At 32.1% G+C, this 144179-nt stretch overlaps 3 protein-coding genes and 1 long non-coding RNA gene across 7 annotated transcripts; all 4 read left to right on the top strand.

Annotated features, from left to right (window-relative positions):
• The first annotated feature begins 24926 nt into the window (after nucleotides 1-24926).
• Nucleotides 24927-39652, top strand: LOC139523886 (uncharacterized). Its single transcript, XM_071318258.1, has 4 exons — nucleotides 24927-25110; nucleotides 33827-33930; nucleotides 35331-35553; nucleotides 36913-39652. The coding sequence occupies exons 2-4, from the start codon at nucleotides 33841-33843 to the stop codon at nucleotides 36957-36959; spliced, it is 360 nt and encodes a 119-aa protein (XP_071174359.1). The 5' UTR covers nucleotides 24927-25110; nucleotides 33827-33840; the 3' UTR covers nucleotides 36960-39652.
• Nucleotides 39653-61136: 21484 nt separating this feature from the next.
• On the top strand, nucleotides 61137-76260 carry LOC139522448 (uncharacterized). Its single transcript, XM_071315953.1, has 4 exons — nucleotides 61137-61180; nucleotides 69535-69565; nucleotides 72827-72967; nucleotides 75354-76260. Exons 1-4 carry the CDS (start codon nucleotides 61151-61153, stop codon nucleotides 75605-75607), a joined length of 456 nt encoding a protein of 151 aa, XP_071172054.1. The 5' UTR covers nucleotides 61137-61150; the 3' UTR covers nucleotides 75608-76260.
• A 4332-nt stretch (nucleotides 76261-80592) lies between these two features.
• Nucleotides 80593-95152, top strand: LOC139523930 (uncharacterized). The gene is made up of 3 exons (XR_011664714.1): nucleotides 80593-80716; nucleotides 93848-94000; nucleotides 94526-95152. It is a non-coding gene; the product is annotated as an uncharacterized lncRNA (long non-coding RNA).
• A 3765-nt stretch (nucleotides 95153-98917) lies between these two features.
• On the top strand, nucleotides 98918-136916 carry LOC139523928 (ATP-binding cassette sub-family G member 4-like). 4 transcript variants are annotated; one of them, XM_071318352.1, is made up of 14 exons: nucleotides 98918-99232; nucleotides 102609-102726; nucleotides 103616-103805; nucleotides 111264-111409; nucleotides 113789-113912; nucleotides 116543-116657; nucleotides 117023-117288; nucleotides 118258-118272; nucleotides 126112-126204; nucleotides 127052-127220; nucleotides 128178-128278; nucleotides 128588-128743; nucleotides 132346-132464; nucleotides 133484-136916. In XM_071318352.1, the coding sequence occupies exons 1-14, from the start codon at nucleotides 99022-99024 to the stop codon at nucleotides 133713-133715; spliced, it is 2055 nt and encodes a 684-aa protein (XP_071174453.1). In that variant the 5' UTR covers nucleotides 98918-99021; the 3' UTR covers nucleotides 133716-136916. The 4 variants fall into 4 exon arrangements, with proteins under 4 accessions (XP_071174453.1, XP_071174452.1, XP_071174455.1 ...); XM_071318351.1 differs by having other exon boundaries at nucleotides 126109-126204; XM_071318354.1 differs by lacking the exon at nucleotides 118258-118272.
• Nucleotides 136917-144179: the final 7263 nt, after the last annotated feature.

Here is a 144179-nt window from a genome sequence, read left to right as displayed (position 1 = left end):
AATGTAGATACAAATTAAATCAATTTTGAATTTGAAATTGTGGTTTTATTAATTAAATCAAGTGCCACATGTTTGTAACAAGGTGATTTTTTCTTAATTGAAAATATTTGCAATATCATGTTATATGCATGTCAATTATAAATCAAAAGTCAAATGGATTTCAAGGACAAAAGGTCAAGTAGGAAATTTTCGTTATGTAAATACTGTATAACGTAATTTTTTGGCCATGCAGAGTACTCATTAAATATATGTATATATATTTTTATTCTTACTATTTAATATATTTTCTATTTAAATATTCAAAACAACTCTCTCTCTCTCTCTCTCTCTCTCTCTCTCTCTCTCTCTCTCTCTCTCTCTCTCTCTCTCTCTCTCTCTCTCTCTCTCTCTCTCTCTCTCTCTCTCTCTCTCTCTCTCTCTCTCTCTCTCTCTCTCTCTCTCAAGACAAATCATAAAGGCGGGTTTGTATCATGAATGTCATCACTCAGATTTTTTTAGCATTAAGAAAAGTGGTTATGTATAATTTAATTTTAAAAACCATTATCTGAAAGATGTATTGTAGTCCTTTTTGTGATTTAACCTAATTATGGATGTTTTTAACCGTGTGAAATTTATAAGTTAAACCACAATGTGCACAAAAATGTAGTATAGGTGTATCAATTTTGTTATACTTTTATATTTATATAGAATGATATCATTTGTTTATATGTATGTAATAATAGATTGCCTGTTTTGTTCATGATAGTGTATGTAGAGAGATTTATTGAAAATTGGTTTAATCCAAATGAGTTTCTCTCTTTAAATAAAGATGGTAATTATTATTATTATTGTAAAGCGATATAATATTTCCCACAGAACGTAACCAAAAGTTAGCGTGCAATAAATTCTAATATTGCACTAGTGCAATAAATCTTCAAAATTCATGAAGTCATCAACGTTTAAATCTTAGTTTAAACCGATTTTTACTTTCAAATATTATATTGCTATACAATAAAAGGGTTATTGCATGAATATTGGGGAATATTGTCCCTCGTAGAACATATATTGCACTCGCAAGCTCGTGCAATATAAAATTCTACTCGGGACAATATTCCCCAATATTCATGCAATGACCCTATATTATTATTTATTATTATTATTATTTTTATTATTATTATTATTATTATTATTATTATTATTATTATTATTATTATTATTATTATTATTATTATTATTATTATTATTATTATTATTATTATTATTATTATTATCATCATTATTATTGTATAGCAATATAATATTTCCAACAGAAAGTAACCAAAAGTTAGAGTTCAATAAATTCTAATATTGCACTAGTGCAATAAATTCTCAAAATTCATGACGTCATCAACGACAAAATCTTAGTTTAAACCAGTTTATACTTTTAAATATTATATTACTATACAATAAAAGGGTTATTGCATGAATATTGGGGAATATTGTCCCTCGTAGAACATATATTGCACTCGCAAGCTCGTGCAATATAAAATTCTACTCGGGACAATATTCCCCAATATTCATGCACTAACCCTATATTATTATTATTATTATTATTATTATTATTATTATTATCATTATTATTATTATTATTATTATTATTATTATTATTATTATTATTATTATTATTATTATTATTATTATTATTATTATAAATAATGTTATTATTATTATTGAAAATTGCGACGATAATCCAAGAAAGTTTTTATTAACAGGTAAGGCTAAATAAAGGATTGCTGTTTCTTAAAATGAAGAAATGAAATCAAATTTAAAGTATCGATTTTACGGAACCAAATGATTTGTTTGACAAACCATGTCTTTTAATGATAATCGAGGCCAAACCATTTTAAAAAATAAAAATCGAATTCCGAACAGCAACAGAACACTTTGAAAACTTTAGTATTAATGTGAAGTGTTTAGGTTTTTACTGGACTAAAGATCCACTCGAGGACTTCCAGTCCAGCAGTGGTCGAAACGACCAATCGTTAGTAATTGCATAGTCTGTTAATGAGAAAATTGTCATAACATATTCAATTTAGTTATGTAGCTTCTTAGGTATTATACATTCTTGGCTTTATATAGGGATGTCAAAATATTTAAATGAAATAGTAGAGTACAGAGTCATGATACTCACGAGTATTCGAGTTCTTGGATAAATCCTTAATCAGTATCGAATTTATAGGAATGGATGCATATAAAAAAAGAAGGTCTGGTATTATTGCCAATGAGACTACTCTCAACAACAGACTATTTTAATTGATTTATTTTTATTTATAATGTAAGCTATTTTTCCATTTAGTTAATGTAAATATGAAATAAAAAATATACCTTCGTGTGCTGTTTTTAAAGATAAACGGAGTCTATTTTTTGAAAATATTGAAAATGTCGGTTTCTTAGATATTTCAATTCTTTGGAAAGACATTCCTAATCTTCAATTTGATAGTAAATGGACAAAGACGACGATAAGAAAAAAATCGTACTTCATAGTACACACCATATAACGTATATACTTTCTCGATAAAGTACAAATTTAGAAAAAAGTAAAATCACAAAAATACTGAACTCCGAAGAAAATTCAAAACGGAAAGTCCCTAATCAAATGGCAAAATCAAATAATAAAACACATCAAACGAATGGACAACAACTGTCATATTCCTGACTTGGTACAGGTTATTACAAATGTAGAAAATGGTAGATTGAACCTGGTTTTATAACGCTTAACCTCTCACTTGCATGACAGTCACATCAAGTTCCATTATATTTACAACGATGCGTGAACAAAACAGAAATAATAAGTAAAATTGTCAAAATAGGGGTACAGCAGTCATCACTGCGTCACAATCTCAATTAGAACAATACAAACAAATATTTAACAAAGAAGCACAAAAAGAATCTATCAAATGTAACAACCACATACATTGTTTACTTATATACGCATTTTAAATCAACCCATTAAAAAATTATAAATGAAATAGTAAACAAAATTGAAATTCATTGTAGAAGCCTCGTGTGTCCCAATCGCACCATAGGATGCACCGGCAGGATTGATCAAATTTAATAAAACAATACCAAAATTTTACATATGTCCCAAAATCCTTAGTCATTTTCTTTTTATTTAGGTGTTTCTGTTAACGTTCTTTTATATCATTTAGCTGTTTCAAACTATATCACTAATGGAAAGCTGAATACTAAAATTTATGATAAAAGGGATGATTTTTCATTTCCTATCGTTAATTATCCGTTTTTAGATGGTGACGTTCCCTTGTCACCATCTTACGGTGTTTATATATCTCAACTTGTACGATTCGCTCGTGTATGTAACAATGTTTTAGATTTTAACGAGAGAAATTTATGTATTACTGAAAAATTATTACACCAGGGTTTTCGATATCACAAACTAGTCAAAACATTTACTGAATTTTATCATCGGTATAAAGACATCATTCGTAAATATAGCTCAACATGCAGACTTCTAATACGTTCAGGTATTTCACATCCAATTTTTTATGGAAATATTCTTTATAAAGCACAAAGGTGTCAGTATTCACCTCAGAAACTTACAAAACCTTTGAATAGACTTATTAAGAAGGGATATAATTACGATACTGTTGTCAAGTCATTAAAGATTGCATATTTTGGCGTTAATATTGAGTCACTGATAAGGTCTTTGCATCGGAACTAAACACATTTATTCTAAAAACAGTTGTTGGCATGACACGGGTTATGTTCTTCTCATATATGTTATGATGGTATGATACTAAACCCCTAACGGGAAGGATTGTGCCTGATGTTCATATGATGAAATCATAATCTTTCAGTCAGTTTAATTGAAGTCTGGAGCTGGCATGTCAGTTAACTGCTAGTAGTCTGTTGTTATTTATGTATTATTGTCATTTTGTTTATTTTCTTTGGTTACATCTTCTGACATCAGACTCGGATTTCTCTTGAACTGAATTTTAATGTGCGTATTGTTATGCGTTTACTTTACTACATTGGTTAGAGGTATAGGGGGAGGGTTGAGATCTCACAAACATGTTTAACCCCGCCGCATTTTTGCGCCTGTCCCAAGTCAGGAGCCTCTGGCCTTTGTTAGTCTTGTATTATTTTAATTTTAGTTTCTTGTGTACAATTTGGAAATTAGTATGGCGTTCATTATCACTGGACTAGTATATATTTGTTTAGGGGCCAGCTGAAGGACGCCTCCGGGTGCGGGAATTTCTCGCTACATTGAAGACCTGTTGGTGACCCTCTGCTGTTGTTTTTTATTTGGTCGGGTTGTTGTCTCTTTGACACATTCCCCATTTCCATTCTCAATTTTATATATATTCTTGACTTCTTTTTTTTTAACAATCGTGATCGCAATGAAGGAAAATTTTAATAAAACAAGTGCAATGAAGATCTTTTAGATTTCCCCACATTAGATCAAATTAATTTCATCTTTTATTTCAAATGAGCACTTGGTCAGACACAAACTGCATCTTGTAGACTGTTATCCCAATAGTCAATGTTTCGACAATAAACATGATAAATTATATCAATTTTTCTCCGATATATAATATATATATATAGAAACTAAGATTTAAGCCTTGTAATACAAAGTTGACTTTATAGGGTTTAAACAAATAAATATATATATATATATATATTGGCGACTTTGCAGCACTTACAATTGCCCCTTCCGCATGGTTTTTAATCTTTTAATGTATTAATTAGCGTGTTTAAGTTATATTCTTAGACATTTATTTAATTTTAATTCAGTAACTGTATCAGTTTATTTTCCCAAACTGATCCACGCTTAGATTGATTGAATGTTGAGTATTTATTTATTCCTAAATTTCACATAGCTCTCCAGGCAATTATGGCACTGACTCTCAAACTGTAGGTTTTGTGCATTCCAGATAAAGGCTAATCTATGAAAGTCCTCTGGACAGACAAGTATTATGTATTTAATTTATACATCTGCGTTTCTCATTTTAACTGGTCTCTGGATTTTTGAAACATTAACTTTAAAGGAAACATCAATGACCCAGGTCGATCGGGGCCCAAGTAACCAGAGTCGACCTAATCCCATAGTAAATTATGAATACCTATTAAAGTAATCGGACAGTTTTGTGACATATGCGATTCATCTTCAGTGGAATTTTCACATGAAAAATTGACGATCTGTGTATTTCATGCGCATATAATCCCTGTTATTATTTGCACCATTCGAAAATTTATGTTTCTATGGATGCCATAAAGAATATAAGTGTTAAACTACTACTTCATAATGAGAATCCAACGTGCGGTACAATATAAATTACATTGTCTCCGTACATAAAATTGTTCAATATAAATATTCTGTCATCTATCAGAACGGATTTGTTTATGTAAGACAAAAATTATGTAAAAATAGGAACATTGTGTTTTATCGGGAAAATGAAGTTTTAATAACTATTTAGCCTCGAGGTGAATATCTTTTTGAAATCTTTAGAATCAAATTCATTAAAACTATTGTCCACTATGTTATCGTTATGCTCTGTGACATCCATACTACATTTAGTTTAAATTTGTTCCAGTCACTTTAATCAGGAACATTATCTTTTATTCATTCTGCACGTTTTGATGATATTTTTTTATTGTCTGTGAAAACTCTGATTGTCTCATAATGCAATTAGAGAAATAGTTGTCTAAAACCCATTTTGAATCCAAAAACCTCATTCTTGCGCACAAATAATCTGCTAATTGTTTGACCAATCTAGGTGAAATACCACCAAATCAAAGTACGTCACATCCAGTTACAAAAAACAATATTCCCTTGAATTTGACAGTTTTAGGTAATTAATCCTACATTTCATTGCATTTAAACATTTAAACATTTCTGGGTCATAATATACAAAAAGAAGATGTGGTATGATTGCTTATGCAACAACTGTCCACAAGAGACCAAAATGAAACCGACATTAACAACTATAGGTGACAGTACATAAACATATTTTGGTATTTCAAAGCACAATTATTTTTTTATTTATGGTTTCTATAGAAAATTTTGGGAACTTGAGGTTACATGGTTACTAAAGCTTGTACACAGGTTAAATAAAGGGGATAATTTGAATGGTTAACTTCCAGTGGTTATTTTCTTATATGCAATGAAATGTGATGTGATTTTTTTATATATTGTACTGGAGAGGATAAAACTTTACTCTTGTCAAGTATTTCTTTATTTGAAACAAAGATGAATTCTGCACAATTGAAAAGTGCAAATTTAACAAAGGCTAATAGGGGGAAATCAATGGAGGTCTCAATTTGAACTTTTCCCTATATCCAGATTTTGTTCTTTTCACGGTTATATTAATATAGGTCAAATTTTCTTATCTTATTTGGTCGTTTTCTTACATAGCTCTGACTCATTTCAAGAGAACCATCTAGTACTTTGATATTGTTATTCCTTGATCCTTTTCGAAAGTTGGAGGTCTCTTTCATTATCTCGTTAATTGTGTTTTTTTGTGACTCGGACAATTTAATCTGGTTTGTCCCTATGGTTTTCTAAAATCCATTTGAACGCTTATTAAGAAATGAAGTTGAGCTGTTTATAGTAATTATTTTAATGAGTAGCTTTTATTGGGTTCTTTCAACTGAACGGCGTTTTGACCATTGACCTGGTTATGTGTCTGAGTTCGAATAATGAACTAAACAAAAAGCTTATAATACGACGGAGTAAACACTATTCATTATATCTTATGTGCATATCTGAGTAAAATATTTTCTTAAATTACAAGAGAAGTCATTAACAGCTATTTTTGAGGTCATTTTTAGTAAATTAAAAAGATTTGCAAACGAACACCACAAATCGTTTAACCATTATGTTTTACTAGAGGTCGGTCATTTTAAGACGCATCGACCGTATCGTTTTCGTTGACGTATCCGCATCTGCAGATTTATAAAAAAAAAAAACAGTATATGATCTCGAGTTTTAATTTTATGTACTATCAATAATGCAAATGAGCAACTGATTAATTTCTAATGCAAAAATTAACAAAACAATTAGGAAATATCGAGTTTTTGAGGAACATGTAATCCAACTTTTAAAGATATTCCGGATAGATGGAACAGCTTACAGGCATGATAGGAGTGAATACGGTAAAATCGTTTATTTGTGTGCTAACTTGTGCTCACGTAGAACCAAAATTGATGATTGACAAATAGAGTGGTACTCAGTACTGTTTTATTTAAAGTACATGTATTTATATGACATCTGAAGACAACTCGTGTTTCTATTACCTCTTATGATAACATCGCAAATGAACAATATTCAAAGTTTCTTACATGTATATATAAGTAGAACATTTGATTTTTTGTGTGTGTTTATTCATGTAAGATCTTGAAATATTTTTTAACTAGATTATTAAAGGATTGTTTACGATATCTACATTGGCTTCCTTTTAATGGCATGTAAAAGTAGTTGATAAACCCCCTTATTATTACTTTTACAAAACACCACTATTCCAAATTTTGAAAGTGAATGTTTGATTGTTTCGAACGTAAAGTGTTCTTAAGCTCGGGATCACATAATATTTTTTGATAAATCTGCAGATGCGGATACGTCAACGTATACCATACGATTGATACGATTTTAAATGACCGACCTCTACTGATAACTATTCATCATTTTACCTTTGTTAACAATTCTAATAACTACGACTTTTGTATGACAATTTCCTTTATTTTTGGAGAAAATATGTTTTCAACTTCTTTTTTTTTCTTCACATATGCATCTATTAGTTTCTTTTATGAAACATTTGCTTTATTTACATAGTTTGAAAATAAGTTTGAAACGACTAAGTTATTGTAATGCACTCAATTTAACACCTTGGTAAGTAATGAGACTAGCTAAATTTTCAACAGTTTATCTGAGAGAGAGAAAATAAACAATGCTTTTATTGATATTACTTGAATAATTTTCATTTTCCTGAGGACTTGTTCTTAATATCAGGGGAAACAGGAGCACACATTTCAATTCATTATTTGTCATATCACACGGTAAAATGAAAAATGAAATAAGAACGAAAACAATTCTAACTGATGAAAATAAAACTAACGAGTTGATAAGTTTGTAAGCAAGAACACATTAGAAATGCAACAAACGTATAATTTTGTTTCCTGTTCACATTTTTATCTGTGCATGAAACGAAGTTATTTCGAAAATTGCCAATAGAAGAAAGTATGCAGAGTATACAAATTTAATCTGTTAACCAGTCCATATCAGGACCAATATGAACGAGTTATTAATAAAAAAAATTGGGAGATACAAAATTTAGGTAATTCCACAATAAATAGCCAAAATAGCCTTCATTCAACTCCGTCTTTTGTTGAAATGTTATAAAATTATTCGGTTGTTAAATCAATAAATTTTATTCATAGCCACAACACTTAGCGGTTGGTTCGATCTTGTCGGGGAATACTTGTGATACTTTTCGTTACAAGGTTAAATGAGTATCCTTATGTGTAGAAATGTGCATGTACATTTGCATTCTATGTGGGAATGTAATCATTCGATGGCCTACATACAACCGGTATACACATTTAAGACTGTAATTATTCTTAAGATCTGTTTGACTTTCTGTAAATAATTCTATTTCCCTGAGTTAAAGTTATGATATTAATATGTTTAAAACAACTGATAGAAGTTGTATAACAGTTATTTTGGTTACAAATATATTAAGCCCATAGTAACTTCGAACGATATCTTACCATCTTGCGTACTCTTTGTCTACCACATTTCTAGACCATGATGATAGAAACATGTAGAATCTTCAAACTGTGCTGTTTTGCTCTTTTCGTCTGCATCATGCAATGCACTAGAGCAACAGCAGAATAAAATTCTCGTTCACATCACAAAACTCTGTCCATTTAAAAGAGTCCCATCTGCAATAAACTGATCATCTATACCAGGATTTAAATTTTATATTTGCGTTTCGTCTGCAAAAGATAAGATAATTTATTCCTCAGGTAGAAAAGCCTTTAAATAGTATGTCAAAAATTCAAAGATTTGAAAACAGTTAATTTATAATTACGAACATATCAATGATTGTTATTCAAACAACAATCAATTAATCATTCCAGGTTAGCACTGATTATATCTTTCAGGAAAAATCTTTTGTGTTTGTAATTGTTTAAGGATGAATTATGAAATCATTTATCTTTTGAATGGTATTAAAATATCAAGGAGCAAATAGTATATCTGACGGTTTACTTACATCATTAACGAAATAAATCAAATAAAATAAATAACTGCTTGACAGATATGCTTTGACACCCGAGCAAGTTTATGTCGAATAATAACATGTATTAACACTCGGCGACACATTAAATCTGTTATTTCATGTAAGATTGATTCCTACTGAATCATTTTTACGAAAATATGTGTAGGCGACTTATTCTTATTTGTCAAAACTTGTTCATCCAATTGAAGACCATTCATTATTTACATTAGTACAAAAGTACTTAATCATACTGCTTCATCCGTTTTGCATGCAGTTAAATTGCAACCCCAAATCATTCTTCCTCCTCAGCAACAAAATAGTAGCTGCTCAAAAATCTTACATGAACTCTTTTATCTTATGAATTATTTTGCTGTTTGTTTGGTTTTAATAGATATTTTTTTTCTAAACCTTTGCGAATATTTTAATATTTTGATTATTACCATAAACAGTGGATTTTTAAAATTCGTTTTATATACACGTGATTTCTCTCTTTTTGTTATACAGAAAAGAGGCTGTCCGCACGTGAAATTCGTTTAACATCACTACATGTTGTTCCTGTTCGAAGGCTATTACTGAACAATGTCCGTAGTTGTTTTTCTTTGTTTGTTTGTCTGATTTTTTTATCTGATGTATGGTGAGTGTGTTTTTTTTTTATACTGTTCGGCATGTTTTAAAGTCAATTTGTGTTCTATAAATTTAAAAAAAAAATTTTTTTTTATTAATCGAGTTTATATGTAGTATATGAATTTCTATTCCATCTTTTTCTTATTGCTATACACTCTCGTACTGATTGTAGTGTCAATCAATAACAATTGTGTTGGGCATTGCACAAATTCTTGGTCTATCAAATCTCTTTTACTACATATAATTTTACCTTGTGAAAACAGTCTAGAAGTTCAGTATTAAACAGTAAAATGATGCACATTGCAAACACTTGCAATGACCTGGATTATGATGTGATATGTATGTACATCTGCAACTTGTTTAAAAAATAAGGTTACAAAAATAATAACAAGAAGGTCGTCTACTAAAAAACATGTCAGCCTTTGAAAGACCCTGAAAAATATATTTAGACAAATGACAAACTACATTTTAAATAACCTGCTGAAGATATATATACTGTACCTTTATTGCAAATTTTGTTTATTTAGATGAAAACAATTCTCCTTCTCAGAACTATTACGAACATGTCAACCTGACAACGACCATGAACAATGTATTTAGACGCTTGACAAATTGCTTCATGAACAACCTGCTGAACCAGATAATAAGTGGTAACCTTAACATGTATATTCACACCTGCTTTAGACGAAAAACCTGTTTATATGTATAGTTACAAAACATGTCAGTGTCTGAGATAAATGTGTGGGTTTATTTACAAACAAAAAACAAGGACGTAGGTGGTGAATGCTGGTCAACAAAGTTCAAATATCTCAGTATGATAATCAGTCTTCCGATTTTGTTTTCTTCAGATATATTATTTGTTTACTTTAAAATATTCGGTAAAATGTTAAGTTTTTTTTTTTGTCGTTAATGATTTCGGGATTGGCAAAAGAAAGACACCTCCTTTACGGTCGATTTTTTAAAAACTAATCCTCGCACTCCTTGGTGTTTTAAACGACATGAAAACCCTTCAAATATATCTATATATAAATGTAACCGGACAATATATCATTTAAAATTATAATGCAACGAAAACTGCCTTTTAGTTGTAATTGTCTTATATTTCAAAGTGCCTTCGTCGAACGAGAAATTGTGTTTACTTAAAACGCCTTCACATTTTTGCTGTAGGAGAAAAGATTTTGGTGAAAAATCACTGGTGTGTTTTTCAATATATTAATTATAGTAAGTTAAAGAATTATTCAGACAATTCAATATTGAATCCCAGTATCATTGATGATTAAATTATCGAATGTTGAAGTTACAAGTTAAAGATTATAAAACCATGTTAAGGGAGTGTAACAAATAAAATTGAGAATGAAAATAGGGAATGTGTCAAAGAGACAGTTCAACCCGACTATGGAACAGACAACAACAGAAGGTCACCAATAGGTCTTCAATGCAGTTAAAAGTAGTTGCTTCACCGTAACAAACATTCAATAACATATGCGCATCTTAGCAAAAGCAGAAGTTTTGGTTAGAAAATAGGAATCATTCAAGTGCACACACTTTTTAGTCTTAAGCAATTATCCACATTTCAAAACATAGTTAATTTGCATTATATAATACGAATTGTATTGGCGAATCCTAGCGAGTCGGGTCCCAAGTTTTATATGTTGCATTAGTTACCTCAGTTTTGAGACAAGCTTCAAATGTTTGTCAATTATCCATTGAATAATAGTTTATAATTTGGTATATATATCGAACACACCCGCGAAATCGTGGGCATTTAGAGCTTGGTTGAAAGTATGTAAACTGTTGAAGGGAGAATTTTGGAAAACGATTTTGTTTCTGGAGAATTTCAGTAAAAGATCTCATGTCTGGAGAATTTCAGAAAAGGTTTCAAAATTCATAGGTACCGTTGGAAACAGTTTAACCCCGCTTTATTTTTTATTTTTGTTACCTTTCATACGATTGGATCTCAATGTTAAAACTGGTAGTCATGTCTGACATAAAAGTCGGCCTGATTACGGAACAATATCCGGCCACCTTTATTTTCGTTTTTCTCCCAAATAACCCAAACCGAATAGTCATAAGAATGGTTGACAATTGCGACTATGCATGGTACCTATAGGACACAGAAGCGGGATGATTAATTGGTTGTGGGAGGAAGAGAAGCGACACACAAAATGGAGTCCTCTCGTTTAATATTATAGATAGAAGATATCCGTCAATGTTTTATATCAGTGGTATCGGTATGTATTGTTTCAAATACGTCTTTTTAAGTATGCTATTTAGCATATGTTCAATTTGTATAAAAAAACATCGTTAACTATTCTTTATAACCCCTTAGTCTGCTGCTGTTACTTTTAAAGGTTCTTGTTGACTTTGAAAATTTATCCTGTTATCAGTTGAAATATATTTTGCTCAGGGTGCTATCTTTTTTTTTATTAAATATAAAAGTCTTTCAAAGTCTTGTAAAAATTCCAACTTTGTTTAAGCCTAAAATGTTTAACTACACACTACCTGAATGTTAACTACAAAACAAACTTAACCAATTTATAAGTAACATGGAAGACACAAGTTCATATAATTATATCTCTTGGTCGTTCATGAATAATGTGTTGTTGAATTTTCCAGAAATTCTATAATGGGTCGAAAAAATTAATATATGTTTCAAACAATTTATATCTAGTCTGTATCTAAATGTGAAATCAATTGTGTTCATTTATAATGAGATACTAAAAAGTAAACAAAGTTGCTATCTAAATATTTTAAACATGTTACTGTATCTTAATTTTAACAGAAAATTTATATTTATTCTCCAAATGCTATCTCTTAATCACGAAGAAGCTTTTTTCCATATTTGACAAAAATGGAAGATTTGCCAAAGTTATTGATATCTTACAAAATGTAACTGATCAATTCAAATTTGATATCTATTCCATTGGTCATTTAAAAAAAACGAAAATGAGACCCAAAAAAATCCAGATTTAACAAACACTGAATTACAGGCTCCTAACATGGCACAGGCACATACACAATTTGGTGTGGTTTAAGGTTGCAATCTTGTAACTAACTGCTCCATATGCTTACATTCAGTACACCTGATCTTTGAATTTATTTTAAAATAAATGCAACATAGAAATGTTTTTAATCGAGAAGAAAATGGGTCTTGCCACGAAGAATAAAAACTTTTGAATGCCTGAAGTCAAAATTCATATTTCTTTTTCTTTTTATGTTTGCTGTTTTTACTATGCCGCACAACCTAGATTAAACATGATGTTCTTCACCTTTCCGTAATACATATCCCATAAAAGATGCAGTATTATTTTTGTATATCTATTAAATGTTCCAATTCAGCATAAACTTTTAATCAAACAGAAAAGAATGAGCCCAGAAAAAATTCAGAAAAAATCATCTATTTTATTTTTACTCCATGTTTTGACATGTATCGGAAACTGAAGTTGTTATACAAGACTGGTACCTAAACATCTTAGTAAAGTCAATATAAAATACCTGCTTTACATGTTTCATTTGTTATCTAGAGCATACAGATTAATTCCAGGTCAGATGGTAAATGAAACATATAAATCATTTTTGATTTCTACAATGAATGATTGTTACCTAATGATTGCTTTTATTTCTTAATATGACCTAGCTTTTGAGAAACAGTCGTCTCACTTACCCATTTAGATGTGATGGTTTTAACAGACTATGAAAACCAAATGCATGGTAAAACATGTTGTTGTTGAATAAAACTTTCAGAATACGAAGTCTAATATTATGGTTATGAATAGAACTAATGTAAGTTTTAAAAGGTGGGATTTTGGTATGAGTAAGGGTCAAGTTGACGTCATTTGTGTTCAAGTTGCTCCAAAAATTTGCCCCATAACATCGTTTTCCCCGTTATATTAAGGGCTAATGATACAACTGTTTCTATGAAAGTTATTTGAATTTGCAAATATTTTTGTAGAAGAAAACGGTAATTAATTCGTTGATCTCGTTAAAATAAGCTTACAATGTAATGAAGTTCAGTGAGAGTGGGGTTCGTATTGTTTATTCTTTAGTTGTCTATTTTGTGTCATGTGTACTATTGTTTTTCTGTTTGTCTTTTTCATTTTAGCCATGGCGTTGTCAGTTTGTTTTTGATTTATGAGTTTGACTGTCCCTTTGGTATCTTTCGTCCCTCTTTTATAGATAGATATTTTAAAGACAAATAAAACTTGTTATTTGTGTATAACCTCATTATTGATAAACGATTTGCAGTTCATAACACAACGTCTGAAAAAATAGAGAAAATCTTTTCTAACTCACATGTTGAAGGAAATTTGATATACAGAGTGTGGCCATAAGTATTCGTCACTTGAGATTTTTTGCTATATATTGTATATAAAAAATATATATTGGGGTCATTTTTTGAGTGATTTTAAGTAACTTGGTACAAATAGAAGCAAAATTGTCACAGGTTTATTTGTTCATTTGCTATTTATTGAACCAAATTAAATAATAAAACTTTATTGCATGTGTTCACATCAAAAGAAAACAAAAACACCTAAAGACAAAACTATTAACAACTAAACAAACATACTTAAGACAATTCTACGTTGTTTAAGGCTTTGTTGATAAAAATCCAACTATAAATGCCTCCAAATATTTTTTTGAAAAAAATGTATTTTTATATGAAATAAATAGCAAAAAAAATGCAGGTGACGAATACTTTTGTACACGCATTTTATCTTATAATAATAGTAATTGATATAAATTTGAACATCGATAAAAAGATTCACTACAAAAAACATTAAGTTTTTATGTCGTTATATTGTAGGCTCATTTACATCTCCTTTTTACTCCACAAACTGACGATGGATTAGTATTTAGATTTCAATTCTATAGTACATTGTTATCGGTCAAATGTACCACAAAAGCGACTAATACACATATGATGCCGACTTCACCCAAACTCATATGATAACCTTACTCCTAAACTCGTACATTGATCAAAACCATTATATAAAAAAAACGTCTTCAAACGACGATGTGTTGGTGATACGAATTTTCTTAAAAACAAGTTCATGTTGCATTAAATGTATTATTAAAAAACTGTATTTTAGATAATCCAACGAATTGCTACCCAATCGTACAAATATGAGTTTTAATGTCATGTATAGTAATTGCTAAACTGGAGTTAATGACGTGTGCCAGTCACTATACTATGTCAGATTATATCAGCATTCTACTGGTCAACTTATCTTCCTGTATTCTGAAATCGTTGCTATTTTTCCATTGCGCAAATAGGTGTTTCGTTTGCGCCAATAATACAGGTAAATAGTATAAATACTGAAAAAATAGGGAAGTAAATAACAATGTTATAACATATTTTTAATAGCATAATAAAACATATTCATCATAAATAACATTCATAAAAAATGCAATTAAAACACTATACACTGATAAATAAACCAAATATATATCATTTTTTATAAATTACTTATATTTATCATTTGCTCGTCATTTGCTTTTTGTGTTAATTCCATGTTTGTATAATGATTTATAATATACCACAGGTTTTACAATCCTCATCTTGCAACACTTCTTTGACTTCTACATTCGATAATTGTCAACTTCGAAACCATAAAAAAGGGACGAAAAATACCAGAAGGACAGTCAAACGCATAAAAGAAAATAAACTGACAACGACTGACTAAAAATAAAAGGACAAACAGACAAATTATAATACAGAAGACACAACATAGAAAACTAAAGACTAAGCAACACCAAAAACTGGGTTGATCTCATGTGCTCAGGAAGGGTAAGCAGATCCTGCTCCACATGTGGCACCCGTCGTGTTGATTATTATATTACATAAAGTTATAATGACAAAATTGACGGTAAAAGTATATTATATAGTCCGTAACGGCGTTCGGCGAATGTGATGAAATTATCAACTCTTCTCGACATTGATTCAGTCATGGTCGTCTTCAATGTACATCACCTACTCTCCGTTGTGTCTCTGTTGATGACATGGTGCTATAAATACAAAAGCCATTAGATATTCGTCGCATTCGCTTTATTCGTTGCCTTTTTCAAAAGTTCATTATATGTGCAACTTTGGAAACCATTGTTTAAACCAAAACAAACTTACTGCTATCATATCGGATATTACAAGACACCGACTTTTCAATCCAGTTCGCATTGGAAAAGACTAAAAGAAGAAAATTATCATTTCTTAAACTTTCCTTTGCCAATGAAGGTCTCGATGTCATCAATTATAACAATGTCATCATCATAAATCAGTTCACTCGAGAAAAACCTGCCTAATTTACAAATTGGTCTGTGTCTATTATTCCTTATACATATACCAAAAGCAATTGCATCTAAAGATTTCCATTTCAAACACTGTTGCTTCAATGATGCAAATCACAATTAACGACTGATTCTTTTCAGACCAAAAAGGGACAAAAGACTTGTCCTTCCTCTGAGGCAAATATGTTGTTGTACACGCAATCCAGAGGAATCCTGGATAAGCATAGGCCTGTCTTATGTTTGCCTTAATTGTTTTGAATTTGATAACCAAAGATGAAGAACTGGATCTTCCTTCACTGTATTGGAAACCTAAACTACATATAAATGTCCTTACAAAAACGTTACATTGCTGGGTCTTCCAAATGCTCTACAGAACATCTTTCAAAATTATTAACATCAATATAGTCAGTAGTCAAAGCAAGGCTTCAAAGTTATTGTGAAACACTCTATTCTAAAGGTTGCGTGAAGCAGATGTGAAAACTAAAATATTCCAAAGATCTACTAGTATTAGAGTACATACAATCTAAGACTTTCATCTTTTAATAGTATTTAAACAATTGACCTTTCTTACACTTTGCATAAGTATTCCACATTTCGAGAACTATATAGAGGCAAAATTCAAAGGAGTGGCCCTTCGTTGTTTGATAAAAAAAAAAAAAAAATGGCCCACGAAGATACAAGTATCTGATATTAAGGAGCTCAGGGATAAATCCTACAAATTATAAATACTCTGATTCAAAAAGAAAATCCCTGAAACGGGCAGTCAACTTTTCTTTTCGATTTATTGATAATATTCTCACACTAAATTATTCAAAATTTAGTGACTATGTTGAACGCATCTACTATAGTATGCCATCGAATTTGAGATAAAAGATACAATCGATACAGTTAAGACTGCCTCATATCTCGTCTTCCATGTAGAAAATTACAATGCGGTTCTAAACACGATTGTAAGACAACAGAGGTAGTTTCAGAGTCCCAATTGTGAACTTTTCATTTTTATTTAACAATTATTCCTAAACCGCCTGCATACTAAATTTTTCCAATATATTTTACATATAAAATGGCACAAAGGCATCAGTGTTTAGGCGCGAATGAAATGAAACCGTGTGTTACAAGTAAAAAACTGCATTTTTCATAATCTGACGCAAAAGCAATTGAATTCAATAACCTACAAAACAGAAATCAATATCAAGAGAAATATATCAATGTCGAAGTAGTAATATGTGCTGAAGGCAGACATAGTTATCCATGAACAGACGACAATATCAAAAATATTAAAATGAGAAATAAGAAATAAGCCTGAAACTTATATTATGTTTGTGGAGACCAATTACTTTTAAACCAAAAGTATAAGGTTAGCAAGGCCGAACATATCTTTAAGTGCAATATACTAAAGTATCAAACAGAAATAATAAAACAAATTTTGGTGTAGTGACACCGGCCACTAACTTTTTAGTTTGCATTAAACTCAATAAAATATCAAATTAAATATCTTAATTTGAAGGTAAACCAAAAAAAGAATTGAACAAAAATAAGCCCGAATCATAAAAATATCGTCCGATAGAAAACAGAGGTCAGCAATACATAAACAATACTTATTCGAGTATTCCGGTAGAAGCAGAAAATCTACTAATCATGTTTTATACTAGTCCACCCCATAAAACCATAAAATATCAATTTTTGTTCATGAAATTTAATTGTTTTATCTTTTAATATTTTTTCGTTTAATTTGACATTCAGATATATTGATGATTTTCTTTTAATTAACTATTCAAAAATTTCTGATTGGTGTCCATTAATATAATATCCTCCAGAAGTAAAAATGAAAGAAACAGCTCGAACGGTGCCCTTTGTCTCATTTTTAGACTAACCCTTATAGTTTGACACACGCAGTCATCTCAGTAACAAAATCTATAACAAACTTCACCTGTATATGGGATATGCATTTTCCTATTCCTTTTGTATTCAGTAGCTTACAGCTACTACTTTATAAAACGTCTCCAAGGTCTAAGCAGAAAGTTGATTACCAAGTGTTATGTCAAAGAACGTCTTGTCCTTTTTCTAAAAAATAGAAAGTTCATTGAAATATACGAAGACTTTGTTGATAAATACAAACAAGTAATATAATTATAAACTTCACAAATAATACATGATGGTCTTCATGTATAGATTATAGGTACTGAAATGTTTTTCTTCAATACTTATTAGTTCTATTTTCTTTTGTTATTATATTCTTTTGGTGTGGCTTTTAGAATGAAATTCAAAACAGTGTGGCTGTGGCCATTGATTGACACATTAAATTCATCCATTGATTGGGACAATTTAGGTGAACGTTTGTATGTAACGACCTCAGCTCACTATGTACTTTTTAAAGACACTTAAACTATGGGGTCACCAAAGGTTCTCAACACCTTAATAAAGTAATTCGAAAAACTAATCAGAAATAACACGATGTTTTGATTTATATCAATTATATAAATCAAAACGTAAAGGTTATTCCTGATTTATTTCTTGAATTATTTTATAATTAAAGGCGTTAAGAAACCTTTGGTGACCTCACAGTTTAAATGTCTATCGTAGGTTAGGTTGGTCCCCTCCGTAAAACATTCAGTATGCCTTCGGAATATACAAATATTAACGGTCGGTATGAGCTAATGATGGCCTTGAACTTGAACGTTTCGGTTCCCGGTTTGACGACGTCCACATACGGTACCAGTTGAAATGGCGTTAAACGTCAGACTGAAGTAATTTCTTGATCATTTCGTGGAAACATCCCAAACTCATTAATTCTTGATTTTATAATAGGGGGAAACATAATTATATTAAAGATCATAAAAGCAAAGGCTTTTAATCGGGCATCGGCAAAATAGCAAATATGATATTTGATCAGCTCTGATTAATATAATTCAGCTATTTCTATAGAAATCTAAATTACATCATTATAAATTTGATAAAAAAAGATATATACACAATATGACATAGACGACCGCATAGCTAAAAAAACTTGATTGCTTTTGAAATAATAGCTAGTCATTTGAATTGCATACCATATCTTTAAATAAAATAGGTTTCAACTTGGCTTCCGCTTACCAGGGACTTTCTTTTCTAACGGGACTTGTCTCTATTATTTTTAATTAATTTTATTATTATCATGTATACATAAAATGTCCATCTGCTAACTTATATTCTATTTTTCTATAGAAATAGGCTATTTTGCCAGTTTGAATTAAGATATTTCACACAGTGCCGGCAATATATAACTGCCTTTTATTTTACAACAAAGAAATATAGATTGCATGTCGACTGCTTTCCTCATTCAATAATTCTCGTGAAATGTACGAGCTTATCATAGATAGCCGATAGAGCGACGATATAATTTATAGGTCAACAAATGAGGGGGGTCAACAAATAACTTAGAAGGGTCCTGATCCCGAAACCCGGGCTTAAAAACACGAAATCCGGAGGTCCCGAATTTAAATAAATTAAAATCCCGACATCCCGAAATTCGAAGAAAGAAATCCCCGGGGATCCCGAAATCCTGAGCTTAAAAGATACGATCGATAAGGCCTCCTATCCCTTCCTCATAAATCTCATAAATGATGAATAAAAACTTTATTGGTGGTACACCATCAGGCTGTTGTTTGATATGTATACACGAGTGGGGGGCTAAATCACTGTTATTTTAAAACTCTCTCCCTTTAAGCAACGACACATTCCAAGCCCCCCCCCTTTTCCATTTCCATTTTTTTTAATCCCACATCCCCACTTTTATCTATCCCTGTCCGGTAAACATAAAAACAGCTTACCTGTTGGTGACCTTCTGCTGTTGTTTTTTTCTATGGTCGGGTTGTTGTCTCTTTGGCACATTCCCCATTTCCATTCTCAATTTTATTGTTATAATTATGCCCTGACCATGGCCTTTTAGGGATTATTTTTTTTATTCATATTTTTACAGAAGTAAAATGTCAAAATAGATCCATGTCTGTTCCTAGTAATCACTGCTTCTGAAATTGGTTGTGACTTGTGTATGCCTTTTTGAGACCCCTCGCCCATGTTTCACATCATAAAAACACAACTTGTACAAATCTTTCTTTGTAAAAATAGAGGAAATTACTGATTTTTTTCATCAAAAAAACGAGCAGCACGTTTATATTTTACTTAGAAAGCTTGCGAAGTTGTTTTTAACAATTTTTTGGGCTAAAGTTGCGAGTTTGACACAAAAAGAAGGGCCTCGCGGCCACTTCAAAAGCTTGCCCATCTGTGGGCGATTAATAATTGTTCAAAAAAATTATACCACACGAATCGGGTGAGTTTTGGCTATCTTACTTTCAAGATGGGCAACTTAAAATTACTCCACTCACCTGTATCGTGGCTTTCTGTAACCCACTACCATCTGCGAAGCGGCAAAGAGGAACAACAATGCGTAACTGCGCATGCTCGAGATCGTTCATTTCAAATAGTAAAATTAGCCCATACCGGACGGTATTGTCAAGAATTTCAATAACGGCCGGGAAACAGACTAATCGTAGGTACGTCGTCAACAGTGGTCGTAACAGACAAACGTTCATGTATATTGTCCCAGTCAATGGATGAATTTAATGTGTCAATTAATGGCCACAGCCACACTGTTTTGAATTTCATTCTATCATTTCAAGCCGCCATTGTGTTGCTGTGCAATGGTAATTTCTTGTTTTTCATTTTTGTATATCTGTTTTGTCTAGGTGCCATTTTGTATTTCCTGGTTTTCAAACTTGTTTGTTTTACAGTGATTAAGATTATTACAACACAATGCTAAATAAAATTGAGAATGGAAATGGGGAATGTGTCAAAGAGACAACAACCCGACCAAATAAAAACAACAGCAGAGGGTCACCAACAGGTCTTCAATGTAGCGAGAAATTCCCGCACCCGGAGGCGTCCTTCAGCTGGCCCCTAAACAAATATATACTAGTCCAGTGATAATGAACGCCATACTAATTTCCAAATTGTACACAAGAAACTAAAATTAAAATAATACAAGACTAACAAAGGCCAGAGGCTCCTGACTTGGGACAGGCGCAAAAATGCGGCGGGGCTGACTGCTGTGCCCTATTTTTGACATTTACAGACCACCAGAGTGATATCGAACCAGTGCTAGAAAACCAAAATATCCCTTTTTTAAAATTTTGGTGTGTTTTCAATAAAACTTTATCAGAAACGCAAAAATCGTAAAATTTGAAAGTCAAAGACAACCACTGTTGCAGTGACTTCGACGAGAACTTGAATATGTCACCAGTCTTCCCATTTCCATGAAATATAATTGATTTTCATTCTTTTATATGCATCGTTGCATTGCTTTTTTTTCTTCGTTTCGCTGTTAATTTTAACTTTTGGCTTTTATCTTAATTAATAAGATTGATTGTCATCGTACTTTTAAGATACGATTTTGTTGGTGCCTGTTTTCCTTCTCAAAACAGATTGCAATTGATTCTGTACTACAAAAACTTTTGCAGCAGTTTGTATTTGCCAAAATAAGTATATTTAAACTAAACAACGTGCAAAAGTGTGTCAGATCCTCTGTTACTGTTGAATGGCATGATATAAATCTAATTTTATTCGTCTTATGTAAGAATTCATGCGAAAGATTAAAATTTTATGAAATCTATAAACAGATAGATTCACACGTCAATGTCAAATTTAGACCACCGCTACAGTATGAAGTTTAACCGCAAAATATAAATAATAAATGTATATTTCACTTAATTGATCATCAAATGAAATGAAATATAAGTTGAATAGCCACGTGAATTTGTATGTAAACAGAAGCTGTGTGTTGAATATGGGTGAAGTTTGTATATTTCTTCTTAAAAGTTAACATTTAGATTAAAATCGTCCCGTTTCAATAGATTCTGGTACTAAGATGACCGCTTATGCCAATTTCGTTTTTTTTCGAGGATGTATTGGTTAGTTTATAAAAATGTATATACTATGAAATTTAGATCAAGGGGTTTGCCCGGATCACTTTATTTCATAGTATATTCCCTTTTCATACACTTTCCAAATTTGGCTAGATTGCGCTGTACTCTTTTCATGTTTTATGGAGCATATTTGTAAATTTTTTTTTCAAATATATCTTAAAATCAAAAGATTTTCTAATAGCTTGTATATGGTTTATAATGTATCTTATTTCTTTTTGAAGATGTCTTTATCAAATACTTTATAAACAAGTCTAAATTAAAAACAACGTTCAGACCTATGAGTGCGTTGGATAAAAACCGCGGTTTTATACGTGTGCATGTTAGATAAATTCCTTGCAGAGGGGTCTAAATACAGCACAAACAACATTTTCCAAAAGACCAAACAAGTGAAAAAGTATATTTTAACAAAACGCATTTCAATAACAGGTCGAACAACGGATGTTCTTAAACTGCCATTGGCCATTGCAATTGATCACAATATACTTTATAAGATATCTTGTGCAGTTTATATGATTTTTTTAAAAATATATAACATATCTTATTTAATCATCGAGATATATTTTCAACTTTATAAGATATCTTATAAGCAATACAATATATCTTGAACAATTTATTTATAAGATATCATATATCTTATTTAATATATGAGATATCTGATTAAAATATTAAAGATATCTTGTTTATTATTTAAAGTATTTTATTTTATATAAAATATATCTTATTTAGTATATAATATATCTTATTTAATATATAATATATCTTATTTAATATATAATATATCTTATTTAATATATAATATATCTTATTTAATATATAAGATACCGTATATAATATATAAGATGGTATCTTATTAAATACATAAGATATCTCATATATTAGATAAGATATCTCATATATTAGATAATATATCTCATATATTAAATAAGATATCTCATATATTAAATAAGATATTTCATAAACCAAATAAGATATATTATTTAGTTATAAATATATCGCTATTCACTTATAAAATATCTTATTTTATATATTCGATATATTATATAGTATGCAAGAAATCTAAATTACTTTTAAAAAAAGATATCTAATAGATATATCTATTAATTTGAAAAGATATCTTTTTTTATTAAAAAAATATACTATTTAGTTTAAAAGATATCTTATTGCGTTGAATAGACAAAATATATCTAAAATATCGTATGTTGTTTATAAAATGTCTTTGAAAACAAAGAAGATATTTTGTAACAAAATGAGATATGATCTTATATTCAAAATAAGATATCTAATTTCATTTATAAGATATGTCTTATTTAATTTGTAAGATATCTCAACTACTTTATAAGATATCTTACTTAATTTTAAAGATATCTGTTTTAACTTGATCAGATATCTTGAAAATGGAATCAATATAAGAACGGCTTGTCATAGTACATATCTGTTAAGGTGTTATGTATCACTGAAGATTAACGTAGAACATGACACGTCGAATTCGAAATATCAGATTGCGAGAATGACATGTTATCTGCACATCAAAGAAGCGCCATGAGAACTTTTTTGGCATTACAAAAATACTGTTGGAGTATGATATCGATAATTATATCTCTTGTGGAATATTTTAAATTATCCTTATTGAAGGAAGGGCAAAAAATACCAAAGGGACAGTCAAACTCATAGATCGAGAATAAACTGACAACGTCATGGCTTTGGAAAAGGAAAAGGAAAAAGACAAACAGACAAATAATAATACACATGACACAACATAGACAACTAAAAACTAAGCAACACGAACCCCACCAAAACCTGGGGGTGATCTCATGTGCTCCGGAAGGGTAAGCAGTCCTACTCCACATGTGGCACCCATCGTGTAGCTTATGTTTTTACAAATCTGGTAAATAGTCTTATTCGGTAGGTCATATTCGTGAAAAGGGATGGGGACTGTAGTTACTACACAAGTAACATATCCGATATCATCTGTGAAACAGTTATTCCATAACGGTCAACCAACTCGTGATGGTGTCCGTAAAATTTACGGAGAGATGATTTCAACTTCACCATTTGGAACTCTTGGTTTAATAGCTTCCTTGTGAGCAGCAATAGCCCTCTATCAAGGAAATCATGATAAGAAACACAAGCCCGGGAATATCGTATCAATTGGGATAGTTGTTCATCATGTCTTGAATGTCTTGAATATACTCTTGTTATTTTCTGCTTTACAGTAAGCAATTGACATTCAATATAACAATATCGTTGCACTACCGGATACAATCCCTGGCATCGTTTAAAATTGTAGTTTTACGATATGAACAACTTCAACAAAATTTTTAACCAAAAATACAAAGGTAATAAAGTTGATTTGCATCTTTATCTTATAAATATTTTGTAAAATGTGACAAATATGTGGAATAGTCCGTTTCTTAGAAGATTCACTGACTTCTAAAGTATGAATTACATCACAAAACATAATAAACGACATCATTAATCAACATTTCTACTTCATTAATATGCATTTTACTTAATGAACGAGCGATCGTGGTTTCTTCTTTCATATATAGTTTGTTGACAACGTCGTATAGCACTAACTAACCTTTTACACAGTTCGACTTTTGTCTTTGCTCTTCTATAACACGATATGAAACTTAAAACTGCTTTGTGGTTAACAAGGCTTAATTTACGATTTTGTACTGCCGCTCAATCTTTTTTTAATGTTTTGAACAATCAATTATTAGAGGATTTCCAACATCAGTAAAACCATGTATTTAGTACGTCACAAAAATGTTCAGGCGTGTCACGTGATGATATGCGTTTCATTCACGGTGTATTGTAATAATGGAAATGATTGGATATTTTTCATTAGGAAAAGCATTTATAAAAGGATGAATGAAACACATTTGTCAAAGTTGAATTGTTGGACAAAGGTAATAGATATAAATCTCAACACTACTTGACCATACATAACATTAGTGTATAGCTATTCTTTAAAGATACTATTTGTAAGTACCTTTTTAATAATCTTATTTATATATTATTTTGATGCTTTATTTATACTTTTGTTGGTAAAAAGTTATTTATCTTTTATTTAACAAAAATACGTTTTCTTATTCTGTATACGAAAATAAACGATTCGGTTATTTTAGATAATTATGATACAATTATTTTTTAGTAAATTGAAGGCCGAAACCGAGCTAAATGATCTTAAATTCAAATTTAATTAATATTTTATATTGCAAAAATACCAACAAAGAGAAAAGGGATGAATAAAATAGTTGGTCAGTAAGCAATAACTGTAAATTAATCTTTTAATTCATTTCAACTTTTATATAATAAAAAATATATATACAAAACACCCCTGCCGTATACATTATATTTTGCATGCTTAATTTATGTTTTGCAATACTAGATAGTTTTATTTCTGTTTAACGAACTTATATTTTCCTATTTGATAATTACATGCACGATATTATATGTGTTTCAACTATTAAGGTTTATGGCCACATTATGTAAAGGAGTCCGAGTATTTCGCTATCGCCGTTTTTTGTTACATTTCGTCGCACTTAGTTTTTTAGATTGTTATGTTTCTGTTCTTGATTAGCTTTTTTTAAGTGAGTTTTTTTCTGCCTTGTGTCCTTTTCGGCCTTCCAGCTGCCAGAAAAATAAGTGGTTTATTAGTTCACTGGGTCATAGAGAGGGCTATAGGTCGGCACAATGTCAGTCATAAAGTCCGTTTGCCAGATTTCTCATGACCATTTGAGTAATTAGATGCATTTTTCATATGCATCATGGTCAGTAATTTAACACTTTGAGCGTAATTTGATACATAATGGTTTTACGAACCCCTTCCACCAACAAACAAATTCCCTGAAAAGCTAGCTATACATTTGGTATTTCAATGAACCCCTACAAGATAACCGTGCGAACCATAAAAATAACAATCTAAAGTTATTGTTTTGTCCCAGTCAAATGAAGTTTTACAGTTTTTGAGTTAAGTAGTTCGGTAGATTTTTCAAATACTACTAAATATCAGATTTTATTTAGTACAAGAATATGAAACGACAAAGATCGATTCAAGTTTGCTCTTGGTTCAGTCTAGTTAATGAAAATTTCAGTAAGTTAAACCGTATATAAAACAAACTTTTTGGTTGGAGTCTGATTTCAGTATACCGTCTTAGATTTATATTGAACTTATTATTTGTAATGGGTTTCGATCTTCGAAGATTATACTAGATTTACAGGAGTAGGATCAAATTAGAATAGAATTGTCTAATATTGTGTTGAAAGCTAATTGTTATTAGTCTAAGTTAAAATTTTCACGGCTTTTCAGAATCAGGGTGAACGAAATATTTATAATTTTGCTTAGCAAATCTGAGATTTGTTTGTCAGATGCACTTTTGAATACCTTGATAAAGAAATTACGCGGAATTGACAATTTGCAAGTTTTTCAAAATTTTAGATGTCGCTTAATTTTCTTGCGATACAATAGTCAAATGCTTGAAATTCGTGAAGATTTTCGCGTGAAAAATTAGGTCCACTTGATATTTTTTTCATATAAAAAAGAAGATGTGGTATGATTGCCAATGAAACAATTATCCACAAAAGACCAAAATGACACAGACATTAACAACTATAGGTCACCATACGGCCTTCAACAATGAGCAAAGCCCATACCGCATAGTCAGCTATAAAAGGCCCCGATAAGACAATGTAAAACAATTCAAACGAGAAAACTAACGGCCTTATTTATTTTAAAAAAAAATGAACGAAAAACAAATATGTAATCATGCACGGATTATCATTTGCGAGAAATGTACATTTATTATTTATATTTTACCAGTTAAGGTAATATCAAGGTATTATAATTTGACGTTCACGGGGATTCTTTCTGTATATCTTGTATGAATAGTTGATGTCCTTTCACATGGTAATATACATTACTCGGACAAATTTGTTTGAATTCACGAGGTTTTAAACGGTTACATAGGTTCCCAATTTAATGGTAATTCCTTAAATTTTCTGAGGTTTAAACGACAAATTATCTGTGTGTTTCTTCTACTGTCCCTTAGGTTTTTGGTTTTCTATGTTCCTCATTTTTGATATACGATATCTGAGTATCCGTTTATTTCCCCATACGTCTCTTAATCACATGTAGGCATGTTTATTCTTAATTGTGTAAAAGAAGTCTTTGAATATTTGGTGTTATCGTCTTCTCGTGTTTCTCAGAGAGTTTCTAAATTTCTATTTTATCTAATGTTCTTGGCATTGAAAGAAGTTCTGTAATAGTCTTTTATCAATTTATTCACAACTATTTTGATCGATACGAATCACAGCTTGTCACATCAAAGCGACACGTGTCGTTTGTTGAATATATATCAGTGATCTCTAGATCTATTTTGGGTGCTTGTATATGTGCGTTAACAACATAACAAAGGGCGTATTACACTCTCTCCCTTTTTTTAAATTGCAGTATTGCTATTACGCAAAAATAATTCATTATTTTTTCGCAAAATAAAATTTCGCAAAATAAAATATTGAGTTTACGCAAAAAAGTACATAATTAATTTCCTCAATTTTATTGACTACTTACCTTCCTACAATTTACTCTATAGAAAATACATCGGGTATAGAAGTATAGTCACATGGACAGTGCCACCCTTTCTGTGCGTGAGATAATCCTTGAAACAATTTATTTAGGAGTTCGTAAATAGGTGGCCCAAATGTCTTCCTATCCAACCTGACCTCTCTTAACAGTTATATTCCACCATCCTTCATCCACGTCGACCCAACTTGCAGAACAACGTGATGTATTAATTGATTCTGTCCAGAATTTGCATGAAATATCTTTCACTGAACAACAAATCATTCGTGTCGGAAACAAATTAAGAAACAATAGATGCAAGCTATACTTTATTGTAGTTTTAACATTGGTAGGCATTATATTCGTGATTATTTTTGCCCGAGCGATATTGAGGGCTAAAATAACACGATATAATGCCTATCTATGTTAAAACTACAATAAAGTATAGCTTGCATCAATTATTTCGATTCTGTTCTGAATGGGACAATTAAGGTAGTTTCTATGTCCGATAAGTATAAGTGTAAAACCGTTTGTGTAGGCTCTTCCATGGACCTCCTTTTTTTTTGGAAAGAAGCAAACGGCTGGCACTGTGATTTTTCAAAGGGAAGAGTTTGAACAGCCAGCATGAACGATTGTCGTATCTAGGTCAAATGTGTCAATTTCGGAATGCAACACATTACAGTCATAATATATAAATGATTAACATTATATGCACCATTTAAGAGTTGAAAGTGTTTTAAAGTTTAGGAAATATATTAAGTGCATGATACTTTGATAAAATTCATTATTCTGAAGTAGTCAATATACGCATGTGCAAACAAATTTTATTGGATTTAGAGCATGGGTTTGTTCACAAAGCGAAAGAAGCACGTCATATTAGAATGCCTAATTAAATTAGTGAACATAGCTTAAGAAGCCCAGTTGAATAACCACCGTCATCTAAAATTGGTGCAAACCAGTAGAAAACACATGAAGTATTCACGATGTCAATTCTTATCACCCCCCCCCCCCCCCCCCTAGTTTTTGGTTGGGTTAATGTTTCTTATTTTTTTTTATTTATTGTGTCTTGTGAACTGTTATTTGTCTGTTTGGCTTTTAATTTTTAGCCATGGCGTTTTCAGTTTATTTTCGATCTATGAGTTTGACTGTCCCTTTGGTATCTTTCGCCCCCTCCTTTAAAGCAACTCATATAGAATCGAATTGCGGCATTTGTTTTTAAATGTATACCATATTCAAATGAGAGCAAGTGGTGTTCATCATGTGGATGATGCGCTTCTTGCTAAGATGTGACCATCTCTTGCTTTTATTTTGTATAATTTTCTAAACACAGTTTTTGATTCTTATTTGTTTACAGATATTTGAAAAAATATATAAAGATATGTTTTTAACATTCTGAAAGTAAAAGTCTCAAATAACAGAAATTTGCTATAGAGATGAAAACAGTATCCCCTTGAAATAAATTGTACGTTATGTAGCTGAAATTGGTATAATGAAGATTTCCAATGCTCGTGACATTTTCAAATTATTGAAAACGTGATTTGTTAAAACATACCCGTTACACGAAGAAAATATAGTATTGATTGATAAGGTGGGCAAAAGCAAAATATTGTATAATCTTGTGCCGTTTTCATACACATTACTTAATTAAGAATTTTCGTTTTTTCAACGTTATTTTACATCAGATAAAAAAAAATGTAATATAAAACAGTTACCGATTTAAAATTATACTTCACGGTCGAAAATAATTAAAATTTAAAACACCACGGTCACCGGGTAGGGGAGGGTTGAGCGTTTACAAACATGTTAAACCCCGCAACATTCTTATTGTGCCTGTCCCAAGTCAGGAGCTTGTAGTTTAGTGGTTGTCGTTGGTTCACGCGTCATATTTAATTTTTCGTAAATTGTAATTGTTATAAATTAATCCGCTTGATATCTCAAACCCCACTCCATCCTTCCGCCTTAGCTTTCTTCGTCGTACTTGAATCTACTGTAATTCCCAAAAATAATAATTTATTAAATTTTGCAAATAAAGGTATCTTCCGCTTATTTGACTCCTTAGAAAAGTTTAGTGGCGTACTTTTTAAAAATTATCCTTATTTTCGAAGTTTCTGCATATACAAGTTAAAAACTTTTCAAGGTAGAATGTACTACTGATTTTAAAGTACACGATTATAAAAGTACCAGATTCATGAAGCAACACATCTGTATTGTTAAATTATAATTTCCTTATTGTTATTCTTTAATATGTCAATTATATTAGTATTCTAACAAGCGATTGTACCGATTTAAGTGCAACTGGTTAAAAAGAACTTTATGAAATAAGTTAATCAGAAACTATGTTCGCGTGGGAAACCTTGAAGACGTTCATTCAACTTTTTTTTACTTTGTTTACTATAATTTTTCGTAACCTGTTTACCGAAGAAGCTAATTGGTACAAAAATGTCTTGAGAATTGATAGCTTTAAAGTAACAAAACACGTCAGGCTGTCAGTTTTTATTGTAATGATATCTTAAAGAGTAAAACTATGTACACTTTTAACATGAAATTAATACTAACTATGCAAAGGAGTTTGCATTATAGTCAATTAAACTTCTAAAAATAATTATAATGAATTTTTTAAGTACCACAATTTGACAGATAAATGATCGTCATAGTTTCTAGCAGATTGTATACAAAATAGGTAGTGGGCCCTTGACTGAATACCTAAAATATTTGCAACAGTTTTTGCCCTTCAAAACATACTGCATTTATGAATGAAATTTCTCAATTAACCAAATTCCCACTTCAATTAAAAATGATTAAATCAAAGTCGATCTGTTTTGTGTTTCAATTTTGCTTTTTTGTAAACACGAGAAAGAAAGTATATGGACAGCAAATATAGTAATTCAAAAGTGATTTGAGCACAAAAATGTTTAAAAGGAATAGGTCCGATTCGTTCAGATGAATTTAATTGCATAAGTTCGTATTCATTCAAATAAGTAAAAGCAAAAAAATATATTACTTGGAATATTTGAATACTTTGTATATGCATAACCATAACAGTGAATTGACACATGAAACAATTGCGCACATTAGCAGATTCTTATGTTTTACGTTTCCTCGCAAGATTTTCATACATTTGCACTTATTTGTTTCACAGACAACACCGGGGAAATGTATATTGTTCATGATTAGCCAATTCAACTTAAAAAGAAAAGCGTTTTTTTATTCATTTTTCATATTTTAAGTCACAAATATGTGATATTTTCTCGAAATTATCTGTTATAATCTGTGAAATTAATGCGGGCAAAGATAATAAAAAGCTGCACACACATGTTCTCCGAATATTTCGAAATAACTCTAAAACTAGAACATGTATGGTTTTCAGTGGATAAGAAATGAGTGGTGTCAAACCATCTTCATGTAAATGTATTGCAACTAGAATTTTTTTAAATACATCCAGCTAGGATTTACTTGTTGCATCTTTATTGAAACACTTTTATAATTCATGTCCACTTATTTTAAGAAATGTTTGCCGTTTTGTCCATGTTTTTTAATGTTGTTTGTTTCGACATTTTCTGTTCAAATAATGATAGTCAAGGCATTGTGAATTCATTGGAGTATATTTTTTTTTCTCAATATCATAAGGTTTTGAAAATTGCAGATCTACAAACATTATACCACTGTCCCAGGTTAGGGGAAGGGTTGGGATCCCGCTAACATGTTTAACCCCGCCACATTATTTAAGTATGTGCCTGTCTCAAGTTAGGAGCGTGGTTGTCGTTTGTTTATGTGTTGCATATTTGTTTTTCGTTCATTTTTTATATAAAAAAGGCCGTTTGTTTTCTCGTTTGAATTGTTTTACATTGTCTAATCGGGGCCTTTTATAGCTGACTATGCGGTATGGGCTTTGCTCATTGTTGAAGGCCGTACGGTGACCTATAGTTGTTAATGTCTGTGTCATTTTGGTCACTTGTGGACAGTTGTCTCATCGGCAATCATACCACATCTTCTTTTTTTTTTAAATATTAATAGCATTGTGTGCAAGATATTCATAAGATTCGAATATTTTGTGGTGCACATTTGCTGTTTAGTAAGGTCGTTTATTTATGATATTTCATTAGTATGTCTGTCAACGGAGCGTTTGAAAAATGTCGTCAGTACGTCTACATTTCTTGTTCATCACCTTCAATGTCGTATGCTGTGAAATTTATCACATATTTTACATACCTCACAAACATGTTCAACGTTTATTGTTGACACACTTATGAAAAAGTGCGACCTATGAAAGGTAATAAATAACATTTACATACATCAGTGAAAGGTGGTTTCCGCATATCATTTTTCATTGAACGACCATATAAACTCCGGAATGTAAATATATGTTTATAAAAAGTTGAGATGAAAAATAAAATGGCAACCAAAAATCACCAGTCGACCAACAACAGACAATACCATGGCCAAAACAAATGACGATCAGAAAAACAACAGTGCACAAAACATAACACTGACAACTAAAGAATATGCAACACGAGCTTATACAATAGTTTTGAAATCATTATAAAACTGAAGATTTGTAATGGGAAATCTGATTTATTCAAATCTACGATAATCGTATTTTTACGTCAATGCCTACTCTTTAATGTTCGTGTAAGATGCTTTATTTCAGAAACAAAGCATTTCAATTTCTTGTAAAATAACAAAAAAATTCAGAATCCAAGAAAAGTTCAATCACAATAATTTCCCCGGTTTACAGATAATATAAATCATTGTACATGACATGTTTATGTTTTTCAAATTGAATTATAATTGTTAAAATCCAGAACAATTATGTTCCTTTTCACAACCAAAATCATAGTATTGTGCATTCTTTGTTTTTAACATGTCAAACACTTGTAATAATACCTTCTTTGCTGTCACATAATAACATAAGTGATAAGTTTTATTAAGAATCGATGCTTCCATCCATTAATAATTAATGTCAGAACTTGGTCCCATGGCATTTGTGACAAGAAGTCTAGCATGCTTTTTTGACATATCACTCGGGAGTGTTATTTAAAAAAGAATCATCTTATAATTTCTTCATTAACGTGGAGGAGGAATGATGTAATAACTGAAGTTCAAACTGTCATTAAAAAATCGCCATTCATATGTTGCCTTCAAACGAGATATCTCGACATCTGGCTGTAAATCAGTTAACCAATTATCATAGATAATAGTTCCCTAGAATGTAGGTTAGTAAAAGTTCATCTTCGCTTGATTATCAGTAGCGTACTGTGATATTCAAACGTTTACATTCAACCGTCTGATTATTTGCATACATATAAATCATACTGGTATTCAAGTTTGTGAAAATTAAAATTGAAGTTGTATTCCATTTTGCGAAGTTGCCTTATAGGGTTTTATTTGTTTTCTTTTTATATCCATTGTTTGTTGAAATAGAGAAAAATTCTAATTTCTATTGGTATGGTAAATAAAAACAAACCCTTTAATGCAGTAAGAATATTTACTTTGAACATTAAAAACCAAATTCTTTTTCCGTACAAATCGGTATGAGGAAACGCTTTTAACATGGAGTGCATTTATGAGCTTTTGTTCTCTGCGCCCAGTTGAATCTTTTATTTTCGTATTGTAAAAATAACAGCTCCAATCAATTAATTGTGATAAAAGAATGATGACCTCAACTGGTGTTGGCTGTTCTGTTCGGCCTTCTAGTGTTATCTATTTGTATAGTTCACGACTGAGAAACACGGCGGATCAGGAATGTCTTACCCTCCAGCAACCCCTTAGTTTATTCTTGATCCTTTGTAAGGTTAGTGTTGCTCAATCTTTAGATTTCTGAGTTGTGTGTGAACTCATGTTTGACTTTTCATCGCATGTCATGCGGTCAAGTTTTCTTCGGCTGATCTTTTCTTTTAATTCCATTTGTGTCTTCTTTCCTTTTGAATGCACATATGCTATTACAACGGTATCTCGGTTTTACTTTCAACTTAAGTAGTCTTAAATAGTATAAACTTCTTAAAGCATGAGCTCTTAACATCGTATTGAAAGATTTAGCTTACATATGCTTCGCCCTTTTCTATCCTAACAGTTTCTATAGAAAATATTCTGTTTTTACTTTAAGGTTGTGAAAATGTTTTTATTTTTTATTTTTACAGATTGAAAGAACGAAATGTACAAAGTCGTTTTTGTTGTTGTATTTTTGAGTACATGTCTTGCCATGCCTCGATTTAAAAGGAATACATGGAGAACACCACCAAAGGTAAATCATACAAAAAAGAACACTGGACTATCGTCTACAATTCACACACTTCCGTGACAACAAAATTAAAAAAAATGCATTGCGATTTTTTTTACTAGAATTATGGGAAAATTTGAAATACAAAGAGATAGCCACATAAAGCCACACATTGTAACAAAGCTAGAACACAATCAGTAGTAAAATTGAGAATGGAAATGGGGAATGTGTCAAAGAGACAACAACCCGCCCAAATAAAAAACAACAGCAGAGGGTCACCAACAGGTCTTCAATGTAGCGAGAAATTCCCGCACCCGGAGGCGTCCTTCAGCTGGCCCCTAAACAAATATATACTAGTCCAGTGATAATGAACGCCATACTAATTTCCAAATTGTACACAAGAAACTAAAATTAAAATAATACAAGACTAACAAAGGCCACAGGCTCCTGACTTGGGACAGGCGCAAAAATGCGGCGGGGTTAAACATGTTTGTGAGATCTCAACCCTCCCCCTATACCTCTAACCAATGTAGTAAAGTAAACGCATAACAATATGCACATTAAAATTCAGTTCAAGAGAAATCCGAGTCTGATGTCAGAAGATGTAACCAAAGCAAATAAACAAAATGACAATAATACATAAATAACAACAGACTACTAGTAGTTAACTGACATGCCAGCTCCAGACTTCAACTAAACTGACTGAAAGATTATGATTTCATCACATGAACATCAGGCACAATCCTTCCCGCTAGGGGTTTAGTATCATACCATCATAACATAATATGAGAAGAACATAACCCGTGTCATGCCAACAACTGTTTTTAGAATAAATGTGTTTAGTTCCGATGCAAAGACCTTATCAGTGACTCAATATTAACGCCAAAATATGCAATCTTTAATGACTTGACAACAGTATCGTAATTATATCCCTTCTTAATAAGTCTATTCAAAGGTTTTGTAAGTTTCTGAGGTGAATACTGACACCTCTGTGCTTTATAAAGAATATTACCATAAAAAATTGGATATGAAATACCTGAACGTATTAAAAGTCTGCATGTTGAGCTATATTTACGAATAATGTCTTTATACCGATGATAAAATTTAGTAAAAGTTTTGACTAGTTTGTTATATATCTGTAAACGAAAAAATAATATATACACGTTATTTCATTATGTTTAAAACCATTAGCGATCAGCATTTCTCTTAATTACATTAATGGTAGATAAAATAAAAATTAAAATAACATTGACAGTTACATCCAATAGAAAACTAAATACATAATCTTCCTACGGTCTAACAGGAGTGATTTTGCGCATGAAATCAAGCCCAGCAAACTTAAGAAAACGAAAATTTTAATTGCTGTTTGGATATTTGTCATTTCATGGTAATCATGTTTTGAATATGATTAATTTTGTATTTAGAGAGCATCGGACGAGCCAGCAGACACTAACATGATGTATACCCTTTTAATGAACGAGATGTATATGTATTTAAACGCTGATACGGCCACTGGAATTACTGCAAGTGATGTAACTCGTTTCTTCGAAGAAGTAATCGGAAAGGATGCAAGAATGGCTGATAATTTTGGAGTAGATTATATTTTCTGGGGAGACCAAAATGGTGATCACCGACTTAATCGAACTGGTATGCTTACATTATTAATTAGAATATAATTGTTGTTTTATTGTACTGCCTTGTTTGGTTTGTGTTTCATTGTCATTTTCTCTACATCGTGGGGAATCAACAGTCAGTTACTCAAGGGATATGATTATTATCTGTCCTTTTCGTTTAATAACTAAGTATGGATGTTTGACTTCCGGAAGAAACGTTACTTTATACAGGTAATATATCACATACATATGCATACGGCAGTGTTGTTTACTGGGTCCGTTATATGCAACCAATGTCAACAATGAAGTAACCCTTTGAAAATTGTCTTTATTGGTTTTGAAATCGATTTTGTTATTAATAAATTAGAACATTAACCAGTAATGGTTTTTCTTTTACAAATTTCAGCTTAGATGGAGAGTTTACTCTGGGAACTCATACCACATCTTGTTATATCTATAGTTAGATATATACTGTAAACATTGATGAATACTCATATCATGTCGATACTTCCATATTGTCATTTTTTAAATTCCTGCTTTTCTCAGACTGTTGATGCCAGTCAATCTAATAAATGTGGAATACATTTTGTTTTATAAGTTTAAATTGGCTTTGGAATTCGCATCAGTTGTACATTTTTAGCATGCTATTTAATTCGTAAGTTGCTTATTAATCATCTTCGTGCAAAGCTTATAGTCAATTTGACAAGCCCTTTAGTATTAAGAATAATTTTTACATTTGGTCTTATTTCGTGCTGTTAAAAATCAAAGCGACAGTAGTCATCCGATGTTCAAACCTTGTTAATCAATAAGGAAGAGAAAATCAAGATACCATATCAAAACCGAGAGAATATCAAAAACCCAAATGAAGCGAGGCTAGCCGCATCGATAGGATAAGCGTCTTCTGTATCAACAATGTCCCAGGTTAAAGGGACGATTCAGTGCTTGAAAACATAGTTTACCCCTGACAATATGCACACCTGTGCAGAGTCAGGAGCCTGCACTTTAGAATTTGCCTGTCATATAATAATGGCTATTTGTTTGGGTCTTGTTGCTAAATCGATAGTTTTCTGTGTATGGCTTTGAGAACTGATGTCTGTCGTTTCCTTGGTTTTATTGTCGTGATGGTTTTGGTTAGCTTGTATCTTCTCCGTCTTTTTACCAATCATAAAGTTTCTTATTCCAAGAAATGCATCAATTATAATATTTAACGATTATTGATATTTTTTTAAATGTTGGATTTAAAGTAAAATACCTATATGCATACTGTAAACTAACATGCCATAAGTATCACGTTCGATTTTTTAAGTCCTACAAATCTAATGCAGCATGTCAACAGATAATCTTTTAAATGATTTTGACTTATTATTTAATCCATATTTTCTTTTCATTTCAGAACTTCTAAGAGCAATGAAGATTCACAAAGTATTTGAATACATATGAGCGTCAAAAACCACGTGACGTATTGCCTTCCTTTTGTTGGCAATGAATTGTTCTCAGTAACCGTTGACATGGAACCATTTTATGATCGGCATCTTAGCTTTTCCTGCCTTCAGCTTTCCTCCTTTGTTGTTGTTGGCTGTAGACCGAGCTATTCCAAAGATTGGTCATGACAGATTTCCAATGTTGAAAGTGTGTTTGTGTGGACTTGTAAAATCGTCTATGTTTTTTTTTTCGTTGATTTTACGTTTGTATTCGACAATCACGCTGTGTGAGGTTAAGTTTGGTTTTAAACTTGTTTAGATCGTTTGTTTTTAGGTTGTTTTGTGATTTGTGATTGTTTATTTTACGCACATACTGTGTGTGCTTTTGAACTGAAATCCATGCGCTAGAATGTGATTAAGAATCAACAAGATTCAGAAAAGATGAAAAATACGAAGTTTTTTAAGCGTGGGATTTGTGTTTACATTGCTTTTAAGCTGTATTTATTTGGTGCATTACATGCAAATATTATTTATTTTTTATTTATTTAAAGTTGTTATTATACGTGTGAACAAAATGTATGTGTTAATACAAATGATACGACTGTGATATACTTTAGTAATATTTATTTAAACTAACATTTTCCGTCTTCATCTTTAAAAGTCATTGTTGTTTGTTACTTCATAGTTTCCTTTCTAACTTCATAGTTTGTTTCTTCTTAAATTTTTTATCCATTTGTCATTGGAATTTATATTACATTATTCCATCTTTGGTCATGTTTTTATCCTTTTTCTTGCCAAAAATGTTTGTTTTTGCTTGTCCGGCAATTAACATCGTGTTAATTGCATGTAAACGAACACCGTTATGATCATTTTTCAATTTTGAATAATTTCATTGCTCATTTTCTTAACATTCACTTTTGTAATTCTTGCTATTATTCTAATAACAAAAATGTAACAAAGGAAACTTTCAAAAGTTACAACAATAAAGTGTATTAAAACATTTAGGGGAGGGGGGGGGGGGCTCATACAAGAAAAATAATACATTTAGGGTTTATGAAGAAATGTATGACAATAAAATAAACTAAAAACTTTTCTACTCTATTTCTTTGTGGTCATTATTTTCTGTCAGATTTCATTGGTAATTGTGAAAGGAATAATTATGCTTTTGTGGAAAACAAAATGTTATATATAAATGTTATGAATTTATACTTAATGTGAGATATTTAGAGAGCTGTGAAATTTGAAAAAAGGAAAGGTTAAATATATAGGATTTTAAATAGTTGGAGTGGCACCGATACTTTCATATTTTTTATTTGTTTTTAGCCATAACGTGGGTTACTATGGTAAGAATCCATAAAATGAGAACCCCTTTCATGGCAATCATATTTATTCCTTTTCTCTGGCAGCTGAATTGTAAACGTCACTTTTAAGATATTTTTATAACAAACAATCTAAAAGATGTTTGAATAAAATATATATTTTTTTTTGTACGCACGAGGGTGGTACAAACATTTCGTTAATCAATTGTATTTAATGTTTGTAAAAACAGTATTCTTCATCTTGTAGATTAACGGGAATAAATGAAAAGAACTATATTTTAAATCTCCTCATATATTATCCACAACGCCGATGGTTGTATAAAATTAGATTAAATCATTTGTTTGAGGATATTTGTTTTGATGCTGAACCCGTTAATCATTACTTTATTTATTATACTTTAACCCTTAATTGGGGTCATCATAATTATCATCCCTAAGTGCTCTTTGATAGATAGAAAATCTTCAGTAGAGCTGCTTTGCGAGTCTTCATGATACATAGAACGATGTTGATTACAATAAACACACAAACATTTGCATGCCTACACGATAAAGTCATCTTTCAATGTTATTGCGTATTACCGTCTATTTGGTTAAAAGGACGAACCAACAAGAACTGGCGATTATGATAGGGGATTTGTTTAATGCATTATTTTTTTGGATTTAATAAGCTGGTGATTTGAAACTTACGTAATAGATTGTAACCGGCAGATCATTTATTATGATTTTCATTCAGTAAAAACAACAAACATCGAAGCTAAGAGACAACCAAGAACTACATTGCTAAAAGAGATTTTACTTTGTTTTATCATACTTTAGCTTTGCTAACATTTTCTATCTCCTTGCTTACAGTCAAGCCACCAAACAATCCATAGACATATCTGGCATAAACCAGTTTTTTTTTTCAAGCAAGGAATAACTTTGTCAAGATCATCAAAATAAATATATGTACACTGTATATCTTTTTATTCATATCAACAATTTAATTGAAAATATTTGTTTTGTCAATAAGCAATCTTTCATAAAATTGTTTCTGTTTTCGTTTTGATATTTTCGGTACTCAATAGCTGTACTAACATGTCAATTTAAGAGTTCTGCATTCAGTGTTTCATTTAAAAAGAAAGAATTGACAACGAGAAACAATTTTCTGTTTAAAAACAAAGAATTGACAACGAGAAGCAATTTTCTGTTAAGTTTGGTTTATAACTGTTTTGACGTTAAGCATCATCAATTATGAGACTTATAAGGATAGATCTTGCATTACATCGTGCATGCTCTGTTGTTTTATTATTGTTTGTTTGCACGTGTCTTATCATGCCTGTTTCTGACAGGCTTGTTTTCATTGGAAATTTAAACAAATGTAAGTTTGCTCAATTTAATAAAATCATATAATTTGTTCTATATTTTTATTGGTTGTGTTGTGGATCTATCAAAGTGATAATATTGGTTATAATCATGTTTGCTTTAAAAATCGGTACTGCAAACTTTGCTCAAATAATTAGGTAATATATAGATATATAAATTGATATCATTTGAAACATCATAAGCCCAAGTACAAACTAGAAAACATCGGAACCAGGAGGTCCACGCACATTGAGAACAAATGTGTTGATGTGTATCATCCTTCCTTTTCTGTCTAAAGAATTATTCAGCAAGCGTGAATTTCAAGAACATTTTAAAGACGGTGTTTTCCCTATGCCAATTTTCCCCCGAGGTTTAATTTGACATGATCTCATCCTCCCGGAGACATTTTGATAATAGTCTATTTGCCAATTACCGATTTGATTCTGTTATTACACACTTTTAAAACAAATTACTTCCCTTTGTCAATCTTAGACTGGTTCTATACCGGACAATACTGGCTTTTGCCAATGCAAAGTATGATGAATTGAAAATGATGTATCGGCGGTTTAACTAATTTTTCATGAAAAATAATTTCTGGTGTCGTAAGTATTTAGCTAAAAAACAAATAATTGTAATTAAAAGATTTCAAAACCTTATAGACAACTCACATTACACACAGGTACATTTGCTCTTTCTGCTAGCTCTTCATTATTAATAAAAATTAACGTCCCTCATAAGGGAGACAACTAAAAAAAGGTCTCCAATTACAGGGTCAATTACGGGAATTGGCAAATGGGCCGGGTAAGTTGGCAATATGTATACACATAGCACATTTTCCCTACAATATATTACTATCAAAATTGCACTGCTATTTATTGCATATATTTTCCTGTTTTTCAGTTTGAAGTGATTGATCTCGGGAATCTTTTTCAGTTTGAGTTCCATAAGGAAATGTTTGGTACTAATTTTATTCGTATTCTCGACACACCTCTACCTTTAAATGTCTAAGTTAGGTAGTGGATGTTGGACACCTATATTTTTTGCAGGGGTGTCATTTGCATTAGAAAAAATACCTGCTTTCATATGTTGACTTTATGTACAAAAACTATATTTAAAGGCGTCATTCAGTCCTGTTACGATAGTTGTTATCTATTTGTTTAATATGTTTGAGCTTTTGATTTAGCCATTTGATTAAGGACTTTCCGTTTTGAAGGTACCTCGGAGTTCAGTTTTTATGGTGATTTTACTTTTTGAAATTTTATTTTCTTGTGGCTAAAATGTTAGATGGACTTAAAGATGAAGAACTGATCTTCTATCACTGTATTGGATACCTAATACCGCAGTCCAACTAGGCCACGATCGCACTACGATCTGTATTAAAATGCAAATTTTGATGATCGTAGTACGATCGTGTAGATCGCAGTAAGGTCGTATCACGGTCGTGGTGAGGTCTTCAAGATCGTGATGAGCGTGGCAAACTTTGAACATGTTCAAAACAATCGTGGTGCGGTCTTGGCAAAATCAGATCGTAGAAGAAGCGTATTGAGAGCGCACTAAGATTGTAGTAACATCGCAAAGGTCGCTGTACCATCGTAGCGAGAGCGTAAAGAGAGCGGGATTCTATTCGGAAAGACTGCGTAACGATCTCACAGCGACGTTATTACGACCACAATAAGACCATCACGATCTCACTGCGACCCAACTACGCTTTCATTACGACTATACCACGCTGTTCACGATCATAGTACGATCCTAACACGCCCTTCCCGTCCTCATCACGCTCCTCTTACGACATGACTACGTTCATACTACGACCATCATTCCCATTGTCATTTTCACATAAAAAATAATTTAAAATCTTTCCAGGTTTTGTTTGTTTGTATGTAATTAGGACTTCTTGTCCATTTTCTCAAACGGCTCAACCATGCTTCTCGTTTTTTTATATAGATTAGACCGTTGGTTTTCCCGTTTGAATGGTTTTACACTAGCAATTGTTGGAACCCTTTATGGCTTGCTGTTCAGTGTGAGCCAAGGCTTCGTGTTGAAGGCCATACCTTGGACTGTAATGGTTTACTTTTATAAATTGTTATTTGGATGGAGAGTTGTCTCAATGGCACTCATACCACATCTACCTATATCTATTGACAAATATGTGTCATCTCTGCTATCGTTCACTGAAATATCGTCATTTGAGCTTTATGGACCAGCAATAGGTTGTAGTTTAGGTTAGATTGGTCGGTCCGACATGGTCTGCTTGATCAGGCCTTGGAGTCATGAAACTTTCGAGTCAGTTTTTGTACTCATACTCAAAAATCAACCAATTAAAATGCTGGATTTTATGTTTCGAGCATGATTGTTGTGCTCATAGGACTGAGCATTTTTTTAGCACTTCAACACAGGGATTCGTTACTATCAAGGCTCCCTCTGCCTTTCCATCAACCCGTACCATTACGCCCACGCGTTCTAGTAGATTTCGGTGGCATGACTGTATTGTTTCCGAAAAATCTACGTAATAATCAGAAATAGAAGGAATGAAACTGTAATGATGTGGGACACGATATTGACGTTATTGCTGAGAACGAAGTAAGATCGCGGAATGAACGTAGTAAGATCGCTGTATGAACGTAGTAAGAGCGTGGTAAGAACGTGCTATAATCGCAGTAGAAACGTGGTAAGATCGTGTTGTAATCGGATAGCTCGTGGTATGTTCGTAGTGACAACGTGATGAGCGTAGAAAGATCTTGATAAACGTAGTGAGGTCGCAAAAATAAGCGCCATGAGAACGTGGTATAACCATAGCGAGATCGTTGTAGAAGCGTAATGAGGACGTAGTAGGATCATGAAAGCAACGAAAATTTACATTTTCATGCCGCTGTTACCGCGACCTCATCACAGTATGAATTTATTTTAGATCGCGGTGAGCGTGGTGCGATCGTGGTCTTGTGGGATTGGGGCTTAAACTACATAAGTATCCTTACAAACAACGTTTTATTGCTGGGTCTTCTAAGTGCGCCACGAAACCTCTTTCTAGATTACAGTATTATCATCTATTTTATCAGCAATCAAAGCCGGGCTCCAAATTTATTGTGAAACTGCCTATTCTAGAGATGGCGTGAATCAGATGTGGATACTAAAAAATTCCAAAGATCTTTTAGAGTACATACAATCTAAGACTCTCTCATCTTGCAATAGTATTAAAACATTTGACATTTCTACACTTTACACAATTATTCCCCGTTCCAAACTAAAAGACAAATTGAAAGAGTTCGTATAACTTTGTTTCATTAAAAAGAATGGCGAACGTCGAAACAAGTATATTGTCTTGGGGAGGAATAAATCCTTCTTTGCAAAGAATCACTCTGATTCAAACAAAAAATTGTCTGAAACTGGCATTATCAAGTTGCTTGATTTCTTGATTGACAACATATTTGTTACGTTTGGAGGACGTGTTTTTCAACAGACTGTCGGAATTCCAATGGGAACAAATTGCTCTTCTTGTCGACTTGTTTCTTTATTATTTTGAGGCTGACTTCATACAGGAACTTCTTAGGAAGAAAGATAAGAAGTTAGCAATATCCTTTAACGCTAAATAGATGATGCTCTCTCACTTTTATTCAAAATTGATTGACTATGTTGAATGAATCTTTCCCATCGAACTCGAGATGAAGGATACTACAGATGCAGTTCAGTCGGCCTCATATCTTGACCTACATCTAGATATTGACAATGAGGGTCGGTTGAAAACAAAACTTTACGACAAAAGAGATGATTTCAGCTTTCCAATTGTTAACTTTCCATTTCTGTGTAGCAACATTCAAGCAGCGCCTGAATATGGAGTATATATTTCCCAATTGATACGATATTCCAGGGCTTGTATTTCTTATCATGATTTCCTTAATAGAGGATTGCTGCTTGCAAGGAAGCTATTAAACCAAGAGTTCCAATAGTATTGGTTATCATCATGTTTGCTTTAAAAAACGGTACTGCAAACTGTGGTAAAATAAGTGTACGTAATATATAGATACATGTGGAGCAGGATCTGCTTACCCTTCCGAGACACCTGAAATCACCCCAAGTGTTTGGTGGGGTTCACGTTGCTCAGCCTTTAGTTTTCTATGTTGTGTCTTCTGTACTATTATTTGTCTGTTTGTCTTTTATTTTTAGCCATGACGTTGTCAGTTTATTTTCTATCTATGATTTTGGAATCCCCCCTCTGGTATCTTTTGTCCCTCTTCCAAATGGTGAAGTTGAAATCATTCCTTCGTAAATTTTACGGACGCCATCACGATTTGGTTGACCGTTATGGAATAACTGTTTCACAGATGATATCAGATATGTTCCTTATGTCGTAAATATAATACCCTTCCCTTTTCACGAATGCGACCTACCGAATTAGACTATTTACCGGATTTGTAATAACATAAGCAATATGACGGGTGCCACATGTGAAGCAAGATCTGCTCACCCTTCCGGAGCACATGAGATCAACCCCAATTTTTGATGGGGTTCGTGTTGCTTAGTCTTTAGTTTTCTATGTTGTGTATTCTGTACTATTATTTGTTTGTTTGTCTTTTTAAATTTAGCCATGGCGTTGTCAGTTCATTTTCGATCTATGAGTTTGACTGTCCCTCTGATATCTTTTATCCCTCTTTTGCAATGGTACGAAGGCAACACAATGTTTTTCAATACAGCACGAACACATAACATCAACTGCTTTCAGCACAACAAATTCGATGGAACCCCTCCTATAATAAGCAGTCATATTCAATCGGTCTCGAGAAATTGTACCCAAGGACACATCATGTGATTGGTATCTATAATTAGTTTATTTAAAACCACTGGGTCGATGCCCCTGCTATTGCATTTTCTATTCCCCTAGTATCACCTGCCCAGTAGTCAGCACTTTTATGGTCCTAATTATTACTGTTCACAAAACGTTGATTTTTTTTCTACATCAGGATGAGTACCATAGCTGTATTTGACAAAACGTTAAGGAATTTTGGTCATCAATGCTCTTCAACTTCTTACTTAATTTTCCTTTTAACTAGTTTTTATTCGAGCATCACTGATAAGTCTTTTGTAAACGAAACGCTCGTCTGGTGCAGATACAAAATTTTGATCCTGGTATCTATGATATGATTATGTATCAAACATACATACTACAACTGTAACTATGATCCTACAAAAGTTCAGGCTTTGACTAGGTTGTTTAATAGTCCTTAATATTACCAATGCTACTGATCGGGGGAGCATACGTTTTAATTTGCATAAGGACAGTCTATTTGAAGGGCGATTGTCGTTATAATTAAGTCTTTCCACTTTTCTGTGGAAAGATTTATAGTTTTTGTTCTGATTATTAAATCTATCCACTTTTCTGTGGAAACACTTATTGTTTATCTTCTGATTATAATTATTAGGTCTTTCCACTTTTTATGGGAAAGACCTATTGTATTCATTCTGATTATTAGGTCTTTTCACTTTTCTGTGGAAAAACCTATTGTTTTTCTTCTGATTTTTTTTTCTTCTTCCGTCTAATTTTGTTCTTGCGATAAACATTTGTTTCACAATATGTCACTGAGATATTTGGTACTAGTATATGATATCGCACAGTTTATGCTCTTTTAAAATTTACCCTGCGTAACGGAATACTTTTCTTTGTAGGAGTTATCTCCCCATACACTGTTTTCCTTGTGTCCACTTCTTATTCGCAACCGTAAAAGATTACGACTAATTTATTTTATAAAATTGCTCGTTATATCCTTCGCATGATTTGTCCTATTTTGACCGAAGCAATATGAACGCTCCATATGAGAGTTATTTCCCCTTATGCATTTTATTCCTTACGTCGTAACTACAATCCCCTTCCCTTTCCTGAATGTGACCTACCGAATTAAGACTATTTACCGAATTTGTTATCACATAAGCAACACGACGGGTGCCGCATGTGGAGCAGGATCTGCTTACCCTTCCGGAGCACCTGAGATCACCCCTAGTTTTTTGGTGGGGTTCGTGTTGTTTATTCTTTAGTTTTCTATGTTGTGTCGTGTGTGCTGTTGTTTGTCTTTTTCATTTTTAGCCATGGCGTTGTCAGTTTGTTTTAGATTTATGAGTTTGACTGTCCCTTTGGTATCTTTCGTCCCTCTTTTATATAAGTGATATGCATTTCTATCTTGTAAACCATAAGTGATAGAGACCTAGGATCTTTTGATTTGAGGTTCTCGGTTCAAAATAATGAAAATTAGGTCAAGGTTAAAGGTCAAGATCATATTCTAATTTTTGAATTTGGCTTATTCTCACTTATTCCCAAAAACTGTATAAGATATCAACATTTTTTTTTACTAAATTGTTAGTTGCAACATGTTGTAACAGGTCTATTTTGATTGTAAAGTTACATTGAACGTAAAAGGGAGTTTTCTCCCTTCTTGTATTTAAAAATACGCGTATGGTGATTTAACCAAATATAATTAAGATTTTGATTTGAGGTCCTTGGTTTATGATTGATCTCAAGATCATAGCTTAATTTTACGTTCTAGATTTTGACCTTTGCTTTTATCTCATATGTATACATGATAAAACAATGAGACCTTTGGCAAAAGGTATCAAACCATTTAACCTTGAAAAAAACAACCGGAAGTGACCTTGTAAAACCGGAAGTAGCTATTTTTTGTACTTTATTAATATAAAAGTATATGGAACCAGATATTTTTGGAGTCAGTGTCAAGTAAATATTCAAATATTATCGGAAGTAACATTTTTCAAACCGGAAATAACAAATTATCTCCCTTATTTAAAAATATTGTATAGAAACCATGTATTTTTGGAATCAGCGTACAATAAGCTATCATTTGACGATTGAAATGACATTTTAAACTTAATTTTACAACTTTCATATCAAAATACATTGTTCTTGGTGGAAAGACCTTCAATTGTTCTCTGAACAATTGGCTTTTGATTATTATTTCCCCCTCCCCCCCCCCTCCAAAATTTTGTTCTTGCGATAAATGTTGGTTTCACAATATGTCGCTTAGATATTTCTCATATGGTATCATCTAGTTTATGCGCTTTTAAATTTCACCCTGCTAAGGCGAACCATTTTATTTGAAAGAGTAATCTCCCTATTCACTGTTTACCATCTGTATGCATCTCCTTCGTAACAAAAAAATATACCGACAAATTTTTTTTTACAAATTGTTTGTTACATCCTCAGGAATTTTTGGTTAATTTGGATCAAAGCGATTCAATGAAATTTTGTAGGAGTTATCTACCCTTACACAATAAATTTGTCGGTATGTGTTTTCAACTCATCAACCATTAACCGTATAAGCCTTGGATATTTATATTTAAGGCCCCTAGGTCCTAACTTAGAAAATGAGGTCAAGGGTCAAGGTCAAGTTTTCAATTGTTACTTTTGCTTGTTTTTGCATTTTCTCCGACACTTTGAAAGATACATATAAGAGAATAAGTGCAAAATGTCTGCTTTATTGTAATAAAGATATGCTACATTTAGTCTGATACAATTTAACGGCATCTTATAGGAGTTAGTGCCCCTGAAATGTCTTGATATGAGGTTTTTGATCATAACTTCAACTTAGTTCATTATAAGCCATTTGACCTTGTACAAAGGTTAGGTGACATATGACATTGAAAAATGACTACCAGAAGTGACCTTGAGAAAACCGGAAGTAGCCTTTTTGGCAATTTTTTCATAAAAAAGTACTCGGAATCCATATATTTTTTCATATAGATACATCAACTGATTACTTAAAAGACTAAAAATGACTTCAAACCAACCGGAATTGGCCAATTATCTCCCATTCTACATAAAAAAAAGTATATTGAAACTATATATTTTTGGAATCAGTGTGAAAGAAGCTATCATATGAGCCCAGAAGTGACATTCATTTCACCGGAAGTAGCATATTATCTCCCTTATTTCACTCAAAAGTATAATTAAATATTATCTATCGCATTAGTATGAAGAAACTATCTTCTTATCAAAATTTCTTTGATGTGGAGAGACTTTCAATTGTTCTCTGAACAATTGGTTTTTAATTATTATTGATTTCTAATCACCTGCCAGTGTTACCATACGAATTTACAAAAGAATTGATATGGAAGGAATAGAATAATTTAATATATATATATATATATATACATAAGTACGTCTGAGTCAGTGACAACTCTACAACAGATGTATCCATCGGATCGCCATCAATGATGGTGATACATGGCTGTGTATATATATATATATACAACTCGTCTAAACATCAACCCAACAATGTTAGATCTGTAAATTTGCTTTCGCAAATTGCTGGTTCTTCCCTCGCCGGGATTCGAACCCATGCTACTGTGATATCGTGACACCAAATCGCCTGCACTGCAGCCGTCCCGCTAGACCACACGACCACCTGGGCTCTCAAAATAAAGAGCTTTCGCTGGCCGTGTGTTACCTTTCCACGTCAGTTTTAATCTAGCGGCGTACTGCAGTACATGATATATAAGGCATGAAGATGTTATATATATATCGCATATATTGCAAAGAAATGTTTACAACATGAAGACGAACGTAGTGCTCAAGAACCAGTAGTCAGCGGTCAGCGAATTATCATCGTTCATGGTCGCGGAAAGTTTGGATTTGTACCAAATCCGCTGCTAATTTACCAGGCTTAATCGTGTACTGGTGACTACCATCACAAGATGAATGGTAAAACTTTAAAATGTGGTTAACAGAAAAACTTTACAGTAACAGAAAAGAGCGTTATCATAATGATTAATGCATTGTACAATTCTGTTCAAAATACAGTTTGACAACTAATAATACCAAGAAAGCAGATACTCAGGCTTGGCTACGATTACATGAAATACAGTTTGAGAAGTAACATCTCCGTCAACAGATACTTGCTTTAGCAAAGGCCACTAACCAAAAGCCAAAATATGTCATAGCCGATATCGCAAGAGAAAGAGGACATGAAATTTTACGTCTCCCAACTATCAACAAGACTTAAATCCAATAGAACTCCAATAGAACCAAGTAAAACAAGGTTTCACTTCTCGAAAAGCTACCCACATAATAGACGATGTGTTGAAACTTGCACATGAGGCAGTGGCAGAAATAACAGTTTCTGATTGGAAGAAAATTTGTCGTCATGTTGCAAACATTTAAGATGAATACAGAAAAAGAAACATTGTAATCGTTGAACAAATAGAGAGTTTGATCATTGACCTAGTAGACATTAGAGACAGTGCTAATGACAATGATGACAAGGTTTTACTTTCTATTGTATAATTTCCAAACGTCTGTGCTACATTAAAATTCTTTGATAAAAATATTAGTTTCAGTTAAAATGTCTTTTAGGTAAATCGAAGTTACCAATATGGTAAAAATATAGAACAATAAAAAATAAAGAGAGACAGTGTTGCTATCCCACTTGCAACACACACACTTGAACAATAAATTCAGAGAGAGAAAATAAAGAATGTTCGATAATACATAAATACATGGTTTAGTATGGAAGATAATCTGATTATTCTGGTGGTGATTTATTTGAATTTGTTATTAAACCTTTTATTTTCCTCTTGTTATATTTAATATACATCAAGTAAAATTCTAAGGAAAACAATTAAAGAAAATTCTGTACAATAAAGGAAATCAATAAAGTCGAAGTACCATTTGTAAGTTATCCCAATGCCCCATCCCCACCCCAACAACAAAATCAGTCGGAATAAAAGAAAGAAAACAAAGTATATCAAAACGTCTTAGAATTACGAAATATACATATTTTGTAACTGCCGTCGTCGTAGTTATACTTTAATATTCACAGTTTCCAAAATGTGACACTTATAATGTGTTTTAAAACTCTGTTTCACAATTGCATGAACGGCTATTTCTCACTATTTACTTTGCGAATACATATATTTAGTGTTTACATTTTTTATCCCAAAACACCTTGCACTGGTCCATGATGAGCGAACCGCTTAAACTCAGTCCAGTCAAGTGAAATAAAAGTAATATCTAAAACTGAAAGTTTCGTAACATATACCCAGGTCTCACGGAGTAGAACGGATGTTATCACAACATCAGACTCTGCAAGAAAACACATCATAGAAAACTAAAATGAGCAACACGCTAAACGAACTAAAGACACTTTTACCACGTCTCAGATTGTTGTTTACCATTTACATCGTCTAGTACCGAACATGACCTATTCCTGAATATGAATGTTTTGCTGAGTGTGAATTCGCATTTCTATAAGACATGTCACGGTATTTGTTCATCCAACACTCATGTATTTAGTTATGATGTTTGATTTTAAACATATTTTATTCATTAAGATATGAAAAGGATTGAGCAACAGGCACAGCCTATAAAAGCTCTCTCCATATTACATGTACAAGGTATAATTCAATCACAACAACTGTATTTAAAATAATACAATATAGTGGAACATGCATGCTACTTGTGTTACTTACTAAATGCAAAATATATTTAAATATATAGGCAATTAATCATCAGTTATTTAAAGTACCTTGAAACATGCAAATATCCTTTATAAGTCATTAGAAATATATATATGGCTTGAAAGAGACACTAAGCTTGCTTAGTGGAATAAATGAATTAATGTTGGAAAGTAGAAAAAAAATAAAAAATAAAAATAGATGAAACAAAAATTAAAGTAAGTTTCAAACAAAACGTTGAGTGTCACTGATATATTTCTAAACAGATTTAAAAATAGCAATATTCATATCATATGAAAATAATCTGTTTCCAAAAAGTAGTAATTCAATATTTATGTCAACATTATCAACAATGGAGTAAATGGAATCAAGAAGGATCTGTCTTACATCATTATACTTAGGGCAAATAAAAAAGAAATGTTGGTTATCCTCAACAGGATGGTTACAGTTTGTGCAAAAAGTGTTCTCGGATAAGAACTGATTAAACAAATGAGATTTAAGGTTGCTAGCATTATTTCTGAGTTGACAATGACTTATATTTAGTTTCCTTATCCCATAGTTGAAAGGTTTAAATATATCATCAGTCCTATAAAACTTATCTAGTCCACTTCTAAATATACCCAAACTTGGTGATTTTTGTAAACTCAAAGGAAGACTATTCCAAAGTCTTATAGTGGAAGGAATGAAACTATTAAAATAAGCATGATAAGAGCTAGTTCTAGCAAGAGGCGGGTGAAAAGTGTTATTTAGTTATGATGTTGTATTTGGTATTCTGATCGGATATTGATAAATGTCTTATTGTTTTGTAGTTGTATTTAAAAAAAACTATTAGTATGTAAAAGTACTGATAATTAATCACCCAGTTCATTCATATGATTTTAGATTAAAGCAACTATATGTACACAAATTATTTGTTTTACACTTTGAATTATAAGAAATACCGACTATAGCTAGATAATACAATAAATTATCTAATTACTAACACAATTCTATATTAATATTCTTGTAAAAGTTATAAAATACTTCAAATAACATCATTACAATCCTAATCTTGATTTATATCCAAATTTTAGAAATTTACCTGACTGTGACGTCACTTTTGTGACCTTTTTAAACACAGTCGTGTGACGGACAGTTCGTTCTTCTGTTGTGCTGTTTTCGTGTGCTTTCCTTGGTTGTTTGACGTGTTCGTTGTTGGATTTGTTTTCTCTCAACTGATTTATAAGTTTTGAACGGCTATTACTACTGTTGTCTTTATTTAATGTATTTTGATAATACTTTAATCCTTTTTTTCATCTGGCAAATATCAATTTAATAAATATAAAGGTGACAGACTCAAAACTAACTCAACAAAGAGAAACTAACAACACTTATGACAAAATAACGAAAGACGACCAAACAAAAACCACCAAAAAAACAAGTTATCAAAAAATACACTGCTTAAAACAAAAGTATTTCCATTACGAACTCAACAGACAATAAGTGGACGAGTTTGGGTCTGAGTTAGAAAACTTCTTTTACATTTGAATCGCATAGTTTCAAAATAAGGTATTTAACTCGACGATAAACAAAACAAAAATGTTATGATGGTTCATAGGTTCATAGCAGTTATTATTATATAACAGTTTACCCATGGTTATTTTATATGAAAAGAGAGACAACAAACACAATGACTTATCATCTACATGGCTATCATTCGGTATCATTCTCAGTTTATCGAGATAGTTTATGATTTCGCGGAACTCTTTATCTCGCTAGGTAGTGCTGCTATCACAGTAACAGTGCACTGCTGACTGCCAAAAACTAAGTCCAATCTTTAAAATATGTGGAAATGAATAATAATGTTCTAAATATATCGCTCTTATTGTTTTTTTAATCAAGAGAGTGTCCAGGTTCATTAAATTTAATGATGGTTATGGTGAAAGTTATCGGTTTTCCAAAAAAAAACTTTAACCACAGACTGAAAAAAATGTTGACTAAACGTTCGTCGCAGGCTTGAACCAAATTGTCGTTTGTCGGTCTTCCAGTTTTGCCATCAGATCGTGGATAAAATAACAAAAGGGCCGAAAAATGAAGAAAAAAGAGGAACATGTCTGTGAAACGAATAATATATCTCCGTCATACTAAATTAAGGCAAAGCCATACTTTTAAAAGACCCCCCCCCCCCCCAAAAAAAAACAAAAAAAAACATACTCCTTTCCGAATCATTATAGAATCATAATGTTTATCATAGTCACATTCCAATATAATCATCGATAAATTTGAAACTAAATCTGAAGTGTTTAGGATAGTATTGTATATATGAATTGGTTTTTTATTCTCTTTATTCTTAAAAAAAATCATATTTCTTTAAAAGTAGGATTGCATTTCCTGTATCGCAGAAACCTGGTAGAGTGTTATAAATAAAGTTAAAAGTTGATTTTAATAAAAAAAAAAAAAAATAATCGTGTAAGATCAAGGATTGCATTATCGTGATTGCAGAAGTCGATGAGTAACCTACGGAAGCCGATAAGGGCCATTCAAAAAAAAAAATTTATGTCGAAATTACATATTTAGTGTAGTGATACGTAGTAAGTACGGAACGGATGTGAGCTCTGCGCCGGAGATTGTTCAGTAAGGTGCAATCACCAATATTAAAAGACTTAATACCAGTTCACGGAATGTTTTACTTCGCGATTTGTCCTGCTATTCATGTTATAACGGTCGTGATGAAAATAATTCCTGTACTAGCGAAGCCGGAACTTTTCGTCAATATAAACTTGTGCATGAAATGGAGGTAATTGAAAGACGAATCCCAAACGGCAACGAAAACCGTTTCATCGAATTAATAAAAACCCGGGATTATATTTGCCGTTTTCGCGGACGATCCAGGAGTAGATTACTATATTTTAGAATGTATATCAGAAGTTAAACGCTATAGATGACTTGGGAAATAATTCTCAAGCCAAGGTTCAAGTAATTGAAGGGGTGTATTTCGACAACTTATGTGCCAGGGAAAATACAATTCTATTCAAATTTAACCTAGGATAAAAATGTTCGATTTACTTGCAGAGTGTCAGATATATTTGTATTGGTTGAATTAAGATATAGAAATTTTACAATGACAGATGATATGCACCTTGAAAGTTAAACATCCTATGATAAAACAAAAATATGGAAAACCGTATACATGTACTTCCGTCCCATCTTTCCTTCCTACATTACTTGCGACAGTACTGCATTTTTAGTTGAAATAACTTAAAGGGTAAACATTATTAAATCGATTTCCACAACTCGAGGTAATTTTTGATAAAATGACATCACAAAACGAACAGAACCAGAATCAACCAACAATATAAAAAACCGAATAAAACTTGCAAAAATTAAACGAAGTCAAAAACCCTCTTAGACGCCGCATGTTAAAGTGTAACGTCGTGTTGTAGGAATGTCGTGCCCAACGTTTGAAAGTAGAAATAGAGCTATCAATACTTCAATTCAATCTTATTACAGGAAGCAATGTAGTTTGCGCTTATATAGGGAGATGGAATGCTTGGCATGCAATGTCAGTCCTCATATATTTCCACGTCGTATTTCTTTATTACAAACTTGTCTGGCTGTACAGCCTTTCCACGGCAGGTAATTTAAAATTCTGAGACTGGATTTTAAAAATATATAAGTTTCTCACTGAAGGTATCCAAAGAAGGTAACCAAAGATTTTGCGACGATGCAAATATTAAACTTTACAATATAAATTACAATTCTTTAACCAATGAATTCAAATAGCAAAAGCTATGCAATTAACAAATATATACTTATTAAGCTTCATGTAAATTATTTAACAATGAAATACATTAAATATGAAATTTGGAGTTTTACCAAGGGAGCTAATAATTAATTAATAACACTGTCTGCTACACAGCATTTCGGGGACTCTCCTTTTGGTATCTTTCCTCCCTCTTTTATAGCTGACTAATCGGGGGGCTTTTCTAATTATTGGGGCATTAGGATTAGTGGATCGTAACCCTTGGCTAGCGAAAATGGGATGACCTATAGTTGTTAATTTCTGTGTCATTTAGTCTCTTGGCAATCATAATACATATTCTTTTATATATAGCGATGTCGTTATTACGATATAGTGATGTCGTTATTACGACATGATATGTCGAAATTACGACATAGCGATGTCGTTATAACGACATGATATGTCGAAATTACGACATAGCGATGTCGTTCTAACGACATGTTATGTCGAAATTACGACATAGCGATGTCGTAATAACGACATGTTATGTCGAAATTACGACATGCTATGTCGTAATTACGACATAACATTTTTTTTTTTGAATGGCCCTTATCGGCTTCCGTAGTAACCAGAATTTTCGTTTAGTATTAAATATATATTTGGATGTAATTCGTATCATTCTCAAGTCTCATTTACAAATAAAGATTTACCAAACATTTGCAATTACTCATAAATATGTTATGTTAAAAGAATAATCATCTTCATGGACCAGTCAATACTTCAATGATGAATACATTTTAAAACCCTTTCTTCGTTATTGAATATTAGCTAGAAACATTTTATCACTTTTTTTTCATGTATTCGTTATTGGTCGAGCACAAATTCAAAAAGTTCATGACCATCTATTAACAATATCGAAGCCATTCAATTGCTTCAATAACAGATGGATTTTAAATGTAAGTAAATATATTTCTTCAATTAAAAAAATGTTTAAAAGATGTCTTTGGATACACGATAATTGATACATTAGATTATAGTAGTTCTAGTACTTGATAAAGTTGGATGAAAGTTTATATTGCATAGTTACCCATATAATTTTGAGAATGTTTCAGACAGAGAAAGAGATGTATACTAGTATATATTTCATTTGTTTCTTTTGTTTCTGTATAAAAGGAATTCAATTGGTTTTTTTTTGTTTACGTGGGTTCTTATGAAAAGTAAAACCACAAAAATACCGAACTCTAAGGAAAATTCAAAACGGAAATTCTCTAATCAGATGGCAAAATCCAACGCGCAAACACATCACACGAATGGATAACAACTGTCATAAAGATTTGTCTATATTAAAATTCCTTAGTGTGTGATCTTCAGTTATAAGTAAAGTTAAAAGAATTTCCATTCTTCACCCATGATATCGTTTCCAAAGATATCGATGCCCAGTTTTGTTTTTAATTTTCTTGTATACAAGATTGGGGTTCCCATATTTTGTCAAATATATATATTGGTAACTGTTTTGATACTTTTTTTTCTTCTTCTTCTTTTTTTTTTAAACAGTCACATTTAAGACGTTTGAAAGCGATTTGTGAATGGATAACTTTGGAAATTCACACAATAGTCAGTCATTAGAGCTGATTGAAAGGTGCTGCTTTAAATTTTCAGATTAACTACTCAAAATCGTCCGAGATAGTTACAATCTGTAATAGTAAAAGATAGCCTTTATGAACTTTGTAACGAGTTTTTTTCAATAAGATGCGGACTTTTAATTTTTTCTTCCTTCTTGAAATTTTTATAGATCTCTAAAATCTGCAACCTCATTCTTTACAATTTTGCAGTATAAACATTAAAACTTCGGATCTACCTACGCGTTACAATATTGTTCATTGTGCTCATTTAAAAGTTTAAATGATTAACTACATCGTAGAATTGAACCGAGGTGGGTTTTCTTTATTTTATGCGATTCATTCAGTTGTTGTGTATCACCTAGATTTGTATCTTTTTAAATTAATCGATTAATGAGATATGAAAATCTTTTTTTTTTGCATGTGAAACAATATTGGTTGAGGCCTCATTGCCTGCTGAAACAACGACGTATATTTTTGTAAAGAGAAGATACGGAACCCACAACCACGGTCTTTTTTAACAGTTCGAAAAATGTGTGTGCATGGTATACTGTAGATGAATAGTGCACCTTTGAATGCATGACCTAAAATAATGATTCATTCAGATACAGTGTCTGATTCGGTTAATCTGACTCACGCTCTGCTAGAATGGTCTTCTATGGTATGCATCAGTATCTTGAAGTTCTATTCCAAATCAAGGTTTGTCATTATATAAATAACACATAACTGAGAAGGTGATAGAGCAAATTGGTATCCCCGAGAAAACATTGTCAACTGCGGCGATGCCAAGGTTGACAATGCTTTTTCGACGGGTACCAATCTGCTACAGCACCCTCACAGCTATATGTTATTTAATTTATTATACTGAATGTCCTATCATTATTGTCTTTTACATATGAATTTTATTTAAAAGTATATTCTATGACGTCATGTACAAAACAACGTTACGGGGGTTAGAAAAATCAACAGAAGTGAAGCAAGATGTTTTATTCTTTTATTTTGACATTCAAATAATAGTAACAGAATCTGAGCTAAAACGTAGAACTTAAGCATCGTCTTTAATAACTTGATGAAAATTGACTAAATCAATTCGTATTAGCCAATCATTTCAACGTGAAGTATAATAATGTTTTTTGCTGTCCTGATTTGACTATACATGCAAGGAATGGAGGTTTTGACATAACATCCGTCAGGGTGTTATACATATCTCCTTGTGGTTGAAGTCTTTATATTTTTATTTTCATTTTTTATCAATTTTTTCGGTGTTCAAACTACAGTTCATATATACATATGTGAATAAATGAAATCAAATCAAATATGTTTATTTCCTAATCAAAGGGCCCTTATAGGCATATCAATTACATACAAATAAATCATAATAGACAAAACATAAATACATGTTTAGAAACAATATGAAATTAAACATTATAGTATGATTCATATAAAAACAAAAGAACAGTATATATATGTATATACATATATACGACATTGTCAGTTCAGCAAAATAAAGCGGATAACTCTTCACCAAGTATTATCTTTAAAACTTGTATTAATTTTAACTTGACAGTATTATTTCGCTCTTCTATGTTTGAAGTTAAATATTTGCATAATTTTTTAATAAAATTATCATCATCATTTGTCATAATCCATATAAATAGGTTTAGTGAATTAAGCATTCTTAGTTTTGGATATTCCATAAATAAATCATCAAGTAAAATGGTTCTTGAAGTTACATATAGAGGACATTCCAACAAAAAATGGAGTTCATCCTCAGTCACATTCAAATTACAATATTGACAAAGTCTTTCACATCGTGGAATATTCTCTAATTTACCTGACATATTTACCCTGCGTTCATGACGACCAGTTTCAACTCTTAATTTGTGATTACTTAACCTAAATTTAGTAAGAATTTGACAATTGCCATTATTTATAGAGGATAGATAGGTTTCTTTACCAAATAAGAATTTAAATTTAAAATAAGTACTCAATTTTCCTTTATCCTGTAAATAAGAATCTCTGGTTACTTTCCAAGTCTCAAGAAAACTGTTTCGGAGACATTGTTTAAGTGATTTTTTAAATTTATATTTACTTAAGGTTTTACAATAAGCCAACTAAAGTTTAACTTTTCCCCATAAAAGAGTATATTGGTGTACCAGGAATTATTACCTTTGTTTAAGCTATGTAAATATATATACTCCTTATATGCTTTATTCAGCAGGTTTGGTGGGGAATTCTCAAGTCTGTGCCAATACGTGAAGACTTGTTTTAACATGTCTATGTAAAGAGGATATCTTCCTAGTTATGTAAGAACTCCTACATTAGTGCACAATTTAGTAACACCAAGGATATATTTACAAAATTTATGGTGAAGTTTTTTCAGACTCCCAGTCCTTAAATATATCAAAGAGAGATGATGATTTTCTCTTAGGGGTTATATTAATAGTGCCCCAGTTCTCACAACCATATAAAATAATAGGTTTAATACAATGATCAAATAAATGAAGAAAGTACCAATACTAGGATTTGAGGATTTCAAGTCCCTATGAATAGAATGCATGACATTGTTATTATGAATCTAAGAAATAATAAGGATTTTCAAATTCACAGTCTTCAAATATACAGCATATGATACTATCTTAAAAACACTTTTAGGTTCATTAAATAATAAAATATACAATAACATTCAAATGATATGTTGTCAATGGTTTCGAATTGCTTATAAAGGAGCTACAGTGATAGACAACCCTCCAAAATAAAAATAAAACAAATAAAAAGATGAAACAATCATAAAAAATAAGTCAAAAAACACAGACAACGCCGTGCCCAGACAAAAAACGAACAAACAAACAAACAAACAAACAAATAATTTATTAGAGTCTCACCTCTTTAAAACATTTGATATACAACACAATATAATATTAACAATTTATAAAAGAGCCACTCTAAAAAGAGTTATGAGAGACTATAAAAACACAGATTAAAATACATTGATATTACATCTATTACATATATCAATATATCTTAGCATAAAACACCATACTATTAAAAACAATTTTTACAAAAGAAAACAAACAACATTATAAACACTTATTACGAGTATAAAATACACTTTCTCTTAAAAAGTACTTCATGGCAGATTTTGGCTGTAAAATAACAAACTCTATCATCATGAAACATAAATAAAAACTTTTCTTCATTACTTAAATTACTAAAACTACTTTCTATATTACATACACTGTTAAACAATATTGTTCGCAAATCTGCATATTCTGGGCATTCTTATAAAACATGTTTTTCATCTTCAATTATATTCAAATCTTTTTTTCTACAATTAAAACAGAACCTTTCATTTACATCTATACCTTCATATCTGTCAGTTTCAATTTTAATCGGAGCAACACCTGCTCTAAATTTAGCATATGCACTTCTATATATTTACTTCAGTTAACTTCTAACCTTCAAAATGATATTCATGTAATTGAAAACTGGTGTGCGCAAAATTGTATGAAATTAAATGCCAAAAAGTGTAAATCAATGATTGTTGGTTCAAAACAAAGACTTTGTTCAACTGGAAACAGTTTAGATATCAATATTTCAAATGAACAAATAGAAAATGTAGATTGTGAAAAACTTCTTGGTTTATATATTGACAAAAACCTTAATTGGAATCAGCAGATAGATAAAATGTCATGTACTATATCAAACAGAATCAATTTATTACAAAAGATAAGAAAATATTTACCTATGCATATACGTATTATCTATTTTAATGCTTATATTCTGCCACTATTTGATTATTGTTGCAATATATGGGGAAGCTGTTGTGAAAGTGGAATAAATAAACTTAATAAGTTATTAAAGAAATCTGCTAGGGTTATAGTAGAAGCTGACATAATGACATCATCCAGTTTATTGTTTAATAGTTTACGCTGGTTAAATGTGGAAAAACGCATTCAATACCAAAAGGCAATACTTGTATTTAAATCATTAAATGGTATGGTTCCTAACTATTTACAAGAAAATTTTCATTTTACTGATAATCAAAATTATAACTTACGTTCAGCTGATGAAAAAGTATTAAATCTTCCAAAACCAAAAACAAATTTTTTAAAGAAAACATTTACATATTCAGGTTCTCAAATATGGAACAGTTTACCAAATGAAATAAAAATGAGTAATACACTTGTATCTTTTAAAACAAAATGTTACAAATTTTTCATCAATTGTGCAAATTAATATGCTTTTTCATTATTATTTAAATACAATTGTATATTGTGTATAATATAACTTTATAATACTCTATGTACTTATAAATATGTTATTATTATTTTGAGGACTCTCAGGAAGATTAGTTTTAACTAATGGGATCATCCTCTTGAAATAAAGATTATTTATTTATTTATTTATTTATATTTACCGGGCATAGTAATACTTAAATATTTTTCTGTACAATAATAACGAAATAAAAAAAACACTGCATAATTATTAAAACATTTAGCTACACGAACTACCCCAAGCCCTTAAAAATACGGGGTTGAAGCAATTGTAAATCTTTTCACCAGAGACAATGGTACATTTCTCTTATTGCAAAATGATTCGTTCACTAATGTAGATGGTGTAAGAAACAATCTCTTCGAAAATTTTAAGGACGCCATCACGAGTTTCTACACCGTTATGGAAAATCTGTTTGGCAGATATCAAAGAATATGTTCGAATTGACGTTGCCATAATCCTCTTTCCCTCGAATGTTACCTACCAAATTAAGCTTATCATCGAGTTTGTACTTACATGAGCAACATGGTGGGTGCCATGTTGAGCATGTTTTGTTTACCCTTCTGGAGCACCTGAGATCACACCCGGTTTTCGATGGGGTCTTTAGTTTTCTATGTTGTCTTTTGTGCTGTTGTCTGTATATTTGTCGTTTTTGTGTTACAACATGGCATTTTCAGTTTGTTTCGATTTATGAGTTTGAATGTACTATGGATATTTTCCGCTTCTCTTCTTATTTGTTGTCTATAACAAAAACTAATTATAGTTAGACTTTCGGTCATTGGTACAAATACAAATATATATATCAACTATGTGCGTATTATTTATTATTTTGTTTTATCTAAATGACGTTATGAACATACAAATGCTATTCTCGGAATCGACTGGCTTTAAAACATTGTCTTTTCAAATCAACTCTTTACGAGATGACGCATGTAGAAATCACAAATGACCTGAATCAATGTAGTTTCTTTACTCTGCATAGATTTGTTATATTTAATAGCTCTTAAGATATATAGTACACACTTCTGAATTTCCAATATATGTTCATATAAAACATCACTTACTAGAAAACAAAGTACATATTTACACGTAAAGATATAAAAGTATATATATGGAGAATTTAAAAGCTTTTAACTCATACGAATAAAGTAAACAGACATGTAACTATGTTAGGAGTAGTTAGTTTACCATTTGATGAAATTTTTTTTAAACAATTTGAAAGGAAATTGAAAAACTTCAAATTAGGAGACTCGCATTGCAAAACAAAATACAAAAGATTTTTACACAATTATAGCTTTTTGTTTTGCCAGAAAATACGTTATCAAAAGAGACAAAGGTTCCTTTTCCTATCATTAGTTTCCGTTTAATCGAGTTAAAACCATAATATGTATAAAAGATCTATTGTTATTGCACATATGCATCTAACATTACAAATTATAAATAAATTGGGAAAATATATAGCAAATTATCACTTTCTAAAATGGCACCATTACGTGTTGGTCATATTTTTGTGAGTATATTCTTTATCTTTAATGAATCTTTAGATTTTTTTAAAACGCACTAAAGAAAGGGAAAATGTATAAATTTCTTCTAAACTTCGTTTGTATTTCATTTCTTTTTTAGTTACGATCAAACACTTTTCCTGAGTATATGTGTATGTGTAATATATACCATAGTATTGTACGAGTCCTTGACACAGTTTAAAACCCGACGTAATTGTTTTAGTACGAATCATCCTCTCTTTTTCAAATAAAATACATGGCTAAATATTCGAATGGTAAAGTAGACTTGAACAAAATTTCATTATTATTTTATGTCGATTCTTTCCTGCATGATAACTATATTTTGATACACATTTCTAGCTACACATACTCTGACTAAAAGTGCTTCTTGTGGTTTTAAAACAGGAAACTGTTGTATAAGGCACGCTCCTTGTCGTCATTAATTCTCATCAACTGGAATGTTCCTGGAATGTTCATATTTTCACACATGTCACAAAGTCTGTTACAACTTCCAGTTTTCGCAAATTTCATGTTGGATAAAATGGTATTTGGTTATTTTTCAAACAAGTGAATTTGTTATTGTTATCGATAACACATGTTACAAAGTCCGTTACAACTTTTAATTTTCAACAAGAGAATGTTGGATAAAATGGTCTTTTGTTATTTTCAAAACAAGTGAATTTGTTATTGATATTGTTTCAAATGCGACAACAACAGGAATGTTCTTGTAAAAGTAACAAAAGTGTGTGTGTCCGAGTAAAATTATTAAACATACAATATCCGGAGATGAGCAATTTGTAGTTAATTTCATTTTCTGTGAAAATTCCTTTGAAACGGTGTTGTTTGTCATTGTTTTGCTTTTAATTATGTTTTTGTTTTGCTGTAATACCGTTACTATGGTATCGTGCTTTTGTACTGATTTATTCGTTCCTTTTCAAAAAAAATTTAGAAACAGAAGATGGGGTATGATTGTCAAGGAAACAAATATCATGAAGAGATATAGATAAAAAATAAATGTTTAATCCCGTCACAATCATGTGACTTTCGGATGACTCGCTAATAGTTGTATTTGATATGCATTGCATTTTTGTTTTTCATTTGAATAAGTTAAGTTGGTGTCCGTGTCAGAGCGTTGAAAGTCTACGAAATTATTTTAATGATTTCTGGTTTAGGAGCGAGTTAGAGCTTGTCATATTGTTTACACACTCATCTTTTTTTAGAAGGGTGTATGGTGAACATACATATGACTATTGTGTCCCTTTTGATGTAGTTTTGAATATTATGGTAGAAATCAAGTTATGGTAGAAACAAGGATGTGTGTCAGAAGCCTTTATTTAGGCCCTGATTTGCTTACGACTTCAATATGCAATTCTTTTATAATTTTGCTAATTCAAAGTGAATATAAAAAGTACGGTCTGGTCCAGAAATTCAGTATATTACCGTGATGAAAGTAACATTTACACATTAAAAAGTGTTATTTTACACAAGGTTTGAGGTAAAATGGTGTATAATCAAAACCCTTACTCACATACTCCCTAAATCCCCAGTCACACTGTCACGTTTCGGCTATCCCATTTTGCTAGTTTTTTTTTTAAATAGGGTTGAGATCTCACAAACATGTTTAACCCCGCCGCATTTTTGCGCCTGTTCCAAGTCAGGAGCCTCTGGCCTTTGTTAATCTTGTATTATTTTAATTTTAGTTTCTTGTGTACAATTTGGAAATTAGTATGGCGTTCATTATCACTGAACTAGTATATATTTGTTTAGGGGCCAGTTGAAGGACGCCTCCGGGTGCGGGAATTTCTCGCTACATTGAAGACCTGTTGGTGACCTTCTGCTGTTGTTTTTTTTCTATGGTCGGGTTGTTGTCTCTTTGGCACATTCCCCATTTCCATTCTCAATTTTATTAGAGGGTTCGACCAAGGTTTTGAAAGTTTTCATGATTCATATATACAGTCATCAAAAATTGAATATGAAAAGTGAAAAAATAATCAAAATATTTAAACCATGAAATAGAAATCAAGTAACCTAATTGAAATGACAGATGTATCTAATAATACTAAAATAACGAGGTCCAACTTGTCAGCCGTCATGGGGTAAAAAAGACAAATCAAAGAATTCAACTTTACATATAGCTAATATAGGAAAATGGTGTTGATTATAAATTACACCACTACAGACCCTTTTGTTTTCCACATAATTAATATTGCCAATAATTAACAAGTTCCGGGTCGGATCCGATACCGATACCAATAGTATATCCGACTGTTACCTATTACCTTATCTGTACGTTCCACATCTGACAGGCGCACCACCAAACAGTGTATTTAGGATTTTGCTATATACACGGGTCATAATCATAGTGTTCACACTACTAAATTCAATCATTGTCACATTGATCCCTATTGTAGTATTTTAATAAGAATGACTTTCTAAGATGGCAATACGAATACTAAAAATCTGGACTTAAAACAAGGCGTATAGGTACAGTTTTCAATTTGTTAGCGGTCACTGATGACGTAAAACAACGAATCAAAGAATTCAATTTTATTTATAACTAATATAGAACAATGCTGTTGATTAAAAAAATACTCCATTCCAGGCCCTTTTGTTTTCCAAATAATTAATATCACCAATAATTGATAGGTTCCAGGTCGACGGGTTAAAACAGAAAGATTTTGAAAGCATAGAAAACTGTGCATCTTATAATCGGCATGACTTTATCAGATTACAATACCAATACTAAAATAAGGCATACGTATAGTTTTCATCTTTAAATCAGTCACGGACCCGCGATATCACGGGTGTGTTCTAGTTAATAATCTGAATTTTATTAATTAAAGACGCCGTTTCTTATATCAATTATCACATCGTAGTGACACGTGATACTGTGTAGAATAAACGTACAAAAACGTGCGAAAACTCACAATCACCTTATACGTCTAGAAACAAATACATCTGCTGGCTACGCTTTTGCAATTTCTCTAGCAGGTTTTGCAGTATTTTTCCAAAATGCAAGTCGTATGAAACTGAAAACGAAGTATATGAGGTTGGATTCTTAAATATGAATACAAATGTATAATCAGTTTAGAAAAAACAGGGGAAAACAAAAAAAAACTCTTAAACTGTAATTGCTATTCATTAAACTTTTCAATCATTCAATACATTGATTGTATTTTAGGGCCTATATTGCTTTAGCTAAAATTGACATAACTTTTTGAATTTTTTACTTTATAATGAAAATTTTTTAAGCCGTCTTTTCGCGTGGCGGAAAAAAAAATCTCATAGATTGATTCTGAGATTAATTGTTTTATGGTATGAAAATGTGTATTGGTTACATTTCAGCAATGCCCTACAAGTGTTTTCAAATCAAATTAAAATATTGATTTGTAAATTTTAGTTGGAAAGTACTAAATGAATTTATTAAAACTCATAAGCCGTAGACCTGACAACGCCGTTAAAAAAAAAGACAAAAGCAAAAAAACACAAGCAACATGCTTACAAAAAACAACATAGTTTTCTAATATTTATAACAACTAATCTGTCATAAATCGCCATAATCTTTTATTTTTTCATTTTCATTAATTATTGCTTTAGCTAAAATTTACATAACTGTTTGAATTTTTTCTTTTATAATGAAATTTTTTTAAGCCGTCTTTTCGCGTGGCGAAAAAAATTTCTCATAGTTTGATTCTCAGATTGAATGTTTTATGGTATGAAAATGTGTATTGGTTACATTTCAGCAATGCCCTACAAGTGTTTTCAAATCAAATTAAAACATTGATTCGTAAATTTTAGTTGGAAAGTACTAAATGAATTTATTAAAACTCATAAGTCGTTGACCTGACAACGCCGTTAAAAAAAGACAAAAGCAAAAAAACACAAGCAACTGCTTACTAAAAACAACATAGTTTTCTAATATTTATAACAACTAATCTGTCATAAATCGCCATAATCTTTTATTTTTTCATTTTCCTTAATTTTGTCTCAAGCGTGCCTAGTGATGGTCATCGGTGCATAAAAGCTCAAATTAATCTCATTGCTATAACGGAGTGTTCAATTATAAAAGCTTTATTTCAACAAATGATAGAGTTGCACTCGTCTGTATCTTATGACATACAAAAACAGTAGCTTACTAGTGAAAATAAAAATTACATCATACAATTCAAGAGTATATGAAATTCGCTGATAGCCACCAAAAGCATATTTAATAAAGGCAACACTAGAATATCGGTGATCAAAAGTCATAAATCGATTGAGAGAAAACAAATTCGAGTTACAAAAAAAAACGATGGATGCACATCAACTATAGGAGGAAAACAATGGAACAACTAGAACACCGAATTTTAACAAAATTATACCCAAACATACATAGTATCGAACTATTTGATAGCAAATACTATATTCCTGAACTGGTACAGGACAATTTAAGAAAAACTGATTGGTTGAGCCTGGTTGAATTGATAGCCATACCTCCCGTTTTATGACAATTTAAAACAAATTATCGCTAAAATGACAACCTTACGTGACAAAAATACAGCACAAATACACGCAAGAACATTCGTCAAAGAGAAACCCACAAACAAATAATATAATAGTCTACACAACATGCAAACTGCAGAACAACAACGAACATATCCCGTCAACGATAGACAGCACAGGATATCAGAAAAAGTGTCATGCTTTCGTAAATTACATGCAATCTCGAACTTTCTACAATTATTTACTCAATACTCGTATAAAATATTTAATGGCTATGATTTTATGGAATGACATCTTTATAATTATTTGGACTATAGAGGATAAGACATAACACATTATACAACCGAAACCATAACAGTAACATCAAAAATAAATACATGAATGTTAAATGTACAAAAAACGAGACACGTCGTTTAGCCATTTTCGGGAATATGACAATTTTGGTATTGAAATGCAATTTTATAATTATTCATCCACAAGTATAACAGAAACATCAAAAATAATTCATGAATGTTGAATGTACAAAATACCAAGCCATGTCGTACAGCAACGGTATATAACAGTCATATTCGGAAATAGGTCACGTTCTGTAATTAGCAGACAGACGACACAGTCTATGGAAGAAGCGAATCGATGTAAACGTTTCTTATATCAACGAGCGATATTGTCTTATATCAACGAGTTGCATTGTGGGAAATTTTAGACGAATGTTAGCATTATTACGAAGAAAGGCAGATTTCTCGGTATAAAGTAATGACTCTTTTCTTAAAACAGGGTGACATTTAATACGACATTCGTCTGCTGTATAATTTCCATGAATTATTTTTTCATAATAACAAGCAAGGTGTATTTAAACGAGAAAATTGAATAGTTGAATAAATGAAACATAAATGCACGATTTATCATTTGTAGATGTACACATTCAATAAATATCACGTAGCAAATCCAGTGGAATGCAATTGAAACGAATTCGATTGTTTGCTAAGCAAAAATCACCTATAAGTCAAAGATACTGCTATATTTTATTATATACTTTTCTAATATAACTGCTATAGTTTTCTAATATAAAATGAATACGATAACACGTCACAATGCATGTCAAGAAAAACGCAAACATAATTCACAAACTTAGTTCATGACTGGTTTAATGTTTGGGGATCAATATCACTAAAATTTAGTACCTGATACAAAATTAACGCTTACATGAACTTATTATTTCGAAAATGTTGCTTGACCCTATTGATAGTTGACAGTGTTTACAACCTGTTCAGTCCATTATTTTCAATCACATTGTTTAATCGACTAATTCTGTTTGAAGTGATGATGCAATGGCGGAATTTAAATGCGGATGTAAATACTCTACCGACCTATTATATCCTATTCACATGGGTAATATCGAAATAGACAAAAAAATATCATTACTTAAAAGAAAAAAAACATTCATTCAAACAATCCAATCCAATACAGTTCCCCATTTAACTTGACAATGAATATAGAAAAATGAATATTCCAAACAAATTAAAATATACAAAAGCTGATGTCCCGAAATTTGAAGATACCAACTGAGTAGCCTCAGACTATAAATTGAACAACTTCAGACACTTTCAGGTAATATATATGGTTATTTTTTAAGACAAGTGCTTGTGACCATCCACAAGAACTTGCGGTCATCCGGTGTTCAGTACTCTATTACTTTTTTTCCATTCTCAATTTTATTCAATTTTCAGAGGCCTTGCAAATAAACTTCTTCCTTTTGGCCCGAGAACACAGTTATCTCGTAGTGCATTTCTTTTAAACAATAAATTCAAATTAAAAACATCGCACATGCTCTATCTCAAAAAGATACCGTATAGTGTACTACTGGTGGATCAAATAACAAATAATATCAAAATTATAGAAACATCTACCAGCTCTAACTCAAAATATCAAACAATTCTGTGTAAAGGGGGTGAAAATTCAGTTTGACAGCTTCAGACGTAATAAAATATCACCTTTTTTGACTGGACTAAATCACTACTTAACATAAAGATTCAGCACCCAAATGACGTTTCTGGAGTACTGGAAAGAAGTTATTTATAAGGGGAAATTTTTACAGATATAAAAAGATGGTGCATGAGTTCGAATGAGACAACTTTCTATCAGAGTAATAATTTGTAAACCATTATAGATAGGTAGGGCCTTAAACACGGAGCCTTGGCTCACAGCGAACACCACGCTATATAGGACCCAAAAATTACTAGAATTAAACCATTCAAACAGGAAAACCAACGATCTAATTTGTATAAAAAACGAGATTCAAGAGTACAGGTCAGATTTTGTCGAATCAATCTGAACGAGGACAGTATTATTCATCTTTGGCAACAGTTAGTTTCATTGTTACCAATAAAGAAAGTCTTCCATGCGTGCGTTGGGAGAATATCGGATATATATTATTTCGATGCGTTCATTATAAAATTTGCTAAATGTTATATATGTGAACAATAACTGTGATACTTAGCTATTTGATTACGACATTGTTAATTAAACCCTTATTTGACTAGTTTTGCTTCAAAAACCAATTGAGAAAGATGTTACCAAAAACAATTTGAATTTAAGCAATTGTCTTAAAACTGCTTATTGACATACATACAATACTACTAAGAAGTAAAATTACAAAAATACTGAACTCCAGGAAAATTCAAAACAGAAAGTTCCTTATCAAATGACAAAATCAAATGATAAAACACACCAAACGAATGGAAAACAACTGTCATATTTCTGACTCGGTACTGGCATTTTCAAATTTTAAAAATGGTGAATTGAACCTGGTTTATAGCGCTAAACCTCTCATGTGTAAAAAAGTCTCGTCAAATTCTGTCATATTTACAACGATGCGTGAACAAAACAAGACATACTAGTAATAGGTAAAATTGTCAAAATATGGGTACAGCAGTCTGATATTAATACTATTAAGTACTAATATTGATATAACAAAAACACTGCTATGATATTTTAAAAGTATCGCATTGATATTAGAATTAATAGCATTTGTTTATTTATGTATATAAGAAAAACACAGCACTTCAAATTTTACACGGACATAAGCTTTTGCTTCTAGCTAACTTCTGAATGTACATTTAGACTCAATTGTTGTTTATATTTGAACAATAAGTTTTTAAGTTAGTATTTTCTTAATTTTTCGTTGCTGAAAATAGCATTTCCGCATGGAATGTCTGCATATTTACAATTGATATTAGACAATATCGCTATGTGATATAAGAAAAGTTTTTATCGATTCGCTTCTTCCATAGACTGCGACATAGATGTGGTAAAAATGTCATTAGTTAGTTTAGACATAGACCAAGTCTGTCATAAGATTAAGGTTTATACATTAATGAGTATGCAAATAAACTCATCCTGGATACCAGGATTGAAATTTCATATTTACGCCAGACGCGCAAGAAAATGGGTACAATGATATAATCGGGACACTGTAAAATGACAAACATGATACAATGATATATTTGACCTAAAATTGTTATTTAAATCATAACTTTGACAAAATAAGATAAGAGCAAAAGCCATCACAAGTAGATAACTTAACGCCTTGAACTTATTTGTATATAAAACATCTTTATTATTATATTCTGCGTAAGCCCTCTGCTCATATCATATCTAATTATGCAGACTTGTTGGCAGGCCTGCGTGTAAATCAAGCATTTTGAAGACCTTACGATAGGCAAAACACTATTCAACAATATGAATGCTTATAACAGATAGACAAATGGTTTGTGAACATAAGAAGGATGTTATTTGATAGATATATTATACATTTTTCATTTTCGAATTCAAAGAACCAAAGAGTTCCCTATTGCACATGTGTAAAATTTGTATGTTACAGGTGCTCTGTAGCTGTATCCTGATTTGTAGTGGTATGTAGCTTAACTTACAATAGTGTATGCTATAAGTAATTATATAAATGAAGTACATTCATTTCTTTTATTCAAATAACCATCAAGTGTATATACTGTTTATTTTGGACATTCGTCATTTTATCTAAAATTTTATGTGACAATCAATTGCAAAAATCTTATGAATAGTTGTATTGCACGCAATTCTAATTGAAGAGTCTTACGGTACTCGTTGAAAAGGGATGGGGGAACATTGCACGATATCAGAGACAAAAGAATGAAAAGCGAGGACGAAGAGTAAAACAAACAAAAGAAGAATAAAAAAAGACAATGTTTAAAGATAAAAATGACGAGAAGACTGCATAGAAACTATACATTGAGTAACACTAACCCTAATAAATATTTTGCTAATTGTTAACTTCCCATTTTGCAGTAGCAACATTCTTTGACCCATCATATTCCATATGCACATCTTCATTATTACGTCCTTGTTGATTTTCTCATTACACGGACCCCAGTTACAGTTGTGTGTTTCTTATACAAAACACCAGCAGGATATTTTTGAAAATAACTAAAATCTACACTCAGTCTACTGAAACGTTTTATTATTATCATCGTCAAGTGAATGACGATATGATGTGTTGGTGTCGCAACTATTAACAGAAATGTTTCACAGTTTTAAATCTTTAGACAGTAGATTAGTGGTTAAGCTGCTTTAAAATTTACCAATGGTGTTCTATTCCATCATGTCATTATGAATACATAGCAGGGGACACTTAAACTGACAGTACATACTTTATTATTTTGTTTGGAGGTGCGATTGGCGATATATATCACCGCAGTAGGATCAAAATTACTGTCATACTTTTGTTGAACATCTGATGATATACTCTGTAGTTAAACCTATCCTTCATTTTTCGAAGCAATGTATCTATAATGCAGTGCTAGAGACGGGGTTTTAAAATTGTCAAAAAGAAACAACAAACAAACAGTTTGTACATTGTTTGGATGCTATTTATTTATCCTATTCTTTGACCGAAATTATGTCATCACTATACAGTAATCTTTTGACCCGATACAATTAGTGCGATGACGGAATAGGAAAATATCGATTATTATTATTATCTAATTTCTCTTCAAAGAACACGGATAAAAAATTGCTCAGCAAACATTGTGTTTCACTGGATCTTACAATAAAACGCTAATGTAAAAATGTATCCTAGCTACTATAAATTAACAAAAGTACAATTTCTCTTTTCATATACACACATTTTTATGATGTAAGACTTAAAAATCTTTTAAACTATTATGACAGAGATCTTATTACAGTGATGATTTGTTAAGCTTTATGAATAACTTTGATTGTTATAAAAGGATTGATAAGTTTACTCGGATCGTTTCCAAATTTCCGGTCTCGGTAAACATCATCTGCATAAAAATGAGGATGTGCTATCCCGTTTGGAATAAGCTTTTCTACAGGTGCAAACAAACTTAAAAACAAAATTTTATATCTATGGAAGTATTTAATAAGTGTTTTAAGTAATTTGTGGTAACAAAATCCCCGAATTAATAATTAACCAGTAATAGTAGTATATATATTACGTTCACTGAAATACAAAAAACAGACACGGGCATGGAAAACGAGTTATGTTATATAAACACCATAAATGTTAGTGTAGAGTTTCTCGTGTTAAACTGAATAATACAAATTTAGGAAAAGACAGTAATTGCCGTTTATATTTGATTTATTTGAAGTAAGTTCCTTTAGGTAAATTTCGGCAGTATATCATCGAGATAACGGTTAATTGTTGTTGAATTTATCAATTGAATGCAATTTAAATGGGTCTTTGCTAAGTTTGGCAAAAAACTGTAATTCGTAACCGTACACGAACAAGTCGGCTATTAAAGGAGCGCAGTTTGTACCCGTAGGAATACCTATAACCTGTTCGATCAACTTTATGATGATACGAACATGTCTGACCACACCTCTAGTAGGTAAATCTAGCACATTTACCTTTCTCGCGCATTATAGAAGAAGTTCAGATATCAAATCAATGCATACAGACCAGATTGTAGGACTGAACCATCACGGCAATAGAAAACAAAATACAATCATGTGATCAAATGTAAATTGTCGATTAGAGATTCGTTTTTTTTTTCATTAATTTTGTTGATGGAGAGTTAGAGTTGTATGCGACAGTACAAACTATTCCTTTCCAAAAAAAATCATTTGTGCTAGAAACGTCCCGATGTTACGTGCGTGTCTTATATTCGCATTATACATTTTTGTATATTGATAAGCCTGAAATGTACTATGCAATAACGCCGAAATGTTTTGAAATTCCCATTTATGCTGAACAAAAGCACGCTTCATGTTGTACACAAATATTCGACCAGCACTCGATTACTCTATATTATTTGGTATATAAAAAAACGAGTTTCTACATAATTTTCTAAACGAGTTCAAGTCAAACTAAACGCAAGCAAGGATCTTTTAAAGCCTGTGTGGAAGTTTTGTGATGGTGTTATCTATGTTAAATAGTCAATTCGGAAAAATTCCCCTGCCTCCTCCCCTAAAACCCCCGAATATTAAGTGAAATAATGAAGTGGTATATCATTTATTCTATACAACTACGTTGTATTTTTAAAGGGCATACGATACAGTTACAGGGGAGTTGGTGACGTTGCTAACGTAAATTGTTATTTTCGCGACTATCACTTATCGGGAAAATATTCAGTTTTCGACTGATTTTTATCATGCAGACTTATCTAACTTTAAAACGAGTTCATGGACCCCTCTTTTTTAAAATGCCATTTTGTTTGATTACGTAAGAAGATAATGTGTGCCAATTTGCATGAAATGAAAATAGTGCACTTTTTTAAATTTGATAAATATACAGCAAAAAATGACGTTTTTTTTTTTAACATTCGTGAACATTTGATTAATATGAAATATTTGAAAAACAAATTGCACAAATTTAAAGGACATTTATATAAAACAGAATTAACAAATAAATTAACAAAAAAACAGCTTTTAAAACAAAAAAGATATGTATTTCTGTCGAAAGGAAACATTCGTCCACAAATCCGAATTTTGAGCAAATATAAAAAAATTGGACCTTATTTTACTCAAAAAGTAGCACATGAAGGTATATTTTTATTACATATTTGATTTAATCAGGCAAAAAATAGCCTATATGCAAATTGTCAGCAAAATTTAATAATATGGGATCAAAACTGTATCGTATGCCCTTAATATGACCTGCATTTTGGTATTTACAGGTAGGAAATTCAGGCATCATGGAATATTCGACAGTCAATGGTGGAGTGGCTTGTCACTTTATAAATATACATCGGCAACATGGAAGATCATGTTCTCGTCAGAACCTATATCAAATTCTTCAGTTGACTTCAATTCAACAGGTATATTGAATGACACATATGTTATTAAATAGTTTAGACTAGATATCTAGATCAAATAGTTTTTTTATACTAGCATGTAGGACCATAGTTACCAGCAAAAACCCATAGAAATTGGGTGCCTTATTTGAAATTTGGATTTTATATTAAATTTTATAAAGCGTGATGAAAATTCAAAATCGAATTGATTGAATTGAATTGATATAAATTGCATTTAGGATTTCCGTTAATCATTTCTATTACGGACACTGGGAAATATGAACGTTTATCATGGATCTAAATGAGTTTTTATCATGTAAATATTATTTTCAAAAATTTCAAAAAGTTTGATTTCGCGATTAAGTCGATATCATTTTCCTTCGCTACAGCTGAAGGTCATGTCATGTCCAACATAATGAAACTGATCAAATAATAAACCTGGAAAACGTTCTTAGTCTAGTATTTCAATCATTGATGTAACAAAATTATTCGTCTTCCCTCTGTTTACAATTTATTGCTGCAGCGTGGGAAGACTGAAATTACTGGTTTTCTTCATATATAGCGAGTATCTGTATATAGATATAAAAATATAGATTTAAGTTGCACGTTACTAGTAAGTTTATGATGACAAGTACACCTTTGGGGATATACAACGTGCTATAAATTGTTATTTTATATCACTTTTAGTGTTTGACATGTACAGAAGTGGGAGATTATATGCTGTAAATCAATACTTCGAAAATATAAGAGATAAACTAACACAGTCAAAATATATTTGCAAGCTGACATTACATTTAACACTCGACTATAAGTACTTGCCATGTTACATATTATGTCTTTAAATGCTCAAAACAAACAAGATTGTCGCTGTTTCAGTTTTCGTCTTGTTTTAAATCTAACTTACCTAAAATCGTAATTTGGACATCTGAGGGAAAATCGCCGACGACTTTCCTAAACTTTCAATTAAATACTACAATTGGTATCGTCAGTATATAATATCTAAGTCCTAGTGTAATCTTCATCAGGTGCGCTTGCATGAAACAAAAAGTTGGAAAGCAAGCAAAAAAAAATTAAAAAAAAAGTAGGGTGTATAGTTTTGCAGCCACGTATTGCCCTGATGTTAATTCCGACGCCACGTGTAGAGAAAGTTCCACATTTTATGCAACTCGTCTAAACATCAACCCAACAATGTTAGATCTGTAAATTTGCTTTCGCAAATTTTTGGTTCTTCCCTCGCCAGGATTCGAACCCATGCTACTGTGATATCGTGACACCAAATCGCCTGCACTGCAGCCGTCCCGCTAGACCACACGACCACCTGGGCTCTCAAAAAAAGAGCTTTCGCTGGCCGTGTGTTACCTTTCCTATATATATATATATTAAAACTGACTGGGCTCAGGTGGTCGTGTGGTCTAGCGGGACGGCTGCAGTGCAGGCGATTTGGTGTCACGATATCACAGTAGCATGGGTTCGAATCCCGGCGAGGGAAGAACCAAAAATTTGCGAAAGCAAATTTACAGATCTAACATTGTTGGGTTGATGTTTAGACGAGTTGTATATATATATCTTACATTATATCTTACATTAATTTGTAGGATCCTTTACCATAGATAATTCAGCTGATCTGTAACAATAACATCTTCATGCCTTATATATCATGTACTGTAGTACGCCGCTAGATTAAAACTGACGTGGAAAGGTAACACATGCCCACCGAAAGCTCTTTTTTTTGAGAGCCCAGGTGGTCGTGTGGTCTAGCGGGACGGCTGCAGTGCAGGCGATTTGGTGTCACGATATCACAGTTGCATGGGTTCGAATCCCGGCGAGGGAAGAACCAAAAATTTGCGAAAGCAAATTTACAGATCTAACATTGTTGGGTTGATGTTTAGACGAGTTGTATATACATTATGTACACAGCCATGTATCACCATCATTGATGGCGATCCGATGGATACATCTGTTGTAGGGTTGTCACTGACTCAGACGTACTTATGAATATAATTATTTTCTGTGACTGTATCTTACATTAATTTGTAGGATCCTTTACTATAGATAATTCAGCTGATCTGTAACAATAACATCTTCATGCCTTATATATCATGTACTGTAGTACGCCGCTAGATTAAAACTGACGTGGAAAGGTAACACATGCCCACCGAAAGCTCTTTTTTTTTTAGAGCCCAGGTGGTCGTGTGGTCTAGCGGGACGGCTGCAGTGCAGGCGATTTGGTGTCACGATATCACAGTTGCATGGGTTCGAATCCCGGCGAGGGAAGAACCAAAAATTTGCGAAAGCAAATTTACAGATCTAACATTGTTGGGTTGATGTTTAGACGAGTTGTATATATATATATCCGGCTTCTCTCTGGGTATTGCAATTAAGATAAAACATACCTACCTTTACGTTTTAGCGATGGATATGGATCCTGCAATGCGACTAAGTATGAAGGCACCAACTGGTGAAATAAATCACATTGTTGATATCATGAATATATCGACACACCATGTTTTGGAGTGCAGCCGAGAATGTATGGCAAGAGAGAATTGTACCTTTTTTGTCTATAGCAAACAGGAACAAAAATGTGGTTTGTACAAGGATGACGAGGAACACGGAAACGTTATCCAGTGCTCTCAGGACATGTTTTGTTATTTTGTCTGGGTATAAATTCTGTAAACATTTAGCTTTGTGAAAATATTTTGTTATTAATTAGAAATAACACTTTCATCTTCATCTATGCAACTTTTGAGCACGTGAGATCACCCCAAGTTTTTGGTGGGGTTCGTGTTGCTTAGTCTTTAGTTTTCTATGTTGTGTCTTCTGTGCTATTATTTGTCTGTTTGTCATTTTATTTTTAGCCATGGCGTTGTCAGTTTATTTGCAATCTATGAGTTTGATTTTCCCTCTGGTATCTATCGTTCCTCTTTTGAAATGGGAAACTCATAAAAAACAAGAGATGTTGTATGATTTGCCAATGAGACAATTAGCAACACGAGACCATACGAGACCACCTGTTAATTGCTGAAAATGAATTATTATTGTATTTTTATGAAGCTTTTGTATCACAGATTTGTAATTCCAATATAATGGAATTTGATTCGACTGTCATACAAGTGTGAGGTTTAGCTAGCTATAAACCCAGGTTCAATCCACCATTTTCTACATAAGGAAATGCCCGTACCAAGTCAGGAATACGACAGTTGTTATCCATTCGTTTGATGTGATTGAGATTTTGATTTTGCCATTTGATTAGGGACGTTTTGAATCGTATTTTAATACGTGCAAAACAATTAAAACCCCGCTACTTTATTCTAGGACCATATTTGTATTTGTACCAGTTATATAGTATTTTAAGTGTAGAATGATAAAACATTTATGTATAAATGACCTGTGTTCCTTTTGTTGCCATCTGTCATCATTGATTTTAGTTAATTATTATAAGCATTGTTGTTGGTTTTCTTTAAAAATATTTCTCTTGTATTATGTTGCATTTTATTTTCCAGTTCATTTACTATATGGTATATCTTTTGCACATTGTTGAAGGTCGTTTTTTGACCTGCGGATGCTGAGAACTCTGATCTTATTTCATTTGGTGAAGAGCTGTCTTATTTGCAATCATACCACATCTTCTCATCTTTCCAGCTAATTTTTTTTTAAATTATTCGTGTTTCCAAAACATGTTTGTGTTAAAATGAGATAGTTTTCACATTGTTTTTTTTTAATACAAATATAAAGTATGAAGTACATGATTTATTTCCATGTTTGACAATTAACGAAGTAATTTTTTAATAAGACATTTGTCCAGTTTCTACATGTAAATGTCTACTATAAATACACACAATTGTGCCTGCTTGTTTACAGGAACCTGTCAATTTTTCAGTGGTTGTCATTTGTCGATGTGGTTCATAAATGATTTTCTTTTCTTGGTTTTTTTTTATATCAATTAAGACAGCTAGTGTTCCTGTTTGAATGGTTTTACATTAGTCACGTTTGTGGTCCTTTTTAGCTTGCTATTTGGTGTTAGCCAAGTCTCCGTTTTGAAGGTCGTACTTTGACATAGAATGGTTTACTTTTTTTTTTAAATATGACTTGGATAGACAGTTGTCTCATTATCATTCATGCCACATCTTATTATATCTAGCTAGACATACTTCTTGTAGGGATATTCAAGATCGCTACCCTCTTCATGTAGAAGTACGGATTGAAATTCAAATTCAAAATATCAGTGGGTATACTTGTTGCTTGTCAATACATACGAACCAGCATAAAAATTATAAATAAAAAATGAATTTTGGGTGTACATAATTCACTGAGACCGAAGTAACCGCAAAACACCAAAAGAAATGCAGAGGTCAAACCATCTCGAAAAAAGGTTCGTCTCCATAAGAAAAATATATTATATATACTTAAATGTAATAATCAAATAAGAAGAACAAGAAAATAGGCAAAACTACACATGTCCCCGCTCTGTCTCTCTCATCATTATTTATTTGCTTTTCTGGCTTGTAGAATGATGGATTTATTTTTCTTGTGGAAGTATAATTTTTCTCTATCGCGGTAATTTATAGGAAATATTTCATACACACACCAACACACACACACACAAACACAGACACACACACACTCCTGGTGGCATGTGAATTGCTTACAAAATATTTTTTTCGATCGAACAAAACATAAAAATGTGGTATAAAGGACCATACATTATACACTATTTCTGTCAAGTTAGGTCAAGTTTGGTACAGATAAGCAATGTAGTATAACAGATGAAGATAAAACTGTGATTTCCATAATGGTTCAATACGTGTTTTCAATACTGTAAACGAGATTGTCGCAATTCTGGTTTACCAAACGATCAGCAAGTAAAAGACACTCGTTCTGAGATGGTTCCAAAATCATCAGTAATATAATACGGAAATCATGAATAAATATTCAAAACAATTACTGAATTATTTTTATCCTGTTTTCTTCGTAGATAGTAAATGATGAAAATGTCAAATATAAACTTACAACATCTATATTTGAATATAAAGCCTCGGTCACACCTTACCGGATAGCACGAACGGACGCCTAACGGATGAAAATAAAAGTTGTCCGTTGACAAAATTGTTATCCGTTGGGAGTCCGTTGATGTACTGACCGAATAAAACGGACGTGTAACGGATGCATAACGGACACACACCGGATATGCAACGTACGAGAAACGGACACGTACCGGACAGAACGGATGTCGAACGTACATCCAACGGACGAGTACCGCATAAAACGGACACCTAACGGAAGCGTAACGGATAAAACGGATGAACAATTAAGATATACGGAAAAATCAAAAGCGACAATAATAAAACATGTAAATCGCATAAATATTCAAAATGTTTCTGTGTTACTGGTTTGGGTTTGTTCTTCAAAATTCCGCCAAAGGTTAGTGTCTGCCCTGAATATGAACTGCTTGGTTGTGAAGACGTGCCTATACTCTAAGATCGATTATGAATAGAATGAAATTCAAAACAGTGTGGCTGTGGCCATTGCCAGTGATTGACACATTAAATTCATCCATTGACTGGGACAATTTAGTGAACGTTTGTATGTAACAACTACTGCTCACTATGTACTTTTTAAAGACACCTAAACTATGGGGTCACCAAAGGTTCTCAACACCTTAATAAAGTAATTCGAAAAACTAATCAGAAATAACACGATGTTTTGATTTATATCAATTATATAAATCAAAACATAAAGGTTATTCCTGATTAATTTTTTGAATTATTTTATAATTAAAGGCGTTAAGAAACCTTTTGGTGACCCCACAGTTTAAACGTCTATCGTAGGTACGTCGTGAACAGTGGTCGTAACAGACAAACGTTCACGTAAATTGTCCCAGTCAATGGATGAATTTAATGTGTCAATCAATGGCCACAACCACACTGTTTTGAATTTCATTCTAACTAGTACACACCCGCGAAATCGCGGGCATTCAGAGCGTAGTTTAAAGTATGTAAAGTGTTGTTGGAAGAATTTTGTAAAATATTGAATGACTGGAGAATTTCAGCAAAAGTATCATAAGTCATATATAGGTTATTTAGGACAGAAAATGCTGCTTTTTTTTATCCCTCCTCCTTTATTTCCAAAATTCCCAATTTTTGGTTTTCTATCAATTTCAATATGAACATAGTTTTCATTTAGTATGTTATGAACATTTAAGTAAGGAGCTTGTAATTCAGTGGTTGTCGTTTGTTTATGTGTTACATATTTGTTTTTCGTTCACTTTTTGTACATAAATAAGGCCGCTAGTTTTCTGGTTTGAATTGTTTTACATTGTCAGTTCGGGGCCTTTTGAAGCTGAGTATGCGGTATGGGCTTTGCTCGTTGTTGAAGGTCGTACGGTGATCTGTAGTTGTTAATTTCTGTGTCATATTGGTCTCTTGTGGAGAGTTGTCTCAACATGGCAATCATACCACATCTTCTTTTTTTTTGTAATCAATGAATTTTGTAAAAGATTTAATGACTGGAGAATTTCAGAAAAGGTATCAAAAGTTCACATGAATATTTTTAGCGCTTATCTGTATATTATGAACATTCATTACTATATAAATATAGTGTATTTACTTTCAATTCTAAGTTTACTAATCGATCCATGGTGGTCATTGATATAGTATACAGACCCTCTCTATTTAATAAACTCTGTGACCGCCGTGGATAGTAAACTTGAAAATGATAGCAGATAGAATTCTGAAAATACATTTTATTCTTTGTATATGTATGTTCAAAGTATACAGAAAAACGCAAACCGGAAGTCTAATCTGACTTAAAATTTTGTCCAATGACGGGACAATATCCGGATGCCTTTTTTCTCGTTTTTCTCCCAAAATAACTCAATCTGAATAATCATATGAATGGATGACAAATGCGACTATGCACTGTACCTATAGGACACAGAGGCGTGTTGATTAATTTATTGTGGAAAGGAGAGAAGCGACACCAAAAATGAGGTCTTCTCGTTTAATAATATAGATAGATTCTGGTTTAATAGTATAGATGTTGATTAATTTATTGTGGAAAGGAGAGAAGCGACACCAAAAATGAGGTCTTCTCGTTTAATAGTATAGATAGATAAGAATTCATGAACCTTAAGAAATCTGACGCAAAATTTTCAATTGGCATTTATCCGTTTCAGATCCGTTCATCATCCGTTTTATCCGTTATACGTCCGGTAGATGTCCGTTTCTCATCCGTTCAACATCCGTTTTATCCGTTTAACGTCCAGTAGAAGTCCGTTGGTGAATTTATCTTCCAGACCTCCAACGGATGTATAACGGACACGTTTACAACGGATACAAAACGGAAACGAAACGGACGAGTACCGTACAAAACGGACGGACGTTCAACGGACATTTTATCCGTTGGACGTCCGTTCAAAGTTTTGAACATGCTCAAAATTTTCCACCGGACAGAACGGACGTCGACGGATAAAACGTACGCTTAACGGACATGCAACGGATATGGACGGACGTCTAACGGATAAGAACGGACGTCTAACGGACATGAACGGATTGAAAAAAAGTTTTCCGTTAGGCGTCCGTTCGAGCTATCCGGTAAGGTGTGACTGAGGCTTTAGTGTATTATGATAAACTTGCTGTCTAAAGTAATTAAGTCCTGAGTTTTCGTGAAATATTTTATGCTGGATGAAAAGTTACCAAACTCAATCCAACATTTATCATATGAAAAAAGGGAAATGAGGATAATCCAAGGACACAATAAAGCAAAAGACTTTTAACAGTAAGTTTCCAAGCGTATACATCACTGAAAACAATGTTATGTTATCAGAAGTCTATGCAAGTCATTCGCAGGGTTATAAGATAAAGGTGCATGTAAAGAATATAAAATAGAAATGTTAAAATAAATATATGTTACTGGTCGTGGGAGACTGGTGATGAAAACTCATTACTTGAAGAAATTACTCCACCTTAGATACTAATTACTGAACAAACTGTTTTTCTTATCAGCATTAAACTTATAGAGAATCCTCTATATTTAACATTTACGTGAAATTTAATCTAAATTTTGATATAAAGCTAAATATGGATTACACTGAAGGCGTGATCTTACCAATCAGCCTTAAGTCAAACGATTAAATTTGATATTTATTTTCCACGTAATATTTTGTTATTGTTGTTTGTCTTTTACTCTGTTTTCCTTATGACCATGTTTTTGTCTGTATTAATTTGACTTATGATTATATTGTCCCCTTGATATCTACTCTCTCTCCCATTATTTAAAAAATGTAAGAGGGAGGGGGGATATTTTATAGTCAAAATCCTTTTTCTTGTCACTTTCATTATACATGATTCACAGTATTTTTCTCAGACAAAGCAAGACTATGACAGCATTCTATGATGCCTTGCATAAACTATTATTTATACATTGTCGATGCATTTTTTGGATAACCAGTCTGTTGACTTGCAAGATCTTAAACCATAGACAACAGAAGACATGACATTGTTTTAATAATCAATCAAGTTTGTACTTGTATTAGCAACACAACAGTTGCCACATGTCGTGCATGATCCCAGCCACCTTCCGGAGCACCTAAGATCACCCCAAGTTTTTGGTGGGGCTTGTGTTGCCCAGTCTTTAGTTTTTATGTTGTGTTTTGTGTACGATTGTTTAAATGTAGATTTTTTCCAATGTGTAATATCCCAATTTACGACTGTTGTATTTACTTTGAATTGCTCATAGATTGAGTTCGAACCATGCAAACAATTTAACCATATAGTTCTTCTAAGATAGCATTGATGACAATGTTTTACTGCATAAATACCAGAAAAATAGTGGAGATACAACACTATAAAACATTTTCTCTGAACTAACATTATGAATAAGCTATTATAACCCAATGCGAGTTTGTCTTCTTGATCATTTTTGCTATTTAAGTTTCTATCTATCTATTATAGTTTTCAAGATAACAGGCAAAAATGTAATAAATGAGAAAAATCGTCCTTAAAAAGGACAGTACTTTCAATAACGAGTCGACTTCCGATTTCGGTGACGTTGATATATTTCTAAATCTTGTCTTGCTGACCATTTTCACTATTATGTCTATCATAATTTTCAAGACAATAGACAAGAATGAAAAATAATGTGAAAATGCATGTTAAAAGCCAATAACTACTATTAATCGTCGTTTAAAAGTATCAAAATTGATGATATTATGTAGATTTTATTATTCTGAGCAATTTTGCCACAGTTAAATTCCCTTTATTAAGTCTTTCCACTTTCCACTTCGTGGAAAGACCTTTTGTTTTTCTTCTGATTATTTTTTTTTTCTTTTGCCGTTTGAGATGCTTTTTTGTCTTACAACATATCGAATGGATTTTTGGCCAATGATATTGTACAGTAATGGGGCTTTCAAAACTCACCCTGTGTGACCGAACACTTGTTCTTATAGGAGTTATCTCCCCGCATCCCTTTTTTCTTGTTATCGCTATATCTCTAAAACCGTAAAAGATTTCAACAAACTGTTTTCACCAAACTGTTCCTCTACTCTTAAGAATGATTTGGTTAATTTTAACTGGAGTGATCGGAAGACATCTTATGGGAGTTATTTCCCTTTGGAAATTTAAGATAGGCGATATGGTGGATAAATTCATACGTTATAACTCGTAGAGGTCTACAGTGTTTTGATATGAAGTCCTGCGTCAATTTGAAGGAAATTGAGGTCAGGGTCAAAGGTCAAGGTCATGTTCTAAATTTTTAATTTTGCTTGTTATCGTTATTCTAAAGAAACTGTAACAGTTAATGATATGAAGTGTTTGCCAAATAACTGTTTACAATAAGGCGCAGCTTCAACCTATTTAAGTCGCAGTGTTTAATTAACCCTTAAAGGAGTTTTCTCCCCTTATGTATTTGAAATCCGTAATTCTCCTCAACCACACAAGTGATTGACCTTGGGTCTTTCGATTTGAGTTCACTGACCTATGACCTTGAAATTGAGGTCAAGGTTGAAGGTCAAGGTCATATTCCAATTTTTGATGTTTGCTTGTAATCTATATTCAAAAGAAACTGTAACAGATAATGATATGATGTGTTTTCCAAATACCTGTTTACGATAAGGTACAACTTCAACCCGTTTAAGTCAAAGTTTTTTGGTCAACCCTTATAGGAGTTTTCTCCCCTTTTGTATTTTAAAACGGTATTTCTCCACAACCATACAAGTGATTGACCTGGGGTCTTTTGATTTGAGATCACTGACCTATGACCTTGAAATTGAGATCAAGGTCAAAGGTCAATTTGACGTTCTAGATTTCGACCTTTGCTAAAAATGCTTTCTTGTTCATTATAAAACAATTAAGTCTTCTTCATATACCTATTAATCTTATTGTTTTATATCAGTTTGAGGTACCACATTACATCAACAAGGAGTGAAACTTTCTAACATCGTTTTTTAAATTTCATTCTTATTATCGAGGTGGAAAGACCTTCAATTGTTCTCTGAAGAATTGGTTTTTAATATAAATATCTATACCGGTTTTCAAGATAGTAGACAAAATAACTTGCATTTTACCGTTATGTTCTATTTCAAGCCATGTCGGCAGGCTGCGTCATTCGATACATTTTTATGTCTCACCTACGATAGTAGAGGGTCATTATGTTTTCTGGTCTGTGCGTCCGTTCGTCCGTCCGTCTGTCATGTTTCAGGTTAAAGTTTTTGGTCAAGGTAGTTTTTGATGAAGTTTAAGTCCAATCAATTTGAAACGTATTACACATGTTCCCTATGATATGATATTTTTAATTCAAATGCCAAATTAGATTTTTTACCCCAATGAACATAGAAAATGATAGTGAGAGTGGGACATCCGTGTACTGTGGACACATTTTTGATTAAACTAGTTACCCGAATGATGACTGGTCAAGTTTTGTTTAATTTGTCCTAGCAGTTTCAGAGGTGATGATATCTGTGAAAGGTAACGGCGACGACGACAGAAAACGGCCCGGCAACAAGTGTTTAATAGATGCAGAGTGCCGAGAGTTTTGATGCAATATATTACGGTTAACTTATTTGCTTTATCGTTTTCCGGCAATTCTACTTAAATTGTTAATCTTTGAAAATGTATTACTTTACTTTTTTTTAAATATTCTGTTTCGTTAATATTTAAGCATCTGCACGATTTATCTATATATGTTCTTATGCATAAAAGACTGAGTTTTATCACTTTATTTTATTCTTGGTTTATTTTTGCAATAAATACTTATGTTCATGATGCACGCCGTAACCCCATCAAAATTTTGTTTTGAAAATAGATTTCTAATCTATAGAAACTTAGTATGACGTGTAATAAACACAGGCAATATTGTACATCTATTAATTCGTGTTAAAATGGTCGTTTAAAACACCGCTCGATCAAAATGGAAAAAGGAAATTTATTTGGATGAGAATACGGGTAGAATTAGGCGAAAAAGCACAATACAAGCAGACTTTGAAACTCATACAGAATACTCAATAGTTTGTTAGTATGGAAAGTAAAGAAATGGTTTAACGTGGTAATTTTGCCGAATAGCTTTCTCTGTGTTCCAGTATAAACAGTCTCTGAAATTCATTGGTTTGTACAGAGTAAATCCGATATAGTTTCGGAAACATTTTAAAAATAAAGTGCTAGATTTGTAATCCTATAGACTAATGCTACACGGGATAGACAGCAACATCGGAATGAAGCCTGAAAAAGTTAACGTAGGCTGAGAAATACATGGGAACTTGATTCGGCAAAATATAAAAAAAAAATCAGGTCCTGTTACAGTCTGATTAAAGCCAGCCCCAAGTATCCACTTGCGTCTATAAACACAAGTTGATAGTCGGGACTGGCTCTAATCAGACTGCTTCCGTTACAAATTTTTCTCTCGAAATTTACAACCATACGACTGACTAATTATTATTCAAACGACAGAGAGAGTCTAAAATAGCTAAATCTTGAAATCATTCAGATTTTATATTCGTGTTAATTTACGCTTGCAAGGGTATTCGGTGGTAGTGGTTTTTTTGTGTGTATTATTAGAGTTGGAAATAATGTACAAGTTCGGAGACAAAACGACTGGAGAGAACTAAGGCAGCAACCATTTGATTTTCTGGGGGAGGGGGGGGGGGGGGCTATGTTTTTTTTTGGAAAAAAAAGTTTGTTTCCATTTTTTGGAGAAAAAAAATAATTTGTTTTTGATTCTGAGAAAAAAAATTGTTTGTTTCACCCTCAGCTGCCACTATATGTAATGCTAAAATTGAAAGAAAAAAATTGTTTTCGACTTGTCGCGAAAAAAATAGTCCAGAAAAAAAAAACCATAGCACCCCCCCCCCCCCCCCCCCCCAGAAAATCAAATGGTTGCTGCCTAACATAGTTGCCTTTTTAGGCCCTAAAAAAGAACTGTATGTATTTCTTTGTATGGATAAATATACTGTATATACTCAGACGTACTTATAAATATAATTAGTTTCTGTGACTGTATATTACATTAATTTGTAGGATCCTTTACTATAGATAATTTAGCTGATCTGTAACAATAACATCTTCATGCCTTATATATCATGTACTGTAGTACGCCGCTAGATTAAAACTGACGAGGAAAGGTAACACACGGCCAGCGAAAGCTCTTTTTTTGAGAGCCCAGGTGGTCGTGTGGTCTAGCGGGACGGCTGCAGTGCAAGCGATTTGGTGTCACGATATCACAGTAGCATGGGTTCGAATCCCGGCGAGGGAAGAACCAAAAATTTGCGAAAGAAAATTTACAGATATAACATTGTTGGGTTGATGTTTAGACGAGTTGTATATACATTATGTACACAGCCATGTATCACCATCATTGATGGCGATCCGATGGATACATTTGTTGTAGAGTTGTCACTGACTCAGACGTACTTATATATATATATATATATATATATATATATATATATATATATAACATCGTTAGGTTGATTTTCTAGGCACTTTATATATATATAATATATATATAGATTGCCTAACAATGTAATTTTAACACACTATTAAGTATGTAAATATAAGAATGTTTAAAATATTTACAAAATGATGAAAATAAACGCAATATTTCGCTAGACCAACTAGCTTTATCAAGCGTGCATCTATCCAGGTGAAATCGGATGTAGATGATAAGAAACTTTTGCAGCTCAACGTCTATGTTGCACTGAACTGCCTTCAAAATAAGAAAATTTTGCAGCTCAATGTATATGACCTCTTGCATTTAGCTGCTTTGAAAATAAGAAAATTTTGCAGCTCAATGTACATGTTGCACTTGGATTTAGCTACCTTAAAAATACATAATTGGTAGTTGAAGTTAGCAACGTCCATTGGCCAATATTACGGGATAAAAAGGACGATGCTTTGTTTTAAATTATTCTTTATCTTTCCTGTATCTTTTTTCGTCTTTTTCGTTAAGACCATCAGGTTCTAAAGTGTGGAGTTGGTGGATCCAAAAGTTTTCTCTTCTCCTTCTCGCCGTGCAAATTATACCTTGTCCATCGGATTTCTTATGATTAAGAAATACCAGGCCTTAGAATATGTATAAAGTGCCTAGAAAATCAACCTAACGATGTTAGAGTAGATTTGATTCGTAACTTCCTCCCCGGCGCCGGGGCTGGAACCTGTACTTTATTTTCTAACTTCTACGACAACACCGCCTAGCATTGCGCAGAGACCTTATCCCCTCCTCTAACTCTAGCTTATAAAAATAAGCTTTCGTTTCGGGAGGTGTTACCTTCTTGTAGGAATTAAACAAGGATCTCTGATACAATACACGAAGTATTTATTTTTAGTGTACAGAAATGATCATCTACTCATCTCTTCAGTATAATTGCAGGATGATAATCTATTTTTAGAAGCATACAATCACTGTAAATAAATATATGTATATGTCTGCCTGTGTGTAGTGACAACTGCAAATTATACCTTGTCCATCGGATTTCTTATGATTAAGAAATACCAGGCCTTAGAATATGTATAAAGTGCCTAGAAAATCAACCTAACGATGTTAGAGTAGATTTGATTCGTAACTTCCTCCCCGGCGCCGGGGCTGGAACCTGTACTTTATTTTCTAACTTCTACGACAACACCGCCTAGCATTGCGCAGAGACCTTGTCCCCTCCTCTAACTCTAGCTTATTATAGCTTTAGAAACACGATGAAAAGTGAGACTCGCCGAGTTTTCCACTTGTTTCGTAGTGAGTACAAATACGTTTTATATTTCTGACAATTTTTATATTTTGTTTATATCCTACAATTTACACCCCAAGGGTGACTAAAGATAGAAATATGGTCACTTGGTCTTATTCCGACCGGCAGTAAAATGCTTCCAAAGTGGGGGCGTCCATTTGGCTGTGCGGGATGTATTACTTATTGTTAACTTGTTCTCGTCCTGAACATGCATGAAATATTTGCCACTGGACGTTAAGCAACCAGCAATCAATCCTACAATTTACAACCGTCACTTGAAACTTTAGTTGTTAAAATTTAGATCATTGACTCTAATTTTTCAAAGAAATCAACAAAATATACGAACATTTACGCACAAAGAATTATCTACGTTACCGCTTGCTCATTATGGAAGTGGGGTAACATGAGACTTTATTTGTAAACGTACAAATACAAAGAAAAAATATATGGAATATTTTATATGTACAACAGTTGGCTGTTAGAATGAAAAATGGAGATATGGGATATGCAATTAATAAGAAAGCAACATCTGGACATTTATCGACATCAAAAACAAAGACATCAAGCAAATTGTAACTAATGCTAATTGGACGAGTATCTTTTTATTTCTAATTTGTATAGTTTAGTAAACGTTGGGCCCTAAATTGGAGAGTTTTGATAAGTATGTGAAGTATAATTATCACAGTTACATTTCAGTCTTTTAGTACATATTTGTTTAAGTCTTAAAACTTTTGTTCTTCTGGAGAAAATTCAAACTATAATGAAATAAGGAGGTGCGGCAAAATTGCCAATTAATCAACTTTCCAACAAAGACAAAATGACTGAAATGTTAGCTTGCTGACATTGCTTCTTCATTTTGATCTCCAACTTACCTTTCCGTTATAAACTGCATATTTAAAAATATGTTTTGTCACCAAAATCCTAATAGAGCACGTATTTTCATATAGTTTCGACCATGTCCGTTCGATCGTCAATCCCGCACTTAATTCGTAGTCTTTTTGCTTCAGGTTTAAAATTATGTACCTGGTTTTACTACTCATATTAAAGGTGTGCATATCGTCTGGATTTTCTTTATTTTTTGTTCATGAAAGGTTGCTGGATTAAGCATTTTAATAAAATTATATCTCCAACATGTGGAATTTCAAGCTGGAACTTTTATATTTCGCAGTTTTATTTTACTTTAAAGAATGTATATATGATCTCAAGATTTGTTTTGTAAATAATTTTCCACAAATGACAGACTGTTGAACTTTGTGAAATTTTGCATACAGTTTGCAATGTTTGTCCGACTTGCTGAGCAACCAACTCACACATTTACACCACGCAGAGTACAATATACTAATGTACGTAGCAAGTCGAGAATAATAGTTTTGAATTTTTCTTTGAGTTTGTTATTTCACTTTTTAGAATGTGTATTTTTTCAGGATCATTATTTTCCCTCATAAGTTTCACAACTAACAAAATGGTTAACCTTTTTTGACTGGTGCATCAAATGTGTCTTTTATAAACAATTGTTCTCAAAATTGTAATGTATCGTCCCGAACATGCATGAACTATTTGCCACTGAACGTTAAACGACCATCAAAAACCGAGCAACTGTTAACTGAATCAATTTTTTTAAAGCAAACTCTATTTCTGCATGTATGGAGGTATGATATCACCATTGTCTTAAAGGATGGCGTTTCATGTTATTTTCACGTGAACTTTACAAAAATATAAAAGTATTTTTCATGTTATTTTCACATGAACTTTACAAAAATATGAAGTTATTTTTCATGATTTTAATTAAATTTTAGAATAAAGATATTATTTGAATAATCTTATTTTAAAAATTTACGTGAATTTAACGTGTACCGAATTCCGGTGATTTATTCATGAATTATTATCATAAGATTCACGTGGAACACACCAGTTCAAGCAAGTTCGTTTGGTGTGAAAATCAGACGAGATTAATGTTAATTCCTGTGAGTGAAATTTCAATGTGCAGGACGAAATAAGTTATATCAGTAGAATTTTATTTACTAGGAAAGTTACGAAACCCGACATGGGAAATGAACATAAAATAAACACCATTCAGATCCCGGCACATATTTTGTTTTCCATATATCCGAGTAGGAATAACGTTACATTCTGTATTCAATAACGTCACACGTTTGCGGTCAAATTCTAAGAGTATCAATCAACTTTGAAGCCATTTATCTCAAAAACAACGATGGTGACATATGATTTTCTATACGTGTATGGATTCAGCTTGCAATCCTGGATGTAGAATGAAATTCAAAACAGTGTGGCTGTGGCCATTGATTGACACATTGAATTCATCCATTGACTGGGACAATTTACGTGAACGTTTATCTGTAACGACCACTGTTCACGACGTACCTACGATAGACATTTAAACTGTGGGGTCACCAAAGGTTTCTTAACGCCTTTAATTATAAAACAATTCGAAAAATTAATCAGGAATAACCTTTATGTTTTGATTTATACAATTGATATAAATCAAAACATCGTGTCATTCCTGATTAATTTTTCGAATTACTTTATAAAGGTGTTGAGGACCTTTGGTGACCCCATAGTTTAGGTGTCTTTAAAAAGTTCATAGTGAGCAGTGGTCGTTACATACAAACGTTCACCTAAATTGTCCCAGTCAATGGATGAATTTAATGTGTCAATCAATGGCCACAGCCAAACTGTTTTGAATTTCATTCTAATGTTAGTTTTTTGTTGTTCTCCGTATATAAGAACATAGCCATCCATTGGAAAATCTATAAATGTAAGTTGCAAAATAGGCATTTCTCCTATATACCTATGTAAATTTGTCGCCAAAATTGACGTTTTCCTATGAAAATACCAAGAAAACAAAAATGGTGACCCCCATTTTTTATTACATTTTCCGATGTAACTCGATTCAAAGAACACGTGTGCCAAAAAGTTTGGAAATCGGGAGATATGCCATTCGGTATCGTGTTACCTTAAAAAGCTCACACTGGACTTTCGAACCAGGTGTGCTAAAAAGGGAGATATTATGTACTGCGGCGTTAAAGTCTCAGTCATACTTTCATAACTTTTCCTGTCATCACTGTCTGGTCACTGTCTGATCACAGTCGGATCGATTTCGGGAGTTTCGGCATCTATCTACCAAATATGTTATTTTATGCGAAAGATGTAAATTACATCAGAGTCGAATTGATAACGAGATGATCGGTACGCTACATGATAAATAAAATTTCAAGTGATCGAGACGGGAAATTAAAAATATTGTGAACTCTTGTATTAACCACGACACGAATCAGACTTTGACGCATTTTTACAAAAAATAATTAAAACAAAAGACATATAATTTTTATTTGATCTCTTAATAGATATATGTAAACAATTTCAGAAAAGGTATCACTCCAAGGGATTGAAATTCTACTTTTGGCAAAATATGGGAAATGTCTAAAATGTTTGGTATGTAATCAGTATCTTCCATGGCATAGATTTTATTTCCAGTAGTTGAAATTGTTAAAGATTTTTTGATTTCTGGTGTATCCATGGCAACAACCTGCATGGGTAGAAACTCAGTGGTTAATAAAGTCGGACCATTAGATAAGTATGAAAATTTCGTTTTTGTATGTTAAGAAAAATTGTGTTAACCATTCAATTGATATTATTTTTCTATACTTTTTATTAATAATCTCAAAATGTCACAGTCATAAAGGTAGAAATGATATGTAGATTCAATTTAGATTTCATTACACTTAGTACAAAATTCCTTTTTAATAAATTCCTCGGCTTGCAGTTTTAAAATCACTACACAAACAAGGTATTGAAGAATTATTGTTCAAATTGGAAAAAAATTAGCAATATTATATTATATTATATTATACAATTTTGTATTGTTTGCATATTATTCTGATATTATATTTTGAATTCGTTTTAAGTTTTATATGTAGCTTTTGAATATATTTTCTTTTTCATATTATGAAAACTCTAAAGCAAATTCGTCCAAGGTTTTTCTTGCAAACGTGTTCTATATTATACATTCCATCTTTATTTTATTTATCTTACAACTTCCTTTTATAATGGGAATTTTAAACTGCTATTTAAATTTAATCTACAAAAATATGTTAAAATTTTAAATAAAAAATGAAATCAATTTAGTCCCCCAAGATCAGATTACGTTACAAAGTTGAATGCATTGTTTTACAGCTTTACACCATTCAACATTTAAATGTCATATGCATAAGATTTCATGAGTAGGCAACGTCATAAATGTTCTATTAAACGCAATTTTTCAACTTTAATTGTCGAAGATAAAGAGAAATACTCTTTGTAAATAGTGTAAATAATCCATTATATTTCATTATTTGTCATAACTTTTTTTGCAAGGGTTATGTTCATTCATTCATATACACTAGAATATATCTTTATTCAGAAAAGATGCTAAGGGTCATGCTTGATGGATAATTTGACCTAATTAAAATGATATAAGGGAAACACTACAATAAGACAGCAACGGAACGACACAAATATCCAACAGACATCAAGAGGAAAAAGTACAGTCCTATCAATTGATCGGTGTCAATTGCAATAGTCAAAGGCAAGCTACAAATTATCGTCCAGGTTTTAATCAGTAACAAAGTTAAGGCAATGCAAGCTATGTATTAAGGCACAAACGAAAATAGATATAAAAAGCAGATTAGATCACATATTAATCATTACATACGTAAATGCATCAACAAGCAAATGAACAGGACATAGCCTAGATACACCATACGTCTATAGTTATCTATTTAAAGTGCAATATATTGCAATAAAATGTTAAAACGGGATCATCATATTATATTTCGAAGCTAACAATACCATAAGAATCTATATAGACAAGTGAAAAGGGTGGACATAAATGCTGGTTGTAATTTGGCAATAATAAATAGACAATAAAATTGAGAATGGAAATGGGGAATGTGTCAAAGAGACAACAACCCGACCAAATAAAAAACAACAGCAGAGGGTCACCAACAGGTCTTCAATGTGGCGAGAAATTCCCGGAGGCGTCCTTCAGCTGGCCCCTAAACAAATATATACTAGTCTAGTGATAATGAACGCCATACTAATTTCCAAATTGTACACAAGAAACTAAAATTAAAATAATACAAGACTAACAAAGGCCAGAGGCTCCTGACTTGGGACAGGCGCAAAAATGCGGCGGGGTTAAACATGTTTGTGAGATCTCAACCCTCCCCCTATACCTCTAACCAATGTAGAAAAGTAAACGCATAACAATACGCACATTAAAATTCAGTTGAAGAGAAGTCCGAGTCTGATGTCAGAAGATGTAACCAAAGAAAATAAACAAAATGACAATAATACATAAATAACAACAGACTACTAGCAGTTAACTGACATGCCAGCTCCAGACTTCAATTAAACTGACTGAAAGATTATGATTTCATCATATGAACATCAGGCACAATCCTTCCCGTTAGGGATTTAGTATCATACCATCATAACATATATGAGAAGAACATAACCCGTGTCATGCCAACAACTGTTTTTAGAATAAATGTGTTTAGTTCCGATGTAAAGACCTTATCAGTGACTCAATATTAGCGCCAAAATATGCAATCTTTAATGACTTGACAACAGTATCGTAACTGTTTAGTGTCTTTAAATATCAGCTGTATTCGTACGAGGCTAGGAAACAAGGTGTACCAAAGTGTCATTGTCGTTGGAATGCAACTGGAATACACATTCTGAGGTCACACAGGTTCAAACAATACTCAGTCCGGCAGTGGGCGGAGCTTTAAAGCGATATCTGTATAGTATACAGATACATCTGTATAGTATACAGATACAGCATTATGATAGCGATATCTGTAGGGCTGTATCTGTATAGTAGGACACCCAATTGCAGGATAATTAGACAATATACGTATAGTGTCTTGAAATATGAAATTTATTTGTATGAGGCTTAGAAACGGGGGAAATGCGAAGTTCTACCGAGCATTTCCCCTGTTTCTTGCCGAATACAAATAAATTTCATATTTCAAGACACTATACGTATATTGTTTTTATACTGAAATCGATAAAAAATTAGAAATTAAAAAAAAGTATGTAACAAATATTGTAAAAAAAAAAGTGTTTGGAATTTCCTTCTTGGGGTACCATTTTAGGGTATTTCCCTATGACCCTAGTTCAGGCGGTAAGGCATTGACATTTTAAGGAATTGGAAAGGAAAATGAACTTAATTAATAACAGTTAATACACATTGTATATAGATTAACAATTTGAAGACATAACAAGTTTAAATTCATAAAAGTTTGACCATTGTTACTACACATTGTCATGGTTGTGACGTGACGTTATTGGTGAAATACAGTAGTTCCGGTAAGAAGGCGGGGCTTATAGGTTAGTTGGGATCATTGACGTATAAAGCTAACGTTTATACGTTATATATATATAGAACGGCTCTTACGAATTAAGATTTTTAATGCATCGAAAACGCGTAGCGTTTGAGTGCATTAAAAATTTTAATGGGTAAGGCGTGGCTATATATGATTTGTAATATGACCAATGAATATGCTATATTATACAGACATTAAATATGTTAATTATTAAGGCGTGGCCAAAAAGACGTTATTCCCGTTAAAATTCTGCACGAGCTCTTGTATGCTAGAAGCTTAAAATGTCGGAGGCAATGGTTGATTTTTTAGGCGACGATGAAGAAAACCTTGTCCTCTCTCAAATCTCCGAACAAGATGCTACTGGAAGATTTATAAGATTTATTGGTCGAAACAACAAGGCGTTCAAAGGTGGTTTAGGCGATTTACGGCTGGATAATAAAGATATCAAACACTATGCAAGAGGTAAGTGTATACGTATTTAAATTATTTAAAAAAACTTGTTTTTTAAACGGCAATTAGCATATCACGTTTTATGTATTTTTGAAACAAAAAGAATGACAAAGCCGTGACTAACTTGTTTCAGGCTAAATCGTATAAACTTGTAGAAATCTGAAGACTCCGATATTAAAAGCACGTGGTTGTCTTTTATTTTCATTTGTCCGTCCGTCCGCCCGCCCGTTTGTTTGTTTGTCTATCCGTCCCTAAATAGCGAGTTTTTGTGGGCGCTTCATCTCAAAAACCTCTCGAGCAAGACAGTACGGGGTTGCTGACTGGCCTATATCAATTTCTGAATCTTCAGCTGTTTCCCATAAAATATTTTAAAATTTTGCCGGTGGGAGACCCTTTCTAACTAATCAGATGAGTTTTTTAGTTTTTATATTAAACTTGTTAATAAATACCACTTGTTATATCTTTCTGTTTCTATACATGCGACATAAGTTAAGCGGAGGAAAATACATTTTAAAGTTCATAATTCTTCTTTTGCAGGTCCAAGATGCATAGTTGACTTCTATGAAACATACTTGGAGGCAATTGGATCTGGCGTATTTTATCGCAAACCACTTATTTCTGATGTCCAAGATAAGCATCGCTACGGAAAGTCCGCGTTAGGAGTGAACAAGTTGAATGGTTTAATGCGTGAAATGTGTGAAAAGGGGGGCTTGGTTGGCAACTTTACCAACCACTCGGGAAAAAGAACATGTGCTAAGTACTGCGCTATATCAAGCAGGAAGATGAGCAACAGATTATGGAAAGGACTGGGCACCGCTCTACGAAAGGCGTTCGAACATACAAGACCGCTAACAGTAACATTCAAAAGCGAGTATCGGATGTCTTGAACCCCCCGTCCGATCGTGATATGAATGACAGTTTACAGGAATCCGTTCAAACCAAAACTGCTGTGGCCGAACCGTTTGAAAGGAATTTGAACAAGAAACACTGTCTGGTGGATATCACAAATACATGCCGTTTGAATGATTCTGGTGCCGTTACATTCTCAAATTACAACTTTAATTTTCATTGAATTAATATGTTGCCGAGTTATTTACTGACTAACTTTGAATTTGTTTCATTTTATGTAAAGCATAACGGTGGGCTTTTTTTTATATTTTCACTTGAATGTATAAATTACAGTACTAGTAATTATACCCCCGCTTTAAAAAAGGGGGGTATACTGTTTTACCTCTGTCTGTCAGTCCGTCCGTCCGTCCATCAGTCCGTCAGTCAGTCCGTCCCATGAAACTTTCGTCACATTTTTCTCAGGAACTACACATCCACCCTTTCTGTAATTTGGTATCAACATTTATATATGTCAGCCATACCGTGTGATGCGTTTTCAGATTCATCACTTGACAACTTCCTGTTTACCGAACACTTGTCTGATTTTACACATGATAGCCAAGTTGAAAATTTTCGTCACATTTTTCTCAGGAACTACAATACAAGGATTTCTGAAATTTGGTTTCAGGATTTATATAAGTCAGCTATACCGTGTGATGCGTTTTCAGATTCATCACTCGACAACTTCCTGTTTACCGAACACTTGTATGATTTTACACATGATAGCCAAGTTGAAAATTTTCGTCACATTTTTCTCAGGAACTACAATACAAGGATTTCTGAAATTTGGTTTCAGGATTTATATAAGTCAGCTATACCGTGTGATGCGTTTTCAGATTCATCACTCAACAACTTCCTGTTTACCGAACACTTGTATGATTTAACACATGATAGCCAAGTTGAAAATTTTCGTCACATTTTTCTCAGGAACTACAATACAAGGATTTCTGAAATTTGGTTTCAGGATTTATATAAGTCAGGTATACCGTGTGATGCGTTTTCAGATTCATCACTCGACAACTTCCTGTTTACCGAACACTTCCATATTTTTACACTATTAATATTATCCACTTGCGGCGGGGGTATCATCAGTGAGCAGTAGCTCGTAGTTTCACTTGTTAAAATTTCATTTTATTCAGTTTTTGCTATTTTCAGAGATATTCCCTGTGAGGTTCTACACAAGAGTTTAATTTTAGTTCGAATCTTAGAAAAAAAACACACATTATTCTCTTCTTTCAAGTAAAAGACGTTTGTTTATGTAAAAAAGAGGTGGAGCCTTACTGTGCACTTTCAGTGAAGTTAATGCACTGCTTTTTTGGCTCCTCCCACCAATGGTTTTCTAATGGGAGATTGTTGAATAATCCTACGACAGTGCAATAACGTTCAAATCGGGAAGTTAATGCACTCCTTTCCAAAACATCAGATTTTAAAGCACACAAAAGATCAAAGAAATTAGTAAAAATCATATTACAAGTATAGCTTTATCTGTATAGTAAAATAGCTGATTGCAGTATAAAGATGTGTAACTATATAAAACAAGTTCTCCAGGTGGTTCCGTTATTTTTAACTCTACTGGTGACATCCGTCGTGCTATTTTTGTTAACATCCGTTCAGGAGCCATTACAAGTTATTCAACGGCGGATTGTGAAGTGTCATTAATTTAACACGGATTATCGTCGATGATCTAATCAAATCTGAAATCAATTGGCAAAGGACACAAGTAAACGAGACCAACTCATATCCAAAGAAATAAGATACAAAGCCGTTCAACACAGAAAACTTGACCAAAACCGATACAAACCACTTCAAACAGCACTGCGTTTGTTGTTGAATTTTCAAAACATACGGCGCAGGTCCAGTTTTGAACAAAGGATCCCTACGTTTAGATACACTTCGTTATGTATATTCCCGTTTCGCTACGCTTTCAAAACGTAGTATTACGTAGCTCTTTTAAAAAACGCGACAGTGTGACTGGGGCTTATCAGTATAACATTATTTCAACTCAAATGGTCTAATAAGTGTTTGGTACGCTCTTCCTTTGATTCTTTGCGTCAGATTGGACTTTAAGGTTTCTTCTGATGAAACAGATTTGTTTGCTTTAGCGGCGGTATGTTGGATGTGGATGTTTCTTTTAAAGTCTGCTGAGATGGTACTTGATACCTATTAAGATAACCCGGGTGTGTGGCTCATAACTTGAAGAGAGCAGTGTTTCACCGTGATTTTTATCGACTGCTTATTGAAGTTTTCTATGAGATTACATATACCAGTCAGTTGATTCGTTCAGAAATAGTCACATGTCAAACTTTAATCTCGAAGGTAGATAGAAAACGGCGGATAGCAAAAACTGCATATTGCACGTTTATTTTTAAATTATCTAATACCGATATACTTTGTGACGTCATGTAATGAATTTCAAGTTATTGTAAAAAGTTTAAAAAATTATAATTTCTGTTCCATTATTTGAGAAAGAAAAAAATCTTCAAATACATAAGATGTAAAAAAAAAAATGAAATAACAACTTATATTATACAGATTACAAATATGTCGAGGTTTGTGATTGGATAACAACACAGAGATGTCAGTATATATTCAGGAAACTGCCGGGGTATATGCAGCGTTTTTTTTTTTTTATCCCCAATTGGAACCTCAAAAACGTCATAATAACACCGGTTAAGAGCAGGATCTGCTTACCCTTCAGGAGCACATGAGATCACCCCTAGTTTTTGGTGGGGTTCGTGTTGTTTATACTTAAGTTTTCTATGTTGTGTTATGTGTACTATTGTTTGTCTGTTTGTCCTTTTCATTTTTAGCCATCATGGCGTTGTCAGTTTATTGTCGATTTATGAGTTTGACTGTCCCTCTGGTATCTTTCGTCCCTCTTTACTGTCTGACGTAGTTAAAAGCTAAACAGAACACTAAGTAATGTCAGAGGCTCAAAGAGGGAAAATAATGACGTGCATCAGTCAATAATATATTTTTAATTCAAAATCAGGCAATTTTCACTTTTAATACTTTAAAAAAATTAATGTTAAAAGTGTTATTATAAATTATTACATACACAATACAATTATGTTCCGTGACAGCAAATTAGAAAATCCTTCACGTATGCCGAACATATCAGATCATACCGGGTTGGGCTTTTCACTATATGTGTTTTAAAAAACAAAGCCACACACACATACAAACACAAAATATGATATCTAAAAACTTTCAGATATGTCCTATTTTCCCCGGACACAAAATGAACGCTAACTAAATTTTGCACCGGAACCTTGCCACTCAGATGAAAACTTTATTAAAACTATTTTTTAACGGGAAAAAATTGTCAAGATAAAAAAAAGTGCATTTAAATGGGATTACTCAAAATATTAAAGAAACACTAAACATATAATGAATAAACATTCATGTTTTGTGAATGTTCAATAAATACCTGCACTGGAAAATAACAGTAAGTCAGGGGTAATTCGTAATATTATATGTGTAATTCAGGTCTCAGACAGGGTATATACTGTGACATTCCCGGCTTAGACTTTATACTCCCCTGTCTGAGACGCACTGAATAACATATAATATCATGTTGTTTTTGTCTAGGCTATATATGGTATATATAAAACTAAGTTCCAACAAAATCAGAATGATAGAATTTATTCAGGATATATAGACCCAACCAGAGAAGTATATCGACCTCGGACCAGGGACTAACGGTTAGTAGTATAGAAAGTCCCTGCTCGGAAATCATGTAGTCCTCAATCAATATACTTCTTTCATGTCAATATATCCCTGTATAGACCTCATACAAAGGCTATAATTAATACCAGAGACATATTCTATTGTATTATATGTCTCTGTTAATGCTGTCTAAAAGCAGTAAATAAGGGTGACATCTATTTTTTTATTTAACCATGAGTTGTTCGTAAAGATAAACATAACGCATATTATGGTCCGCTGTTATCTTCTCTTAAATTAGATCTCTTCGGTTCTTCAGATAATCGGGGTATCGAGTTCTGTCCCCTAGTAAAAAACCATCAACAAGTTACCCAACAAGTTCGTCATTTGATCAAAGGTCAAGGGCTTGCAAAATCACAACAAAAATGGCGAAAACAGTTTGACGACAAAGAAAAGAGTGGACTTTGTAACTTGTTAATATGGCAGAACTTTTAGCTGTCCAGCTACACATTCCAATTCACCCAGATGTATCAACATCTAGATCTAAATATCAAAAGTCAGCGTCAGGAGGCAGTACTCCGTCAAATAACTCCAGTCGATTCGAACAGTTCGCGCACCTGCCAAGTCGACGAGCTGTTGACATTGAATATAGAGATCTAACTTACAGAGTCAGAGAAGGGCGACATAAAGGTTTATACAAAATGTTCAAAACAAGTCAACCATTGTTTCAACAATTTTCAAAATATGTTCCTAAAGTTGGCCAATGGAAATGTCTTCAAAGACAAGTCATGATGAGTTCATTTTATTTCCTCAAACTAATTTTATTTCCTCAAACTAAAGCAAATTATTTTCTTTAACATCTACTTCTACCAGATCAAGGAACTGATTATTTTGTCATTATTTTGATGCATGTACAACACCTTATGGTTACCTCTTAAAATGTTTTGAGGTTTGTCACTGAGCCAGTGAGGTGGTGAAAAATTTGACTGGCAGTTCTAAAAAACACAACAGGAGGTACAAAATGTAGACACACCAATCCCTGATGGTTCATGAAAAAAAAAATATTCTGATATTCAATTGATGATGCTGGAATCTTTAATTGGACTTTAATACAACGATCTCCATTTTAAGTGATTGAGTGTCTTGCTTAAACTTGACTGATCATGCATATGGTGTCTATTCATCACTTATTGTGCTGTTCACCATTTAAAGTAAAGTAAAGTAATCTTTATTTAAAGTCGGGTTGCATATATACATAATAACAAAGAACATGAGCTCTTAAGAGCTCTTTAACCGACTAATATTAATAAACAAAACATACATGTAATAACATCAGATACACATACAACACAAACATACAGACATCACATAGTTACCTTTTATATCTCTGGTTATTTTTTAGTGCATTTCTGTAATAAAATAAAGATCCCATACTGGACTGGCATATTCTGTTACATATGTATATACAATGTACATTTAGGTCTTATGAGAGCTTTCAACTCATTTTCCTCTTTCTGAAGTTAATATAAAAAAAGGAGATGTGGTATGATTGCCCATGAGACAACTAACCCCATAAAAACAAATATGACAGACATGAAACCAGGGATCTCCATGGCCTGTTTAATGATGGGGCCCTGTCATCGTTAAAATGTCTTGCGCCATCGTCAAATGACCCGCACCATCTTTAAAATGTCTTCTGCCATCGTTCAAAACTGTTATCGTTTTTTATAGCCAGACACCATTTTTTTAGCAATTATAATCAAATTCATGTAATTGCATAACCCTTAGACTTTTTTATGTTATAGTCCAATACAGTTGTAACACCTGGGGGTATCCGGATTAAGATCGCTAATCACTTGTACCTGAGCTTGTACAGGTAGATTAACAAACCAGACAGGATACTACATGTATCTGAAGATAGAAGATTCATTTATCTAATTATTCAACTAAGTTTTAGCAAATGCTTATGATAATGTAGATTAAATAAATAAATTAATAATCCAGTTACAAAGAAGACAGTTTAACAAGTCGAACATGTGCTTTATTTTGACTTACGCAATCGGCACCCCCTTTTTTAAGAAGTACAAAATAAGACGTAAAAATTAATATTATTTGATTGCAAGTAACTCGAGTACTGTTGTAACGAGAATATAGAATTACTTTAACAGTTAAAAAGTTAAAAAGTAAAAACTAAAATATTTACTGTGAAGAAATACTGTATCGTAATTCTGAATTCAATTCGTAGTTTACAATCCAATTGATACATCCGTGTTTCCGGTCTCTATGCATGTGGCATAGCATCCATTTGCTAGATAAAGTCATTAAAAACGTTTTCATTTTTCAACAATTGCTGTACAAATGTCTTCAACCTTTTACATTACCCGTATGAATCGTTTTGTTGTACCGTTAATGGGTTCATGACCTCTGAATTTGACAGTGTCCGTGAAAAAATAAGCTCCACATGATTTTTAACCCCCAAATCAATTACCAAAAATAGCAAGGAAACTACATGGGGACCTTCATGACATCCTTTGGTCATTCTTGACTAAGGGGGCCACGAAGGCTGGGCATTTGAATGGTTACAAACGTCAATTTATGAAAATATTTATACTTATATAATGAAAATTTACAAATAAATACAATTTAAATAAGCAATGAATGAGCATGTTCACCATTCCTTACATGGAGGGATGAAATACTTTCGATCACATTACACTGTACGACAGTAGACACAGTTTGTGATGGTGAAAGTTCCTCCATTGTTCAATTTTCATCCATGGAGATCCCTAAAACATGGTGCAGATTTTGTTATTGGAAGCTTTAAGGAGATTGTTTACATATGTTATTTTATAACATGGTCATTCCATTTAAGGTGGATAAGGGGTCTTAATTAAAATCCATAGAAATTATCAGTCAGTATTGATATCTAAGGAAAACTTTGAAAAGTGTGGGTCACTGGACTTTTGTCATGCTTTAAGTTGTGCAAATTTAAAATGTCAGGTTTTGTATAGATTATGCATGGAAAATCCAATTTTGTGTGATAAAAAGAAAGTTTTTGTGGTAATTCAGTCTGTCAAATGCTCATGGTCATAACAAACAAGATAGACAGGGGCCACCATTCATTTTTTTTACAAACTAATTGTCTTACATGTAGGTTGTGTTTGCCCTGTTCAGAGAAAGTCTTGTGACATGTCTGCTACATTTCGTTTTATGATAATTACAAATTTTAACAAGAATTACAAATAAACATATTACAAATGTACAAATTACACAGTTACACGTTTCAAACTAACAATTAATGAATTTAGAATTTTGACCTTGTTGGGCCATGAAAAATTAATTGTTGGTTTCCCCATACTTGGGAAAATTTTAATGACCCGGCAGGCAGGCTTTTTTTTTTTTTTTTTTTTTTTTTTGTAACAATTTTATATCTACAAAATGTATATGTTTTGTTTCTATAGCGGAACTATAATCTTCCATATTTTCCACACTTTAGCTTATTCTATACACTGAACAAATTGCTTATTATCATTCTACAGTACTCATTAAATACCTATACACTCTCAGCAATAGTGATATATCGAAGGTTTGTATGTCAACACCATACAATGTACCTTATATGATTTGAAATTTTACTCTTCTACCAAATATTTCTACTGCGATTTCAATCAGTGATGAAAACAACACATACATGTACAATTTTTTTTTTTATTATTATTTAAAATTATTGCAAATACTTGCATTTTTGTAGTTATGTGCACAAATATACAAAAAAATAATTTAACACAGGGTATCATTGCCAGTCAGAAAACTATCCACCACTGAGAACAGATTCCAATTGCAAATGCATGGATATTAGCAACTTAAAGTGAAAATATCTTTAGGTCACTTTACAGTATACATCCTTCAACAATATTCCGACATGAAAACATGTGAACAATTACATGAGACAGACCAATGGTCAGATTTTTAACAGATCAATTACATTTAATAAAAAACAAGTATGGCGAACCAATAACAAAATTAATAACAAAATCTAATATGTATTTGTTTTTGTCTTATACAGGTGTAAAAGACATTTTGAAATGTATATCAGGAAAATTTCAGTCAGGACAACTAACAGCTATAATGGGTCCATCTGGAGCTGGGAAATCATCTTTAATGAATATTTTGGCAGGATATAGGTATGTTCCAAAGAGATTGGCAAGTTTCATCATATAACACATGATTGAACCGAAAACAATCGCAAAATACATGTACTTTGACAAATGTAAAGTTATGAAACTATACTATGAGATAAGATATGATATTTTTATTCCAATAAAAGAGCATATTAACATGACAGAGCAAAGTAATTTATTTCATTAATATGAGATATAATATTCCATGCACTTATTCAATTGCACGATTTGATAGCGAGAGACTTACTAGAGGCTTGAAGTAAATAAAAAAGAAACCATTTCCCATTTGACAAGTCCCAATTGCACTAAAACTTGGCTAAATTAATTGCTGACTTATTGTTCTTCTTTGCACCTGAACATTTTGAATCTTAATAGCCTTTTCAATTTTACCATACTATTTTGAAAGATTTAATACTTTGATTTCATTTTGATTTTTTGTGAAACATAGGAAAACTTATGATTGCTGATTGTTGTTTGTTTTCTTTTTTTAAAACTAACATATTGATATAAAAAACTTTAAAATGTGATGTAATGGCCAATGAGTAGTCTTTTAGTAATTCATTAACTGTATAATAACCAGCCTCTTAAAACTGAGAATGTGAGTTTAACCCCCGCACATGTCAGGTGCATTCAACTCTAATATTTATTGACAGCTTTCCACTCAAGGTCTGGTTCTCTGTAGGCACTCAGGCTTCTTCCACCAATAAAAACTGACTGCCACAATATAGCTTATATTGTTGAAAGTGGCGTTAAACACCAACAATCAATCAACAATAAGACAAGTACATTGGTACTGTTAATGTTATCGTATCCATCAAAGACTAAAAGTACAAGAATGTGAACAAGTTTTTATATACAAATATATGTTGTTAATGGAAATGATTTATTTCAGGACAAAAAATATTACTGGACATATTTTGGTGAATGGTAGAGATCGTGATTTGAGATCCTTTAGGAAGATATCATGTTATATCATGCAAGATGACCACTTACTGCCACATCTGACAGTGGATGAATCCATGATGTGTTCTGCAAACCTTAAATTGACAGAAAAAATGTCAAATAAAGAAAAACATGCACTGGTTTGTCTTTCTTATATCAGACTAGTATAAAAGCATGAAAAATTAAAAACCAATTGTTCAGAGAACAATTGAAGGTCTTTCCATCAAAACAATGTATTTTGATATGAAAGTTGTGAAACTAAGTTTAAAATGTCATTTCAATCGTCAAATGATAGCTTCTAGTACGCTGATTCCAAAAATATTTGTTTTCCATACATTTTTTATACGACCGCAAAATTTGAAAATTTTTTCGTCGTATATTGCTATCACGTTGGCTGCGTCGTCGTCGTCGTCCGAATACTTTTAGTTTTCGCACTCTAACTTTAGTAAAAGTGAATGGAAATCTATGAAATTTTAACACAAGGTTTATGACCACAAAAGGAAGGTTGGTATTGATTTTGGGAGTTTTGGTCCCAACATTTTAGGAATTAGGGGCCAAAAAGGGCCCAAATAAGCATTTTCTTGGTTTTCGCACTATAACTTTAGTTTAAGTTAATAGAAATCTATGAAATTTTGACACAAGGTTTATGACCACAAAAGAACGGTTGGGATTGATTTTGGGAGTTTTGGTTTCAACAGTTTAGGAATTAGGGGCCAAAAAAGGGCCCAAATAAGCATTATTCTAGGTTTTCGCACAATAACTTTAGTTTAAGTAAATAGAAATCAATGAAATTTAAACACAATGTTAATGACTACAAAAGGAAGGTTTGTATTGATTTTGGGAGTTTAGGTCCCAATAGTTTAGGAATTAGGGGCCAAAAAGGGACCCAAATAAGCATTTTTCTTGGTTTTCGCACCATAACATTAGTATAAGTAAATAGAAATCTATGAAATTTAAACACAAGGATTATGACCATAAAAGGAAGGTTGGTATTGATTTTGGGAGTTTTGGTCCCAACAGAATAAGGGGCCCAAAGGGTCCAAAATTAAACTTTGTTTGATTTCATCAAAATTGAATAATTGGGGTTCTTTGATATGCCGAATCTAACTGTCATGACTGTGTATGTAGATTCTTAACTTTTGGTCCCGTTTTCAAATTGGTCTACATTAAGGTCCAAAGGGTCCAAAATTAAACTTAGTTTGATTTTGACAAAAAATGAATCAGTTAGGTTCTTTGATATGCTGAATCTAAAAATGTACTTAGATTCTTGATTATTGGCCCAGTTTTCAAGTTGGTCCAAATCGGGGTCCAAAATTAAACTTTGTTTGATTTCATCAAAAATTGAATAAATGGGGTTCTTTGATATACCAAATCTAACTGTGTATGTAGATTCTTCATTTTTATACGACCGCAATATTTGAAAAAATTTTCGTCGTATATTGCTATCACGTTGGCGTCGGCGTCGTCGTCGTCGTCCGGCGTCCAAATACTTTTAGTTTTCGCACTCTAACTTTAGTAAAAGTGAATGGAAATCTATGAAATTTTAACACAAGGTTTATGACCACAAAAGGAAGGTTGGTATTGATTTTGGGAGTTTTGGTCCCAACATTTTAGGAATTAGGGGCCAAAAAGGGCCCAAATAAGCATTTTCTTGGTTTTCGCACTATAACTTTAGTTTAAGTTAATAGAAATCTATGAAATTTTGACACAAGGTTTATGACCACAAAAGAACGGTTGGGATTGATTTTGGGAGTTAAGGTTTCAACAGTTTAGGAATTAGGGGCCAAAAAAGGGCCCAAATAAGCATTATTCTTGGTTTTCGCACAATAACTTTAGTTTAAGTTAATAGAAATCAATGAAATTTAAACACAATGTTAATGACTACAAAAGGAAGGTTGGTATTGATTTTGGGAGTTTAGGTCCCAACAGTTTAGGAATTAGGGGCCAAAAAGGGACCCAAATAAGCATTTTTCTTGGTTTTCGCACCATAACGTTAGTATAAGTAAATAGAAATCTATGAAATTTAAACACAAGGTTTATGACCATAAAAGGAAGGTTGGTATTGATTTTGGGAGTTTTGGTCCCAACAGAATAAGGGGCCCAAAGGGTCCAAAATTAAACTTTGTTTGATTTCATCAAATTTGAATAATTGAGGTTCTTTGATATGCCGAATCTAACTGTCATGACTGTGTATGTAGATTCTTAACTTTTGGTCCCGTTTTCAAATTGGTCTACATTAAGGTCCAAAGGGTCCAAAATTAAACTTAGTTTGATTTTGACAAAAAATGAATCAGTTAGGTTCTTTGATATGCTGAATCTAAAAATGTACTTAGATTCTTGATTATTGGCCCAGTTTTTAAGTTGGTCCAAATCGGGGTCCAAAATTAAACTTTGTTTGATTTCATCAAAAATTGAATAAATGGGGTTCTTTGATATACCAAATCTAACTGTGTATGTAGATTCTTCATTTTTGGTCCTGTTTTCAAATTGGTCTACACTAAGTCCAAAGGGTCCAAAATTAAACTTAGTCTGATTTCAACAAAAATTTAAATCTTGGGGTTCTTTGATATGCTGAATCAAAAAATGTACTTAGATTTTTTATTATGGGCCCAGTTTTCAAGTTGGTCCAAATCAGGATCTAAAATTATTATATTAAGTATTGTGCAATAGCAAGTCTTTTCAATTGCACAGTATTGCGCAATGGCAAGAAATATCTAATTGCACAATATTGTGAAATAGCAAATTTTTTTTTAATTAGAGTTATCTTTCTTTGTCCAGAATAGTAAGCAAGAAATATCTAATTGCAAAATATTGTGCAATAGCAAGATTTTTTTTTAATTGGAGTTATCTTTCTTTGTCCAGAATCAACTTAAATCTTTGTTATATACAATATACAATGTATATTCACTTTTTACTACCAACTGATAAATTATAATAAATAACATTCAGTGATAACAAGCAGTTTTTTTTACATCTTAATATTTTATGATGTATTTAAATGAGTAGTTATTGTTGCAAACTCCATTAGAAATTTTAATTGAGATTAGTTTTGGAATAAGGGAAAGGGGGATGTGATTAAAAAAATTGGGTTCAATTTTTCTCATTTGAAATTTCATAAATAAAAAAGAAAATTTCTTCAAACATTTTTATGCCCCACCTACGATAGTAGAGGGGCATTATGTTTTCTGGTCTGTGCGTCCGTCCATCTGTCCGTTCGTTCGTCTGTCCGTTCGTCCGTCCGTCTGTCCCGCTTCAGGTTAAAGTTTTTGGTCAAGGTAGTTTTTGATGAAGTTTAAGTCCAATCGACTTCAAACTTAGTACACATGTCCCCTATGATATGATCTTTCTAATTTTAATGCCAAATTAGAGTTTTTACCCCAATTTCACGGTCCACTGAACATGGAAAATGATAGTGCGAGTGGGGCATTCGTGTACTGAGGACACATTCTTGTTTTGAGAGGATTAATATTCAACAGCATAGTGAATTGCTCTAAGAGAAAACAAAAATTTTAAGTTCATTAGAACACATTCATTCTGTGTCAGAAACCTATGCTGTGTCAACTATTTAATCACAATCCAAATTTAGAGCTGAATCCAGCTTGAATGTTGTGTCCATACTTGCCCCAACCGTTCAGGGTTCAACCTCTGCGGTCGTATAAAGCTACGCCCTGCGGAGCATCTGGTTGGTCCTGTTTTCAAATTGGTCTACACTAAAGTCCAAAGGGTCCAAAATTAAACTTAGTCTGATTTTAACAAAAATTGAAATCTTGGGGTTCTTTGATATGCTGAATCCAAAAATGTACTTAGATTTTTTATTATGGGCCCAGTTTTCAAGTTGGTCCAAATCAGGATCTAAAATTATTATATTAAGAATTGTGCAATAGCAAGTCTTTTCAATTGCACAGTATTGCACAATGGCAAGAAATATCTAATTGCACAATATTGTGAAATAGCAATTTTTTTTTTAATTAGAGTTATCTTTCTTTGTCCAGAATAGTAAGCAAGAAATATCTAATTGCAAAATATTGTGCAATAGCAAGATTTTTTTTTAATTGGAGTTATCTTTCTTTGTCCAGAATCAACTTAAATCTTTGTTATATACAATATACAATGTATATTCACTTTTTACTACCAACTGATAAATTAAAATAATCTTTACCATTCAGTGATAACAAGCAGTTTTTTTACATCTTAATATTTTATGATGTATTTAAATGAGTAGTTATTGTTGCAAACTCCATTAGAAATTTTAATTGAGATTAGTTTTGGAATAAGGGAAAGGGGGATGTGATTAAAAAAATTGGGTTCAATTTTTCTCATTTGAAATTTCATAAATAAAAAAGAAAATTTCTTCAAACATTTTTTTGAGAGGATTAATATTCAACAACATAGTGAATTGCTCTAAGAGAAAACAAAAATTTTAAGTTCATTAGAACACATTCATTCTGTGTCAGAAACCTATGCTGTGTCAACTATTTAATCACAATCCAAATTTAGAGCTGAATCCAGCTTGAATGTTGTGTCCATACTTGCCCCAACCGTTCAGGGTTCAACCTCTGCGGTCGTATAAAGCTACGCCCTGCGGAGCATCTGGTTTCAAATAAGGGAGATAATTTGTTACTTCCGGTTTGAAAAATGTTACTTACGATTATATTTGAATATTTACTTGACACTGATTCAAAAAATATCTGGTTCTATATACTTTTATATTAATAAAGTACAAAAAATAGCTACTTTCGGTTTACAAAAGGTCACTTCCGGTTGTTTCTTTCAAGGTTAAATGGTTTGATACCTTTTTCCAAAAGTTTCATAGCTTTATCATGTATACATATAAAATAAAAGCAAAGGTCAAAATCTAGAACGTCAAATTAAGCTATGACCTTGAGATCAATTTCAAGGTCATGAACTTAGGACCTCAAATCAAAAGACCATAGGTCTTAATTGTATTTTGTTAATGACTTATATCACCAAACATGTATTTTTAAATACAAGAGGGGAGAAAACTCCCTTTTACGTTCAACGTGCCCTTGCAATAAAAATTTCTGTGTCACGACATGTCGCAACTAACAATTTAGTAAAAATAATTTGTCGATATCTTTTACAGTCTTTGGATATAAGTGAAAATAAGCCAAATTCAAATATTAGAATATGACCTTGACCTTTGACCTTGACCTAATTTTCATTTTTTTGGACCAAGGACCTTAAATCAAAAGATCCTAGGTCTCTATCACTTATTGTTTATAAGATAGAAATGCATATCACTTATATCAGATGCATAAGGGGAAATAACTCTCATATGGAGCGGTCATATTGCTTCGGTCAAAATAGGACAAATCATGCAAAGGATATAACGAGCAATTTTGTAAAATAAATTTGTCGTTATCTTTTACGGTTGCGAAGGAGTTGTGAGCACAAGGAAAACAGTGTTTGGGGAGATAACTCCTACAAAGAAAAGTATTCGGTTACGCAGGGTAAATTTCAAAAGCGCATAAACTGTTCGATATCATATACCAAATATCAAAGCGACATATTGCGAAACAAATGTTTATCGCAAGAACAAAATTAGGCGGAAGAAAAAAAAAAAAAAATTAAAAACCAATTGTTCAGAGAACAATTGAAGGTCTTTCCATCAAAACAATGTATTTTGATATGAAAAGTTGTGAAACTAAGTTTAAAATGTCATTTCAATCGTCAAATGATAGCTCCTAGTAAGCTGATTCCAAAAATATATTGTTTCCATACATTTTTTTTAAATAAGGGAGATAATTTGTTACTTCCGGTTTGAAAAATGTTACTTCCGATTATATTTGAATATTTACTTGACACTAATTCCAAAAATATCTGGTTCTATATACTTTTATATTAATAAAGTACAAAAAAATAGCTACTTTCGGTTTACAAAAGGTCACTTCCAGTTGTTTTTTTCAAGGTTAAATGGTTTGATACCTTTTTCTAAAAGTTGTATATCTTTATCATGTATACATATAGAATAAAAGCAAAGGTCAAAATCTAGAACGCCAAATTAAGCTATGACCTTGAGATCAATTTCAAGGTCATAAACCAAGGACCTCAAATCAAAAGACCATAGGTCTTAATTATATTTAGTTAATGAGTTATATCACCAAACGCGTATTTTTAAATACAAGAGGGGAGAAAAATCCCTTTTACATTCAACGTACGCTTGCAATCAAAATTTACATCTTACGACATGTCGCAACTAACAATTTAGTAAAAATAATTTGTTGATATCTTATACAGTCTTTGGATATAAGTGAAAATAAGCCAAATTCAAATATTAGAATATGACCTTGACCTTTGACCTTGACCTAATTTTTATTTTTTGGGACCAAGGACCTCAAATCAAAAGATCCTAGGTCTCTATCACTTATGATTTATAAGATAGAAATTCATATCACTTATATCAAATGCATAAGGGGAAATAACTCTCATATGGAGCGGTCATATCGCTTCGGTCAAAACAGGACAAATCATGCCAAGGATATAATGAGCAATTTTGTAAAATAAATTTGTCATAATCTATAACGGTTGCGAAGGAGATGCGCTAACAAGGAAAACAGTGTTTGGGGAGATAACTCCTACAAAGAAAAGTATTCGTTTACGCAGGGTAAATTTCAAAAGCGCATAAACTGTTCGATATCATATACAAAATATCTAAGCGACATATTGCGAAACAAATGTTTATCGCAAGAACAAAATTAGGCGGAAGAAAAAAAAAAAAATAATCAGAAGAAAAACAATAGGTCTTTCCACAGAAAAGTGGAAAGACCTAATAATCAGAAGAAAAACAATAGGTCTTTCCACAGAAAAGTGGAAAGACCTAATAATACTCTGAAAATTTTATCAAACATATTATAAGTGATGATTCTGATACAAAAATATTCAGATAAAAAAAAAAGTCAACTTTCCCAAAAAGGAATATATTTCTATTCCAAATATTTTGTCAAATATTCTCTAGTCAAAAGTACAGCTGATTGGGTTTTGTAAAGTTGTTCACGATGAATTTAGTTAGTAGCCTATATAACTCAATAATCCTCTACTATTAAATAGTTATTTAAAATATAGTGACAAATTTATTGGCAAGGCTCTTCTGTTTGTGGATTGTTGATCAAAACATTGTTTTTAATGCCCCACCTACGATAGTAGAAGGGCATTATGTTTTCTGGTCTGTGCCTCCGTTTTTCGTCCGTGCATCCGTTCAGGTTAAAGTTTTTGGTCAAGGTAGTTTTTGATGAAGTTGAAGTCCAATCAACTTACAACTTAGTACACATGTTCCCCATGATATGATTTTTTAATTTTAATGCCAAATTAAAGTTTTGACACCAATTTCACGGTCCACTGAATATAGAAAATGATAGTGCAAAGTTCAGGTTAAAGTTTTAGGTCAAGGTAGTTTTTGATGAAGTTGAAGTCCAATCCACTTGAAACTTAGTACACATGTTCCCTATGATATGATCTTTCTAATTTTAATTCCAAATTAAAGTTTTGACCCCAATTTCACGGTCCACTGAACATGGAAAATAATAGTGCGAGTTGGGCATCCGTGTACTATGGACACATTCTTGTTTTTTGTATTTCAGGTTGATGATATACTGTATTCACTAGGATTATCTGATCATAAGAAGACAAGGGTAATTAACCTGTCTGGTGGTCAAAGAAAACGTCTTTCTATTGCTCTGGAGTTGGTCAACAATCCACCAATCATGTTCTTTGATGAACCAACAAGGTAATTTAACGTAAAAGAGGTTTTAAAAATATCTTGATCTTGTAATGTTTTTCATTGATGAATTTGCATCTCAATTTCAGATCTGATTCCAGCAGAACACAACAGCAGAAATATATTAGCAGAACACTGTATACCTTATCCCAACTAAAGCATTTATATTTATATGGCAAAGGTCAGGTTTTGTTGTTAGAAACCTACAAAATCATCTGGATTGTCTGAAAGGGTCATTTAAATTCACATGTTTTTGAGGAGTTTCATATACAAATAGAGGCAAATAAATGCAGGAACGATCACCACATCAGGGATCTCCATGAATGAAAATTGAACGATGGAGGAACTTTCACCTTTACAAACCGTGTCTACGCTGTACAGTGTAGCACGATCGGAAGTATTTTATCCCTCCATACAAGGAATGGTGAACATGCTAATTCATTACTTATTTAAATTATATTTATTTGAATTTTCATTATAGAATTAGAAGTATCAATATTTTCACTTATTACTGCTTTTAACCATTCAAATGCCAAGTCTTCATGGTCCCCCCTTAGTCGAGAATGACCATAAGCTGTCATGAAGGTCCCCATGTAGATTTCTTGTATTTTTATGCCCCACCTACGATAGTAGAGGGGCATTATGTTTTCTGGTCTGTGTGTCCGTCAGTCCGTTCGTCCCTCCCTCCGTCCGTCTGTCCCGCTTCAGGTTAAAGTTTTTGGTCAAGGTAGTTTTTGATAAAGTTGAAGTCCAATCAACTTGAAACTTAGTACACATGTTCCTTATGATATGATCTTTCTAATTTTAAAGCCAAATTAAACTTTGACCCCAATTTCACTGTTTACTGAACATAGAAAATGAAAGTGCATGTTTCAGGTTAAAGTTTTTGGTCAAGGTAGTTTTTGATGAAGTTGAAGTCCAATCAACTTGAAACTTAGTACTCATGTTCCCTATGATATTATCTTTCTAATTTTAATGCCTAATTATATTTTTTATCCAATTTCACGGTCCATTGAACATGGAAAAGGATAGTGCGAGTGGGGCATCCATGTACTTTGGACACTTTCTTGTTGATAATTGTTATGGGGGTTAAAAATCATATGATGTGGAGCTTATTTTTCATGGACACTGTCAAATTCAGAACCCATTACCGGTATGGCTGATTTGCAGCACCAACAAACCGATTCGTACGGGTTATAAAAAAGGTTAAAGAGATTTGCAAAGCAAACGTTGACAAATGAAAAGGTTTTTAATGACTTTATCTGGCAAATTGATGCTGTGCAACATGCATCTTTCGAGTCTGAATAGAAACCGGAAACGCGGATGTATCAATTTGATTGTAATATACGAAATGAATTCGGAATTACGATACAATATTTCTTTACAGGAAATATTTAAGTTTTTACTTTTAAACTTTTAAAGTTATTCTAAATTATCGTTACAGCAGTTCTTGAGTTATTTGCGATGAAATAATATTTACTGTTTTGCGTCTTATTTTGTACTTCTTAAAAAAAGGGGATACTGATTGCGTAAGTCAAAATAAAGCACGTGTTCGACTTGTTAAACTGTTTTTTTTGTAACTGGATTATTAATTTATTTATTTAATCTAAATTATCATAATCATTTGCTGAAACTTAGTTGATTAATTCGACAAATGGATCGTCTATCCTCAGATAGTATTCTCCTGTCTGGTTTGTTGATCTACTACTGTACAAGCTCAGGTACAAGTGATTAGTGATCTTAATCGGATATCCCTCAGGCGTTAGAACTGTATTGGATTATAACATAAAAAGCCTAAGGGTTATGCAATTACATGCATTTGATAAAAAAAAGGGCGTCAGGCTTCAAAAAACGATGAAGTTTTGAACAATGGTGGAAGACAATTTAACGATGGCGCAAGACAATTTAACGATGGCGCGAGTCATTTGACGATGGCGCAAGACATTTGAACAATGGTGGGGTGCCATCGTTAAACAGGCCATGGAGATTCCTGCACATGCTTCAGTATAATAAGTAGGAGGATAAATGTTTTAGCAGTCATTTTTGGCATTGTCCAAATGATGATGTAATATAGCACCTCATTACCCTGTATTTCCAGAAAGGAAACTTGGTGAACCTTAAAATAAGGATGGATTTTACTTTAAAGAATTTAACCTTTGACACTTTGACAAGTTGAGGGTTATGACCAACGGTTAAAGAAAAGCAATATGATTGATAATTAAATATACTCTTCACCACTGGGCCTATGGAGAAATTAGGGTTTTTGTTAACACCTTTTTAGAAGGTAAGATTGGTAGGTAAAAGTTCTCATTAAATTTTTGCAATATTAGTTGTAAAGATATAAATCTTGACCTTATCAGTGCTTTAAAAATATTTATTTCATTTCAGTGGACTTGACAGCTCATCTTGTTTCCAGTGTGTTTCTTTGTTGAAAGCTTTAGCTGCTGGTGGGAGAACGATTATATGTACTATACATCAGCCAAGTGCCAAATTGTTTGAGATGTTTGATTTGGTAGGTTCAAAAGTTTTAAAATACTTCTTTATATCCTGTTAGAGGGTTAGTCTTGGTTCTTACTTCATCAGTACTGCTGATTCATTTTGACGATTTCTGGGAATGTTCTGCCTCTACATCATATATACAACCATTACTAAAATATTCATCTTGCATAAATTTCAGCTAGCCTGTTCGGGTCCAAGACCTCTCTTCCATATTAAATTGAAAAACTTTTGTCCATTGGGAGCAAAATTTACATATATGTTTATTTCCTTTTAGCTCACTGTGCCCTAATGGCAGTGTAAGCTATTGTCATCACTTTAAGTCCATCATTCATACTCCATCTGTTGTCAGTAAACTTTTCTTAAAAATCTTCTTTAAAAATGCTCAACTGATTTAAACCATAGTTATCTGCTTCATTAACACGGAAAAGTTTGTTTATTTTTGTCAAGTCTTGTCTTAATATTAAACATCGGGTTCAAACTACAGTTATGTCATATATTTCTAAAACTATAGCAATTAGATAAAAACCTTACAGGGCTGGTCAATATTCCTCAAACTCAGGTTTTTGCCAACCCTATGTTTTAACTAGTCTCATATATGCATGTGTTTAGGTGTGAGATTTAATTATGCATCCAAATTCTTCAAAAATGTTAATATAACATTGATACTGTTATTATACATTCATTTTTGGATAAGACCTTACTAAGTTGTAAAACTTGTATCTGATCATTTGTCATTTTGAACTATAAAATTTGTTTAATTTTAAGTTCATCATATTTTCTTGAAGATATAATGTTGAAAAAATTAATTAAACTCTATTGTGCTTTGTAAATGTACATGGATTTTATATATCCGTCTCTGGTCTACATGTATCTTTAAACCTTGTTAGTCAACATCAGGTATTACAACATGTATTAGGGAAATATGCTTTTTAAAGACAAATTGAAGGTTTCTGGTAACATGATTTTGCATTAATAGAGTCTACAGCAGATATTAGTATGCTGACATTGCACACTAAAAATGATGCACTGTCAATGCTGGGTTAAACAGGTAAATTTCAAAAGTGATCAGCAACACAAGAGTAACAGTAGAATTTAAAATTGAGAATGGAAATGGGGAACATGTCAAAGAGACAACAACCTGACCATGCATGGAACAGACAATAGTAGAAGGTCACCAACAGGTCTCAATGCAGCGTGCATCCGGAGGCGTCCTTCAGCTGGCCCCTAAACAAATATATATGTTAGTTCAGTGATAATGAACGCCATACTAAACTCCAAATTGTACACAGGAAACTAAAATTGAAAATAGTACAAGACTAACAAAGGCCAGAGGCTCTTGACTTGGGACAGGCTCAAAAATGTAGCAGGGTTAAACATGTTTATGAGATCTCAACCCTTTCCCTATACCTCTAACCAATGTAGAAAAGTAAACGCATAACAATACGCACATTAAAATTCAGTTCAAGAGAAGTCTGAGTCTTATGTCAGAAGATGTAACCAAAGAAAATAAACAAAATGACAGTAATACATAAATAACAACAGACTACTAGCAGTTAACTGACATTCCAGCTCCAGACTTCAATTAAACTGATTGAAAGATTATGTCTTCATCATAATATATTGTGATGTCCACACTTGAATGAATTTAGCGTCTTTGTTCTTAATAGCATCCCAAAATATTTTATAGATTCTTGTACAACACAGCTTGACCTCCAAAACTGTGTCTCAGATTTCCAAAAACATCAATAGAACAAATTTTATACCACATTGAATTTTGTGATCTCTTATGAATTGATGTTGCAAACTAATGAAGATTTATGAGAGAATGAAATACAATAGGAAAAATCTGAGACACAGTTTTGGAGGTCAAACTGTGTTGTTCAAGAATCTATAACATATTTTGGGATACTATGAATAACAAAGAAGCTAAATTCATTCAAGTGTGGACATCACAATATAGCAACTAATTACATAACAATTAATGATGTAATAATTATGTCATAATAAAATTATCACAATTTGAAAAATTAATCATTCTTCTTTCTTTTGGGACCTCATTTATAAAATTTAAAGAAGGATGAGTGGAATTACATCAGTTTAAAGATGTCTGATTTGGGAGGAAAAATCTTTGTATTGTGCTACCTTAATTTGCAGATATATATAAAAATCCTAATTAGCAAATGAGTTATTTTTTCACAAATTGAACAATAAAGGCACAGGTGTGTCATGTTTTGTATCCCCTTCTGCCGAGAAAGGGAACAGGTCCCTTTTGGTGATGGAAAAATACAAAATGTACAGTACTCACCAGACTGAATGAAAACTCGATACTATGACATATTGTGAATGGGGAGGATTCTTCCTCCAAAGTTTGGTACTGACGGCAAGCAAATAGATGTTTTATATAAGGTTATTCTCCACTTATGGAAGATCTCCTCCATTGAATGTAACATTTTTATGAATCTTTTAGAATGAAATTTACCTTAAAAAGTCTAGTCTTTTTAGTTATTTCTGATTTTTTCATTATTTTAAGATTGAACATATACTATTTGAAAACAAATTGTTTAGATAGTTTCAAGTAATACTTATAAGTTACATACATTGAAAAAAGTATATCAGTATTTTATTGATTTTTTTTCTTTTCAGCTTAACCTGTTGGCTGAAGGAAGCTGTGTTTACAAGGGATCTATTTCATCATTGGTCCCTTATTTTGAGTCCCATGGAATGTCTTGTCCAGCTTATCACAATCCTGCAGATTTTGGTTAGTTATACTAGCATAATTCCTTCTAGTAACTTATTTTCTCAAAAAAGATAAGGCTTTAATTAAATTTACATTCATTGTTATTTGTTGACCGACATAAACATGGTAAAAAAATGACTCATTGGGACGACAAAAGAAACAAAGTTTAAGGAACAATTCAGGACAAAATGACACTTTCATTAATGAAAAATAGTGTTTCTGATACTTGACATTAAAAGGCATTTCACCTTCATACATTAATTTTATTTGCATGACTAAACTGACATTCTGTATTCCTGGTTATCTGCTGTTCCCTATGTCACTGTAAATATGCATCACTCTCACTAGTATCAGGTCTACAAGCTTTCAATAAACTTGTTATTTAGTGATGGAAGTAGCCTCTGGTGAATATGGAGAAGATAAAGTAGACACATTAAAACAAGCTGTCAGGAATGGACAGTGTGACAATCTATCTGCTGATCTGGTGAAAAAGCCGGCTAATGGTAGTCTGACAACCGTAGCACCTTACCAGCTGTCAGGATCAAATGGTCAACTGCCTCCAATACAGGATGACCATGTCCATATTAATTGTTCAGAGAAAGGTGTGGTCAATGGACATCCCATGACTAATGGATCCAATGGTAGTGTTACGGTAGGTTGATTTACCTGTAACTTTTTATCACACTTATTTCGTGGTTGTTGAAGTCTTTCTGCATTAAATATTAAATTAGAATGAGCAGGTAGGCTTGTTTCATGAAAATGCAGCAAAACATAATGCTTCTATAAATACTTCGATATGAATCAAAAGCAAAGCAGTACTTTTGGCTCTTTCACTAATCTCAATCTACTATTAAAGCTTATGTTCTTTTATTTAATATCTGCTTAACTATTCTTGTGTGTTGTATTTTATGCAGAAAGATCATTATCACAGTAAATTGACATGATGTTAATATCTATGCTTTATTTAGATGTAGTATGATTTTATTATTTTGAGTTTCTTATTTCAGTTACCGATAAAGCTAGATATTAAACATGTCTAATTGCACATGACTGTGTTTTCAAATAATTTTCATATATTTACTTCTTTTGTGATGAACTGAAAAAATATGTGCTTTTTCTGTGTGATGGAATAATATAATTGGAGTTTTAATTAAGGTCGCAATTTCAAAATCAGAGTGTGGCAAAGAAAGAAGAAGGTATAATAAGGCAACATTTCTGGTCCTTTAAAGTAAAATAAGAAATATAATAAATTAATCAAATATTTATATGTTGGTCAGACATTTTAAACAATATATTTGAATTTTTCTCAGATCTGTTGATTTAAATGAAATATTTGAGTTATCCAAAACTATATGTAAAATGGCTATTTATTTAGTTATGCAATGTTAATAGTGTCACAGCTTTTGAAAAATGAATAGACTTTATTACATATTGATAAACATATTAACTTAAGTTGAAAGGAGTGAGGAATTTTACCTTTTTCTAATTTCATGGTCCAAATAATAGCCCTTATCATGTACCTCTTTCTTTGAAGTCACATTCCACTTTACCACTAAAAGAGCTTGCTTGTATTCTTTTTCTTATCTTAATTTATTCACTAATAACATTTATTGCTTTTTAGATTGATCCATTTGAGGTAATTTCTTTACTAACTGGTTGTGGGTGTTAATTCTAACAAACACTTAATATTATAATTAAATGCTAGTAAGACAATATTGGCTTAAGTCATCCTTATGAATAGATTATGAGCTCACACTACATATGTTAAGAAATTTGTTATATATAATTACATATGAAGGTAGTTTGACATAAATTGTGCTGTTTATTTTAAAAATAACTTTAATTTCATTCAAAAATTTTAAAAATTATTTTTTAATCCAATACAAATATTTTTTTGTAAATTTGAATCCACAAATTTAAAGAAAACCCAAAATCTTACTAACTTGTAATATTTATACAAAACCTGAATGTTTAACCCACCAAAAAATACATTTTAGTTTGATGGTATCATAGTGTTTACTTTGTTTTACAAATACCTTGACATTTACACAACAGGTTGATGGATCTACAATTCAGGCATATATGCATGAAGCTCAATTAAAATAAATAACATTTGACAATTGAACCGTCTAAAATTATCTCCCTTTACCGGTAACAATTTTCAAAGGAATTTCAGTTTCTGCTTTAATTATTGGAAATGCTGTCTTAAACTTTACATGTACAGTTAAAAACCATTGTTTAATATATCTTTGTATAAATTTTGGCTTTGATCTGAGCGTCACTGATGAGTCTTGTGTAGACGAAACACGCATCTGGCATATTAAATTAAAATCCTGGTACCTTTGATAACTATTGACACCACTGGGTCAATGCCACTGCTGATGGACGTTTCTTCCCTGAGGGTATCACCAGCCCAGTAGTCAGCACTTTGGTGTTGACATGAATATCAATTATATGGTCATTTTGATAAATTTCCTGTTTACAAAACTTTGAATTTTTCGAAAAACTAAGGATTTTCTTATCCCAGGAATAGATGACTTTAGCTGTATTTGGCACAATTTTTTGGGAATTTGGGTCCTCTATGCTCTTCAACTTTTTACTTGTTTGTCTTTATAAGTTCTTTGATCTGAGAGTCACTGATGAGACTTGTGTAGACGAGACGCGTGTCTGGGGTATTAAATTATAATCCTGGTACCTATTCATCATTTATCCTGCATTTTGAAGGGATTATTTTTCTGTGTGAAAGCTTAAAAAAATAAGTTATACAATTATATTCAGGTAAACCTCTAATAGATTAATACATGCCTGCAAAGTTTTAATATGGACTTCCATAGAAAAAATGAGAAAAACAAATTTTGGTTAAACTTTTTTTAGCCAGGTAAAGCTGACATAGCTGGAACCAGTTGCATCAGCTCCAACTGCTGAGTTATACAACCTGGTTCAAACAGATGTTATAAGTAACATGTACACAACTGTCAAAAGACAAAATCTCTATTAGTGTATGATAACTGTAATGAATATTTATTTTTAATCCCAATATGCTGCATTGTGTCACATTTATGCTTAGTAAATTTAGGAATTCGATTGTATGCTTTTACCAAATGCTTTTAAACAGCTGGCTAATATAAGCTATTGACTATTTTAAACAATGTTATATTAGGATCATTATGTTTTCTCTCTCTGTGAATGTAAGCCTGTATGAATAAATAGAGATGTGATATAAATGTTGAAAATCCATCAACATTTCTTTGCCTGAAATATAGAGATAAGTCACAATTTGGCATATATTGTTGAACGAGCATAGAGTATAATCATATTCAATTTTTAGGCCAGAAAAGTTTTTTATATTGACCAGTCCAAGGGATTGAACTTCTATTGTTGTTAATTCTGTCTGTCCATCTGTCACATCAAATTTTGGTCAGACTTTTCATAGTAGCTACATATAAGAGCACCGTAAATTTGGTATCAAGCTTTATGTCAGCATATTATACCCTTGATGTCATTCACATGCATCACTGATCAACTTCCTGTTTGCCATATGCATATTATTAGTGAGCCAAAACTCACAGTTCAATTTGTTTTAGCTGCCCACTATAAAAAAAAATTCAGTCATAAAATTGTATCGTTAAGTGACTTAATTTAAGACCCATTTTAGATGAAAAATGGTTGCCTTCCATGGCACAAATTTTAACGAGAAAACCAAACCACTTTATATCTTAGAATTGTATTGTATGAATTCTAGTTACTGTGGATTCATTTATTGTAATGGTACCAATTTGAGAGGAAGGAGGAAAAATTGAATATGTGGATATTTTTATTTCATGGTTTTGCCAAAGTCTTCATACAATCCTACAGAAAATTTGTTATTTTTTATAACATTTATATTCAGGGTTCACCTTTACCCACAAAATCCACAAACATTGGTATCCAATGATTGATAAAGGATAAAGTCTATTCTATAAGACATGTCTGAAGTGGAAACAGATTTCACTGAGTTTTACCAATTTATTGGTTGTTAATTGATTGATTAAGAAAATGTCAAATACAAAAAGAAGTACAAATGCATAGTTATAGTACATGTAATAGTAAAAATATTAATAAATGGTATAATTTTATTTGTAAATACTTAATGTATAGATTGATACCTGCAGTTATACATTTGAATCAGGTGTTGTTCTTTTATCACTTTTTAGCTCACCTGGCCCAAAGGGCCAAGTGCGCTTTTCTCATCACTTGGTGTCTGGCGTCGGCTTTAACTTTTACAAAAATCTTCTCCTCTGAAACTACTGGGCCAAATTAAACCAAACTTGGCCACAATCATCATTGGGGTATCTAGTTTAAAAAATGTGTGGCGTGACCCCGCCAACCAACCAAGATGGCCGCCATGGCTAAAGATAGAACATGGGTAAAATGCAGTTTTTGGCTTATAACTCAAAAACCAAAGTAATTAGAGCAAATCTGACATGGGTAAAATTGTTTATCAGGTGAAGATCTATCTGCCCTGAAATTTTCAGATGAATCGGACATCCCTTTGTTGGGTTGCTGCCCTTGAATTGGTAATTTTAAGGAAATTTTGCTGTTTTTGGTTATTATCTTGAATATTATGATAGATAAAGATAAACTGTAAACAGCAATAATGTTCAGCAAAGTAAGATTTACAAATAAGTCAACATGACCGAAATGGTCAGTTGACCCCTTTAGGAGTTATTGCCCTTTATAGTCAATTTTTGACCATTTTTCTTAAATCTTAGTAATCTATTACAAAATCTTCTCCTCTGAAACTACTTGACTAAATTAATACAAACTTGGCCACAATCATCTTTGGGGTATCTAGTTTAAAAAATGTGTGGCGTGACCTGGCCAACCAACCAAGATGGCCGCCATGGCTAAAAATAGAACATAGAGGTGAAATGTAGATTTTTGCTTATATCTCTGAAACCAAAGCATTTAGAACAAATCTGACAAGGTGTAAAATTGGTCATCAAGTGGAAATCTATCTGCTATGAAACTCTCAAATGAATCAGACAACCAGTTGTTGGGTTGCTGCCCCGAAATAAGTAATTTGAAGGAAATTTTGCAGATTTTGGTTATTATCTTGAATATTATTATAGAGAGAGATAAACTGTAAACAGCAATTATGTTCAGTAAAGTAAGATCTACAAATAAGTCAACATGACCAAAATTATCAGTTGACCCCTTAAGAAGTAATTGCCCTTTATAGTCAATTTTGACCAATTTTTCGTAAATTTTTGTAATCTTTTACAAAAATCTTCTTCTCTGAAACTACTGGGCCAAATTTAACCAAACTTGGCCACAATCATTATTTGGGTATCTAGTTTTAAAAATGTGTGGCGTGACCCGGCCAACTAACCACGATGGCCGCCATGGCTAAAAATAGAACATAGAGGTGTAATGTTGATTTTGGCTTATATCTCTCAAACCAAAGCATTTAGAGCAAATCTGACATTAATAAAATTGTTCATCAGGTCAAGATCTAGCTGCCCTGAAATTTTCAGACAAATCGGACAACCTGTTGTTTGGTTGCTGCCCCCGAATTAGTAATTTTAAGGAAATTTTGCAGATTTTGGTTATTATCTTGAATATTATTAGCTCACCTGGCCCGAAGCTTTTCCCATCACTTTGCGTCTGTCGTCCGTCGTCCTGCGTCCGTCGTCGTCCTGCGTCCGTCGTCGTCCTGCGTCCGTCGTCGTCCTGCGTCGTCGTCCTGCGTCAGTCGTCGTTAACTTTTACAAAAATCTTCTCCTCTGAAACTACTAAGCCAAATTTAATCAAACTTGGCCACAATCATCATTGGGGTATCTAGTTTAAAAAATGTGTCCGGTGACCCCGCCAACTAACCAAGATGGCCGCCATGGCTAAAAATAGAACATAGGGGTAAAATGCAGTTTTTGGCTTATAACTCAAAAACCAAAGCATTTAGAGAAAATCTGACATGGGGTAAAATTGTTAATCAGGTCAAGATCTATCTGCTCAGAAATTTTCAGATGAATCGGACAACCCGTTGATGGGTTGCTGCCCCTGAATTGGTAATTTTATGGAAATTTTGCTGTTTTTGGTTATTATCTTGAATATTATTATAGATAGAGATAAACAGCAATAATGTTCAGCAAAGTAAGATTTACAAATAAGTCAACATGACCGAAATGGTCAGTTGACCCCTTAAGGAGTTATTGCCCTTTATAGTCAATTTTTAACCATTTTTCGTAAATCTTAGTAATCTTTTACAAAAATCTTCTCCTCTGAAACTACTGGGCTAAATTAATCCAAACTTGGCCACAATCATCTTTGGGGTATGTAGTTTAAAAAATGTGTCCGGTGACCCGGCCATCCAACCAAGATGGCTGCCACGGCAAAATATAGGACATAGGGGTAAAATGCAGTTTTTGGCTTATAACTCAAAAATCAAAGCATTTAGAGCAAATCTGACGGAGTGAAATTGTTTATCATGTCAAGATCTATCTACCCTGAAATTTTCAGAATGATCCGACAACCGGTTGTTTGGTTGCTGCCCCATAATTGGTAATTTTAAGAAAATTTTGACGTTTTTTGTTATTATCTTGAATATTATGATAGATAGAGATAAACTGTAAACAGCAATAATGTACAGCAAAGTAAGACCTAAAGATAAGTCAAACATGACAAAAATGGTCAGTTGACCCCCTAAGGAGTTATTGTCCTTTATGGTCAATTTTTAACAATTTTCATAAAATTTGTAAATTTTTACTAACATTTTCCACTGAAACTACTGGGCCAAGATCATTATAGATAGAGATAATTGTAAGGAGCAAGAATGTTCAGTAAAGTAAGATGTACAAACACATCACCATCACCTAAACACAATTTTGTCATGAATCCATCTGCTTCCTTTGTTTAATATTCACATATACCAAGGTGAGCGACACAGGCTCTTTAGAGCCTCTAGTTTTAGATAGAGATCAACTGTAAACAGCAATTATGTTCAGCAAAATAAGATCTACAAATAAGTCAACATGACCAAAATTGTCAATTGACCCCTTAAGGAGTTATTGCCCTTTATAGTCAATTGTTAAAAAATTTCATAAATTTTTGTTACTTTTTGTAAATTTTTAGGAAATATTTTCCACTGTAATTACTAAGCCAAGTTCATTATAGATAGAGATAATTGTAGCAACAAGAATGTTCAATAAAGAAATATCTACAAAAACAGCACCATCACCAAAACACCATTTTGTCATGAATTTATCTGTGTCCATTGTTTATATGCACCTAGACCAAGGTGAGCGACACAGGCTCTTGAGAGCCTCTAGTTTGATAGGCTGATAAATTGCTTCTCAGATTTAAAAGTTTTATTGTAGGAAGAATTTGTTTTATTGAATGACTTTATTGATCTATCTGTTATTAAATGCATACTGTTGAAATCACTCTTAAATTTCTTTAGGTTTTATATGTCTTCAGTTGAGAAATAATATGACTTGATAGAATAACATTAAAAAATGATTAAAAAAAAACCATGTCATGTACATATACTCTTTAAATGTTTAGGTTACAGAGTGGAAATAAATGCTGCTTTGCAAATGCTTGTTAGCAATTCACATTCTGCTAAATAAAGTGTTGCTAGTTCACTATGGTAGTTAGATATAGGAAGATGTGGTGTGAGTGCCAATGAGACAACTCTCCATACAAATAACAATTTAAAAAGTAAACCATTATAGGTTAAAGTACAGCCTTCAACACAGAGCCTTGGCTCACACCGAACAACAAGCTATAAAGGGCCCCAAAATTACTAGTGTAAAACCATTCAAACGGGAAAACCAACGGTCTAATATTTGTTATAAACATGTCTTTCTTTATCATGAAAAAAATGTTTGAAATTGTAACTGTTCTCTCATGGTTCTAGAAGCACAAGGGTTGTTCCTTTAAAACATACAAGGGATCCATATAAGACACATGGAAATTTCAACTATGGGGACTTGTCAAGTACAGATAATTCTGAATTTGCCTTTATGGTTGGTGATATTAAAATTGCCTTCTCTTGTTACTGCATACCAGTAGAAAAATAGAAGCCTAGTCCAACATGTTGAAGAGGAGATCATCAATTTTAATTACCATACTTCAATCGGTTACTCTGCTTGCCTATATGTCCCTGTGCCTTGTATAAAGGAATATAGTATTGAGGTAGGAACCATGTACTCTACTGAGTTATCTCACATTTGGCCATAAGATATTTATTATTGCAGTGCTAATTAATGGTTAAATTATACTGATATTATGCTGTTTGTACCCATCAGATTTGGAGTTCTCTTGGACTTGTTCTCTTAGTTAGAAACTTTTGATTTTTCTCAGTGTTCTAGATACAATGTAATTGATATTTATCGAGAAGTTTAAGTTATAAGGGCAATTTTTTGGGCAATCTTTTAAGCAATCTGTAGACTTATACCATTGACTCAGGGCCATGCCCTCACGTCAACCGTTTTATTCTAAACATCGAGAAACATCTCAGATTCTTGAGATTGTCTTGCTTTAAATGGTATAAAAAACAAAAGGATTGAATTTAAACAACTGTCCTATAATGTTCTTCTTATAATCTTCATGTGTGGATATTTCCCTTGACTTGTATGCATGTTTTTAACAACATGGAAAATCAGAATTAAGCAGTATTTATATTTAGTGTTTTTATAAATTTAGAAACACGTCACAGGGAATTCCCCAGTTCTGATAACATGGGAGAGTTCTCTGAATTCTGATCGATAAATCTATTTCTGTCATATAAGAACTGAAGTGGAGTTTTCATATATGTCACCGTTATGAAACTGATATTTGATATTGTACTTCCATAAAGAAATGGAGGTCGTTTAATTAACATTTAATAAACGTCCTTGCTACAAATCACAAGTCTAGGGTTTGTTTATGTAATTATGCGCATGCGTATAGTTTTCTTGACTTGAAGGGGTATCAGATTAAATGGTTGCTCTGGATTCCCAACTCCATTGATTAACTTGAAACTCACAAGATCCTTTCTTTGTCTGTCACTTCAAGTTGTCTCCCTTCCGACAATAAGTACATTGTTCATACACTTGTATTGAGGATTGGCTATTTTTAAAGTTGAATAACTATTCAGATTTCGTAAATTACATTTAACGAGTATTTTACACGTGCAGTTGAATTATTTTTGAAAATAATACTAATGCATGTATCAATGAAAAAAGTAAAATCACAAAAATACTGAACTTCGAGGAAAATCAATTCGGAAAATCCACAATCACATGGCAATCGTATCCCTCAGAGCAATCTGCCCTTTTATTAATCACATACCCTTAAAATAACTGTCCATATAACTTTATATTAAAAAAAAATATACCGGTAATGTAAAGTCAAACAAATTACAACATGAAATCAGACTATAAAATGTTAAATTAAGGATGTGAATTATAATGATTTATACAGCTATGATTTTTAACTTTTATTATTTTAGCAGTACCAGAATGACCAGAATAGCTTTGCTACCAGTAGCTTTACACAATTCCACATACTATTTGTCCGTACATTTAAATCCATAATGAGAGATGCAGTAAGTAGTATTTACAAGTGTATTTTTCTTTCTTTTTTTTTCCATTGAAATTTTTGCAATAAAACTTTTTATACGACAGCAAACAAATTTTGTGGTTATATATTGGTATCACTTTTTTTTCGGTGGCGTTATCCGAAGACTGTTGGTTTCCAGTCAATAACTTAAGTATAAGTAAATAGAAATCTATGAAATTTAAACACAAGGTTTATAACCACAAAAGGAAGTTTGGATTGATTTGGGGGTAATGGTCCTAAAAGTTAAGGAAATGGTGCAAAAAGAGGCCCAAAAAGGCATTTTTCTATTTTCCAGACAACAACTTGTGTTTAAGTGTATGGATCTTTATAAAATTAAACCACAAGTTTCCATACCACAAAGGGATGGTTAGGATTGGCTTTGGGGAATTTGGCTCAAACCGTTTATGAATTAGGGGAAAAAAACAGCGAAAGACTGGGGTTTCCTGGATAATGGAAATTTTAAAGCAGTGTAAGGGAGGTAATCCAAAAACAAAATTGTACAATGTTGTACAATGTTGGATTACCTCCTTTACACTGCTTTTAAATTATTTATTTAAGACTTTTATGATGTATTTAAATGGGTAATTACGGTTGTATATGTATGAGATTGCAACAGATGTTCATGGAATTTTTATTTCTTAGTTCCCTATTGTTTGGATCAAGTAATGGCATGAACAAAACTAAAGTTGAAATTTTACCTCAAATTCAATGTATATAGGATATATTCTTTTCTTTAAAAAAAAAAATCAACACATATAATACAAACTCTTAAGACAATGCACAAAGTAGAAGCAAGGTACCAATAAATATAACTTTTTCCCTTTTCTTTACAGACGTTAACGAGATTACGATTAATTTCTCACTTAACTGTCGGAATCCTGATTGGTCTGTTGTATCTGGGGATAGGCAATGAGGCAACCAAAGTGATAAACAATACAAGCTTCCTCTTCTTTTGTATACTGTTCCTGATGTTTACAGCACTTATGCCAACAGTCATGACGTGTGAGTTATCTTTTCTTGAAAATTCAACCAAAATATCAGGCCTATCATATCTTTTATCAGAAGCAAGAGCTTGGAATGATCAGAATGTAAGGAATCATATTCAAATCACAACTTTAGAGTTAAAACTTGTATTTGCTGCTACTCTGCAATGAATAAGAAGCAAAGATTGATTGAATTACATTTGTACTAGAACCTGCTTATAACATTCCTGATGCATTTACCTAGTTAGGTTAAGCAATAATGAATAGGATAATCACATACATTTTCCTGCTATCAACAGATGTAAACAGATGTGAGCAGAGAAAATTTAATTATTGGATGTTATCTTAGTTTAGACATGTACATATACTCTGTTATGTGTATTAACCTATACTCTTATATGTTGCAGGTTTAACCATTAACATGTACTCTGTTCAGTATAAACTCTAATTGCTAATGTGCTGTTATATAATGTACCTTAGAGGAGGGTGTGTGCATTAAGTGTTACTCTTGTTCGTCTATATGAACGTCCAAAAGTTGGTTTCCTTTCTCTAATTTTAGTTTGCTTCAGTCAAATGTTATGAAACTTGTACAAAATGCTTATTACCACAAAACACAGATCAAGTTTGAATTTTGGGAGCATCACTTTCACCGTTCTAGAGTAATGCCTCTTTATAAAAGAAAAAAAAAATGCTTATTTTTTTGTTTCAGTTCCCTCACTTTAGTTTGTCCTAACCAAACATTATGAAATCTTTACACAATAGTTATTACAAAAAAACTCTGATCAAGTACAAATTTGGGCTGCGTCACTTTTATCTTTCTTGAGATATGTCCCTTTATAATGTTGTATGCAAGGGGGGGCATCATCTGTGTCCATTGGAGCACATTCTCCATTTATTTTGCTATCAGTAATTTAATTGCAAATGAGATGTGTTTTAAAAAAAAATTGTTTACATATTTGTTGTATATTATTTACAGTTCCATTAGAAATGGCAGTTTTTGTGAGGGAACATTTAAATTATTGGTACAGTGTAAAAGCCTACTATCTGGCTAAAACATTTGCTGACATGCCATTCCAGGTAGGTTATTGATGTAAAATTGTACATTGTATTGATTATCACAAAGGATGTATTGAATTAAGATTTGAGTAAAATGTACAATGAAAATATATTAATATTGCATCTCTTTAAAATGAAATGAAAATTACTGTCTGAATTCCGTGATATGGACAAGTTTTCTATATTTAAAGCCTATATTAATGTATTAATGTATTACAGCTAATTCTGCAATAAAATATATGCAGGCTGTAAATAGACGATAAGAATAATGTCCTTCCGATTATTTAATGTCTTCATCATAAGATTTTTTCGTAAAACTTTATATTACAGATAATTTTTCCATTGATATATGGCAGTATAGTATATTGGATGACATCACAACCAGATAACTTTATGCGATTTGTCATGTTTATGACACTAGCAGTACAGACCTCACTTGTGGCTCAGTCTTTGGGACTCATTATTGGGGCAGCTACATCACTGCAGGTAAACTGTGTTAAATTTTCTAAATTTTCATTGATGTGGATATTTTGGTTAATATATATATGAATATTTAAAGTTTTTAGTCAAGGTAGTTTTTGATGAAGTTGTGGTCGTATATTGGTATCACGGTGGCGTCGTCGCCGTCATCGGAAGTCATTTGGTTTTAGGCACTTCTAACTTTAGTAAAAGTAAATAGAAAGCTATGAAAGGAGTAGGTTCAGTAAGACCCCTTTTTGGCCCCAAAATATAGCAGTTTTACAAAGTTTTTAAAATGTAAACTTTTAGTTATTTATTAGACAGTAGAATGCTTCTGCTACATATATATGGGCTGTTTTTGACATAACAATGCACATATATCGGGTACTAGCACCATAAAGTCATGCTAATTTACTGAAATCTTCACAATTCTAGCATTTTAGTTAAATTGTAGACAGTTTTGAGGTAAAACGAAAGTGGTCGCATTCGTGTTCATCCTTAATATTGAAATGTAAGTTGTATTTTATGATAATACATAATATATATAAAGGTTGAGGATGAACACGGATGCGGCCACTTTCGTTTTTGACAAAAACCATCTGAAAAGTGACATTTTTCGGCATATTTGGTAGATTTTTCATATATGAGCTTTAATCAGATCGTTTTTAATTACTAAATCAGTTAAAATCTTTCACATAAACTAATAGACCACTTTCGAGTTCATCCGTCACCGGCAAAAACTCGTCAATTATATGCGCCTTTATGACGTCATTTACCAGATAGAGGGGGTCGCCTGTATCCCTGCACTATTTACGTTCACCAAGCGTCTTAGTGATCCTCATTGTGCAGGATAAACTAGAAATAATGGTTGTTCTGTAGGTACATTATGACAATTCCCTAATAACAGCAATGCTGATTGTCAATTTTGAGAATTCAATTTGCCGAATAATTCATACAATATAGAATTATAGTTTTCCAACCACTCGCTCAACATTGGAATGGAAGTGACGACACCCCTAAACGCACAAATGACGTTCACTTAAACCAGAGTTTTTGACGGAAATTGATTCAAATGAAATAGACACTTAAGTGTTTAAAAAGTGGTCAAAATCTTTCGTCAGATGAACCTGAAATTTGAGGCCAAAATCGGTCCTTACCGGACCTACTCATTTAAACACATGACCATAAAAGGAAGGTTGGGATTGATTTTGGGTGTTTTGGTCCCAACAGTTTAGGAATTAGGGGCCAAAAAGGGCCCAAATAAGCATGTTTCTTGGTTTTCGTACAATTACTTAAGAATTTGTAAACAGAAATGTATGAAATTTTAACCTAAGGTCTATGACCACAAAAGGAAGGTTGGGATTGATTTTGGGAGTTTGAGTCCCAACAGTTTAGGAATTAGGGGCCAAAAACAGATCCAAAATAAGCTTTTTTCTTGGTTTTTGCACAATAACTTTAGTATAAGTTAATAGAAATCTATGAAATTTTAACACAAGGTTTATGACCACAAAGGGAAGGTTTGGATAGATTTTGGGAGTATTGGTCCCAACGAATTAGGGGTCAAAAGGGTCCAAAATTAAACTTTGTTTGATTTCATTAAAAAATGAATTATTGGGGTTCTTTCAAATGCCAAATCTAACCGTGTATTCAGATTCTTAATTTTTGGTCCTGTTTTCAAATTGGTCTACATTAGGTCCAAAGGGTCCAAAATTAAACTTAGCTTGATTTTAACAAAAAATGAATTCCTGGGGTTCATTGATATGCTGTATCTAAACATGTACTTAGATTTTTATAGACCGCAAAAATTAAAAAAATTTTGGTCGTATATTGGTATGGCGTTGTAGTCTGCGTCGTCGTCAGCGTCATCGTCGTCCGAATACTTTTTAATTTTCGCACTCTAACATTTTAGGTATTAGGGGCCAAAAAGGGCCGAAATAAGCATTTTCTTGGTTTTCGCACTCTAACTTTAGTATAAGTAAATAGACATCACTGAAATTTAAACACAAGGTTTATGACCACAAAAGGAAGGTTGGGATTGATTTTGGGAGTTGAGGTCCCAACAGTTTAGGAATTAGGGGCCAAAAACAGGTCCAAAATAAGCATTTTTCTTGGTTTTTGCACAATAACTTTAGTATAAGTTAATAGAAATCTATGAAATTTTAACACAAGGTTTATGACCACAACAGGAATGTTGGGATTGATTTTGGGAGTTGAGGTCCCAACAGTTCAGGAATAAGGGGCCCAAAGGGTCCAAATTTGAACTTTGTTTGATTTCATCAAAAACTGAATAATTGGGGTTCTTTGATATGCCGAATCTAACTATGTATGTAGATTCTTTATTTTTTATGTCCCGTTTTCAAATTGGTCAACATTAAGGTCCAAAGGGTCCAAAATTAAACTTAGTTTGATTTTAACAAAAATTGAATCCTTGGGGTTCTTTAATATGCTGAATCTTAAAATGTACTTAGTTTTTTTATTATTGGCCCAGTTTTCAAGTTGGTCTAAATTGGGGTCCAAAATTAAACTTTGTTTGATTTCATCAAAAATTGAATAATTGGGGTTCTTTGATATGCCAAATCTAACTGTGTATGTAAATTCTTAATTTTTGGTCCTGTTTTCAAATTGGTCTACATTAAAGTCCAAAGGGTCCAAAATTAAACTAAGTTTGATTTTAATAAAAATTGAATTCTTGGGCTTTTTTGATATGCTGAATCCAAACATGTACTTAGATTTTTGATTATGGGCCCAGTTTTCAAGTTGGTTCAAATCAGGATCAAAATTATTATATTAAGTATTGTGCAATTACAAGAAATTTTCAATTGCACAGTATTCAGCAATAGCAAGAAATCTTCAATTGCACAGTATTGTGCAATAGCAAGAAATCTTCAATTGCACAGTTATCGTTCTTGAAAGATTGAAAAATGGCTTTTCCAGTCGTGTCCGTGCATTTACTCATGAACCATTCAACCGAAGCTTTTCAAATTTTAATATGTTGATACTGATGAAAAAATGGAGGTCAAATTTGATATTGACGATTTTCACTTTCACCGTTCATCAGTTATGGTTCTTGTGATATTGGCAGGATACAAATAAATGTTAATAAATCCGGTTTGCTGTCGTTGTGACAGCCTCTTGTTAATATTTGGGCCCGGTTATCAAATTGATCCACATTGAGGTGTAAAGGGTCTAAAATTGAACATTATTTGATTTCATCAAAAATTGGAATTCTTGGGGTTCTATGATATGCTGAATCTAACCATGTATTTAGATTATGGACCATAATAGGTAAATGTCCAATTTAAAATTTTTAAGTTTCTAAGTTTAAATTCTTAGACCACATTCATTCTGTGTCAGAAACCTATGTTGTGTCAACTATTTAATCACAATCCAAATTCAGAGCTGTGTCAAGCTTAAATGTTGTGTCCATACTTTCCGCAACTGTTCAGGGTTCGACCTCTGCAGTTGTATAAAGCTGCGCCCTGCTGAGCATCTGTTTTTTTTACATGATCTATTAAATTTCTGTCCAGTTATCTGCTGGATTAATATTTGTGTAGATTCTTTATACTAAGGCTTACATCTTTGTATTTCTTCTGTTTTATTATTCAGTGGATACTTTTCATAAATTTCAGGTAGCAGTATATTTGGGACCAGTAACAGCTATTCCTGTTTTGTTATTCAGTGGATTTTTTGTAAATTTCCAGACCATGCCTGTTTATCTACAATGGTTATCATATATATCTTATTTAAGGTATGAATAAGCATCTTTAGAATGTATGACCTCGGTTAGCATCTACAACAACAATTGGTCATACCTAATCTCCTTATTTATATCTAAGGATAACCAGTATGTTTTATAGACCGAGAAAGATTCATAGAAGTTTTATTTTTGCTTTTTACTACAGTAATATAAGAGTTTCAACTGCAAAAGTCCAAGTGCTTGTAAACTATTTTGCCCACTATTCATTTAAGATTTGAAATAAAATCAATGCAAAGATCTTAAAAATCATAAATTTCATATAAATAAACCTTCTCCTATAAGGCTATAATACAGTTAAGACAAACAACATGATACTTAATAGACAACTACGAAAAAATACCTACCCTAAGACAAATTACACAAATATTGTTGTGTTGTTTAAGTCTTATGATATGAATTAAAATGTTAAATACGATAGATGTCAATGAGACTGCAGCTTAGCAACACTAAAAAACTAATGTCATCTTTACTTCAGTACAGCAATAAACAAATATCTTTACAATATGTCAATTCTTTTACGATCATAAGTCTAACAAAAATGAGTTCTTTGAAAACTATAAAACTTTTAATAAAAATATTGAATTCCTAAAGAACAAAACAAAAAAAAAGATATAACTAAAGACAACCACTGACTTCCTGATTGAGGATGAATGAACATGTGGGTGAGTTATACAAGTTTTTATGAGGACTCAACACTAACCCCTTTAATCATCTTCAGTAGAATAACAAAATGCTTAATGAAAACAAAAATTTGGTACAAATAAAAGTCGGTACTCAACAATATAAAACATAACAATCGCCTTTGAAATCGGTATAGAAGCAATTACTTCAGAAAGACACCTTTCCTTTGAAACTGGTGTTAGTTTATAAAAAAAACTCATGAAATAGATTTGTCATTCTTTAAATTATTATGCTAATATAATCTTCTCCTTATGCTAAAAAAATATTGTATACATTTTGTTTTCAAATATGTTTTCATAAAATTAAAATTTAAACATTTGACTTTACAGATACTCATTTGAAGGTATACTTCATGCTATATATGGATTTGATCGTAAGAATTTAGACTGTTCTGAGGACCATATATTGAAATGTCAGTTCAATGAACCAAAAGACATCCTAGAACAATGGGATGTGGAAAATGTATTCTTTGTGGATTTCATTGTTCTATGTGCATTTTTTGTGTTATTGAGAGTCGGCTGTTATTTTGTATTGAGATGGAGAGTTAAGTCAGAGAGATAAACATCGATGGAATATTATTATAAGATGACAGGGCAAAGAAAATCTAAGTCAATATTTATATAAAATACTGGTAATGTTTATCTTGTCAAGATTTTATTAGGATTTAGGCACACTTACCACATGCAGACCACATGCAGACTTGATATACACACTAACTTTGGTTTTTATATATACACATACTTTTCATATTTCTTGAAGAAAAAGAACACCATTCATTTGTATTTGATGTGTCTCCAGTTCTTAAAGTATTATATCAAAGTTTTTAAATGAAGGTCTTGCTTATATTCACTACAAATATAGTTAAATTTTCAATAAATAAATAAGCTATTCACAAAATTTACCAGCACATCTATTTTAATAGAAATAGATAGTATTGTGTAAAAATTAAGATTGTTTGTTTTAAGAAAAATCAGGTACTCACTTAATCAATACATACTGCAAATTTCTTGATGAATTATTTTATAATCCCAATTAACAAAGAATATCATGTATTTCATATAAAATTACATGAAAAAATAAATACATGTTTAGTTACAGTGAATCCACTTATTTTCATATGGCCCATAACTTTTGGGAATCAGACATTATAATTGAGTTGGGCAAAACTTGGCAATTTAGTACATGTACAAAAGAGCTGTTGATAAAAAGTTAATAATATATAATCCTCAACACTGCAAAAATTATAGAGAGCCATAATGGCTATTGAAAATTTGCTATGAAATGTCTTAGTTGTTGTGTAATATAGATTAGAAAAAAATACTTCATTTGTATTGAAAGGATGTATGAATTTATCATTTTCTGGAGGGAAGTGTGACATAAATTTGGTTATTTTCATTTATAGGAAAGAATATTTTAAAAATCTTTAAATCATGAATTATAAATGTGTATTTTCAATGTTTAAACAAAATGAGATTTGATAGTGTTTACTTGTAGAATATACATATTTTACATATAATTACAGAGTTATTTCCAAAATGTAAACATTCTTGCAATGGTGGTTCAAACAAAACCATAATTTATCATTTGTAACAAATATGAAATATATTTTTACTCTACAGTTCATCTGAAGAGTTTTGCCCATTCAGATTTCTGGCATTTTTGTCCATGTGGCATTCAATATGCTGTCTCACAAGCTTAGAATTCTGATCAGTTTCTGTATATCATAATTCCATACTGTTTTTCTATTTAAACCAACTTTCCTGTTTGAATTTCATACAATATATGAGATTATAAGGAGACCACTCAGACATGGTTTATTGACATGAATTTTTCATAGTTCACATTTGAAGTTTATTATTAAGTCAGTTGAAGAGTTTTAAGTTATTGGTTGTTGTAACTAACAAACACTGTCAAACTGGTTGTTTATTTGTTATTTTGTCAGTTTGTTCATGATTTGATTGGTTAGAAAAAACAAATTTCACTTTCAACAAGTAGTGAAAAAAGGTTTTGTTGTTTTCATAGATGAACAAGCAAGCTAAACTTCAATTTTCTAGGTACCCACTCAAGAGATATGCTGTAAATGTTTTACGTTGCAATCATATATATTACGTTGACCATGACCAATATGTGATAATGAATTGTTACTTACTTTTATTGATAAGAGGTATATTGTTTTGTTGTAAATATTTTTTTTGTTGTTGTACAAGATGGGCTTTTTTCATCATTACATAAATAGAGAGTGATGTGGGAATTTGTTTGCAAAAAGATAATCAATATAATCAAATATTTAAACAAATTAAGGCACTGATTTTCGTCAATAAGCTGTATACTAAACATTTTCATTTCACCCTGTAATTGCATAGTTTGTTGAATGCATTGTTTCTAAGCATGCATTACTCTTGAATAATGAGGTTAAAAGGTCTACGACTTAAAACAAAATTTAAAAATCCGGTTTCTTCATTTTTCTTTTTTAAAATATTTCTAATGAGGCAATCAATAAATGTTAAAAATTGTTTCATATTAACCTGTCCTGTACATGTTTTCTACTAAAATATATGAACCATACTTTGCAAAAATTGTCTACCAAAGGCTGCATTATCCTCAATTTTTTATGTATCTAATTGACTTAAGATACCCCACATATTAGCAGCCAGTTTCACAGTATATAGATATATATAATTAGCTGAACATATATACATATGTATATATTTAGAGTTGAAATCAAAATATGAGGAAAACATTTGGTATTACCTGGAAAAAAGATTGATAAGATTGTGTTGAAAATGGTGATGAAATGAAAAGTAAGGATTTGTTTGTATGAAATAAAAGCATTGTTTTGATTTTTATAGACAAAGTATTTACAGCATTAACTTGTTATATGTTAAACAATGTTCATGCAAGTGGTCAATTTTATTTAGATTTTATAAAAGATTTAAAAAAAAAAATGGGAAGCTATTGAAATAAAATTTGCACAAGTGAATAGCTTTATGTTGATTGAAACTGCATTAAACAAGCAAAAAGATTTGTTAAAGAACTTCAAGAATTAATCACTTGCAAGAAAACATGGTAAACACGAGCATGGTTTACATTGCAATATATTAATAATAAAGCAAACTACATATAGAGAATTTTTAATTATCTTTATTATAATTGGAGAAGAATTTTTTTAATTTGTTTGAAGATGTCCAACAAGAAAGTGCAATATTGTTAGTTTATTATATTTTTCAGTAGACTTGTTACCATGTATTTTTGCTTGTTTTCAAAATCATGTTAAAAGATATGGATTTTTAGTGTTATAAATATTTCTTTAATATATGACTCTACAGTTAATGTCTATTTTATAGCTTAGTAATGTTTCCCTCCTCCAGATATTTGTGATTTATTTATGGTGAATCTATTATTTTTGCAGAAATAAATTTTAGAAAGACATTTATTGATATAAATCTTCACGATATATAACTATGAATTTAAAATAAAACTTTATGTTTATAGCATTCTATTTTCATTTAAACAAAAAACAGTTAAAATTATTCACTTACTTGTTCTTTTGTTCTAGATCTCCTATCACATAAAAATTTGATTGCTATGTTTTACTATTTTAAGATGTTCTAGTTACATAAAACAGAACTTTCTTATTTCATTAGAACGTTTAAGATGTATATTATGTAGACAATTTGAGATTGTTAATGAAAAAAATCTTGTTATTACTTCATCTGTGATGTAATTTCAATTTCTTTAAATATTAATAAAGGTTTTAATTATTTTTAGTTTTTGTCTGACCTGATACAAATATTGCTTAAAGCTCAGACATAGGAATACTATTTCAGTATTTTGGATTTTGATGCTGTTAACTACTTTTTAAGGAATTTATTATTTCAGTAGTAAGAAGAGCTCGTTTATATGCGAGTACTCTCACATCTGTACTTAAGTACTTACGTGTCTTTTTGTTGTTGGGATGTACAAGTATAAGGCCACATCCACTCTGTGTTTTTGTTTGATGTATTTCTATTTGTATCTTCCTGATGAGTAAAACTTTTTCGACTGATTTTTATCGAGATTAGACTTTTGTCTCAGAAAACTCAACATAGGGATAGTGATCTGGCGGTGGAGTTGAATAACTTCTTAGAAGTTAAATATTTTAGAAGTTGGAAGTCCTGGATGCTTAATACTTTGTATAAAGATGCCTTAATTTAGGAATTTTATGTCTGTCACATGTCCATTGTTCTTGACTTCATTTCCATGGTTCAGTGATTACTTGAAAAAAAGTTAAGATTTTTTGTAATGTTAATCAGACAAGTTTCATTTGACATCAATCTCATTTCATGAGGGAGGTAGGACCTTTATCAGGACTCCGGGGTTGGATGTTTTTAAGCTCAGAATTTCAGGATTGATCATTTTGTGATCCAGGAAATTTTTTTTCAAATTTTGAGATGTTTGGATTTAAATTTCTTTGAAATCGAGACTTTGGGATTCCATGTTTTTAAGCCCAGGAATTTGGGATCAGGACCCCTCCTAACCCCCTTCTTTCATGTATCAGTGAAAAAGGGTTAGTTTTGGTGGTCAAATCTCAGATACTATAAGCAATAGGTTACTATATTTGTGGTATGGAAGGATTGTAAGGTGTACATGCCCAACTGGCAGGTGTCATCTGACCTTGACATCATTTTCATTGTTTAGTAGTTATAAAAAAGTTTTTGTGTTTTGGTCTATTTTTCTTATACTGTATGCAATAGGCCTTCTATATTTAGTGTATGGAATGAATGTAAGGTGTACATGTCCAACTGTCAGGTGTCATCTGACCTTGACCTCATTTTCTTGGTTCCGTGGTCAAGCAATTTATTCCATTTGTAAAGGGGTACACGATGCTTATTACAAAAAAGTTCAAAGTTGTGTAGCGTCACTTTTACAGTTCTTGGAGTTGTGTCCCTTTAAAAAATTATATGCAAGCAGGGGCATCATCTGTGTCCCATGGACACATTGCCTATTTATTAATATAAACAATCTTGTTATTTATATATACTGGTCTTACAGTGAGAGAAATTTGTTTGCACCAAAAATGAGTCTTTAGGGCCACAACATATTTGCACCATTAGTTTAAAAAAAAAAAACAAGTATCCTTAGAGCCTACAGTTTACGTAGTATAAGATTGCACCAATTCTTAGATAAAATTGGATTTCAAGTTTACACCAATTGAATGCTGTTTTTGGAGGAAAGAAACTGTCAACAATTGAAATGAAAGCAAGCGATTACACCCCTTGAATGTATCATCAGCAAATACATCTTATGTGTTCCAATAAAGAAGATTCAAATCAACAAATTACAATTAAATTGTCATCTTTTAATTCCACTTGTATTTTTTTTAGGTTTTTATTGGACCTACATATAGTTCTCTTTTTCCTGTGTATATAAGCATCAGGTGTGTATACAAAAAATCATATATGTTACTTAACAGATTCAAGTTTTGGTCCAATAACATTGCTCACTATACAAATCCTTGGTTGCATCAACTTGAAAATTAGTATAGGGTACATGCAAGTTAAGATTTGAATATTTATGCCAAATTAGGGTTTTACCAAGATTCAATCCAATTATATAACTATTTTGCATTGCCTGCATTTCTGATATGTCAGGTGCACCATTTCATAAATAGGGAGTGATCAGTTTTTAGCTCACCTGATCTGAAAGGTCAAGTGAGCTTTTCTCATCACTTGGAGTCCGTCGTCTGTCGTCGTCCGGCTTCCGTCGTCCGTAAACTTTTACAAATATCTTCTCCTCTGAAACTACTTGGGCAATGACCAAATCTAACCAAACATGGTCAAAATCATTATTAGGGTATCTAGTTTAAAAATTGTGTCTGGTGACCCGGCCAACCAACCAAGATGGCCGCCATGGCTAAAAATAGAACATAGGGGTAAAATGCATTTTTTGGCTTATTACTCAAAAACCAAAGCATTTAGAGCAAATCTGACAGGGGTATTATTGTTTATCAGGTCTGCTCTAAATTTTTCAGATGATTTGGACAGCCAGTTATTGGGTTGCTCTCCCGAAATTAGTAATTTGAAAGAAATTTTGCGTTTTTTTGTCATAACCTTGAATATTATTATAGATAGAGATACTGTAAACAGCAATAATTTACAGCAAAGTAAGACCTAAAAATAGATCAACATGACCAAAATGGTCAATTGACCTCTGAAGGAATTATTGCCCTTTATAGTCAATTTTTAACAATTTTCATAAAATTTGTAAATTTTTACTAACATTTTCCACTGAAACTACTGGGCCAATCATTATAGATAGAGATAATTGTAAGCAGCAAGAATGTTCAGTAAAGTAAGATCTACAAACACATCACCATCACCAAAACAAAATTTTGTCATGAATCCATCTGTGTCCTTTATTGAATTTTCACACAGACCAAGGTGAGCGACATATTTAAATATCGTTTACAAGGTGTAGGAATCTAACATCTGTTCCAAAAATATAAATGATGTCATTGTTAAATTCATTTTAAAGAATTTGAGTTATCTCCCTTTGTCTAGAATTGCTGTACAATCAATGCAATATTTTATTTTACTTCCACTGATAAATTGAAGCAATCTTTACTGTTCAGTGCTTACAAGCACTTTGATTAATAAGATTGGTCTGGTTTTCCTATTTATCTTAACATGGGAATGTAAAAGTGCAAGCAGGGCATGTTTTTTTCATGCTTTTTCATGGGGAGATTGTGTCTACACACTGGTTAGTGAAACAGCCTCTTGTGTTGCTGTGTTGAATAGTTTGAATCCATATATGCAATTTATGAGTATTTGAGTACTACCGGTAATTAATTTTGTTACCTCATTAATCATTCTATGATTCACTGCTGGATTGAAAGATATTTGCTTGCATCATGTCCAGAGTCCAATATTTCATGACTTTTCAGGAAGAGAATAAATTATTAGTTTCTTATATAAAAGGTAGGTTCTGCAAGAATGTGACCCCTTAGAAATTTGGGGCATTTTCTGTTGCTAAGTTTATTAATGTTGTTTGTTTAACTATGTTTTTGGGGAAAGACGGCTTCAAGCCGTCAATCCCCTATGGGGTTGACCAGAGTGACATTCCCTAACATCATTAAGGTCTTTCCTCTCCGCGAGGAAAGACCTTATTGTTTTTCTAATGTTTTTTTTTCTTTTTTTTCTTTTTTTTCTTCCAACATTTTTTTGACATGCCCGCCCCTTCTTTCTGTTAAAGTTACCAAGACCAAATATGGACCATTGATAGACCTCATCATGCAGTATTACCAAATGACCTTGTTAAGGATTTCATCATCTTCTTTAGAAGTTATCTCCCTTTTATTGTTTTTTTTCAACACAGCACCCCCTCATTTTTTTTAAAGATATTATGACATTATTTGGACAATAGGTAGATCTCATCATAATGTATTACCATATGAGGTTGAATAGGATTTCATTGTCCCCTATGGGAGTTATATCCCCTTGAAACAATTTCTTTCCTTTGCATTTTTCTCAAAAAGTATAAGAGATAGAATCGATTTGAAAACGGCAACATGTACAGGAGAAGATGGCAATGTTAATGAACATATACAATCATTTTATTATTAACCCTTATAAGGAGTTATTCCTCTTGAAAAATTGTGTACAGTTTAAGAAAAATTGTATTTCCAGAACCGGAAGTCGTAGAGACTTAGGACCTTCACCAATAATCTTTAATTAATGTGACCTTTAATATGCACCCAAGGTCAAAGGTCACCGAGTGCAATATAAAATTACGCTGCAATTTCAAGCTTGCATATTAGGAAAACGATAAGACTTTGCTGCATACATACAGCGTATAAAATGTTCCTCTCAACGAGCTCTACATTTTTTATAAGAAGCCCAAAAATGTCCGACCGTCTGTTCAAAAGTTACAACGGGATGATTCTTAAAAGTATAGTATTGTGTGTATATCTTTTTATAGGTAACAGATATCAACCCACTATAAACTGCAAAGATGATCAGTAATTCAAGACCTTCAATTTGAGGTCAATGTCAGGTCATGATGAAATTTCACCTTGACCTTCACATTATACTATGACCTTGACCTTGGGATATTTGAAAGGTCAAGTGGTCCTGAGTTGAATGGTGATAGTCCCGTGTCTCTACGACTTCCGGTTCTTAAGTTTGGTATTGCATCATATATTTGATGATTAATTGTGACCTTGGTGAACTTTGAAATTGTCCCAATTCTTTTTCTATAATGTTGTCCTTTAATTGTAGATCATTTACCATTTAACAGATTTGAGATATCTATTGTCGTTTTAGAGATAATGCAGTTTGAAATTTTTCGAGCGGAGGCATGTATTTCTGAATCAACAACAGCTAACCACTTAAAATGTTTAAGAAATTAAAGAGATTAACATAGTTATATGTTTAACCAAATACCAAAAACATTCCATTGAAAAAAACACCAAAAAAATCATTTTGAAATTTTCATGTTTTGCATTGACTTTGTAAGTTTCATAACTTCTATTTATACCATTGATATTGCATCATTTTTGGCACTTTGTCAAATGGGGTCATCTGATATATCAAATTGAAGGTCTCAATAAACTCTACTTAAAAATGAAAATTTTAACCCTCTTTTTCATCCCAGGTGGAAGGGTGGGGTCATTTAGTGCAGAAATTCAAATTTCTCAGATGGTAAGGTTGTCGCATATCAAATGAAAGAACATAAAGCGTACATTTCAAATTTCAAATTGACGTCCCCCAAAAATTGGTTGGATGGGGTCATTGAGTGCAAAAAAATAAATTTTCTTTTACGATAGGGTTGTTGTATATCAAATGAAAGGTCATGATGTGTACATTTGAAATATCAAATTCCCAACCTCCAATAATTGGTTGGATGGGGTTATTAAGTGCAAAAATCAAACTTTTTAGAACATGGCGTTGTCGCATATCAAATGAAAGCTCATCTACCCTGTGTTACATATATCATACTTCCGATCTCAAAAATGTAGGCGGATGAGGTCATTAAGTGTAAAAAGCGAAAAGTTTCAGAATGTGTGCTTGTCGTATATCAAACGAAAGGTCGTACAAAGAACATTACGAAAACATCACTTTTACAGGAAAGACCTTTCAATTGTTTTACAAACAATTGAGATACTAGTTCATTTTGTTTTTATAGTGTGGAAAACCCCCCAAAATCTTTAATACTGAGATTGATGAGAAGGAAACACACAAATGAATAGATTGACTTTAAACACTTTTCTACACATTTCCCTTCTGTTTCTAGCGAAATTATTGTATTTTGAGCTCTCTTTTACACTATTTACGTTTCTTTTACAATCCGGAAAAATCAGTATGAAAAGATATTCTAAATATATCCAACCTACATTATATTTTATAGGCACTGGCTACGGTTACATGGAAATGTAACAATAATAAAAAATATTATTGTTACATTGGAGACTAAATGCCAGAATGCATGGTTGGATAAGGACATGATTAATTACGAATGTAACAATAACCATTGAGGCTACGGTTACATAAAGCGTTATTGTTACATGACAAACAGCAATGCACGATGGGACTTCTAATATGTATGTACTAAATAATAAAAGTTGAAGATATTTATTTTGTATTTACAATACATACAATTATTACATGCAATTTCTTTAATTTTTATTTACAATGACAGTTTCTACATATCCATTTAGTGGTTTTTGGAGCATGTTTAAGTCCGACACATTTTTGATGAATCCACTCCAAGCAGCCATCACACACAAGTGGTGAACGTCTGTATTGCATACCGTGCAATTCCATTCTGCGATATTCCTTTTAGAAAATAAGGCAATCTTTAATGTTTGCCATGGTTCTGATGAGAAATACTTTTTTACTGTATGAAATTGGTGTCTTGATATTGTTTCAGTTTCGTTTCAAACGCATCCAAAGTTTTAAATCTTTCATCCAAAACAAAATTGGTAATAGGAATCTCTTCATCCATTGTTCAAAGTATAATGACAGTAATAAGAGTAGGTGTGCAGTTAAATACGTCAAAAAGTGAACACTTTTCTCAGCCCGAGTTCTCAACAAGTCAAGAAACCATTAAACTATATGTTTTGCCTTTGGCACTACTAATCTGAAGTAGTACCTTTCAGAATATCAAAACCATTTATACGTAAAACTATGTGTTGAACAATAATATTTATTATTTATCATTATAATTACAAGTATTATTTAGTACATACGAATGAATTAAGCAACACAACTATAGAAGATTTAAATTTAATAAATCTAGCGTACATTTCTGTTTTTCATGTAACAATAACACAATGTAACCGTAGCCTCAATTATTATTGTTACATTCGTAATTAATCGGTTCCTTACCAAACTTTGCATTCCGGCAATTAGTCTCCGATGTAACAATAATATTTTTGCTATTGTTACATTTCCATGTAACCGTAGCCAGTGCCTATCTTATAATGAGGTCATTGTTGGAATGCCACACTATGCAGAAGCAGGGATATCCTTCACTGGTTATTTAAATCATTCTCAGAGTTCCTGCATTAATTATAAATTTTTATTTGTTAAATTTAAACATAATTATGTTTGATGTAGATGATTCAAACATCAACATGCAATACTTTAATTTGTAGGTCAACAACTTTCAAAGTAAACAAAGTTCGTGGAGATACATGAGATTGGGGAGAGAAACAATTTTTTTCATTTTTTTCATTTTTCTGTAACATTCAGTTTTGTGAATCTTCCTTCAAATCAGGAGCACCTCAATTGATGAGTAATTATCCACTAAAATAAAACTAGAAAATGTGACATTTAGTATATGATTAGTAGTCTTCCATTAAAACTAAATTGTGTGTACCAACAAATAAATCATTGTAATGGTAAAAAATTAAATTAAAAAAAAATTGCATTTTATAGTTTAAACCTATTTAAAATGAAATTTACAAATATTTCAAAATGTAGGATCCGGAAACAAGCTTCACACAGTTTACATCAATCATATTATTTGTTATTAGTACCTGTATCC

The sequence above is a fragment of the Mytilus edulis genome, chromosome 5, assembly GCF_963676685.1.
Source record: "Mytilus edulis chromosome 5, xbMytEdul2.2, whole genome shotgun sequence".
Classification (NCBI taxonomy): domain Eukaryota; kingdom Metazoa; phylum Mollusca; class Bivalvia; order Mytilida; family Mytilidae; genus Mytilus; species Mytilus edulis.
Note: the sequence above shows the minus strand (reverse complement) of the source record. Positions and strands in the feature narration are given on the sequence as shown.

Bases quoted from the DNA above. Each gene is read 5' to 3' on its own strand.
- LOC139523886 (XM_071318258.1), top strand. From the start codon at position 33,841: ATGTACAAAGTCGTTTTTGTTGTTGTATTTTTGAGTACATGTCTTGCC. The intron at 33,931-35,330 runs GTAAATCATACA...TTTTGTATTTAG, and splicing joins CATGGAGAACACCACCAAAG to AGAGCATCGGACGAGCCAGC. The intron at 35,554-36,912 runs GTATGCTTACAT...TTTTCATTTCAG, and splicing joins TCACCGACTTAATCGAACTG to AACTTCTAAGAGCAATGAAG.
- LOC139522448 (XM_071315953.1), top strand. From the start codon at position 61,151: ATGGCACCATTACGTGTTGGTCATATTTTT. The intron at 61,181-69,534 runs GTGAGTATATTC...TGTATGTTACAG, and splicing joins TACGTGTTGGTCATATTTTT to GTGCTCTGTAGCTGTATCCT. The intron at 69,566-72,826 runs GTATGTAGCTTA...TGGTATTTACAG, and splicing joins CTGTATCCTGATTTGTAGTG to GTAGGAAATTCAGGCATCAT.
- LOC139523928 (XM_071318351.1), top strand. From the start codon at position 99,022: ATGGCAGAACTTTTAGCTGTCCAGCTACACATTCCAATTCACCCAGAT. The intron at 99,233-102,608 runs GTTTATACAAAA...TGTCTTATACAG, and splicing joins CAGAGAAGGGCGACATAAAG to GTGTAAAAGACATTTTGAAA. The intron at 111,410-113,788 runs GTAATTTAACGT...ATTTCATTTCAG, and splicing joins TTCTTTGATGAACCAACAAG to TGGACTTGACAGCTCATCTT.